This window comes from Bufo bufo, chromosome 3 (genome assembly GCF_905171765.1).
Source record: "Bufo bufo chromosome 3, aBufBuf1.1, whole genome shotgun sequence".
NCBI lineage: Eukaryota > Metazoa > Chordata > Amphibia > Anura > Bufonidae > Bufo > Bufo bufo.
Window position 1 is genome coordinate 30,510,850 of NC_053391.1, and position 144,179 is coordinate 30,655,028.

General features: G+C 45.0%; 4 protein-coding genes across 7 annotated transcripts; 2 read left to right on the forward strand and 2 right to left on the reverse strand.

Annotated features, from left to right (window-relative positions):
• Window positions 1-235: 235 nt before the first annotated feature.
• PDZK1 (PDZ domain containing 1) lies at window positions 236-42,661 on the forward strand. 2 transcript variants are annotated; one of them, XM_040423009.1, is made up of 9 exons: window positions 236-317; window positions 1,633-1,844; window positions 3,740-3,941; window positions 4,562-4,698; window positions 5,788-5,983; window positions 32,009-32,205; window positions 32,337-32,600; window positions 34,011-34,724; window positions 42,204-42,661. In XM_040423009.1, exons 2-9 carry the CDS (start codon window positions 1,635-1,637, stop codon window positions 42,258-42,260), a joined length of 1,977 nt encoding a protein of 658 aa, XP_040278943.1. In that variant the 5' UTR covers window positions 236-317; window positions 1,633-1,634; the 3' UTR covers window positions 42,261-42,661. The 2 variants fall into 2 exon arrangements, with proteins under 2 accessions (XP_040278943.1, XP_040278944.1); XM_040423010.1 differs by lacking the exon at window positions 236-317 and adding an exon at window positions 486-507.
• A 6,056-nt stretch (window positions 42,662-48,717) lies between these two features.
• Window positions 48,718-82,821, reverse strand: GPR89B (G protein-coupled receptor 89B). 2 transcript variants are annotated; one of them, XM_040423012.1, is made up of 15 exons: window positions 82,741-82,821; window positions 81,928-82,074; window positions 80,940-80,999; window positions 80,337-80,440; window positions 79,383-79,489; window positions 78,480-78,581; window positions 78,244-78,364; window positions 76,484-76,564; window positions 60,055-60,164; window positions 58,578-58,666; window positions 57,961-58,053; window positions 56,459-56,554; window positions 53,749-53,838; window positions 51,440-51,505; window positions 48,718-49,902 (listed from the first exon to the last, which is right to left on the reverse strand). In XM_040423012.1, exons 2-15 carry the CDS (start codon window positions 81,967-81,969, stop codon window positions 49,696-49,698), a joined length of 1,368 nt encoding a protein of 455 aa, XP_040278946.1. In that variant the 5' UTR covers window positions 81,970-82,074; window positions 82,741-82,821; the 3' UTR covers window positions 48,718-49,695. The 2 variants fall into 2 exon arrangements, with proteins under 2 accessions (XP_040278946.1, XP_040278945.1); XM_040423011.1 differs by having other exon boundaries at window positions 82,712-82,793.
• A 273-nt stretch (window positions 82,822-83,094) lies between these two features.
• On the forward strand, window positions 83,095-93,322 carry GTPBP8 (GTP binding protein 8 (putative)). 2 transcript variants are annotated; one of them, XM_040421750.1, is made up of 7 exons: window positions 83,095-83,233; window positions 84,401-84,740; window positions 85,679-85,777; window positions 90,593-90,723; window positions 90,816-90,915; window positions 92,661-92,779; window positions 92,888-93,322. In XM_040421750.1, the coding sequence occupies exons 2-7, from the start codon at window positions 84,417-84,419 to the stop codon at window positions 92,964-92,966; spliced, it is 852 nt and encodes a 283-aa protein (XP_040277684.1). In that variant the 5' UTR covers window positions 83,095-83,233; window positions 84,401-84,416; the 3' UTR covers window positions 92,967-93,322. The 2 variants fall into 2 exon arrangements, with proteins under 2 accessions (XP_040277684.1, XP_040277685.1); XM_040421751.1 differs by lacking the exon at window positions 83,095-83,233 and adding an exon at window positions 84,219-84,325.
• Window positions 93,323-96,873: 3,551 nt separating this feature from the next.
• LOC120993598 (aquaporin-3-like) lies at window positions 96,874-119,825 on the reverse strand. The gene is made up of 6 exons (XM_040422073.1): window positions 119,718-119,825; window positions 115,944-116,070; window positions 111,446-111,583; window positions 108,722-108,840; window positions 107,321-107,538; window positions 96,874-97,051 (listed from the first exon to the last, which is right to left on the reverse strand). Exons 1-6 carry the CDS (start codon window positions 119,823-119,825, stop codon window positions 96,874-96,876), a joined length of 888 nt encoding a protein of 295 aa, XP_040278007.1.
• Window positions 119,826-144,179: the final 24,354 nt, after the last annotated feature.

Consider the following 144,179-nt stretch of genomic DNA (forward strand, 5'->3'; position numbering starts at 1 on the left):
TCACCAGGAGGGGTTTTTAGGAGGAGCCCCTCACGCCGGAGCCGGCCCGACTCTGCTCCCAGCATTGCAGGTTGTAATTATTTACATTTTTTTACGCTGTATTATATATTTTCTTTAGATTTTTCTGTCCTGCGCTGAAAGCAGAAGTGGTAGGCTGGAGATAAAGCTCCTGGTTATCCACTAATGCAGAGTTAAATAGATCATCTTTTAATTCAACCTTTGCCCAACCAAAGTCCAGCTGATCAGTGCCAAGTCGAGGCAAGACCTTATCCTCAGCGAGAGGACAGCGAGCCTACCTCCCCAGCCACATCTGACAGGTAAGTCTCCCTACATGTGTGTGTGGACAGAATATATACTGATTTGCGGCCATATATATAGGACTTTATAGAGGAGGACAATCTGCACCAGCCATTCTGCTGCTGCTCAGGCTGTGGAAACGTCTCTGTCCTACATACAGGCAGAAGAACATTTATGTTCTTCATGGATTTTGGGATGTTTTTTTGGATGGTAAAGACTTCTCTATTGCTTTTTCATGTCCTACCTCAATAGAAAACTTCAGACAAACCTAAAAGAATTACCTTTTGATTGAAATTATAGGGGTATCCCCACCTTATTAGATAGATATGGGTCCCACCTCCTGGACCTGCACCTATCTCCTGTCCCAGCTGGTAAGGAGGCAATAACATCCAGGAGAATGAATGGACAGATGTCCGCACATGTCCTATGCTCTCTCCATTATCTTCTATGGGAGTCATAGAAACGGCCAAGCATGGTACGCAGCCTCCTATCCATTCATTTGAGACCTTGACAGGGTGGTTGCCTCATCAGTTGGGTTTAGGGTCAGGAAACCTCCATTCTGGATATGGATTAAGGTCCCAAAGCTCAGGCACTTATTGTATGATATATCCAGTAGATATGCCATATATGTCTAAGGTTGGAACATCCCTTTAAGAACTCCCACCCCATATCACATTAAGAGAAGTCCAGGAAGCTGAGATACAGAGTACTATTTGGCGGGGTCCTGCTGACAGCAAAAAATAGCAAAAATTTGGCAGCGCCCTCTGAATACAGCCCAAGTGTATTATGACCTATGGACTCTGTGTAACCAGGTGGACTGAAAAGGGATGGAAACCATCGGGGGCTACAAAAGCGGCAATTTTGGTTTTATCGAGAGGGCAGGATAGGACCTCTCTAGATGTAATGATGGTCATACTGGTTACAACTAAGTCTATTGCTTGAAAAAAGAGAATGACCATAAGGCTTCATGCACACGACTGTATGTATTTTGTGGTCCACAAATTGTGGATCTGGAAAATACGGAAACTGGCCAAGTTGCATCCGCATTTTGTGGCCAAGTATAGGAGATCCTCTATCTTTTTGCAGAACTGACTTATGAATGCAGAGAGCACAGGTTCATCCATGTGTGTGTATTCCGCAAAAAGTTAGAAAATGTCCATAAAATGTGGGTCAGCACACAGACCGCATTCATATTCTGCAGATCTGTGATCTGTTGACCGCAAAATTGATACGGTCGTATGCCTGAGGCCTTAGACTTATACTTGCTTTCTCCTGGATGCCCCCGATGCCCCCAGTCCATAATCACCATACAATATGTTATATCTTCTGCCGCAGACATGGACCTGAACGCCAAGGCCCGTGAATGCTCAATAACCAAGCAGGATGGAAAAGGCTATGGATTTTTCTTACGCATTGAGAAGGATGTGCCTGGTCACCTCATCCGGTCGGTGGAAAGTGGAAGCTCCGCAGATAAAGCTGGGTTAAAAGATGGAGACCGCGTCCTGAAGGTCAATGGGGTCAATGTGGATGACACAGAACATACTAAGGTACCAGAGACTTTTCTTGACTTTATTTTTTAAATGTTCTTTATTGAATTATATAAACTTAACCAAACCATTATAACCAGTACAACCAGTACAACCTTAGCTTTTTCACTCCCTTGTCCATTCTCATCAAGGATCCAGTTGCTCTTTACTTTCTCCCTACAAATCACAGGTGATTGCATAAGCTTTTTCCATGTACATCAGATTTGTTACTGACAGCCTTTCCCTTTTCCAGTTCATGAGTTAACAAACTCATTTAAAGCTATGGATCAACCCTATTGAACAAGTCATATTGCCTTGCAGGGTTGATCCTGCCGATTAAAATGATACCTGTCTTGTGAAAATCAGTTGTGGCGTTCCTGATAAAAAATACTTTTATTCTGTGAGCAAAGTTGGCCTCAGTTCACCAAGGGGAGGAGTCTAACCACTGAATGCAACTCTGCTGGCCACACCCCTCACTGCTCTGTAGATCTCATGTACGTAAATAGTAAAAGTCTTTTTTCTCAGGAACGTCACAACCGAATTTCACAAGACAGGTATCATTTTAATCAGCAGGATCAACACTATCAGACAGTATGATGGGTTTAATAGTGTTGATCCTGCTGACAGGTGCCCTTTTAAGGTTCCATTGTCTGTGGGTGATAGGATAAATCCCATAAACATAGTTGTTCTACCCTAGACTTTTTGTGTAATAGTCCAATTTAGTTGGGGGAGAAGATATTATTGGAGAGCCTGGTAAGGGAACTAATTTGGAGAGGCAAGAAGGCAAATATTCATGGGAGGGACAAGATGGAGGTTTGGCAATACCATATTTTAGGTCGTATTTCTGGGCAGGACAACTGAAATAAATGGTGAGGTGGAGACAATTTGATTCCATATATGATGAAGAGCACTAGGTGGTGCCTCTCTATTTTCTGTAGGTGTTGAGGCGTGGTCAGTTAAAAAAAAAAATAAAGATTTAAAAAAAATTTCACTTGTAGAACTTTTGTTTCATTTATGGGTGAAGGTTAAAAAAGTCCTTCAGATGGCAGGCGAGTCATTTTTAATGTTAAAATGAGGACAACTTTTGGGGAAAGACATGGATTGAACTATTTCACCATTTTTTTTTTTATGGAGACACTTTAAGGGATTTTACATTTTTTGTTAAAGAATATGGGGCATCACAAAATGCCTATGATAGATACTTCCATGCATGATGAGATGATCTTCATTGTATAAGGGCTCATGCACACGACCGTACTGGCTCAGTAGTGCCCGTGCTGCGGACCACAAATGGCGGTGCACCGGTCATGTGCACTCCGTTTGCGGATACAGACCCATTGACCTGAATGGGTCCGTGATCTGAAACATACGCAACGTGTTCTATCTTTTTGTGGTGCAGAGGCACGGATCGGAAGCCTACAGAAGTGCTTTGTGGTGCTTCCGTGGACTTCTGATCCGCTCCTCCGCTCTGCAAAAGATAAGTGAGGTCCTATCTTCGGTCGTATGTTGAGTAATGTTTTTTTGTGTGAGAAATCTCTAAGCAGTACCAAGAGTCCTTTGGAATTGGCGGTGGTCTGAGATTGCGAATATCACCAGAGGGTTCTCCTTAATTGAACCCATGGCACATGTGTTGCTGTGAATCCGTGGCTGCAAATAATAAGCCCCACCCCCCTTAAAGATTAATTTTAAAAGCGCTTTAGACGTTTCTTAACCTATAACATTGAGTGGTGTTGCTTTTCTTACTTTACGTTGTTTCATGTTTTTTTTTCCTCCAGTCGCATCCAAAGCGACATCTGAATTCTGCCGCTTGCACGTTAGATTCAGAATGGTGCTTTGAATGTGACTAGAGAATAAGTAGCCCAACATGGCGGCAAGCCTGGAAGTTTCATGAATGTGGTCTTCTTGGCCATTCGCAGGTGGTGGAGATGATTCAGGCCAGTGGGACGTCGGTGACTCTGTTGGTTCTGGATGAAGTTTCTTATTTAAATTCCAAGAAAAATCAAGAGAATCTGTCCGAGAATAAAGCACCTCCGGGGAAAGCTGTGTCACCAAAGCCAAGACTTTGCTATTTGGCGAAAGACAAAGGTTCTTTTGGATTCTCCTTGAAGACACAAAAAGGTAAGGAGTCAAAAAATGCCCCGCCTTAAAGGGGTCATCCAGGATTTGTAAAAAATTATTGCTTTCTTTCAAAAACAGTGCCACCCATGTGTACAGGTTATGTCCGGTATTGCGGTTCATCTTATTCAAGTGAATGGAGCTACAATACTAGACATAAGGCATTAGGTGGGACCTAAAACTAGTCTCACTACTGGGCCTATATCGGTGCCACTGAATGCAAACAGTGAAAGTTTCTATTCAGTGACAGAAAGAAGAGACCTTGAAATTCATGAGTTAGCTGTGTCCTTCCTTCAGAGGGGCACAGCTCGTTACATTGTTTCAGAGCTGCCGATTAGTTTCCCATGATTTTCAGATTCTGTGTGTAGATGGCCATGTTTCCATTCATTGACAGCAATGAGAGATCTTGCAATTGATGAGAAGCTATGCCCTGCCTTCAGAGGGGCACAGCTCGTTACATTGTTTCAGAGCTGCCGATTAGTTTCCCGTGATTTTCAGATTCTGTGTGTAGATGACCATGTTTCCATTCATTGACAGCAAGCTGAAGTCTTGAAAATAGTGAGGCACTAAGCTTTATTGATGAAATTGGCGCATTTTTTTTCTCACAAAATCTCGGCCTTTAGGGACTAAGGGATTTTACCTGGATGCGCTGGCTGCTGATGGCGTGGCGGTTAAAGCCGGTGTCAAACAAGGAGACCGTATCATTGAAGTAAATGGCAAGAATGCCGAATTTCTCAGCTATGATGATCTAGTCAAGCAGGTGAGATCATATCCACATGCAGTACCCCAGCGAGGCACTGCAAAGGGTTAACTAGCGTGACCCAATGATTGCCGGGTTAAATGTTCAGAACTATTGGTGTCATACTTGTCTTTCTATGCATGATGTACATTCATAGCAGTGTATGGGCAACATTGGGTTAAGAATGCTTAGGTTACCAGGGTGATGGACTGGGTACATCCCCTGGTTAGTGAGTTTGAGTTTAGCAGAGCACCACTCCTACCATAAACTCATCTGTGACAACAACCGGCCAGGTTATTCACTCCATCATCCACCCCTAACATGAAGGGCGCCCCATCTAACAACAGACCGGAGCCCCAACTTCAGGGAAGGAAGAAAGAGTGTGCCCTCCAGTTACTACACAGCCCCAGGCAGAGCCAGAGGAAGAGATTGCCACTGGGAAATATGAGCACTACTACCACTAGCATATTCACTACTGCTCCCATCTTCCTCACAGCAACTCCCCTGCAAGCTCATTGCACATGACGGTAACTACTGGCTGTGCCGAAGTGGCAGTGGCTTCTGGGCCCGGCCCTGGTATCTGATGGTACCCATCACTAGACACTAACGAATGACACACTATGGGGCCTGACACTGCTGTAACACAGTAATAGTCCTTGCCTGCTGGCTCCACTAGGGGGAGCCCACTGAATACAGATTTTTACAGCTCACTTTGAGCTTAAGGGGGTTCTCTGCCGACAAAAAAACCCATACACATTTGTATTAAAAGGCAGGTATCGAACCCATTTCAGATGCGTTCATGCAGTCCCATAAGTTTGTAGTTTGTTTTGAAAGCTGTGATGATTCGGCGTGACTCATTGGGGGACCTAGCAGGGGGTGATACCTGCAGCTTTGAAAATAACAGCATATTAGGAAGTTACATAATGTCTCACTTGAACACGAATACACAAGATTTTTTTTATTTCTTTAAATAATACATGGTATCCTCAGGATGTTATCCAGACAATGAATGCTTCCATTTACTCACAGCAAGCAGAGATCTTGAATATTAAAGTATGAAATGTATTAGGAAGTTGCACTGATTTATGCCATCTTCCATGTTTCCCTTAGGTGAAGGAGTCCGGGGATTCTGTCATGTTCCTGGTTGTCGATAAAGAAACCAGTGATTATTACCACAAAGAAAAGAAAAAAATCACAGCGCAGGAGGCGACCCCACATCTGCTGCCCAGCCCGCCGCGCACCGTGGATCTGGAAAAGGCGGCTGACGGCTATGGCTTTTTTCTGAGGCAGGAGAAAAATCGTAAAGGTAATGTCCACAACCCAAGTACTTGTATTCCCCATGAGTATGTTATTCTTCCTGGAACTATATTACTAAATTGATAACTCGACCATACTATATTCTACCATGATCATCAACTCTGGATGGGGTCCTAATACTGTCCGCTCACAGTTCCTGGGCAACCCTACTCAGTCCTCCTGATTCTGACAGTCCATGCCACCTCAGGTTTCTTTTTCTTTTTTTTTATAAAAAAAAAAGCTGCAAAGGTTTTCTTTGGTTCTGTATTCTTGGTATCTGTCCTAGCTTGTCCTCTGCCCGGCCTGACTTACTGCTTGTTTACTGAACTCTGCCCTGACCCCTGTCCATCAATGTCTTCTGCCTGCTGGGGTCATCTGCTGAGTTCTCATTAGCTGCTGCGAATGTTAACTTCTCCCGGGGTAGCAACCTGGGGATTTCCTCTAGGATAGTCCAGATCGCCGAATAGGTGGTTAATGGTGAATAACAAGGATTCCTCTAGACTCTGTTCCCAGCTTAGCCCAAAGCCAAATTCTTAGCGACCCAGTGGATTTGTGTCATTGCAGTAGGTGTTTGTAAATTTGATGTTTCCCAGGATGTGTCCACACTGACTGGACAATTTCACAGCGCAAATGGACACACACCCATGACAAGGGGAATGGAAACACCCAGTTGTCAATTTGCTTATTTATTTTAGGAGGAATAACAGAGGTAAACGAACCAGAGTTTCGAATATAAGATCCTGGTCCTCCCTATATGAAGAATCTAGGATCTAAAGTTATCTAAAACTGTTATCGTGTGTGAGGATCTCATCAAACATCTCCCCATATCTTGGCTTCTTAGACTCAAGTCACTGTGACATGGTGACTAGGAATATATTGGGGTTTACGACTATGGGTTTTACATTCCCTGATGGTCTAGGACAGTGAAAGGGTCAATAATAAATGTGGGTTACTCCTGGGAGCCTCATCCTCAGGTGGCCCCAATTGCCCAATTCGCCATCCCATAACACTGTCCATGAATCACACACAGAGCATCTCCCTTATTCTTTCACAAAAATCTGATTAATACAGCAGTAGGAGATACAAAATTGAGTTTCAGTTTTACCAATTATCCTTACCTCACCTTGACTGTTGGGTTATTTCCAGTCAAGTTGTAAATAATCTGAGATGGACTGGTTGCTAAGAATTGATAACTCTGTTTGCTTAAATTTGGATCTTAAAGGGGCCAAACACCTTGGCAGGAATCACATCACATCATCCCCTATTACAGCCGGTAGTAGTAATCAGATTTTCCTAAAAATAGATTTGAAGAACCTCTTCAAAGAAGAAATGTAATGTCAAAAAATTACATTGGTGGAATTTATGAGTTCAAACCAACATTTATTTCCAGAATAAAGGGGCTGCAGCTTTCTACTTGGAGCCTAAACCCTATTTGTCCCTGCCCAGAGATTCCCATCACTGGAAATCACTGACATTCTAAACAAAGTTCAAAACAGCTTTGGCGTCAGTTTTGGACATTGGTGGGCCAGGAGTTCCAGTGATCTTCTGATATACATTTATAATATCACAAGTTCTAACCTTAATGAAGCTTTTAGCACGAGCTTGTCGCCAGGTGTAAAAGGAAATCTATCTTTATCTTATGCACAGGAGCCACGTGCCAATGACCTGTGCAGAGTTCAAAATTGATTTTTATTTATTTTTAAACCCTGACTCGGCAGATGAAAGAAAAATTCTAGTGACCACCAGATCTGTGAGGTCTTTGCATAACAGTATCTCATATCTCAGTTTCCTGGGACCAAATGAGTGTGACACAAGGAGAACACTGGGGTTAGTTGCAGCTACCCTACAATTTTTTCGATTCTGAGTGTTAGTGATAGTAACTGAGGTACAGTAGTGTTGCATGTGCAATGGCCGCCTCCCCCTAGGACCCTTTAACCCCTTAAGGACTCAGCCCTATTTCACCTTAAGGACTTGGCCATTTTTTGCAAATCTGACCAGTGTCACTTTAAGTGCTGATAACTTTAAAACGCTTTGACTTACCCAGGCCGTTCTGAGATTGTTTTTTCGTCACATATTGTACTTCATGACACTGCTAAAATTGGGTCAAAAAAGTTAATTTTTTCCATAAAAAAATACCAAATTGACAAAATATTTGGAAAAATTAGCAAATTTCAAAGTTTCAGTTTCTCTACTTCTGTAATACCCCCAAAAATTGTGATGACTTTACATTCCCCATATGTCTACTTCATGTTTGTATCATTTTGGGAATGATATGTTATTTTTTGGGGATGTTACATAGCTTAGAAGTTTATAAGCAAATTTCGAAATTTCCACGAAATTTTCCAAATCCCACTTTTTATGGACCAGTTCAGGTCTGAAGTCACTTTGTGAGGCTTACGTAATAGAAACCATCCAAAAATGACCCCATTCTAGAAACTACACCCCTCAAGGTATTCAAAACTGATTTTAAAAACTTTGTTAACCCTTTAGGTCTTCCACAAGACTTCATGGCAAATGGACATAAAATGTAGTAATTTCAATTTTTTGGAAAATTTTTCAATATAATCAATTTTTTCCAGGAAAAAAGCAAGGGTTAACTGCCAAACAAAACTCAATATGGGTTGCCCTGATTCTGTAGTTTGCATAAACACCCCATATGTGGTCGTAAACTACTGTTTGGCCAAATGGGAGGACATAGAAGGAGGGGAACTCCATATGTTTTTTGCAAGGCAGATTTTGCAGGACTGGTTTTGTTTATACCATGTCCCATTTCAAGCCCCCCGTTGCACCCCTAGAATAGAAATTCCAAAAATGTGACTCCATCTAAGAAAGTACACCCCTCAAGGTATTCAAAACTGGGTTTACAAACTTTGTTAACCATTTAGGTGTTCCACAAGAGTTATTGGCAGATAGAGAAACAATTTAGAAATTTCTATTTTTTGGAAATTTTTCAATTTTAACCAATTTTTTCCAGTAATAAAGTAAGGGTTAACTGCCAAACAAAACTCAATATGGGTTGCCCTGATTCTTTAGTTTGCAAAAACACCCCATATGTGGTCCTAAACTACTGTTTGGCCAAACGGGAGGACATAGAAAGAGGGGAATGCCATATGGGTTTTGGAAGGCAGATTTTGCAGGACTGGTTTTGTTTATACCATGTCCCATTTCAAGCCCCCCCCCCTTGCACTCCTAGAATAGAAATTCCAAAAAAGTGACTCCATCTAAGAAAGTACACCCCTCAAGGTATTCAAAACTTGGTTTACAAACTTTGTTAACCCTTTATGTGTTCCACAAGAGTTAATGGCAGATGGAGAAACAATTTTGGAATTTCTATTTTTTGGAAAATTTTCCATTTTAACCCTTACTTTATTACTGGAAAAAATGGGTTAACAGCCAAACAAAACTAAATATGGGTTGCCCTGATTCTGTAGTTTGCAGAAACACCCCATACGTGGTCGTAAACTACTATTTGGCTAAACGGCAGGACATAGAAGAAGGGGAACGCCATATGATTTTTGGAAGGCAGATTTTGCTGGACTGGTTTATTTACACCATGTATCCTTTCAAGCCCCCTGATGCACCCCTAGAGTAGAAACTCCATAAAAGTGACCCCATCTAGGAAACTACGGGATAAGGTGGTTGTTGTTTTGGGACTATTCTAGGGGTAAATATGATTTTTGGTTGCTCTATATTACACTTTTTTGAGGCAAGGTAACAAAAAATTTCAATTCTAAAATTGTTTCGACATTCGCTATTTAGTTTTGTGGAACACTTAAAGGGTTAACAAAGTTTGTAAAGTAACTTTTGAATACCTTGAGGGGTGTAGTTTCTTAGATGGGGTCACTTTTTTTGGAGTTTCTAGTCTAGGGTACATCAGGGGGGGCTTCAAATGGGACATGGTGTAAAAAAAAACAGTCCATCAAAATCTGCCTTCCAGAAACCATATGGCGTTCCCTTCATTTTATGCCCTGCCGTGCGGCTATATAGCCATTTACGACCACATATGGGGTGTTTCTGCAAACTACAGAATCAGGGCAATAAATATTTAGTTTTGTTTGGCTGTTAACTCTTGCTTTATTACCGGAAAAAAAGGATTCAAATGGAAATTTTGCCCAAAAATTGGTGTTTGGCACCGTTTTTATTTTATATTTTTAACGCTGTTCATCCGAGGGGTTTGATCAAATGTTATTTTTATAGGGAAGATTCTTACGGACGCGGCGATACCCAATATGTCTACATTTAAAAATTTATTTCGATTCTACACTATATTATCATTTTAGGAACCCCAAAAAAAAATTTTTGTATCTCCTGGGAGCTACAGTTTTTTTTTTTTAGTTGGGCGACTATCTAATGTAGGGGCTCATTTTTTGCAGGATGAGATGGCGGTTTTATTGGCACTAATTGGGGGTGCATATGACATTTTGATCGCTCGCTATTACATTTTTGTGATTGTAGGTGACAAAAAATGACTTTTTTTTACACGTTTTTATTATTTTTAACGCTGTTCATCCGAGGGGTTTGATCAAATGTTATTTTTATAGAGAAGATTTTTACGGACGCGGCGATGCCCAATATGTATGGCTCTCAGACTTTGTAGACACTAAGCAGGCATCCTCAAACTGCGGCCCTCCAGATGTTGTAAAACTACAATTCCCACCATGCCCTGCTGATGGCTGTAGGTTGTCTGGGCATGCTGGGAGTTATAGTTTTACAACATCTGGAGGGCCGCAGTTTGAGGATGCCTGCTTAGTGTCTCCAAAGTCTGAGAGCCATACATATTGGGCATCGCCGCGTCCGTAAAAATCTTCTCTATAAAAATAACATTTAACCCAACCCCCCGGATGAAAAAAAATAAATGTTTCCATGTCTCCAAAGTCTGAGAGCCATAGTTTTTTATGTTCTCTAGTGGACTGTTGGGGATTATAAAAATGTAGTACTCCATGGAAGTGTGATACTCCCTGAAGCAATCGATAACGCAGAGGCCCGGATGACCACATTGAGTGGTGGTGTCCTTCCGTATCACCCTCTTGTGACACACTCTGCATCTTTTTTGGGTTCGTCCCTTCTTTCCAGTATGGGGGACCACACCTGGAAAATGTTGGCCAGGGACGATCCGGGCGCCTCCAATTCCCGAGGTACTCAGGCCTGCTCTTTCCCGGTCTGAAAAGATCAGGTCCTTGAGGACTGCCTCATAGAATTGGAGGAATGTCCCTGTGCTGCCAGTGCTTCGGGATAGTACAAAAGAGTTGTACAAGGGAACCTGTACCAAGTAGACCGCAACTTTTTTGAACCATGCCCCGGTTTTGCGCATGGCATTATATGGCTTGAGGACTTGATCAGAGAGATTAACTCCTCCCATATACCGATTGTAGTCGACGATACAATCGGGCTTGAGGACCGTTGCCGCAGTACCTCGCACAGGGACAGGGGTGGTGCTGTTACCGTGGATTGTGGACAGTACAAGGACATCCCTCTTGTCCTTATACCTGACCAGCAACAGGTTTCCACTGGTAAGGGCACGGGTCTCACCCCTGGGGATAGGTACCTGGAGGGGGTGGGCAGGGAGGCCGCGTTGATTTTTCCGCACGGTCCCACAAGCGAACGTGGATCTGGCGGCAAGGGACCTGAACAAGGGAATGCTAGTATAAAAGTTATCCACGTACAAGTGGTAACCCTTATCTAGCAGTGGGTACATAAGGTCCCACACGAGTTTCCCGCTAACATCCAGAGTGGGGGGACATTCTGGGGGTTGAATACGGGAATCTCGCCACTCGTACACACAAAATTTGTAAGTGTACCCTGAGGCACTCTCACAAATTTTGTACAGCTTCACGCCATACCTCGCCCGCTTAGTGGGAATGTATTGGCGGAAACTGAGTCTCCCCTTGAAAGCAACGAGAGACTCATCAATCGCGACCTCCCTTCCAGGTACGTAGTCCTGCTGAAATGTGGCCCCAAAGTGATCGATGACCGGCCGTATCTTATACAGCCGGTCATAGGCAGGATCACCTCGGGGGGGACATGCTGCATTATCTGAATAATGCAGACATTTCCGGATGGCCTCAAACCGGGGACATGTCATGACCATACTGTTGAGTGGGGTCTGGTAGAGGACGTCCCCACTCCAGTATTGCCTGACACTGGGTTTTTGCACCAGACCTATGTGCAGCACGAGGCCCCAAAATGTCCTCATCTCGGCTGCACTGAACGGCGTCCTGCCACCGGGTCTAGCCAAAAAGGAGCCCGGGTGCTGAGCAACGAACTGTTGGGCGTACAGGTTCATCTGCTCCACCATCAGATTCACAAATGGGTCAATTTCAGTAAACCCCACTGTGGGAATCTGGATTCCTGGATTGGCAACAAAATCCGGAATAAGTGGCAGGGGGGTCTAGGGTCTCAAAGCAAAAAAAAGTTTAGATAAAGTTAATTTTTTTTCCCTAAATAACTTTTCCCTTCTATCCCTGCCTAACGGTGCCTCTCCCTCACTGACCCTAACCTACCTGGAGGGTGATGGGTGCAGGAGGGTGATGGGTGCCGATTGGGGGATCGCAGGAACCTGGTGAGGACGGTGCTGCAGGGTGCAGGTGCTGAACAGGAAAAGGAGGGGAGAGAGGAGCGCTGGAAGTTTGAATCTCGCGCCTCTCTCCCCTGCACCAATCAGCACCCTGGACAGCAGGCATCAGCACCATGGCCAGCACTGCCTCTCCAAATGTCCGTACTGTGATTGGTGTGTAATCACACCACCGATCACAGTCTTTTTCCGGTTCATCGGGTCACCGGAGACCCGAATGGACCGGAAACGCAGCAGACCGCAGGTCTGAATTGACCTGCGGTTTTCTGCGATCGCCGATACGGGGGGGGGGGGGTCACATGACTCCCCCTGGCGTTGTGACAGGATGCCGGCTGAATGATTAACCACGCGGCGCCGCAATCGCATTTTAAACCCATGACGTACCGGTACGTCATGGGTCCTTAAGGACTCGGGAAACATGCCGTACCGGTACGTCATGCGTCCCTAAGGGGTTAAGATGTGACCCAGACATAGGAAATTCTGAGTGGTATCTTGCGGCCTAAAATGTCCATTTCTGTCACAGTGCTCCTACCTGGATACGGCTGGACCCCAGGCTTTGGTTCCGAAGCAAACAAATAGGGGGGAATAATTGAGGGATAAAATAATAACTTGAGTTCAGACCTTAAGATGCAGTTGAAAAGCAGCTTTACTTTCTCCAAAACGGTTTACAGACTTTGTCTTGGTCCCAGCAGACTTTAGCATTAAAACTCTGGCAGGCAAACTCATCTCTGCTACATCTGTTGCTCTCTGGCTCTGCTGTACTGACAGGCTGACTGTATAACTTTGCTTCTTCTTGCATGCCGCAACTTCTCTTCTGTACGTTCTGTCCCTAGAATAGGCCAGGGAACTTTCCTCCTGGCTCCTGAGGCTTTAAGCTGTGGCCTTCATGACCAGCAGAGCTGATGGTGCTCTGGATGGCTTGGCTTGCTTTTGCTTGGGCACGTCCAGCAGAGACGTGCCCAGCACACCCTCCCTTGGCAGGGGGTAAGCTAGACTAACTCTCACTGGTCTCCACCCTTCCTGCAGGAAGTGGGACTTGCCCACTTCTCTCCAGGGGGGTTAGAATGGAATGGAAAGTTCCATTCTATCTAAGTACAGCTCTGCCGTGTTTGCTGCCACCTGCTGTGAACCAGGTACATTACATATGAACATAACAGTTACAAACATTAGAAATGCACATTGTATAGGATCTGAATAAAATACATAAGATGATACTTTTTTTTAGCCCATTAGAGATAGTAGCAGGGTGCAGAAGTGGTAATGCCACTCTAGGGCGTTACATTCCCCCTTACTTAAAACAAGCCGCCCTAGGCTTGTGCTTAGGATGTGCTCTAAGGGTACCAAGGAAAAGTTAAGTTGCTGCATAAGATTATTTTCCTTTTTTTTTTTTACTGTTTAGAAATTTTAATTTATGGCGTCACGCACACAGCCATGTACATTTTTTGGTCTGCAAAAAGCAAGCCTGCAAAATATGGATACCTTCCATGTACCGTCCGGATTGTTCTTACGCCCATTAATAAGGACAAAAAAAGGACATGTTCTATAATTTGCGGAATGGAAAAACTAACACTGAATTTGTGGTGCTTTGAACGAGTCCTCTCTTTTATGGAGAAGGCTGTTAAGAAAAATATAATGTATTAGAGATATTTTTATTAGGAAAAATTCTATAGTATTTGGGTCCCCTGATTTATTTATTTTTCATTACTTTTTATATTTTTTAATAGAGTACAAAACAATTATTGCTTTCACATACAAGTAGCAATCAACAATTATTATCACTTTTACTTCCCCTTAACCAACTAAATCCCCACCCTAGCCTCCCTCCCCTTGCGATGCGTCTCCAATCCCTCTATCAACCCAATCATGAGGGAAAAAAATAAAAAAAAGGAAAGAAAGAAACACTATAAAAGTAGGAAGAATAAGGCCCCTTGCAGACGAGCGTGTCCGGATGCGTTGCGGATGCATTTAGTGAAAACTGCGCGATTTCTCAAGCAAGTTCATTCAGTTTTGTTTGCAATCGAATTCAGTTTTTATTGCGTTGGTGAAATGTGCATTAATGCGTTTTTCACGCTCGTGATAAAAAACTGAATGTTAACAAACACTATCTCTTAGTAACCATCAGTGATAAATGCATCACATCCGCACTTTCTTGCGGATGCGATGCGTTTTTCACGCATCCCCATTCACTTCTATGGGGCCTGCGTTGCGTGAAAATCGCAGAATATAGAATATGCTGCGATTTTCTCGCAATGCACAAGTGATGCGTGAAAAACAACACTCATGTGCACAGACCCATTGAAATGAATGGGTCCAGATTCTGTGCGGGCGCAATACGTTCGCATCACGCATTGCACCCGTGCGGAATACTCGCTCGTGTGAAAGGGGCCTAAGCGAGGGACTGGAGGCAAGGAAGGTTAAAACCTCCAAGCCTCCCATATCTCAATATTTCTTTGCTTATATAATATATTTTCATATTTTTTAACCTTGTTAACCAGATTTACCCATCAATTGACATTTGGAGTGTTACATGAAAAAACCAAACTCTGGTAATCAAGAGTCTCGCCAAAAACATTATTCTGGTTAGGAGAATATTTTTATATTTACAACAATTCACTCAGTAGATAACATTCTACAGTAAATTGGACCATCAGTTTCAATTTCTGGATAATAAAATTATTCATCGCATTCCAGTATTCCTTAAGTTCTGTGAAAGACAATAGCATATGTAAGTGATCAGCCCCAGGTGCATCACACCGTGGACAATTAGAACTCTCTCTTAATCGACATTTATTTACCCATTTCGGGGTGACATAAACTCTGTGCAAAATGTTAAATTGAACCAGTACATGATTAAAATTGTGAGATATTAAACTTAAATTAGCAAAAATATTTCCCCAACCATCTAATTGAATCCTTGGACAATCAACACCCCAAGCCCTGGTGAAATAGAATTAATATATAGTACCTTAAGTAAAGATTTATACAATTGGGTAATCTTGACCCTCTGGTCCAAATTCCCCAACAAAACATTCAAAAATGTAGAAGTGTCTATCTCCAATAGGGATTTTTCCTTTACGGTAGAAAGTGCCGAACATATCTGAAAATATCTAAACCAAGGTAAATGACCCATATTCTCACTCTGTGCAAACTCTGCGATCGGAAGTATTTCTCCATTCCTCACCACCTGTGCAACATATAAAATATTACTCTTTTGCCAATAATGGTCTTCTCCAGCTAATTTATCCAAAACCTGTAGATGATAATTATGCCAAAGAGGAGTTCACTGAAGAGATCCCCTTACTACCAACCATCTTCTTATGTTATCCCATGACTTAGAGAGTAACTTTCTAGCCTCTCCATAATCCTGTCGGACATTAATTAGCTGCCCAGATTCCAATAGTGTAAATATATTGTAATAAGGAGATCTCATCACAAAACTCTTGCAGAGTGGATTTTTCTCCCAATGATAGTATAACCATAACTGGCCGGCAATGAAATAGCCCTTCAAATAGGGAAGGTTCAACCCTTCCTGTTCCAGTGGCCTATATAGATATTTTAATTTAAGCCTTAACCGCTTTCTTCCCCACAACAAATCATTAATAATTCTCTCGATTAATTTAAAGAAACATGTCCTCAATCCATATGGGTGAATTCCTAAGGATATAAAGGAGTTGGGGTAGAATTACTATCTTCACCAAAGATATCCTGTCAGCTCTGGATAAAGTAGGTCGGAGCTATATCGGAATTTTAGACCTTAATTTGCTTATCAATGGGGTCAAATTAAGTTGTAGAAAGTCTTTAATCTTTAGGGACATCATAATACCCAAATTTTTTAATGAGTCAGAGACTTTCAACTAGCTGATCCTTCACTAGAAAGTTTGAAGCTGTCTACTGGCAAGAGAGTAGTTTTTGACCAGTTTATATCAAGGCCCAAAACCTCACCAAAGGAATTAACTATTTGAATAACTATTGGGAGTATTGTATTTGTATGATCAATAAAGAATAAAACATCATCCGCATATAAAGAAATGCGGTCATCAACCCCCAGTGTTCGAAAACCTTCAATCTTAGAGTCTTGCCTAACAGCCAAAGCTAGGGGCTCAATATATATATATATATATATATATATATATATATATATATATCAAATAGTAATGGAGAAAGCGGACATCCTTGATGGGTACCTCTATTCAAAGTAAATCTTGTTGTCAAAGCCCCATTGATAGTCAATCTCGCCATGGGAGAGTTATACAAAAGCTTAATCATGTTTATAAACCAATCTCCAAATACCATTTTCTACAAAACCCTCCAAAGGAATCTCCACTCCACCCTAGCAAAAGCCTTGGAAGCATCCAAGGACAGGATGGAGCGAGAGACCCCCCTGGGATACTGTATATTCTTAAATAGACGATGGAGATTAAAATGAGTACCTTTATTTGGAATAAATCCATTCTGATCTGGGTGTATAATTGATGGAATAACCTTAGAGAGCCTTGTATTCAGAATCCTTGAAAGAAGCTTTACGTCCGTGTTTAATAACGATATTGGTCTATATGAGCCCAAATCTAGTGGGTCATTACCTTTTTTCAATATTAGAATTATTACAGCTTCTGTCATTGATTCCGGCAAACTGCCATCTTCCAATGTGTCAGCAAATACTCTCAAAGGTCGAGGGAGGATAACCTCCCCATATTTACGATAAAATTCATAAGGAAACCCATCTAACCCGGAGGAAGAATTTGCCAAACAAGCTTTAATTGCGCCCTCTATCTCCTGCAAGGAGAAGTCCACTTCAAGCGATTCCCTTTGAATATCTGTGAGGGCTGAGAGAGAAATGGAGTCCAAATAGGCGCCCATCATTTCATCTGTAGATAGTATTATCTGCTTTGTACAATTCCGAAAAATGCTTCAGAAAGGTACCCTTTATAAGGTCTTGGTCCTCAATAATTATACCCTCTACAGAGTGAATATTAGGTTTCAGTTTTTTTTATCATGATTAGAAATGAGTTATAACCCTAGACAGAAATTTCCCTGGGCGACCTGCTTCAATAAAGTATTTTTGACCCTTAAAGAACAAGCTCTGCTGGGGCATTCTGCATAGCCTTTCTATTCTCTTCTGTCTTGTTGCTAGAAAACTCATTCATACCTTCCAACGCAGCTTCCTTTAAAGAACTATCCTTAATACCAAGCCCCTTTCTTAAGTTAGAAATATTACTAACAAAGAACCCCCTCATATAGGCCTTAAATGCATCCCACACCAGTTGGGTCTTTGCTGAATTATAATTAGTATCCCAAAAATACACAATTTCCTGTTTTATCAATTCATTGTTGTCCATTATCGAAATCCAGTAGGGGTTTAATCTAAATGGAGGTCTTACCCTACCTTTGTCATGGGCGATGCAGAGCTCAAGTGAAACGGGTACATGGTCCGAGATAGATCTGGCCTCATATTTCCTACTTTTTATATAACTCAAATATTTTTCATTCATTAAGGCCAGGTCTATCCTAGACATAGAGTTTCCGGATTTACTTACACAGGAATACGCTCTTTTTCCCTGCCCATGACATCCCCAAACATCCACAAAGCCCAATTCATGACAGAAACGTGCTAAAGGATACCCCTGGGGAGAGATATAAATATCTCCCCCCATGGAAATCCTATCTGTAGTAGGATTCATAATACAATTAAAGTCCCCATTGACTAACGAGGGGCATTCGGGCCATTGTTCCATAAATGTTAATAAACAATTAAGTACATATAAAGAAAAAGGCTAAAATACATAATCTTCCAACAAGTTTACCATAAAGAAAAACAAATCTTCCCTGCTTATCAACAGAGGATGCCCGGCAGACAAAATCAACCCCCTATAGATAAGGACTGTCACTCTAGAATAATTATTAAAAATGGAGTGATAAGTCTGCGCAGCCCATCCTCTGTCGAGCCGCAGGACAGTATCCCTAGTGGAGTGTGTCTCCACCAGGCAAACAATCGCTGGTAAATGTCTCCGCACCAGATCCAAAACCGCCTTTCTCTTTACTTTATCGCCCAGCCCCCGAACATTCCAAGTTTAGAATTCTGACCGACATCAAATCAGCCAAGAGGCTTCCAGAATATGGAACTTCTAAGAGGTCTCACACCCCATTTCCTCATACTAGATGCATCGCAACCCACCCCCCTAAGCCCCCCAAACCTCTTGATCCGCCACATTATGCTACAGATCTCTCAACTAAGACCACCCCCTCCCCCTATCCCGTCCTGCCGCACAGAAAAAGATATGAAGAAACTACTCAAATATTATTGCTACTGAGCCATTCTGAAACAAGCTCCGGAGTATCAAAAAAATGAGTTACACCATTTGAAATAATACGGAACTTAGCTGGATAAACAAATGAATACTTGATGTCTTTCTGCTGTAAACGTTTTTTAACCGCCGTATCTTCTTTTGGAGCTCCTTAGAAAAGTCAGGAAAAAAGGACAACTTATTCCCATTATATAAAATGGGATGAGACTCCATCGCCCTTCTCAAAATCATATCTCTATCCAGTAAGGTAAGTATTTTCACTAAAAGAGCCCGTGGCTGTCTTCCGGGAATTGGTATCGCCCCGGGTACTCGATGAGCCCTTTCCACCAAGAATAATGGAGAAAAATTATCTCTTCCAAGCTTCTCCAGGATCAAAGTCTGTATCATTTGAACAGGATCTTTTTCCTCTATGCCCTCAGGAAGCCCCAAAATTCTCACATTACATCTCCTTGATCTGTCCTCCAGATCTACAACATTTTTTAAAGCATATTAAGATCCATCTTCAGGGTGTGGGTTTCATTTTTAAGCATTTTAACTTCGTTTTGCAAAAATTCCACAGATTCTTCTATGGTGACAACTCTGTTGCGGATCTTTGAAACATCGTCCCTTATAAGAGCCACATCCGACTGGATTGTCCCCAGCTGCATTGAGATATCATGTATTAGCTCGCCGTTTTTTTTAACCGCAGCCAATATTTCTTTTAAAGGGAAAGATTCAACATTGGACGAATCACTTTCAGCGACCCTCTCTAACCCCTCAGTCTGGGAGTAATCGTCCAGTGTTTTTTCCACTGTAGGTCCAGCATTATTATTTTTCTTAAAATTTGAATCAGGAATCCCATTTTGCCCTGCTCTTGTATTGACCTTTGGAGATTTCAGAAACTGGAAAATTTTGCCAATTCCGTAGGTCTTTGGGCTGTTTTTAAGACAGAGTAGTCCGCTGAATGCCTATTTTGTTTAGGACCCATTATTTTTATTTTTTCTCTCTCTCCTTTATTTCCACTTATTCTTTTTCCTTGTTTTCCTTTTTTTTTTCTCTTATTCCTTTTCCACGTGCAGCAGTTAAATCGCCTCTCCCACAGGCAGCAGGCTCGGCAGCCACACAGGACCAGTCTAGGGCTCAGGGGCAGATCCAACAAACGGAGAAAGAGAGGTGCGATGCGGCATGGCAGGAGGGGAGGGGGGGGCATGACGCACCAACCTACGTCATCAGTTAAAGTGCTGCATGAGATTATTTTCTATTACTGACATACATAAACTGATATAGCAACAGCTACCACTAGGTTCCTGCCCGTATGTGTAGGGTGTCTATTCACAGTTTTCCCTCTCTCGGTAATAACCAGAGAACCAAAAGGTCTGCAAAAAGCGATCATTTCTGGCTTTCTTTTGAATATTGTGGCCACTAATACCAAAGAAAGTATGGGTGTGTTTTTACTCTGTAATCCCATCACTATGCAATGAAAGCCCGCAAACAGAAGGGTGGCTTCATCCTGTATTCCCTTCCAGCACCATGGTCTAATCATGCTTTACACTTCGTCATCTTGATGTCTGAACTGGTAGCTTTTACACATTTTTTTTCTAAGATGGTGCACAGTGCCTTAGGAACATATTTTTTTTAGCAGCGGGGTTACCCTTTACGATGTTAGACCTGCTTGTGACTTTACCACTTGGTCCTCCCTGTGTAGCAACAGCACATGATCCCAAAGACACATGAAATACTGGCTCCTTTCCCTCCCAAGTCTGTGGAGAGAACAAGGTTAAGGGCATATGCAAATCATACAATATAATGCCTAGACTTTCTGAACTAACACAAGGCGAAATAGGACCAAAAGTATGCAGTGTCCACAGAGGCAATGAGCAAAGATGCAAGGGTCGCTAACTATCTGGCTAACCATATAAAGTCCAAAGACTATTCAAAAAGTGCATAAGAGGTCACATTGTTGTACCCGTAACAGAGTCCATACAAATGGGCTAAAGTGCTTGAACGTTGCAGAACCTTAGAACTTGAATGCAAAAATATAGTGCAAAAAATGTCCCAATAGAAATGACCAAGAGCTCAGGTACGCCTTTGAGTCTATTCTTTGAGAGCTGGCTTGTAACGTTGCAAAACTGGAACATATAATGCAAAAAGGAAAAAATTAATTTGTAATTCACATGAGGTATGGCGCCAATGTGCACAACCTGGAGATAATTATTGGCTGATGGATGGAGTCTTGACAATCTGTGCTCTTCTGGGCAAGAGGTAAAACAGGACAACAAAATGGACAGTATTAGAACGAAGTTTTATGCGAATCGACTTCGGATGTTTCATCTGAAGTCGATTCGCTCATCCCTAATTATAACAGTAGCCTTTGGACCTCCTAAATCATCAGGCCTTGGAGAAACTCATACCCTTGCACTCCCTACAGCTTTACCCCGCACCATATTGCTGAACATTTAGCCATACGAGTTTCCAGTTCATGTATTTCAGTCCATGGAAGGTCCTAAAGGGGAAAATTATTGAGAAAGGGAGGAGAGTGAATTAAAAAAGGAAAGGATGGTGGTAGGCATCTTCTGGCATTTCCTGTTTCAGGATGGCACCAGGAAGTAAGCAATGGGCCACTCAGAGCCTTTTCCCAAAAATATTTCCCCACTGGACAATCCCTTAAATGGGTGGCAAGCTGACAATTAACTAGGTCGCTTATTTCCTAAGGGACTTCCTGAGATTGAGCCATGAGCAATCTGAATATAACGATGAAGCCTTCACCAGACTGGAACGTTGAAAAATTTTAAAATAACCCCATCGCTGCCTGAGATCACCAAGCAGTTTAAACCTAACCTTTTTTACTAACAGAGACCACCAGGGATTTTGAAATAATAATAAGTCTAATAATGGTGAGCAGTGGGCTTCATCGAAATGCGTTAACACTGTATTCAGGATCCATTTAACCACCTCCGGACCGCCTAACGCAGATTCGCGTTCCGGAGGTGGCAGCGCTGCGCACAGTCACGCATATACGCGTCATCTCGCGAGACGCGAGATTTCGCTCCAAGCCGGCCCGCGCATGCGCATCGCGGGCCGGCAAAAGTTAAAGAACAAGTTCGTCACCAGCCTGCCAGCAACGATCATTGGCTGGCAGGCTGGCGATTTTTAAAAAATCCAATCACAAGCCATATAACAGATCATATTAGTAAATATGATCTGTTATATGGCTTCTCTGCTCCTGTGCTGGTCCTTTTCGTCGGTTGGATCCAGCACAGGAGCAGACTGAACTGTGAGTAGCACCAACACTACACCTTAGCCCCAGATCACCCCCCTGCACCCCAATTAACCCTTTGATCACCCCTTTGATCGCCCCTGTCAATCACCAGTGAAAGGAAAAAAAGTGATCAGTGTAAACTGTCACTTTTTTTTTTTCACTAGTATTGGCTGTTAGGTTTTAGGGATAGTTTAGGCCCCTTGGTTAGGTAGTTAGCGTCAGTTAGCGCCCACCCCACCGCACCGCAGTCACTTTTATTCGCTGAATAGCGTATCGCTAATCAGCATTTGTACTTTTATAGTATCTGTAAGTGATCAAAACTGATCACGGTCAGATCTATAATAGTATTAGTGTCACTTTAGTTCGCCCTCCACCCAAAACGCAGTGTTTGCCCAATCAGGCCTGATCGGTCGCCCACACGTGCGTTCACCCACGCCCGCCCCACCGCAGTGACAAAAAATATATATTTTTTGATCACTGCACATTCATTTTACACGCACTGCGGCGATAAAAAAATCTGTTTTGATATTTTTTATCAACCGCAGCGGCCTCCGGTACTTCGCTAGCCTCCCCTTTGTAAGACAGGCTTGCTTTTTTTCTTGGGTAGTCTCAGGGAATACCCCTAAATTTAGTAGTCCAAAATGTCAAACAGGGGGTATTCTTCTGAAGAGGCCTACAGGATTCTGACCCAGTCGGATGAGGAGTGGGAACCCTCATCTGACGAATCTAGCGGGTCAGAATATGAACCTGTAGAAAGCAGTGGCTCTCTGACCCAAAGTTCGGACGAGGAGGTGGAGGTCCCTGGCAGCACCAGGCGTACCCGGCCCCATGTCGCTAGACCACAGGTTATGCAGGATCCGCTTCAAGAGCAGCAGAGTGGGGCTGTCGCTGCCGGATCACGTGGTGAGGCATACACCAGCAGCGCAGCCCTCCCTGGACCTAGTACCAGCACTGCCGTACAACATGGTGACGTGGCGAGCACCAGAAGGGCAGTTGAAGCTGGTACGGTGGCACGTGCACTAGTTACCCCGTCGCAGCCACCGCAAAGACAGGCCCGTAGAGCCCCTAGAATCCCTGAGGTGCTGGCAAACCCTGATTGGCAGTCACCAACTTCAGCCGCACCTGTAGTTCCCCCTTTCACCGCCCAGTCTGGAGTTCGGGTTGAGACGGCTCAAATCGGTTCGGCCCTGGGATTTTTTGAGCTGTTCTTGACTGCGGAGCTCTTGGACTTAGTCGTGGCAGAGACCAACCAGTATGCCACACAATTTATATCCGCCAACCCGGGAAGCTTTTATGCCCAGCCTTTCCGGTGGAAACCAGTCCAAGTTTCCGAAATTAAAATTTTTTTGGGCCTTCTCCTCAACATGGGCCTGACAAAAAAGCATGAATTGCGGTCATATTGGTCAACGCACCCGATTCATCACATGCCCATGTTCTCTGCTGCTATGTCCAGGGCACGATTTGAGGCCATCCTCCGTTTCCTGCATTTTAGCGACAACACCACCTCCCGTCCCAGAGGCCACCCAGCTTTTGACCGGCTCCACAAAATTCGGCCCCTCATAGACCATTTCAACCAGAAATTTGCAGATTTGTATACCCCCGAGCAAAACATCTGCGTAGACGAGTCCCTAATACATTTTACCGGGCGCCTTGGCTTCAAACAGTACATCCCAAGCAAGCGTGCCCGGTATGGGGTCAAATTGTATAAGCTCTGTGAAAGGGCCACAGGCTATACCCACAAATTTCGTGTCTATGAGGGAAAAGATCAGACCCTGGAGCCGGTCGGTTGCCCTACCTGGGGAGCAGTGGGAAGACAGTCTGGGACTTGGTGTCACCCTTATTCGGCAAGGGGTACCATCTTTATGTGGACAATTTTTACACAAGTGTGGCCCTCTTTAGGCATTTGTTTCTAGAACGGATTTGCGCCTGTGGCACCGCGCGAACTAGTCGCGTGGGCTTCCCCCAACGGCTTGTAACCACCCGTCTTGCAAGGGGGGAGAGGGCTGCTTTGTGTAACGAAGAACTGCTCGCGGTGAAATGGAGAGACAAGCGTGACGTTTACATGCTCTCCTCCATTCACGCAGACACGACAATCCAAATTGAGCGAGCAACCCGTGTCATTGAAAAGCCCCTCTGTGTCCACGACTATAATGCGCTCATGGGAGGGGTGGACTTCAATGACCAGATGTTGTCTCCGTATTTAGTTTCCCGCAGAACCAGACGCTGGTATAAGAAGGTGTCTGTATATTTAATTCAATTGGCGCTGTACAATAGTTTTGTTCTCTACAGTAAGGCTGGGAGAACACGATCTTTCCTCAAATTCCAGGAAGAGATCATCGAGAACCTCCTTTACCCAGGAGGTTCCGTGGCCCCATCCCCCAGTGTAGTTAGCCGTCTACACGAGCGACATTTCCCCAGTGTCGTTCCTGGTACCTCAACCCAACCGTCACCCCGAAAAAGATGTCGTGTCTGTAGCAGGAGTGGAATAAGGCGTGACACCCGCTATTTCTGTCCTGACTGTGCTGACCACCCTGCCCTATGCTATGGAGAGTGTTTCCGGAAGTACCACACACAGGTACACCTAGCATAGGGATTGCATCTCACAGGACAGGCACACAGGGCTATTAGGGCCCTTTTACTCTCAGCTGCTGCAAACCTCTCCTTTCACCTGGGATAAAGTGCATAACGTACTTCGCCACATCTTTGGGCGATTTGCGCTTTGCACATTGTCCCATGGGGAAGGAGAGGTTTGTTCTATAAAGGTAAAAAAAACTAAACAAAAAAAAAATTACCGGTAAGTAAAAAAGTTAAAAAAGTTTAAAAAAGTTAATATGTTCTGTTCTAAAGTTAATAAAGTTATTGCTTTGCGGCCTGGTTTTTTCTTTTTTGTTTTGTTTTTTTTACCTTCCAGGTGGACCAACCGATCGACCAGCTGCAGCACTGATGTGCATTCGGACAGAAGCATTGTGCTGCTGTCAGATTACACGCAAGTCGGTGTATGCGGCGCTGCAAGACGAGATTTCTCCTCTGCAGTAAAAGATATGTTTGCCGAGGCATATGAGCTGAGGAGGTGGCGGTGTTCATATACTTTGGCAAACACTTTGTATATATAAAAAAAAAAATCCCGGCAATGATTTATTCATCCACATCGATTGATGTGAATGGAGAAATCTGGTTTGCCAGGGCATACGAGCTGAAGTGGGTATGGATGTTGGGCGGAGCTCCTATGTCCTGGCAGACGCCTTTCCCCTCCTTTTTCTTTTTTTGGCAGAGATTTTTTCATCCACATTGATCGATGCGAATGAAGAAATCTGTGCCGTTCATTTTTTTCTTTCAGCCCAGAGGCTGAACGAAAAAAAAAAATCTCATTACCCGTATGCTCAATATAAGGAGAATAGCAGAAACTCCTAATGCTGGGCATACATGTAATGATTGCGGAGACCCTCAAATGCCAGGGCAGTACAAACACCCCACAAATAACACCATTTTGGAAAGAAGACACCCCAAGGTATTCGCTGAGGGGCATATTGAGTCCATGAAAGATTGAAATTTTTGTCCCAAGTTAGCGGAAAGGGAGACTTTGTGAGAACAAAATCCAAAAAATCAATTTCCGCTAACTTGTGCCAAAATTTTTTTTTTTCAATGAACTCGCCATGCCCCTCATTGAATACCTTGGGGTGTCTTCTTTCCAAAATGGGGTCACATGTGGGGTATTTATACTGCCCTGGCATTTTAGGGGCCCCAAAGCGTGAGAAGAAGTCTGGTATCCAAATGTCTAAAAATGCCCTCCTAAAAGGAATTTGGGCCCCTTTGCCCACCTAGGCTGCAAAAAAGTGTCACACATGTGGTATCTCCGTATTCAGCAGAAGTTGGGGAATATGTTTTGGGGTGTCATTTTACATATACCCATGCTGGGTGAGATAAATATCTTGGTCAAATGCCAACTTTGTATAAAAAAAATGGGAAAAGTTGTCTTTTGCCAAGATATTTCTCTCACCCAGCATGGGTATATGTAAAATGACACCCCAAAACACATTCCTTACCTTCTCCTGAGTACGGAGATACCAGATGTGTGACACTTTTTTGCAGCCTAGCTGGGCAAAGGGGCACACATTCCAAAGAGCACCTTTCAGATTTCACAGGTCATTTACCTACTTACCAGACATTAGGGCCCCTGGAAAATGCCAGGGCAGTATAACTGCCCCACAAGTGACCCCATTTTGGAAAGAAGACACCCCAAGGTATTCCGTGAGGGGCATGGCAAGTTCCTAGAATTTTTTATTTTTTGTCACAAGTTAGTGGAAAATGATGATTTTTTTTTTTTGATTTTTTTTTCATACAAAGTCTCCTATTCCACTAACTTGTGACAAAAAAAAAAAATTTCCATGAACTCACTATGCCCATCAGCGAATACCTTGGGGTCTCTTCTTTCCAAAATGGGGTCACTTGTGGGGTAGTTATACTGCCCTGGCATTCTAGGGGCCCAAATGTGTGGTAAGGAGTTTGAAATCAAATTCAGTAAAAAATGACCTGTGAAATCCGAAAGGTGCTCTTTGGAATATGGGCCCCTTTGCCCACCTAGGCTGCAAAAAAGTGTCACACATCTGGTATCTCCGTACTCAGGAGAAGGTGGGGAATGTGTTTTGGGGTGTCATTTTATATATACCCATGCTGGGTGAGAGAAATATCTTGGCAAAAGACAACTTTTCCCATTTTTTTATACAAAGTTGTCATTTGACCAAGATATTTATCTCACCCAGCATGGGTATATGTAAAAAGACACCCCAAAACACATTCCTCAACTTCTCCTGAGTACGGCAATACCACATGTGTGACACTTTTTTGCAGCCTAGGTGGGCAAAGGGGCCCATATTCCAAAGAGCACCTTTCGGATTTCACTCGTCATTTTTTACAGAATTTGATTTCAAACTCCTTACCACACATTTGGGCCCCTAGAATGCCAGGGCAGTATAACTACCCCACAAGTGACCCCATTTTGGAAAGAAGAGACCCCAAGGTATTCGCTGATGGGCATAGTGAGTTCATGGAAGTTTTTATTTTTTGTCACAAGTTAGTGAAATATGAGACTTTGTATGAAAAAAAAATAAAAAATAAAAATCATCATTTTCCACTAACTTGTGACAAAAAATAAAAAATTCTAGGAACTCGCCATGCCCCTCACGGAATAGCTTGGGGTGTCTTCTTTCCAAAATGGGGTCACTTGTGGGGTAGTTATACTGCCCTGGCATTCTAGGGGCCCAAATGTGTGGTAAGGAGTTTGAAATCAAATTCTGTAAAAAATGACGAGTGAAATCCGAAAGGTGCTCTTTGGAATATGGGCCCCTTTGCCCACCTAGGCTGCAAAAAAGTGTCACACATCTGGTATCTCCGTACTCAGGAGAAGGTGGGGAATGTGTTTTGGGGTGTCATTTTATATATACCCATGCTGGGTGAGAGAAATATCTTGGCAAAAGACAACTTTTCCCATTTTTTTATACAAAGTTGTCATTTGACCAAGATATTTATCTCACCCAGCATGGGTATATGTAAAAAGACACCCCAAAACACATTCCTCAACTTCTCCTGAGTACGGGGATACCATATGTGTGACACTTTTTTGCAGCCTAGGTGGGCAAAGGGGCCCATATTCCAAAGAGCACCTTTCGGATTTCACTCGTCATTTTTTACAGAATTTGATTTCAAACTCCTTACCACACATTTGGGCCCCTAGAATGCCAGGGCAGTATAACTACCCCACAAGTGACCCCATTTTGGAAAGAAGAGACCCCAAGGTATTCGCTGATGGGCATAGTGAGTTCATGGAAGTTTTTTTTTTTTGTCACAAGTTAGTGGAATATGAGACTTTGTATGAAAAAAAAAAAAAAAAATCATCATTTTCCGCTAACTTGTGACAAAAAATAAAAAGTTCTATGAACTCACTATGCCCATCAGCGAATACCTTAGGGTGTGTACTTTCAGAAATGGGGTCATTTGTGGGGTGTTTGTACTGTCTGGGCATTGTAGAACCTCAGGAAACATGACAGGTGCTCAGAAAGTCAGAGCTGCTTCAAAAAGCGGAAATTCACATTTTTGTACCATAGTTTGTAAACGCTATAACTTTTACCCAAACCATTTTTTTTTTACCCAAACATTTTTTTTTTATCAAAGACATGTAGAACTATAAATTTAGAGCAAAATTTCTATATGGATGTCGTTTTTTTTTGCAAAATTTTACAACTGAAAGTGAAAAATGACATTTTTTTGCAAAAAAATCGTTAAATTTCGATTAATAACAAAAAAAGTAAAAATGTCAGCAGCAATGAAATACCACCAAATGAAAGCTCTATTAGTGAGAAGAAAAGGAGGTAAAATTCATTTGGGTGGTAAGTTGCATGACCGAGCAATAAACGGTGAAAGTAGTGTAGGTCAGAAGTGTAAAAAGTGGCCTGGTCTTTCAGGGTGTTTAAGCACTGGGGGCTGAGGTGGTTAAGAAACATTCCCCATAAGCTTGTGGGAAGAAAGCCTTGACTAATGGCTTATCTGCAGTCCTGTGTAGAATCACATATAAACACATATACACATACCGCACAGTGCCTTGAAAAAGTAGTCATACCCCTTGAACTTTTTATCTTTTCCACATTTTTTCATGTTACATCCACAAACTTAAATGTATTTTATTGGGATTTTATGTGATAGACCAACACAAAGTAACAAGTATGTGTGGAGTGAAAATAAAATGATTCAAGGTTTTCAAAAATTTTAATAAATAAAAAGCTGAAGTGTGGCATGCATTTGTATTCAGACCCCCGAATCAAAACTTTGTAGGACCACCTTTCTCTGCAATTGCAGCTGTAAGTCTTTTGGGGTATGTATCTACCAGCTTTCACATCTAGAGGCTTGAACTTTTTGCCCATTCTTCTTTGCAAAATAGTCAGATTGGATGGAGAGCGTCTGTGAACAGCATTTTTCAAGTCTTGCCGCAGATTGTCATTGGGATTTAGGTCTGGACTTTGACTGGGCCCTTCTAACACATGAATATGCTAACCCATTCCATTGTAGCTCTGGTTATATGTTTAGGGTTGATGTCCTGCTGGAAGGTTAATGTCTGCCCCAGTCTCAAGTCTATTGCAGACTCTACCAGGCTTTCCCCCAGGATTGGCCTGTATTTAGCTCCATCCATCTTCCCATCGACTCTGACCAGCTTCCCTGTCGCTGCTGAAGAAAAACTTTACCACAGCATGATGATACCACCACCATGTGTCATGGTGGGGTTGGTGTGTTCAGGGTGATGTGCAGTGTTAGTTTTTCACCACACATGGCATTTTGCATTTAGGCCAAAACATTCAGCTTTGGTCTCATCTAATCAGAGCACCTTGTTCCACATGTTTGCTGTGCCCCCCACATGACTTCTTATTGCTTGCTTTAAAAAATTACTTTCTTCCTGCCACTCTTCCATAAAGGCCTGATTTGTGGAGCACATGACTAATAGTTGTCCTATGGACAGATTCTCCAACCTGAGCTGATCTCTGCAGCTCCTCCAGAGTGACCATGGGCCTCTTGGCTGCTTCTCTAATTAGTGCTCTCCTTGCCTGAACCATCAGTTTAGGTGGACGGCCATGTCTTTGTAGGTTTGCAGTTGTGCCATACTACTTCTGCGACGGTCTGGTCAACTCCCACCGTCACGGGTCCCCCTTTTCCTGCCCGGATCGTAAGGCGTACTCCCTCAGGCATAAAATCATCCCACACATCAGCTGAGGCCTATTGCTGGGTAAACCATAAACTGAACTTTATTGACACACACACATCAAGTTTATACAGTGCACATAACTCCTCCGCCAGTATCCTGGGAGATAATTGAGTGACAACATAAGCCAACCCGCCTCCCCATGTGTCACATCCTTAGTTGGATGTGATAAAACTGTGAACAAGAGTCAAACAGTGTTCATGATGGAGGTCATAATAAAGGGCTTTTCTTCACACCTTCCATTTTCGGATGATGGATTGAACAGTGCTCTGTAAGATGTTCAGAGCTTGGGATATTTTTTTATAACCTAACCCTGCTTTACACTTCTCCACAACTGTATCCCTGACCTGTCTGATGTGTTCCTTGGTTTTCATGATGCTGTTTGATCAGTAATGTTCACTAATAGTGTTGATCGAGCACCAAAGTGCTCGTGTGCTAGGGTGCTCGAGTAGAACACTTTGTGATGCTCGGGTGCTCTACTGAGCACCCGAACACAATGGAAGTCAATGGGAGAACCCGAGCATTAAACCAAACACCCCCTGCTCTGAAGAGGGGAGAGTGTCGGGACTCTAGTTTGGCTTAGGAGTCCATGCTCTGACTCCATATATAGCTATGTCCATATATGGAGTCAGTGCTTGGGGACACCCCAGTGTATTTAATTCTAATTTAGCCTGTATTTCAGAAAAGTTTCTGCCAGGATTCAAACTCACAGCCTTCTGTATTAAAGGCAAGGCACTTAACCACTCAGCTATAATAGCTGCATAGCCAGTTACTTGAATAAATATGAGACTTCTACTGTACTGTACTTCTACTGAGACCTATACAGTAGATGTCTCGTATTTTTTGTTTTAATTTTTTTTGTTTTTTTAATTTTTTTTAATTTTAAGGGACTGGCTATGCAGCTATATAGTGTAGTGGTTAAATTTCTGGGCTGTGATGCAGAAGCTGTGAGTTCAAATCCTGTTACAAACTTTTTCAGAAATAGAGGCTAAACTTAATTTAAACATATATATAAGTTTTTAGCCCTAATATATTTACACATTATTATATATTTAGAATATATAATATATTTGAATATATGTAAATATATTATGGCTAAAACATCAGTAGTAGTTTCCCACATATTCTGTATTCATATATATCAGATGTATTGAACTCACAGCTTCTGCATCATGGCCCAGAACTTTAACCACTAGACTAGATAGCTGCATAGCCAGTCACATTAAAAATAAAAAATAAAAAAATAAAAATATATATATATATATATATATATATGAGACTTCTACTGTATAGGTCTCAGTAGAAGTACAGTACAGTAGAAGTCTCATATTTATTTTTCCTTTTTAAGTAACTGGCTATGCAGCTATTATAGCTGAGTGGTTAAGTGCCTTGCCTCTAATGCAGAAGGTTGTGAGTTTGAATCACGACAGAAACCTTTCTGAAATACAGGCTAAATTAGATTTAAATACACTGGGGTGTCCCCAAGCACTGACTCCATATATGGACATAGCTATATATGGAGTCAGAGCATGGACTCCTATGGACATAGCTATATATGGAGTCAGAGCAGGGACTCCTAAGCTGCGGACTCACACTGAGGGATTCCCTCACTGGACAGCAATCTTCTGCATAGAAATAGAGGCTAAATTAGATTTAAATACACTGACTCGAGCACACGCGGTGTTCGTCCGAACTCCATGATGTGCCGAGCATCGAGATGCTCGAGCCGAACTGGTGTTCGGCCGAGCATGCTCGCTCAACACTATTCACTATCAAATCTCTGAGGCCTTCACAGAACAGCTGTAGGTATACTGAGAATAAATTACACACAGGTGGACTCTATTTACTAATTAGGTGACTTCTGAAGGCAATTATTCACACTGGATTTTAGTTAGGGGTATCAGAGTACAGGGGGCTGAATGCAAATGCGAGCCACACTTTCCAGATTTTCATTTATTAAAAATTTTGAAAACCATGTATCATTTTCTTTTCACTTCACACATACTTGCTACTTTGTGTTGGTCTATCACAAAAAACAACAACAATAAAATAAATTTAAGTTTGTGGGTGTAAAGTGAAAAAATGTGGAAAAGTTCAAGGGGTATGAATACTTTTTCAAGGCACTGCATATAAAAGAAGGTGTGTAGCATGCTATATCATGACTACTATGTTCCTTGTAGGTCACTTCATTGTGGATATTGATCAGAAAAGCTCAGCATACAAGGCTGGCCTCAAAGACTATGACCGCATTGTTGCTGTAAATGGAGAATCTGTGGAGAGCTTTGAGCATGAACAGGTGGCGGAAGCCATCCAGAAGGGGAACAACAAGACCAGCCTACTGATCTCAAACAAAGTGACAGATGAAATCTATTCCAAGGTAAATGCCCAGTATAGAAGAGGTGGATACACTACCAGGATGGCTATAAAGCGTATTCTAATCCAGGTAAAATTAACATGCCATAACTGATTCCAGTGATCATGTGTAATGTTCTGAATTTGTGGTTCCAGGCTGGAATATCTCCATTTCTGTACCTGAAAGCTTCAAAGGCTCAAAAACCAACAGAAACTCAACCGGTAAAGCCATCTCCTGCTCCAGAGGCAAAACCAACAGAAGCACAACCTGCCAAGCCAACCACTACTCAACCTGCAGCCACCATCTCTTCTCTTGACCCAAAACACAAGCCCAGACTATGTAAATTGACAAAGGGCAGCTCAGGTTTTGGTTTTAACCTGAATGCTATCAAAGATGTCCCCGGACAATTTATTAAGCAGGTGCGTGAACTGTAGAAGATGTTTTCTCACAGGTAGGACTATAGAGCCTTACTGGTGGTGGAAACATGAAGTTAAGCTTATGTGATGATTTTGGGTTTCATTGCTAACCTATTGGGAAGGATCAGTGGTTTAAAGGAAACAACTTCTCCCAGGTTGGTCATCTATTTTTACATTAGTGGCCATTTGTTTTTTGCCAGAAACCTCTCACTCCATGTCCATGACAGTTTGGTAAATCAGATATCTTGTAGCCTTAGCATGTCTTTCACAAAGTCTAGGAAAACTTGTCCATTTTCTTATCCAATTTTTGAATGCTCAGATGGACAACAGTCTCTGCATTCTTGGCTGTAAACGCTCAACTGCAGCTAATACAAAAACATTACTGCTTCTACCAGACAGAACTCCGCCCTTGTTCATTTGAGCATAGTGCTGCATCTCCAGCCACTGTTTCTTGATCAACGATGAGTTAGGTGATGATGAGTAAATAACGATGAGTTACTTGGTCAAGATGATATCCAATTTGGGACAGGGAGTTATTACGTTATTAGGTTACTTAGGGTTTGTTTTAGATATGCACAAATAACTTAAAATGTGTTTCATGTCCGATTTGGCAAATTTTGTAAAATGTTTTATTCATACCTGAATCGATTCTACACCAATTTAAGTTGTTCCAATTGCCCAGAAAATTGGCATGTAACACCCTCTAGTCTCCTGGGGCTCTAAAGATTTTTGATGAAAATAAAGCACCCCACTAGGAGGGGGCAGTGATGACAGAGAGGATGCAACTGAAAGGCTTCCCTGGAGTTGCAAGGAGGGGGAGCAGGGGGAATGCTGTGACCCCTGGCTCCAAGGCATGGTGTCAGACTCACCCCTTAATAGACCCTTAATTCCCAAATTTATCTCCTATTCTTTCCCTATAATTTTCTTATAGTGTCCCTATTACAGTATATCAGTGGGTTATGTCTGCAAACTCTTGTAGCAACAGAGACACAGCACAACATCCTTCCAGGTCACAAGTACAATGCAGAATGGCATTCTGCTCGTTCTGCACAGGCACCTCCCTTTCTGCTGCCCCCCTGCTTGGCTGATCTAGGCTGTCTGTCAGCCTCTGAGCCAATCAGGACAAGCCCTCCTCCCACTTCCTCCCAGTGTCCCGTGACCATCCTTCTTTTTTACTCCCTTGTGGTTTTGCCCGCCAATATGGACAGTAAAAGGGCACTGGCCGTCGCTTTACGCAATTCGTCTGAAGGGAATCAGAACATTTTTGGTTTCATTTGCCAGACACATTTTTGTGAAATTCATAACGAATTTGGCTCATTTGGAATTGATTTGCTCATTCTTACTTAGTTGGCATTCTAGATGGATGTCCCTCATATTATGAATTTAATGAACCCATTTTGGTTTTATTTAAAGGTTAATAAGGGTGGGCCTGCAGATGTGGCTGGAATAAAAGAAGATGACTTCTTGGTGGAGGTCAATGGTGTCAACGTGGAGAAGGAGGGGTATGAAAATGTTGTGATGAAGATCAAAGAAGCAGGAGGAAGCATTACAGTACTGGTGGTTTCACAAGAGGGTTATGAGCATTTTAAAGCACAAAAAATACAAATTACATCATCGATGGCTGACCCTCTACCTGAAACAAAGAGTCCTCCTTCTAGCTCCGACCAGAAAAATTCACCTGACAAAACTGAGCTGGTATCTGAAACAAAAAGTCCTCCTCCTGTAAGCTCTGACCAGAAAAATCCACCTAACAAAGCTGAGCCAGTATCTGAAACAAAAAGTCCTCCTCCTGTAAGCTCCGACCAGAAAAATCCACCTAACAAAGCTGAGCCTGTATCTGAAATAAAAAGTCCTCCTCCTGTAAGCTCCGACCCGAAAAATCCACCTAACAAAGCTGAGCCTGTATCTGAAACAAAAAGTCCTCCTCCTGTAAGCTCCGACCAGAAAACTCCACCTAATAAAACTGAGCCAGTATCTGAAACAAAAAGTCCTCCTCCTGTAAGCTCCGACCAGAAAACTCCACCTAATAAAACTGAGCCTGTATCTGAAACAAAAAGTCCTACTGCAAACTCTGACCAGAAAACTCCACCAAGCAAAGCAAGATCGGTTCCAGAACCCGTGGAAAAGGTGAGATACAACATTAAAATAGTAATATAGGCTATCTAGATGAGCCTAATGTCTTCCAACCTTGATCCAGAGGAATTATAGTTGTATAGAGAGACTCCATAGTTTAACTACTCTTACAGTGGCTACTCCATAGTGTGACTGCTCTTACAGGGGATACTCCATAATGTGACTACTCTTTCAGGGGAGACTCCATAGTGTGACTGCTCTTACAGGTGAGACTCCATAGTGTGACTGCTCTTACAGTAGAGAGCTCCATAGTATGACTGCTCTTACATTAAAGACTCCATAGTGTGACTGCTCTTACAGTAAAGACCTCCATAGTGTGACCACTCTTACAATATGGATCTCTATAGTATGACTGTTCTTACAGAAGAGATTCTGTAGCGTGACTACTCCTACTGTAGAGAGTAGGGATGAGAGAATCGACTTCAGATGAAACATCCGAAGTCGATTCGCAAAAAACTTTGTTTGAATACTGTACGGACGAGTGCTCCGTACAGTATTAGAATGTATTGGCTCAGATGAGCCGAAGTTATTACTTCGCTGTTTCCTGAGGCGATGTGAGGTAATTCAACAAACTTTATTCAGACACAAACAATATGACAAAGGTTAAAAACTGTCATATCTATATAGCCTACAGGTGGCAGTAAACATGTTAACATGTATAACTCCTAACATCCTACCTTTCTTGTGAAATCAAGTAATATATAACATAAGATGATTGGATACCACAATACATTCCAAAGGTGACAATGTTTTTTATAATGTATCTAGCATACAAAATCCTTATATCTTGTTGGTGTTCTAATAACCCTAGTTCTAGTACGTCTTGGTGTGGCAGGAGCTTCACATTGTTGCATATGATCATCCATCCCTGTTTCTTCGGGAGTTGTCTCATCTGGAGATGTACCTGGTGTAATCACTTCACTTATTTCAATGTCAGATTTGTCATCTGCAGTCCTCAGAAACTTCCTATTCCTTCTGTACAACTGTCCATTTGCTTCCACTTTATAAGATCGTGGAGCAACTTTCCCCAAACAAATACCTTGTCGCCAAATTTCATCTGTTGACGACGGCGATGGTTGTATTCGCACTGGCTGACCAATGCTTAGTTCAGGAAGTTCCTTGGCTCCTTTATCATAATATGCCTTTGCTTTTTTGCGTCTTTCCTTTTATAACCTTTGGAAACAGCAGTTTCTGAGCAGTCGGAAGTAAAGTCCTGGTCCTTCTTGACATTAGCCGTTGTACAGGACTACTGCTGGTGCCTTCTGATGGGGTATTTCTCCAGTCAAGAACCGCTTTCGAGATATCCTTGTCATCTCGTTTAGCTTTCTTTATGAGTGTTTTTGCTATTTTTACAGTAGCTTCAGCTTTACCGTTGGACTGACTGTGATATGGGGATGATGTAAGATGTTCAAATTCCCACTCTCTACAAAATCGTGCAAACTCTGAGCTGACAAACTGTGGTCCGTTATCTGTAATTACAGAATCAGGGATTCCATGTCTGCTAAAATGTGCTTTGCAACAATCTATAATTGTTTTAGAGGTGGTATCAGAAACTAAATCAATTTCCCAGAAATCTGAATAATAATCAACAATTATTAGGTAATCTTGTCCTGTTAAGGAAAATAAGTCCATGCCTAGTTTGCTCCAGGGTAGAGTGGGCAATTTGTGAGTCATCAGAGGTTCTTTTGTTTGTTTACGCATATACTCATTGCAAGTATTACAGTTCTTTATTGCCTCTATAATCTCTGGGCCCATGTGTGGCCAAAAGATGACATCCTTGGCCTTGCGAAGGCATGCTTCTATTCCTAAGTGGCTAGAATGAGTCCTCGCTATCATTTCTGGGCGCATGTTTTTTGGTATGATGACTCTGTGTCCTTTATACAGAATTCCATTTTGTATGCTTATCTCATCTCTAAAGCCCCAGTAGTCCCTGATACAAATCAGTATTTTTTCTTTTTGGTCTGGCCATCCTGTAAGAACAGTAGTTTTTAATGCTTGCAAGACTTCATCTTGTTCTGTGAACTTCTGAATTTGTTGTACGCGCAAATCAGACACTCTTAGATATTCTGCAAAGTTTATCTCTTCCAGTTCCTTAGAAAAGGCATCCTCTGATTGCATCAAGAAAATCTCATAATCTGGGGTGTCCTTGTCCATTGTTTTGTGAGGTAATGCTGCTCTTGATAAGAAGTCTGCAATATACATTTCTGATCCTTTTTTGTAAACCACATTAAGGTTGTATTTTTGAAACTGTAGCATCATGCGCTGTAGACGTTTTGGTGCTACTAGGAGAGGTTTTTAAAAAATGCTCTCTAGAGGCTTATGATCAGTCTCAATGTTAATAATATTTTTTCCATGTAAGTACTGATTAAACTTCTGGCATGCATATACAATGGCAAGTCATTCATTTTCAATCTGGGCATATCTTTGTTCTGTTGAAGACAGTGTACGTGATGCAAATGTCACTGGCTGACCTCCTTGCAAAAGTGTTGCTCCAAGACCTTTTTCACTGGCATCACATTGGACTGTTACTTCTTCATTGACTTTGTAGTATCTCAAAACTGGATGATTAGTAACAATATCTTTTATTTGCTTGAGGGCTTCATCATGACTGGATTGCCAGGCCCACAAGCTGTCTTTGTCTGTCAGTCTGCGTAGTGGTTCACATACATCCGAAAGATGTGGTAAGAATTTTGAAAGGTAGTTTACAAACCCTAGCAGTCTCTGAACTGCTTGTACATTGTCAGGCTTTGGTACCTCTAAAATTGCTCTGACTTTTTCTGGATCAGGACGTAGGCCTTCTGCTGTGAGTAAATGTCCCATGTATGGTACCGAAGATAGCCTCAATCTCAGCTTCTTTTTTATTGAATTTTAGGTTCAGCTTTCGTGCTCTCTCTAAGAGTCCAATCAAATTCTTGTCATGATCCTTTGTGGCCTCCTCTGTAGTGTCACCACAGCCATACACCAATATATCATCTATCATAACTTCCACTCCGGGCAGGTCTTCTACTGCTTCATGTTGTCTACGTTGATATTCTTCTGGTGCAGTAGCAATCCCAAAAGGCATGCGTAGCCATTGGTAACGCCCAAAGGGAGTCCAGAATGTAGTGAGATAACTGCTTTTAGTGTCCAGTTTTACTTGCCAGAAGCCATCCTTAGCATCTAAGACAGAAAATACTTTTGCATTTGTTAAACTTGGTAGGATTTCCTCTATAGTGGACATTGGATAATGTGAGCGTTTTAGTGCTTTATTTAAGTCTTTGGGATCAATGCATATTCGCAGCTTAACAGCAACCATACTACTTATCCATGTCGTAGGTTCTATGACCTTTTTTATCACTCCCAGTGTCTCTAATCTCTCTATTTTCGCCTTTAAGTCTGCTTTAAGTGGAGCCGGCACTCTACGTGGTTGGTGTTGAACAGGAGGTTTTGCTTTATCTATTTCTAGGTGATACTCTCCAGGTAGACACCCTAGTCCTTTGAAAATGTCTCTATATTCAGTTGTGATCATTTCATAAGAAAAGGGTGAAGTTGTAGTTGTTTGCTGGTCATCGTGTAATAATACATTATGTTCTACATTCAGGGTAAGGAGGCCCATTTTCTGACATGTTTCTGCTGAGAGAAGTGGTTTGTGTTTACCTTGGACAACTTGGAATTGCAGTGGATATGTTTTATCTTTATATGTACAATTTAGATTACATTGGCCCATAGGTATCATATAGGTATCATTGTACCATTTTAATTTGACATTACTCTTCTGTAATGTTGGCTTTCCTTCTTTAACAATTTTGCAATAGTCTTTGTATGTCATAAGGTTGCAGGTGGCCCCACAGTCTAACTGACAGTGTAACCTTTCCCCTGCTTCTCTGTCAGTGCTGAGTTCTAGTGGTACAAACCACTGTGATCCTGGACTGCTTACTGCTCCTATTTGATGAATAATAGTGAATACGGATTCTTCTGAGCTGCTGCTCTTGATCTGTGCAGCCATATGTATTCTGCCATTTGCTTTCTGCCTGCAGACTCTAGAAAAATGGTTTTGCTTTTTGCATTTACTGCAGGTTTCTCCATATGCAGGACAGTGGTCTCTCCCCCAGGGGTGGTTGTTTCCACAGTATCTACATCTGATTGTTTTTACTTTGCTTTCTTTCATGGGCTTTTTATATGTTTTAGCAGTACAATGTACAGCTTCAGTTTCACTTTTGCTTTCTTGCATTGCTTGTATTTGCATTTCTGTAAGTTCATGGCTTCTACACATATCAATGGCTCTCTGTAGGTTCAGGTCTGGTACTCTGAGCATTCTCTTTCTAGCATTAATTTTGATCCCAGAACTATTCTGTCTCTGATAAGTTCATCATGTAATACTCCAAACTCACATGTAGCGGCGAGCTGCCTCAGTCTAGTCACATACTGATCTATAGTTTCCAATGGGCCTTGGTTTGTGGTATTGAATATGTACCTCTCATAAATGATGTTACGTGAAGGCATAAAATGGCTCTGTAATGCATCCAGAGTTTTCTCTATGTCCTGCTTGTCGGCATCAGAGAGTGAGAGGTGCTGATAAATACGCAGACCGTCTCTCCCCATCACTGAGCGCAGTGTCGCTGTCCTTACCTTTACGCAGACCGTCTCTCCCCATCACTGAGCGCAGTGTCGCTAGCCTTACCTTTACGCAGACCGTCTCTCCCCATCACTGAGCGCAGTGTCGCTGTCCTTACCTTGGGGTCTTTCTTATCAAGTTCAGTTGCCACCTCATAATCTTCCCACTGGCATTTGAAATATGTCCAGTTAACTGCCAGGTCCCCTTTACAGTCCATGGGAGACGGCACAGGGAAGTTGTTTGCAGCCATTTTCTGTCTCTTATTAATAAATTACCAGAGAAACTATTCTTGCTAATCTTTTATTCTGATATTAGGACTTTAGTGGTTTCTAAAACACCAAAGCCCTCTCCACTTCTGACACCATCTTTCCTGAGGCGATGTGAGGTAATTCAACAAACTTTATTCAGACACAAACAATATGACAAAGGTTATAAACTGTCATATCTATATAGCCTGCAGGGGGCAGTAAACATGTTAACATGTATAACTCCTAACACTGCCCCCTTAACAGTGACCTCCACAATACCCTACCCCTTTAATGCTAGGGTTACACGACATGTGTCGCGCAATATTTTGTCTCAACAATCTTTATAATAGGCTATGGAGTCGCACTGCGACATGTGACATGCTGTGACTGTGACACAACAGTTGCAAAAAATACATCCAACTGTCGCGTCGCAGTCTGTCACATGTCGCAGTGCGACACCATAAACTATCATTATAAAAATTGTCGTGCGACATCAATGTCGCAGTGCCGTATGTGTCGTGCAGCCCGAGCCTAAAGCTGACCTACAGCAGTGAAGAAAATGGTTGGGTTGTTATGGAAACCTGGAGTAAAACTGTGTGTATGTGGAAACTAAGGGCCTGCGAGCTTCTATTGGCTGATAAGGGACATGTGACTGTGTGTATGGCAGTTGGGATATGAAGAGAAAGACTTCATGCGGTATAGTGTCAAATGCTTTGGAGAAGTCCAGATATACGACATCCATTGATTCGCCGCTGTCAAGTCTAGAACTTACCTCCTCATAGAAACTGATTACTTTAGTTTGGCATGACCGATCCCTCACGAAGCCATGCTGATATGGCGTTATTTGCTTATTTTCACCCACGATAGCATCTCTTAGAAAATCTTAAAACTGTTTACCCACAAGACAGGTTAACCCCACAGGTCATTTACTGGTTACTGGTCACTTTTTGACCGCTTCTTTTTGGTACCACTGTTGGTATCTGGTAGACCAGTATGGTGGAGGAAGATCCCCTTCCCTCCCCATTACAACACAGAAGGTGAATTTCAGGGGAAGAGATCACAAAAAAAAATACAATCTGCAGGAAAAAAAATTGTGATAACCCAACAATACAAATATCCCCAAAAACAGATCACACTACAAAGAAGCCAAAATCTGTAAGTTTTATATATATATATATATATACCAGGATTAACTGAGCGAAGCAGGCAGAAGCAGGAGCTCGCTCTGCTCAGCTCATCCTGGCATAGTACATGGGTACAGGGTAGGAGTTAGTAATCGTCTGGGGGGCACGGGCAGGAGCAGCAATATGCGCTCTTGCCCGTACTCACATCGCTGCTGCTGCCCATTGATAAAATGTACTCCATAAATCACTGAACTGTCAGCGGTGTACAGAGAACAGAGTTTTATTAGGGCATTAGGGACCACATATTAAAGGTTTAGATAAAGGTCTAGTTACTCTTTAAGCTTTTGTATGTCAACGCCTGTGCAGGAGCTCCCTCCAGTGGTCGCAGCAGGTAGGCAGAATTCGCTCACATTCGTTATGGCAGTGTCAAGAAAAGTGGACCTCAGTATCAGGATCGAGCTTCAATAGCTATGGACAAAACGTCAAGACCTATTTAGATTACATTACACAAAATTAAATTATAGGCACATTTTCCACCATGAATACCTTCTTCGCCACCATAAGCCATATTATAATAACAAAACATGTGCTCCATATTGTCAAATTAAAAACCTAGCCATATCATATTATCAGGGATATTAGCTATCAACCCATAACCACCCTAAGACCTCCAAGGATATTATGTATTAACCCATAACCACTTTAGATCTCCAGCGATATTAGCTATCAACCCGTAACCACCTTAAACCTTCAGAGATATTGGCTATTAACCCCTTACCACTCTAGATCTCCAGCGATATTAGCTATCAACCAATAACCACTCTAGACCTCCAGCAATATTGGCTATTAACCCCTAACCACTCTAGACCTTCAGAGATATTGGCTATTAACCCCTCACCACTCTAGACCTCCAGGAATGTTAACTACAGTATTAACCATAACCACTCTAGACCATCAGGAATATTAGATATTAACCCATAGCCACCCTAGAGCTCCAGTGATATTAATTACAGTATTAACCCATAATCACTTTAGCCCTCCATGGTTACTAGCTAGTAAAGCATAGGACCCTATAACACCAGGGATATTAGCTACATTGTTAACCGATAACCACTGCAGACCTCCAGGGATATTAGCTATCAAACCATAAGGCATAATGTAGAGAAAAGTCATCTTAGGCCTCCAGAGATAGCAGGCATTAACTCATTGCATACTGTAGACTACCAGGACTGCTATCATCATACTCATCCTCTAAACAACACCATGTAATGCTTGGCAAAGTCCGTATAAAAGGAGACTTTTTCTGTCCCAGTTCCCTGGAAACTCCTATTTAAAAATCTTGCATCGCCAAATGCAACTCCAGACCAGGCTAAGATAAGAAAGACATTGGGAGAGTTGCTCAACATTAGCACATTAGAGGGATGCATAATACTAAATGTACTTCCGATTTATCACTTGTTTTATATCTTAGTGCAAATCAATTCATTTGTACGGTTTTATTTTTCAGGAAACTAAAACTCCAGCAGAAAAGCCTCCAAAAGACGATGATGACACAGCTCTGTAGACACCAAGACCAGAAGAGGTCTCACCTTGGCCAAACATTAAATACACTGGAGAAACCGGGCTGTTCTTCAATTCCAGCTCAGTCAATGATACTCTCTGACTAAAGCTATCCTACCCCTAATAGAAGATCCAAGGTCCTATCCCGGGGGCGAGAGAGTTGGTTATATTATAATTCCTCAGTCTTGGGTTGATTATTTATGGTCGTCTGGTAATAATTAATCTCGGGAGCATTGCAACAGTGAAATATTTAACTTTTACGACTTGTTTTGTATCTTCGAGGCTCGGAAAGTAGAGATTGCTCAAGTTGCGTGCGTGTTGGCAATGGAATCATGCTGAACCGAGCTGAAACTTCTGACCTCGGTAAAAAGTTGTTAATAAAGTGTATTGGTGATTCCGACTGCACATTTGTGTCCTTGTTATGGTTTTTAGAAAGGATAGTTGGATAAAAAGATGTCATGTCTCATCGAAGAGGCCAGGAGGCTGAGATATAAGGAGCTGTTTTGTGCGGTCTTCACAGAAGTCCATGCCTGGCATGGAGGGAAAACTGGGGTCACCAATGAAAGAGGGATGACACATAGGTGGACAATACGATGGGTGGACTCTCTTATGATGGAAGGAAATTCCATATGGGTAAAAGAAGACGCTTTAGAGATTAATTTATCAACCCATTTAAACAAAGGCATAGCCTTAGAGGGTGCAGAAGTAGCCATTGCTACTAAAGGTCCCCCTGCCCATTACATGACAACAGTATTATAAATAGTATTTGGAAGATTGGACCCTCTGGATAGGTCATCAGTATCTGATCGGTGGGCCTTCGCAGTGGCCTTCTTGCGGTTTCCTTCAGGCCCAGTGACTGCAATGTATTACTACTGACCAGGGTGCGGCTCAGCCCCGTTCACTTTAGTAATTTGCTCTACAGTAGCTCTTCTGTCAGAATGGACCAGACGGGCTAACCTTCACTCCTCTCAAACATCAATAGGTCTTGGATGCCCATGTTTGGGCCACTTTTGGTAGATACTAACCAATATACAGTATACAGGGAACACCCCACAAGACCTGCTGTTTTTGTAGATGCACAGACCCAGTCGTCAATACATCACAGTTTGGCCCTTGTCAGAGTCGCTCATATCCTTACACTTTCCCATTATTCCTCCTTCCAACACATCAAATTTAAAGGGGCTGTCCGGGTTCAGAGCTGAACCCAGACATACCCATATTTTAACCCAGGCAGCAGCCTAATATGAGCATCGGAGCATGAACTTGCTCTGCACTAAATCGCACAGGGCAAAGGCTTATTTTTGAGATCCAGCCCTTTGCGAAATTTGTGAAAATGTGGATATGTCCGAGTTAAGCTCTGAATCTGGACAACTTCTTTAAGAATGGACTGTTGGCACTTGCTGCCAAATATATCCCACCCCCGACAAGCGCTATTGTCACAAGATAATCAGTGCAATTCATTTCACCAGTCAGTAGTTTTATGTTATATGGCTGATCTACAGTAGGTTTACCTGGGCTATTAAGTACTGGATAAAGGCTATGTACACACAGGGAGGTTTTATTGTGTCACATCACGGCAAGGGCAAAATCCCGCTTTTTCCAGCAAGTCCTACAATCACAGACTTTTGCCACGTGTGAATGTTGTGAAAACTGAGTTCAGCTGCATCAAACTGTAGTTTTCTGCAGATTATCACTGTGAAATCAGTGTGTAAAATCTGAGGTATATCTGTTTTGTGTGAACATGGATGAACGATTCCAGATACAAACTCTCAGCCACAGACAGGTCGTGTGGCTCACTCCAATACATGAAAGCACAATAGCCGAGGACTGTTTGTTGTCCCAATAAAGGGATTAAGAGCACTGTTAAAGTGGGAAATCCCTGTAAAGTGCAATGCTTGGACACGCGTGTCAGGTGGCTAGCACCTTTGGTGGCAATTATTTATTATTATTGCATTGTATTCAATTTGAGCTAAAAAAAATATAATTGGTCTTTGTAAATGATGAGCCGCTTTCCCTGCGCAGCTTTGAGTTTATCTACTAGCAGGACCTGTATTTTCTCTCTGCTCCGTCATGCAGGGAGCTGGCAGGCTCCTTATCTCTGACATTATAAACACTCATCAGTAAGATGAGAATTGAGAGTTAATAGGAATGTGGCTTAAATAAGTGTTTATGACCTCTTAGTAACTTAGAGATAGGGGTGATTAGATGAAATAAAGTGAAAGTACCAGTCACACAGCTTAGTGACAGAACTGCTCAATATTTTTAATAAAGACCAACTGAAAAAAATTAGGCTGCGTTCACACCAGTTAGTTGGTCAGTTATTTCCATCAGTTATTGTGATCCAAAACCGGTAGTGAAGCCTATTCAGAGATAACATATAATTGAAAGATCTGCACCTGTTCTGTGTTTTTGACCCACACCTGGTTTTGGTTCACAATAACTGATGACAATAACTGATCAAATAACTGAAGTGTGAACTCAGCCTTATTTTTAGCCCAAAATGAGTAAAATGCAATCCTAAAAAAAAAATAATAATAATTGTCCCCGAAGGTGTACATAGCCTTTAACTTGTCATTCAGCCCAACCCTGACCCCGTTTTCTCCTTTATATTACAAATTAAGCTCTGATACATTCATACTTTATTAATTACTGAAAAAAATTCAGTGGTCGATCACCAGAGGAAGCTGAGAGTCAAACATTTTCCCCACAGCTGCTCTGAGGAATGGAGTTGAGGAACCCTGCTCGATAAGACTAAGATCCGAGGACTCTGAAGGCCAAGGAAGTCAATAAACTTCTCTGTCATGCTCCTGGAACCAATCCATGACTCTAGACATCCTTCTCTGACCCGTTTTGCCGACGGGTTGTTTACGTCAACAAAGTGCCTGTTCGCTCAATCGCTCCATTCTTGACATGTTGCACATGGGTTGGCAGTTTTAAACTGGTCTAGCTAGTCACTCTGATCGTTCAATTTTCCCACTGTATGTTGGAAAATTATCCACGGAAAACTTGCTCACTTGGTTTTATGTTGAACGTTGGGGCCATGTATTAAATTCCATTCAGAGAAGACCCTTTCATGTAAGGGCAGGCGTCTCTAATAAAGTCACACTTACCTCACTCATTGGCAGTAATGGCTCAGACACGCAGGCGCCCTCCAACCTACGTAAATATTCAGAGTCCGGCTCTATCCACAGATTATCAGGTGATTTCCGACTATTTCAGTATGCTGGACTAGCGCAGTTTGAAAACCTCTGTGCACCAGATAAATGAAATAATATTACAGTGAAACCGACCCTCCAGCGTGTCTAGGATATAACCATATATAAATGTGTATGCTCTGGGGCACCTGGTGTGTTGCGTTCTCCAGTTGTAAACCGGTCCAGCTTCAAAATCCCTGCAGTCTCTCAAATATGTGCGATGTTTTTTTATCTTTAATATCACAAGTTAAGGTTTCTATCAAATAAAAGACATTACCGGATCCGTGCTGTAGGAAACAGGCAAAGTTCTTGTGATCCAAATCAGACGCTTTTCACAGGAACGGAACACATAAATGAATCTCCTCCCTGATGTTATTCCGTCTCCAACTTCCTTTATTCCGCTCCGATTTGACTCAAATCAACAGGTTTCTATATCTTTCGGAAATTTTGACTGGAGTAATACATTCGGGGCGGCTATAGACTGCCTCCTTCTCTTGTTGTGGTTGTAGGTTTTAGTTTTTCGCGTTCCAGTACGCAGTTAATAAGTCTTAGTGAGCACTATGTTAATAGCCGTTTCCAACCTTGGATAAAGTCTGGATCCGGTGGATGAGCGTTTGGTTTAAAGGGGTTTTCTGAGATCTTAATACTGATGACCTATGCTCTGGATAGTTCATCAGTATCTGGCTGGTGGGGGTCCGACACCCGCCGCTCAGCTGTTTGAGAAGGCACGGGGTCTCCTGTGAGCGCCGTGGCCTTCTCTCAGCTTTTCGTAGGCCATGCGATGCCACGTTCATCAGTCACATGGCCCAGTAAATGGGGCTGAGCGCGATACCAAGCACGACCGCTAAACAATGTACAGCGCTGTGCTTGGTGAGCAGAGAGAAGGCCATGGTGCTCGCAGAAGGGATGGCGCCTTCTCGAACAGCTGATCGCGGGTCCCCACCGGGGATAAGTCATCATACTAAAACCTCTGAAAACCCTTTAAGAGGAATCTGTAATCCTCTATAGACAATGCTCTGCTGTAGATGTGTCTCCGAGCCGGCCACTTCCCACCAGGCTCTTGTATATTGTTTATTTGTAATTCTCTAAAAGCAGAACTGAATATTTTTTACATTGGAGAAGACCTGCGCTGCTTCAGTATCCACATGATCCACATGGATTTTTTTTTGGGGGAAAGAAATCCTTCCATATTATTGGAAAATGAGTCCAATCGGTTTATTTGAAAATCCAAAAAGAGATAATACAGGGAGTGCAGAATTATTAGGCAAATGAGTATTTTGACCACATCATCCTCTTTATGCATGTTGTCTTACTCCAAGCTGTATAGGCTCGAAAGCCTACTACCAATTAAGCATATTAGGTGATGTGCATCTCTGTAATGAGAAGGGGTGTGGTCTAATGACATCAACACCCTATATCAGGTGTGCATAATTATTAGGCAACTTCCTTTCCTTTGGTAAAATGGGTCAAAAGAAGGACTTGACAGGCTCAGAAAAGTCAAAAATAGTGAGATATCTTGCAGAGGGATGCAGCACTCTTAAAATTGCAAAGCTTCTGAAGCGTGATCATCGAACAATCAAGCGTTTCATTCAAAATAGTTAACAGGGTCGCAAGAAGTGTGTGGAAAAACCAAGGCGCAAAATAACTGCCCATGAACTGAGAAAAGTCAAGAAGTAAGAAAGGCTGAAAGACAACCACCACTGAACAAGACACACAAGCTGAAATGTCAAGACTGGGCCAAGAAATATCTCAAGACTGGTTTTATGGACTGATGAAATGAGAGTGAGTCTTGATGGGCCAGATGGATGGGCCCGTGGCTGGATTGGTAAAGGGCAGAGAGCTCCAGTCCGACTCAGACGCCAGCAAGGTGGAGGTGGAGTACTGGTTTGGGCTGGTATCATCAAAGATGAGCTTGTGGGGCCTTTTCGGGTTGAGGATGGAGTCAAGCTCAACTCCCAGTCCTGCTGCCAGTTTCTGGAAGACACCTTCTTCAAGCAGTGGTACAGGAAGAAGTCTGCATCCTTCAAGAAAAACATGATTTTCATGCAGGACAATGCTCCATCACACGCGTCCAAGTACTCCACAGCGTGGCTGGCAAGAAAGGGTATAAAAGAAGAAAATCTAATGACATGGCCTCCTTGTTCACCTGATCTGAACCCCATTGAGAACCTGTGGTCCATCATCAAATGTGAGATTTACAAGGAGGGAAAACAGTACACCTCTCTGAACAGTGTCTGGGAGGCTGTGGTTGCTGCTGCTGCACGCAATGTTGATGGTGAACAGATCAAAACACTGACAGAATCCATGGATGGCAGGCTTTTGACTGTCCTTGCAAAGAAAGGTGGCTATATTGGTCACTGATTTGTTTTTGTTTTGTTTTTGAATGTCAGAAATGTATATTTGTGAATGTTGAGATGTTATATTGGTTTCACTGGTAAAAATAAATAATTGAAATGGGTATATATTTGTTTTTTGTTAAGTTGCCTAATAATTATGCACAGTAATAGTCACCTGCACACACAGATATCCCCCTAAAATAGCTAAAACTAAAAACAAACTAAAAACTACTTCCAAAAATATTCAGCTTTGATATTAATAAGTTTTTTGGGTTCATTGAGAACATGGTTGTTGTTCAATAATAAAATTAATCCTCAAAAATACAACTTGCCTAATAATTCTGCACTCCCTGTATGTTAGAGACATTGACCCTCCAGCGTGACTAGGATATAACCATATATAAATGTGTACGCCCTGGGGCGAACAGACCCACCTGGAGTGCGACAAGTTTATCCATTTACCCTAGGACGTACACATTTATATAGGACTAATGGAATCAAACTCTATACAGAACTTCGTCCAAGAGAAAATCAGCTGATGGAGAGAAGAGGCGTCTGGTAACGGTTACTCCCCGCTCCTGACTGAGTCGAAAGGGAGATGGAGTCGCGGGTGTCTTACGGCTTCATCTTCATTTCAGTTTTGAAATCAAAAGACAATTATGTAAAAAAAATATTCAAGTAAGCCAGCGCCTGATTAAAGAGGTAACAGTAAGATCTTACCACCAAGCGAAATTAATAAATTCACCTTCAGCTGAATCCATTTCAGGGAAAGCTGGGTGCCGACACATATGGCCGCCATTACAGCTCTAACGGATGCTGTCACCCAGCTTTCCCAGGCTCCTGAATAATCTAATTGGCCTTGCTACACGCTTATGTTGCTGACAGTAAAGCAAGCGGTTGTATTCCTTATATTTACATTCTTTTTTTATTTTTTATTTATGGTGAATTGTTCTTTAATCAACTGTCATCTCGGGCTCCTACATGAACGACAAGGGCCAATGCCGGCCATTACAGTAACCACAGGGTTTACAAGGTAAACATCACCCCCACTTCCTTTTTCCTGTGTGTCAGTCTTCACTGTAGCTCTGCCGTTCAGTTCCAGCAGTTCAAGATGACCAGAGCTATAGGCTCCTCTCAGATCATGGAGACCTGCAGTGCAATTGGTGAAGGTGCTCAAAAAAGGTGAATTTAAATCATAGAGAATTTCTTCATAATATTATTACGCTTCATCTGTGGCTGCAGTATAAATGGCCTTAAATTCGGGTTGTGGTAGTGGTGGGGGAAGCCCCTGGTCAGTTGTCTCAAATCAGAGGTTTGGTGTGGTACTTCCCGAAGTCAGATAAGTCGATAAGCCCAGATCCTGTGCAATGGATGTATCCTCCAGACCAGGCTGAGATACTGACTGATATTACAGGAGACACCACCAGTACATATCACCAGGAGATACCAGAGGAGACACCGGCAGGGTATACCAACAGGAAACACCGCCATGGTATACCATCAGGAGAAACCACCAGGAGACACCACCAGTATATATCACCAGGAAAGACCACCAGGAGATACCAGAGGAGACACCGGCAGGGTATACCAACAGGAAACACCGCCATGGTATACCATCAGGACATACCACCAGGAGACACCGTCATGGTATACCATCAGGAGATACCGCCATGGTATACCATCAGGAGACACCACCAGTATATATCACCAGGAGATACCAGAGGAGACACCGACATGGTATACCAACAGGAAACACCGCCATGGTATACCATCAGGAGATACCACCAGGAGACACCACCAGTATATATCACTAGGAAAGACCACCAGGAGATACCAGAGGAGACACCGGCAGAGGATACCACCAGGAGACACCGGTAGGACACGCAATCATTTGTGGTTGAGGCGCGGATTATAAAGCCATGTGCTTCTCTGGTGCCTGCTTGTGTGCCAGGTACAGGAAGAGGATGCTGGACAGGGCGCTGACCAAAAAGATGACGTCGAACCAGCGGTGGTAGAAGTTGAACTGCAGTTCTCCCAGAACCTCAGTGATGATGGTGCGGTACTCCAGGGGCATGCTCATCCGGATCAGGAGCACGGAGGAGACGAAGTACATTCCCTGGAAGCAGAAAGAAAATGGAGAACACTTCACGACCATACAGAAAATATCCTTTCATCTGGCATTAATTAAAAATCTACAACTTTCTAATATAGGTTGCGCTTCTACTGATCAGCGTTTTTCGAGATCTCTGCTTGCTTTCAGTGTTGTGATCACAATTTCTCCCTTTTTTTGTGATACAGGAGCAAAACAGCGCAACTCCCATCCATGTGTGCAGGGTGCTGCAGCGCTGCCAAATTCACTGGAACAGGGCTGAGCTGCAGTGCCACAAACAGCCACAATGACGTGAATGGCGCTGTGTCCCTGACTGCGGTGAAGGGGCTGCTGATCAGAGTCAGTGCTGCCTATTAATGCTAACACACCCTAAGGGCCCCATGCACACAAACAATCCGGATGCGTTCAGGAAAACTCGCACCATTTCGCAAGCAATTGCAGTTCAGTGGTTCAGTTTTTATCTCGCAGGTGAAATGCACATTGATGCGTTTTTCACGCGCGTGATAAAAAACTGAATGTTTGTTTACAAACAACATCTCCTAGCAACCATCAGTAAAAAAATGCATCGCATCCGCACTTGCTTGCGGATGCGATGCGTTTTTCACGCAGCCCCATTCACTTTTATGGGGCCAGCGTTGCGTGAAAAACGCAGAATATAGAGCATGCTGCGATTTTCACGCAACACACATGTGATACGTGAAAAACAACGCTCATGTACACAGCCCCATTGAAATGAATGGGTCCGGATTCTGTGCGGGTGCAATGCGTTCGCATCCCGCATTGCACCCGCGCGGGAAAACTTGCTCGCGTGAAAGGGGCCTTAAGGATAACCCATCAGACCTGGCTCGCTGAATCCCTTTTATACAATGGCAGACCTACGCACAAGCGCGCAGAGTGAACTATATCCCTGACTGCTCCGCACTTGTGGTGAAAGTCAATAATTAACATAAACTCAGCTGATTACACAGACAAAGTACACGACCTATCAAGGTGCTGAGCGACGGGGCGCACAGAATAACACAGCCGCAGAGGGTTAATAGACAACATGAGTGATCGGTACTAATATTTCCTTATACACTACTACTATACAGATGATAAATCAAGGGATGAGATTAACTACTTATGCTTAAAGTGGTTTTCTAGGATTTTAATATTGATGACCTTTCCTCAGGATAGGTCATCAATATATCAGTGGGGGTCCGACACCCACCACCGCCGCCGATCAGCTGGTTATCTTTAGTTACCTGCTCGCCGTCGACATCGCAGCGGCGGACAGGTGTAGTATACACTTGAATAGGAGCAAGCTGCGATGTCGACAGCGAGCAGGTAAACAATGAAGGAACGGCTGCGCTCACACGGAGTGCAGCCTTCTCTTCAAACAGATGATCGGCGGGGGGGAGTGTCGGACCCCCAGCCCATCTGATATTGATGACCTATGCTGAGGATAGGTCATCAATACTAAAATCCCAGAAAACCCCTTTCATTTCGGGAAGTTACAGTACTCCTATGCAGCCAGTAGGTGGGGTAAGGATAATCTACTCACCATGATCTGTGCCAAGAGGAGGACAATCACGTTGGAGGATTTGCTGCTGGAGATGGCATAGAAGAACTGAAGAAATAACGGCTCACATTAATAATGACAGAATCTAAAACATGAGAATCTGTGCTAAACGTCTGTCTGCAAATAATCTCCCCAAATTAAACATGAGTTTACAAAAGAGACAGACTAGTACAGAGGGAGAGGACTCTGCCCAGAAGAGGTTATCATGCACAGGAGAAGGAGACCGTAAGTGAGGGTAGAGGTGGGGGGGGGGGGGGGGGGGAGGGGGGGGGTGGAGATTCAGGTTGGTTTTGAAACTTTGGATGTTGGGAGACATTCTGATCTGCTGGGGTAGAGAGCTCCAGAGTATGGGAGGTATACAGGAGAAATCTTAGAGATGATTGTTTGAGGAGTCAACAAGAGCAAAGAAGGAGGTCTTGTGAGGATAAGAGATTACATGTGGAGAGGTATCAGGAGATTAGTCAGAGATGTACGGAGAGGACAGGTTGTGGAGTGGAGATTACATGTGGGGAGGTATCAGGAGATTAGGTCAGAGATGTATGGAGGGGACAGGTTGTGGACTGGAGATTACATCTGGAGAGGTATCAGGAGATTAGGTCAGAGATGTACGGAGAGGACAGGTTGTGGAGTGGAGATTACATTGGGGAGGTATCAGGAGATTAGTCAGAGATGTATGGAGAGGACAGGTTGTGGAGTGGAGATTACATTGGGGATGTATCAGGAGATTAGGTCAGAGATGTACGGAGAGGACAGGTTGTGGACTGGAGATTACATGTGGGGAGGTATCAGGAGATTAGGTAACAGATGTATGGAGAGGACAGGTTGTGGAGTGGAGATTACATGTGGGGAGGTATCAGGAGATTAGGTCAGAGATGTACGGAGAGGACAGGTTGTGGACTGGAGATTACATGTGGGGAGGTATCAGGAGATTAGGTCAGAGATGTATGGAGAGGACAGGTTGTGGACAGGAGATTACATGTGGGGAGGTATCAGGAGATGAGATCAGAGATGTACGGAGAGGACAGGTTGTGGACTGGAGATTACATGTGGGGAAGTATCAGGAGATTAGGTCAGAGATGTACAGAGAGGACAGGTTGTGGACTGGAGATTACATGTGGGGAGGTATCAGGAGATGAGGTCAGAGATGTACGGAGAGGACAGGTTGTGGACTGGAGATTACATGTGGAGAGGTGTCAGGAGATTAGGTCAGAGATGTATAGAGAGGACAGGTTGTGGAGTGGAGATTACATGTGGAGAGGTATCAGGAGATTAGGTCAGAGATGTACGGGGAGGACAGGTTGTGGACTGGAGATTACATGTGGGGAGGTATCAGGAGATTAGGTCAGAGATGTACGGAGAGGACAGGTTGTGGAGTGGAGATAACATGTGGAGAGGTATCAGGAGATTAGGTAAGAGATGTATGGAGAGGACCGGTTGTGGACTGGAGATTACATGTGGGGAGGTATCAGGAGATTAGGTCAGAGATGTACGGAGAGGACAGGTTGTGGACTGGAGATTACATGTGGGGAGGTATCAGGAGATTAGGTCAGAGATGTATGGAGGACACAAGCTATGCACATTCTTGGACATCATTATTCTGATATGTATTTGCTGGGCAGTGGATTACCAGTGAGAGGACTGACAGAGGAGACAGAAGGATGAGGATGTTTCAGTAGTCTAGGCTGGAGATGATGAGGACATGCACTAGCATTTTTGTTCACGGAGCAGAAATGTATAACAAATGTTGGATCAGTGTCAGAACGAGCCACTAAGCAGGCGTGAATGACAGAAAGACCGCCATCAACCAATGTGTGATTGACCAGCCATCGTCCATTGTGTGATGTCAGGGAAAATCTTCCTCTAAGAAACCAGCAGTAGAAGTGATGATGAAGATTTCCCTAATACACCGTCTTTGAGAAGCCCCTGGAGATCTATTTACTGTTTATATAGCAACATTCATACATGTAACATCTGCTGCCTTCGGTCACCACTAGGTGGCACATGTACACAGCTGTGCACACTGATGACCTGAATAGCAGCAACACACAGGTTGCCCCCTAGTGGTGGCAACAGAGATTTTTTTTTTCTCTACTGTACAGAATAGAGTGCAGCACTAGTCTCTTTGGGTCTCACACCTGAAACATCTTAATCCCAACATGACTTGATACCCTCGGTGAGCTGCTCTTATATAAACATGTCCGGCTAATGTCTCAGGAGGCTGGAGATACATTGGCCAAGTACCTGGCACTACATCTTGTATGTAAGCAGTGCTGTCCACAGACATGGCTTACCTTGGTGAGAGTGATAAGAAGTCCTCTGATGGAGGTAACGATGATGATGCCCACTAGAATGAAGGAAATGTGCTGCGACCAGAACTTGACCTGAACAGGAAAGAAAAACATGGAAGTTCCCGCTGGCTGTAAAACATTTCTATAGGGTTTCTGTATAGTAGGGGTGCACAACCTGCGGCCCCCGTCCTGCTGGACAGAAACAGAGTAGACCGTCTGCCTGTGGGATTAGCTGAGCTCCTGACTGCAGCACCGGATGGGGCTGGATTAAAGCTCCTGCAATCTAGCAGCAGCAGGTGGAAACCCTGGCTAGTGGTGACAGCGGAGGACAGGACAGGAGCCGCCCATTACCGCTTCTGCTCTCAATGAGGGCTATGCAGTAAATAGAGCGAGTGGCTATGCCGCTTCCGCTGCTGGACCTGGTGATCACCAAGTGTGTCGGGCACAACAGACGCTCATCAGCTCTGTCCATGTTCGGCCTAGAGGTGCAGGTGAAATCTCACGCCTGCGCTGTGCCGTTTAGTATCCGGCGCAGGCGTACTGAAGGAAGGACGATCGCCGGCTGCCGACTACTTTACTGCCGAATGCGTCACAGTACATCCGGAAGACGCTCTCTGCAGAGCGATGCTGGCTGGTGTCTTCTTCTGAGTGTACTGTGCCGCATTTGGTGCAGACGCAGTAAGGAAGTTGGTAACTGGCGAGCGTCCTTCCTTCACTACGCCTGCGCCAAATGCTAAAAGGCACGGCGCAGGTGTTAGATTTCACCTGCACTCAGGGCCAGGCAGGAGGCCGTGAACGCGGCCTGGCCCTGTCAATCAAGTCTAGGAAGTGAAAGAAAGTGCACCGGATGCCATAGCAGTGAATGGAGAGGTGGCTGTGCACGAGCGGTACGGTACGGTTTTGTATGTATTAAAACATCGCTCATGTCGGCCAGGTTATTGCTGTTATTTCTGCTGACACAAGCTCTTTAAATAATAAGGAGCAATAGTTTTCAAAAACAATAGTCATTTTCTTTTTTCCAGTTTTCACCAACTTAAAAAATAAATTTTAAAAATGACCGTTAAACCACGGTGTGCCCACTAGTTAAGGGAAAATGCTTACTGGTTATTGCAGGGCACCGGTCACACAGATGTAACCTAGAACTGGAGGGGTAGTAACCAGTGAGCGCCGTCCTCTGCAGTGAAGGGAGGAGCTCGAGCATGAATAGGAGGCAGGACGGAAGGAAATGTCGCCACTTAAAGGCTATGTACACCTTTTTATGATTGTATTTTACTCATTTTGGGCAAAAAATCTTTTTTTTTTTATTGGTCTTTATTAAAAATATTGAGCCGTTCTGTCACAAAGGTTAACTGTTTTTCTAGCTGTGTGACTGGTACTTTCACTTTGTGCCGGTCATCTAATAAACCTTATCTCTGAACTACGGAGAGAGGTCATAAACACTTATTTATAGGAGTTGTCTCGCTTCAGTAAGTGGCATTTATAATGTAGAGAAAGTTAATACAAGGCACATACTAATGTATTGTGATTGTCCATATTGCTTCCTTTGCTGGCTGGATTCATTTTTCCATCACATTATACCCTGCTCGTTTCCATGGTTACGACCACCCTTCAGCAGTGGTCATGCTTGCACACTATAGGAAAAAGCAGTAGCCTATGTGTGGTCCCGGCCACCAGAGAGGCTGATGCTTTTTCCTACAGTGTGCAAGCATGACAGCCACTGATGGATTGCAGGGTGGTCTGTAACCATGGAAACGAGCAGTGTATAATGGGATGGAAAAATAAATCCAGCCAGCAAAGGAGGCAATATGGACAATCACTATACATTAGTAAGTGGCTTGTATTAACTTTCTCTACATGATAAATGTCACTTACTGAAGTTAGAGAACCCCTTTAGGCCACATTCTTATCAGTAAGATAAGAACTGAGCTATAATGAGTGTTTAAGAGATCAGAGATAAGGAGCCGTCAGCTGAGCTGCCTGACAGAACAGAGTGAAAATTCAGATCCTGTTACTAAAAAAAACTCAAGGCTGCACAGAGACAGGGGTTCAACATTTTTAATAAAGACCAATTAAAAAAATGATTTTTAGCTCAAAATGAGAATACAATAATTTTTTTTTTAAATGCCCCCAAAGGTGTACATAGCCTTTAATGGAGTTGCCGTTACTAAGGCAGGATGAGGCAGTGGGAGCTACTGACACAGCGAGCGCAGCTGCACACTGCTGTTTCTGGGCTGGTTGGTGGTCGGAACTGAGATTCATCTCGGCTTAGTAATGGGGAGACGAGACAACCCCTTATTACACTGCACGGTTTTCGGATCAATTATTGGGAATAAATGTTCATAGGAAGAGCGCTCATCCCTGATAACGGCCCGTATAATAGTGCCGCCAATCAACTGATAAAGGAGTCATCACTCGATTGTCGGCTGATTTGCATCTTTCATCAGAACGAGATGTACGATAACCGTCAGCACTTTTCTCTGTGTGATCAGGGACGTACCGCCGATAATCAATAGAACTGAATGAAGGAGGAACGACAGCAGTAGTGATCATTCCTTCCCACTGGCCTTTGTAACAAGCCAGTGCAAACGAGCAAACGAGCGCCAATCACAATTTTTTCTAATTTGCGGCCCCTTGAAATAAAATAATGTGAGGATGCGGCCCGCCGACCAGAGAAGGCTGTGCACCCCTGCTCTACGGGATCTTTCGACCTTACATCAAACTGGATGCCCAGGTAATTCACGGTGATCTCGATCCCTCTGGTGACCGGGTCAGTCTTCCCCACGCGGTCAAAGACGATGTTGATTGTGGCCTAAAAAATAAATAAGTAGAACAAAAAAAACGAGAGATTTACAGAAAACTCCGGAACCGTATAAGTCACCAGTCCTAGGGGGAGGAGCCTATGAGCTGGGCCCTCTTAGAGGGGTTGTCCAGGAAGTTTTTTTTTTTTTAAATACAACCCCTTTCCGACTGGACCTGTAAAGAGAAGCATACTTACCTGCTCCCCGCCGCTGAGTTCCAGCTCCGTGGTTCCTGGGCTGTCTTCCCTGCATGTAAACTTCCTCCATGAATGGGTCATGTGCACCGCTGTGACGTGTCCCCACTGCTGGCTCATGTACTGCTTGGGGACACATCACCGCGAAGGCCTGTCATCGGCTGCGGTGGTACACGTGACCCCATGCAGGGACCGACGTGCAGTGAAGACAGCCCAGGACCCACGGAGCTGGAACCAGGCAGCAGGTCAGCTTGCTTTCCTTCACAGGTCCAGTGGTGGAGGTGCGGCAATTAAAAAACAAATCAGTCCTGGACAATCCCTTTAAGAGGTCGTAGAACATAGATCTCCTAGTTCTGTGAAGCTTTAGAAAAAATGTGTTATTTCCACCCCCCCATCCTGAACCACCCCTTTAAAGTGGGGGCGGGGTCAATACATTCATCCTCTGTACTGACTTTACCGACAACAGTGACTAGTAACTTAGTAACAATGTAAATCTCTGGGCAAAACGGATATCCGTGTTTTGGCTGGTGTAGGGGGCGGGGCATAAACAGTATACAATGTATCCTTTGTCATGCTCCGCCCATCTGGCCCTGCTCTAGGCAAAACAGACTGTATCTATTTTACTTGGAGTGTACATTTAACTTCAGTACAGGTTCTAAAAAGTTGATGGGAGATATATATATGCAGTCAGTCGACTTCCATCCGAATTTCAGGATAACTTAGATTCGCGGCGAATCCGAATTTCCGTGTACTTCGCGGTAGTGAATAGATTTAACCTGAAATATATAGATATAGAAAAAAATAATAAATAAATAAATCATACTTACCTCATCCATTTGCTTGCGACTAGCTGGCCAATTCTATCTTGATTGAAGTTCTCGCATGAAATCCCGTGTGCGGTGACATATGATGTCACCAGGTCGGACGGCGTGATGGCGACATTATGGGCCGCATGAGATTTTGCGCCAGATCTTCACGCAAGATGGCAGCTGCCGGGACTCTTATTTGTATCGAAAGCTGCGATCACGTATGAATGCGACATCTGAAGGGTACGATGACGAGGGGGCGGTGCAATCGCCGCCGCTCCCTGTCATTGCACCCGCTACTTACAAAGAAATGCGCTTCGTGACAAGGTAATTTACCACAAAGCATATTTGTTTTGAAAAATTCGGAGAAGCAGCCGAACCGGATTTCCCAATACTTCGCTCGTCACTAGTCCTTACCATAAAGATTTTCCAGACGCAGTAAATGGAGAAGAAGTAGCCCAAGAAATTGAAGTATTTTCCCTGGAAGGTTTTCGAGTACTCGATGCGCTCCTGCAGGGGTGGTACATACAGAGAGTCAGTACAGCGAGACTGTGGGTGACACTGCGGCACACGTATTTCTTATTGAGGCTTCTCCAATCACACCCAAAGCTGCACTCAAATTCTTACTAACAACCAGGAAACACAAACCATGCACATACATTTAAAAAAAATGTAATGACTGCATTTTAAATATCCGGTTTTAAGAAATCTGAACTCCTGCAACTTGAAACTGCTGATGCAGCTCTGGATGTGATTGGAGGACGAGACTTCTATATTACAAGAATAATATCAGCAAAAATAACTATTTTCACTGAATCTTTGAACAAGTCTATGACTTATGAGGAATCTGCTTAAGGCCTGACATAACACTGAAAACTAGCATGTTACTGCAGTACAGGAGGCTGCCTCCCCAGGCTGCACAGTCTTCTGTCCTCTCCTCTCAGACGGCTGGGAGTCCAGAGACCAGAACAATACGACGATCCCCCACCCCCATCGTGTCAGCAGACGTCCATCCCGCCCAGCTGTGACCTTACCTTAGTGGCGTGCAGGTCCGCCGTCTCCAAAAACAGCTGGCGGCTCAGTTCTTCCAGAGCGTCCACCTCCTGCTGGATCTGAGACAGGTCTGATAGGAATGAAGGAAGCCAAGTGACAGCGGAGCCTCCCCATAACCCAAACACCTACAGTCACTTATCTATTACATATCACATACATTTATATAATACAGGATGTAATGCAGGATAGGTATGTAATGTACACAGTGACTGCACCAGCAGAATAGTGAGTGCAGCTCTGGAGTATAATACAGGATGTAACTCAGGATCAGTACAGGATAAGTAATGTAATGTATGTACACAGTGACTGCACCAGCAGAATAGTGAGTGCAGCTCTGGAGTATAATACAGGATGTACCTCAGGATCAGTACAGGATAAGTAATGTAATGTATGTACACAGTGACTGCACCAGCAGAATAGTGAGTGCAGCTCTGGAGTATAATACAGGATGTACCTCAGGATCAGTACAGGATAAGTAATGTAATGTATGTACACAGTGACTGCACCAGCAGAATAGTGAGTGCAGCTCTGGAGTATAATACAGGATGTAACTCAGGATCAGTACAGGATAAGTAATGTAATGTACGTACACAGTGACTGCACCAGCAGAATAGTGAGTGCAGCTCTGGAGTATAATACAGGATGTACCTCAGGATCAGTACAGGATAAGTAATGTAATGTATGTACACAGTGACTGCACCAGCAGAATAGTGAGTGCAGCTCTGGAGTATAATACAGGATGTAACTCAGGATCAGTACAGGATAAGTAATGTAATGTATGTACACAGTGACTGCACCAGCAGAATAGTGAGTGCAGCTCTGGAGTATAATACAGGATGTACCTCAGGATCAGTACAGGATAAGTAATGTAATGTATGTACACAGTGACTGCACCAGCAGAATAGTGAGTGCAGCTCTGGAGTATAATACAGGGTGTATCTCAGGATCAGTACAGGATAAGTAATGTAATGTATGTACACAGTGACTCCACCAGCAGAATAGTGAGTGCAGCTCTGGAGTATAATACAGGATGTAACTCAGGATCAGTACAGGATAAGTAATGTAATGTATGTACACAGAGACTGCACCAGCAGAATAGTGAGTGCAGCTCTGGAGTATAATACAGGATGTAACTCAGGATCAGTACAGGATAAGTAATGTAATGTATGTACACAGTGACTGCACCAGCAGAATAGTGAGTGCAGCTCTGGAGTATAATACAGGATGTAACTCAGGATCAGTACAGGATAAGTAATGTATGTACACAGTGACTGCACCAGCAGAATAGTGAGTGCAGCTCTGGAGTATAATACAGGATGTAACTCAGGATCAGTATAGTGAGTGCAGCTCTGGGGTATGCACTGTATGGATATAGTGACATGTTATATCTGTATATAAGCTGTGAGTATTCTGGGGTAGACATTCCCTTCAGGTCTCTCAGAGATGACAAAAAGATACTTTCACTGCCAGGAGCTGATGACGTCACGCTCTTGATCATCCCCCAGAATCCACTTGGTCTGTTGTGCACTTCTCCTCGCTGGAACATATTCCTCCGGACCATGGCTATCCTGCAGGTAGAACAATATCGGTTATGAAGTGCTCTACCCTATATAACCCCAGGGCTCTTGAGTTTGTCCTTATCGGGCGTCACTCGGCTTTCCCAGGAACAGATATGACTGAACAGGATGGTAACAGGTTAAGCTGTGGGAAAGGGGAAGTAGGAATTAGCCGCGATGCCCTAATAACCGCGTCCTTGGTCATGTGTCCCATTAATAATATGTACTACCGCTATATTAGTGGAGCCGCTGACGAGCAGCGCGGGGAAGTAGATGAGGGACGTTAGTATTAACGATGTCAGCTGCAGATTACCAAATGATTCATGTCACCAATTTATGGGGTGCAGGGCGATAAACGGCAGAAAATTATAATAATTACTAGAACTTGACAAACCAATGCCAGGCAGCTGCTGCTAAGGCAAATAACCACCATGAGATGCATCAAAAGTGACAAAGGAGTTGCAAGACAGGTATACAGACGGGGCATGCTGTAAGTCCAGAGGATATAAGATGGCGGCCATCACGTGATATGGCAAGTAGATGTGTCTGGCGCATGCACAGATTCTGCGCATGCGCCAAGGTGCTGGAAGCTAGATACAGCCCAAGGAACCCCAATGTGGACATCCTCTATATCAAAGAGGATAGAAGGTTTCATCGCCATCCTCCTAGATGGGGATTCTTTACTGTAAGAGCAGTGAGACTATGGAGCTCTCTGCCCGAGGAGGCGGCGATGCCCGATCCATCGCACAAGGTCTACAGAGGCCCGGATGCCTTTCTTGAAAAATATATTACTAATGATAATTAGTAGATTTCCGGAGCGGACACGCTGATCCCTGGATTTATTCTGATTTGGAGTTGGGAAGGAATCTTTTCTCTGTTATGCGGTAATTGGCATCTCATGGAGGTTTTTGCCTTCTTCTGGATCAACACGGTAGGATTGCAGGTTGGATTTGATGGAGCTGGGTCTTTTTTTTTGTATCAGACCTAGAGTTGTTGCGATATCAAATTTTTGATTCGATTTTGATACCATAAAAAAGTATTGCGATACTCGATACCATTCGATACCACGCGAAAAAAATAAAAAAAAAAAACATGTGCATTCCGCATTTTGAAAAAAATGGTGAATCGCGCAGTTTTGATTTTTTTTTTTCTGTTCCGGAGTTCACCACATCGATTTTTTTTCTATTTTTATAGTTTGGACTTTTCAGACGTGGCGATATGTGATAGGTTTATTTATTGTTTATATATTTTATATGTAATTTATACTTAATATTTTGGTGTTTTTTTTTTTTACTTTTTATTTAAAAACTATTAGCCCCCTTAGGGGGTAGAATCTGAGATCTTTTCATCCCTTGTCCTATTCACCCGGATAGAGCTGTATTAGGGTGAATAGGACTTCACACTCTCCCTGCTGCCCTGTGCATAGTGCACACAGCAGCAGGGATGTTACCATGGCAGCCAGGGCTTGAGTAGCGTCCTGGCTGCCATGGTAACCGCTCGGAGCCCCAGGATTACACTGCTGGGGCTCTAATCAGAAGCTGCCACTGCACCACCAATGAGGGGGAGGGGAGGGGACCCTGTGGCCACTGCCACTAATGATTTTAATACTGGTGGGTTTAAGAGGGGGGGTGGGTGCGCACTGCGCCACCAATGATTTTAATGGGGTGGGGGGTTGAGGGGGCACTGCGCCACCAATGATAATTACCCCTTAATACAGGAGGCGGGTACTGGCAGCAAATCAGCGGCAGTTAACCCCTCAGGTGCCGCACCTGAGAGGTTAACTGCCGCTGATTGCAGCTCCCTGTCAGAGGCAGGTGCCGGCTATGCGATTCTGCTGCCGGCACCTGCCTCCTGTATTATGTGTTAAAGACGACCTTATATGGGTCCAGACTTTAAGTATTAGGCTACACAGCGCGGCGCCCAGAGATGTCCCAGCACTTACTATTATTCCTGGGCGCCGCTCCGTTCGCCCGCCGTGCCCCATTACTGACTCCTGCTCCGTATGCAAATTACTATCGGAGCAATGGGGAGGAGACATCAGCTTCTCTAGTGGGCGTTCCTTCTCCCTGCACTGCGATTGGACAGCGCTACAGCCAGGGAGAAGGAACACCCACTAGAGAAGATGATGTCTCCTCCCCATTGCTCTGATAGTAATTTGCATACAGAGCAGGAGACAGTAATGGGGCATGGCGGGCGAATGGAGCGGCGCCCAGGAATAATAGTAAGTGCTGGGACATCTCTGGGCGCCGCTCTGTGTAGCCTAATACTTAAAGTCTGGACCCAGGAAAAGTCCTATCATTGGTGGCGCAGTGCGCCCGCCCCTCCTCCGCCCCTCTCTCCTCATTGGCGGCAGCAGCAGCACAGAGGGAGAGACTGCTTCCTTCTCCCCTGTGCTGCTGCGGGAACGTGAGCGCGCTGAGAGAAGCGTGCTCATGTTCTGTGATACTAGACTGCGCAGCAGCGCAGCCTAGTATCTAAAAAATGGAAATCCGATACCGGGACAAAAGTATCGATTGGGTATTGAAATTTCGATACCCGCAACAACCCTAATTACTACAGTCCTGATCAAAAGTTTAAGACCACTTGAAAAATGGCAAAAAATCATATTTTACATTGTTGGATCTTAACAAGGTTCCAAGTAGAGCTTCAACATGCAACAAGAAGAAATGAGAGTGAGACAAAACATTTTTTGAGCATTCAATTAATTGAAAATAACGATTAAACTGAAACAGGCTGTTTTTCAGCTGATCCAACATTTAGGACCACATGCCTTTAAAAGGCCAAATCTGTGCAAAGATGTGGATTCATTGTCATTTTCTATCAGGTAGTCACACGTTGTGATGGCAAAGGCAAAAAAATTCTCCCTTTTTGAACGTGGTCGGGTTGTTGAACTGCATAAGCAGGGCGCCATCGCTGCTGAGGTGGGACGCAGTAAGACAGTCATTTAGAATTTCTTAAATGATCCTGAGGGTTATGGAACAAAAAAGTCAAGTGGAAGACCCAAAAAAAATGTCATCAGCACTGAGCCGGAGGATCCAATTGGCTGTCTGTCAAGACACTGGACGATCCTCGACCCAAATGAAGGCCCTTACTGGTGCTGACTGCAGCCCCATAACCATCAGACGGCATCTGAAACTGAAGGGCTTCAAAAAACAAAAAACATCTTCAAAAGACCTCGTCTCCTTGAACGCCACAGAACTGCTCGTTTGGACTTTGCAAGAGAGCACCAAACATGGGACATTCAAAGGTGGAAGGAAGTTTTATTCTCTGATGAGAAAAAATTTAACCTTGATGGTCCTGATGGTTTCCAACGTTACTGGCATGACAAGCAGATCCCACCTGTTTTCTACGCGCCACAGTGGATGGGGCACCATAATCTGGGGTGCTTTTTCCTTCAGTGGAACAATGGAGCTTCAGGAAGTGCAGGGGCGTCAAACGGCCGCTGGCTATGTCCAGATGTTGCAGAGAGCATTCCTCATGACTGAGGGCCCTCGTCTGTGTGGTAACGACTGGGTTTTTCAACAGGACAACGCTACAGTACACAATGCCTGCAGGACAAGGGACTTCTTCCAGGAGAATAACATCACTCTTTTGGCCCATCCTGCGTGTTCCCCTGATCTAAATCCAATTGAGAACCTTTGGGGATGGATGGCAAGGGAGGTTTACAAAAATGGACAACAGTTCCAGACAGTAGATGGCCTTCGTGCGGCCGTCTTCACTACTTGGAGAAATGTTCCCACTCACCTCATGGAAACGTTTGCATCAAGCATGCCGAAACGAATTTTGGAAGTGATAAACAATAACGGCGGAGCTACTCATTACTGAGTTCATGTTTGGAAGTTGGATTTCTGTTTTGGGGGGGTTTAGTTTTTTTTGGAGGTGTGGTCCTAAACTTTTGATCAGCTGAAAAACAGCCGGTTTCAGTTTATTCGTTGTTTTCATTAAATTGAATGCTCAAAAAATGTTTTGTCTCACTCCCATTTCTTCTTGTTGCATGTTGAAGCTCTACTTGGAACCTTGTTACGATCCAGCCATGCTAAATAGGATTTTTTGCCATTTTTCAAGTGGTCTTAAACTTTTGATCAGGACTGTACTATAGGAGCGATGGGGAGGAGACATCAGCTTCTCTCCTGGGCGTTCCGAGAGGAACACCCAGGAGAGAAGCTGATGTCTCCTCCCCATCGCTCCGATAGTAGTAAATGTAATTGGCATACGGAGCAGGAGACTGTAACTGGGGCACAGCGGGCGAACGGAGCGGCGCCCAGGAATAATAGTAGGTGCAGGATGATCCCTGGGCGCCGTTCTACATGTCCTGCTAACTTAACGAAGTCCTGACCCATAAAAAAGGTCGTCCTATCATTGGTGGCGCAGTGCACCCGCCCCTCTCTCCCCATTGGAGGCAGCGGCAGCAGCACAGGGGGGAGGGAGACACTACTTCCTTCTTCCCTGTGCTGCTGAGGGAACATGAGCGCGCTGACAGCAGCGTGCTCATGTTCTGTGATACTAGACTGCGCAGCAGCGCAGGCCAGTATCGAAAAAATTTAAATCCCGGTATCGTATCGATACGGTATCGAAATTTCGATACCCGCAACAACCCTATTCAGACCCCACATCCTGGGGTCTAGCATCGGGTGAAGGGCTGAACTGGAAAACAAAGATGAATAAGCCACACCTCTAATCCCACCCAATCCCCTGATGGTTCCCTGCGTCACCATTGTAGTCAACTGTATCTGCATCCTGAGGACACAGGAAGTTAAAGGGGTTCTGCAGTTTGTTTAAACGGATGATCTATTCTCTGGATAGATCATGAGCATCTGATCGGCGGGGGTCCCCAGCTGTTTGAGAAGGCAGCGGCGCTCCAGGGGCGCAGGCCCACTGACGTCACGACTAGTATCATCTGGCCTGGGCGGGGCTAAGCTCTGTTCACTTGAATGGAACTTAGCCCCACCCAGGCCAGTTGATACTATTCGTAACGTCACTGGGCCTGCGGTAAACAGTGAGAAGGCCGCGGCGATCCTGGAGCACCACTGCCTTCTCAAACAGCTGATCGGCGGGGGCCCCGGGTGTTGGATCCCCGCCGATCAGATGCTGATGATGTACCCAGAGGATAGATCATCAGTTTAAACAAAGTGCAGAACCCCTTTAAAGACAGGATATGCTGGGCGGGGCGGACGGCTGGCAACGGCAGACTGGATTTGGACCGTGGACTGCCAGTATCCCTATTCTATAGCACAGGCCGGAAGCCACATTAAAGAGGGCCTTTCATGGGATTCTGGGTTACAGACTGTTATGCTTACCAGATAGGGCGGCCCCTATAGATGCCAGCACTTTTTTTAAAATAAAAGACCCCTCCGTTCCGGCGCTGTGTACCCCGCTGTTTTTGACACCGGATATGTTAATTTAGAGAATTGGTACAGGGAGGAGGAGACGACAGGGAGGGGCCGCCCTATCTGGTAAGCCTACCAGTCTGTAACCCATAATCCCATGAAAAGGTTCTCTTTAATTTATGAATATTTATTTATACTACCCAGACCCCTACCCTGACACCATTAAACCCGGAATGACCACCATGGCAAGATACGATGATATGACATTGCCTCTGAGATTAGAGAACATTAATTAAGGGGTCACTTAATATAGAAAATTCACAAAAAATAAAAACAATCCCAGAGCTTCCTCCCGTCACCCCCTATCCTTTGATTCTACTGTATTCTGACTCATACAACAAGTAAAACTGTTAAACATATAATGCAGCCTCCTCTGTGTGCCCCAGAAGATCAGCCGCGTCCCCCCTCCTCCTCCTCCTCACCGTCCTGTGTCTGGCTGTGAGACAGCTGGCTGCAGCAGTCTCCTCTGTGTGCCCCAAGAGATCAGCCTCGTCCCCCCTCCTCCTCCTCACTGTCCTGTGTCTGGCTGTGAGACAGCTGGCTGCAGCAGTCTCCTCTGTGTGCCCAAGGAGATCAGCCGCGTCCCCCCTCCTCCTCCTCACTGTCCTGTGTCTGGCTGTGATACAGCTGACTGCAGCAGCCTCCTCTGTGTGCCCCAGGAGATCAGCCTCGTCCCCCCTCCTCCTCCTCACCGTCCTGTGTCTGGCTGTGAGACAGCTGGCTGCAGCAGCCTCCACTGTGTGCCCCAGGAGATCAGCCGCGTCCCCCCTCCTCCTCCTCACCGGCCTGTGTCTGGCTGTGATACAGCTGACTGCAGCAGCCTCCTCTGTGTGCCCCAGGAGATCAGCCTCATCCCCCCTCCTCCTCCTCCTCCTCACCATGCTGTGTCTGGCTGTGATACAGCTGACTGCAGCAGCCTCCTCTGTGTGCCCTAGGAGATCAGCCTCGTCCCCCCTCCTCCTCCTCACCGTCCTGTGTCTGGCTGTGAGACAGCTGGCTGCAGCAGCCTCCTCTGTGTGCCCCAGGAGATCAGCCGCGTCCCCCCTCCTCCTCCTCACCGTCCTGTGTCTGGCTGTGAGACAGCTGGCTGCAGCAGTCTCCTCTGTGTGCCCCAAGAGATCAGCCTCGTCCCCCCTCCTCCTCCTCACTGTCCTGTGTCTGGCTGTGATACAGCTGGCTGCAGCAGTCTCCTCTGTGTGCCCCAGGAGATCAGCCACGTCCCCCCTCCTCACCGTCCTGTGTCTGGCTGTGAGACAGCTGGCTGCAGCAGTCTCCTCTGTGTGCCCCAAGAGATCAGCCGCGTCCCCCCTCCTCCTCCTCACGGTCCTGTGTCTAGCTGTGATACAGCTGGCTGCAGCAGCCTCCTCTGTGTGCCCCAGGAGATCAGCCTCGTCCCCCCTTCTCCTTCTCACCGTCCTGTGTCTGGCTGTGATACAGGTGACTACAGCAGCTTCCTCTGTGTGCCCTAGGAGATCAGCCTCGTCCCCCCTCCTCCTCCTCACCGGCCTGTGTCTGGCTGTGAGACAGCTGGCTGCAGCAGCCTCCTCTGTGTGCCCCAGGAGATCAGCCGCGTCCCCCCTCCTCCTCCTCACCGTCCTGTGTCTGGCTGTGAGACAGCTGGCTGCAGCAGTCTCCTCTGTGTGCCCCAAGAGATCAGCCTCGTCCCCCCTCCTCCTCCTCACTGTCCTGTGTCTGGCTGTGATACAGCTGGCTGCAGCAGTCTCCTCTGTGTGCCCCAGGAGATCAGCCGCGTCCCCCCTCCTCCTCCTCACTGTCCTGTGTCTGGCTGTGATACAGCTGGCTGCAGCAGTCTCCTCTGTGTGCCTCAGGAGATCAGCCGCATCCCCCCTCCTCACCGTCCTGTGTCTGGCTGTGATACAGCTGGCTGCAGCAGCCTCCTCTGTGTGCCCCAGGAGATCAGCCTCGTCCCCCCTCCTCCTCCTCACCGTCCTGTGTCTGGCTGTGATACAGCTGGCTGCAGCAGTCTCCTCTGTGTGCCCCAGGAGATCAGCCGCGTCCCCCCTCCTCCTCCTCCTCACCGTCCTGTGTCTGGCTGTGATACAGCTGGCTGCAGCAGTCTCCTCTGTGTGCCCCAAGAGATCAGCCGCGTCCCCCCTCCTCCTCCTCACTGTCCTGTGTCTGGCTGTGATACAGCTGGCTGCAGCAGTCTCCTCTGTGTGCCCCAAGAGATCAGCCGGTAATTTTGTGATATAACCTGACTACTTTTTAACCCCTTCCCGCCCAGCGGTGCCCGCTCACGAGTGCAGCGGGTGCCATAGCTGCTGGGTGCCTGCTGGGAGACAAAAAGCACAGGAGCTTGCTCTCCCGGGTCTGGAAAAAAAAAAAAAAAAGTTATGGCTCCGGGAAGGCAGGGAGTGTGACAAACAAAACCACAAAAATAAAAACCCTCCCTCAAAAGGACATTAACGGATCTGCTAACTTTATTTTGCAACCTTATCTATTCGGTATTTGTGTACATGGCGCTATCCGGCTGTGGGTGTCATTAACAAGCAGGTGCAGCCCGGGAACACCACACAAATACCCGACCCCCAGCACCTGCTGTGTGTAGGCTACAGAGGTCACCTGAGGGCTACATGTTAAGGACCACTGGGTGTTCATGAATGAATTACAGGAGCTATCCTCAAAAAACTAACCTGCTTGTTGATGGTTTCCAGGTCTAAATATGGCACAAAATTAAAAAAAAAAAAAAAATGTTTTTTAAAAAAGTAAGTAAATGGAATTACCAGCAGATCAGCACAAAGTGGAAATATTATAAAGATAGCAGATGTCACACAGGCTGATTAGGAGGACAATGTCCAACAAGCTGCACATGGACTAAAGTGCGGACTGCAATGTGGACAACGTTTTACAACAGACTGGAAATTTTTCAGTTTCCAGATGACTGATATTGAGCTCAGATACTGGTATCACAAACAAGAAGATGGGAGATAAAATGTAATAAAAGTAAAAAACAGCAATTGGTTCCCAACAAAAAATTAAGAGGGAAAAAAAACCTTATTAAAGGGGTTTTCCTATGACTAATGTAAAAAATGACATCATATAGTACATGACACACGTTTTCTAATAAAGCTAGAACCAGCCCTGTACCTCACATGGATCCAGAGATCTCCCCATTCACTGCTCTGCTAGATTTATATGAAGCTGACAGCTCAAGGGGTGTGTCCATTCTGCTACAGCTCAGGGGGCATGTCCATGATCTACCTATCACAGCTCAGGAGGCAGTTGAAAGATGAAACTGAACATGTGCGGCCTTCTCAGTGAGCAGGACAAAGATATAAGCAAAATAATAAACAGCAGGTGGCGCTGTACAGATACATTTTGTCGAATAACTCAGTGGCTATGCTAAATTTTTTAATTACAGACAATTACAAATGTATTTAGATCCAGGTGCTGGTTTGTAAAGTGTAGAATATTTTTTGTGGGACAACCCCTTTAACCACCTCAGCTCCCCTAGCTTAAACACCCTTAATGACCAGGCCACTTTTTACACTTCCTACCCTACTTTCACCGTTTATTGCTCGGTCATGCAACTTACCACCCAAATGAATTTTACCTCCTTTTCTTCTCACTAATAGAGCTTTCATTTGGTGGTATTTCATTGCTGCTGACATTTTTACTTTTTTTGTTATTAATCGAAATTTAACGATTTTTTTTGCAAAAAAATGACATTTTTCACTTTCAGTTGTAAATTTTGCAAAACAAACGACATCCATATATAAATTTTTCTCTAAATTTATTGTTCTACATGTCTTTGATAAAAAAAAAATGGTTTGGGTAAAAGTTATAGCGTTTACAAACTATGGTACAAAAATGTGAATTTCCGCTTTTTGAAGCAGCTCTGACTTTCTGAGCACCTGTCATGTTTCCTGAGGTTCTACAATGCCCAGACAGTACAAACACCCCACAAATGACCCCATTTCGGAAAGTAGACACCCTAAGGTATTCGCTGATGGGCATAGTGAGTTCATAGAACTTTTTATTTTTTGTCACAAGTTAGCGGAAAATGATGATTTTTTTTTATTTTTTATTTTTTCTTACAAAGTCTCATATTCCACTAACTTGTGACAAAAAATAAAAACTTCTATGAACTCACTATGCCCATCAGCGAATACCTTGGGGTCTCTTCTTTCCAAAATGGGGTCACTTGTGGGGTAGTTATACTGCCCTGGCATTTTAGGGGCCCAAATGCGTGCAAAGTAGTTTGAAATCAAAATCTGTAAAAAATGGCCGGTGAAATCCGAAAGGTGCTCTTTGGAATGTGGGCCCCTTTGCCCACCTAGGCTGCAAAAAAGTGTCACACATGTGGTATCTCCGTACTCAGGAGAAGTTGGGCAATGTGTTTTGGGGTGTCATTTTCCATATACCCATGCTGGGTGAGAGAAATATCTTGGCAAAAGACAACTTTTCCCATTTTTTTAATAAAAAGTTGGCATTTGACCAAGATATTTATCTCACCCAGCATGGGTATATGTAAAATGACACCCCAAAACACATTGCCCAACTTCTCCTGAGTACGGAGATACCAAATGTGTGAAACTTTTTTGCAGCCTAGGTGGGCAAAGGGGCCCACATTCCTTTTATGAGGGCATTTTTAGACATTTGGATCCCAGACTTCTTCTCACACTTTAGGGCCCCTAGAATGCCAGGGCAGTATAAATACCCCACATGTGACCCCATTTTGGATAGAAGACACCCCAAGGTATTCAATGAGCCCACCTAGGCTGCAAAAAAGTGTCACACATCTGGTATCCCCGTACTCAGGAGAAGTTGGGCAATGTGTTTTGGGGTGTCATTTTACATATACCCATGCTGGGTGAGATAAATATCTTGGTCAAATGCCAACTTTGTATAGTTGTCTTTTGCCAACATATTTCTCTAACCCAGCATGGGTATATGTAAAAAGACACCCCAAAACACATTGCCCAACTTCTCCTGAGTACGGAGATACCACATGTGTGACACTTTTTTGCAGCCTAGGTGGGCAAAGGGGCCCACATTCCAAAGAGCACGCTTCGGATTTCACCGGCCATTTTTTTTAGATTTTGATTTCAAACTACTTCTCACGCATTCGGCCCCTAAAATGCCAGGGCAGTATAACTACCCGACAAGTGACCCCATTTTGGAAAGAACACACCCCAAGGTATTTCGTGATGGGCATAGTGAGTTCATGGAAGTTTTTATTTTTTGTCACAAGTTAGTGGAATATGAGACTTTGTAAAGAAAAAAAAAAAAAAGATAAAAAAATCATCATTTTCCGCTAACTTGTGACAAAAAATATAAAATTCTAGGAACTCGCCATGCCCCTCACGGAATACCTTGGGGTGTCTTCTTTCCAAAATGGGGTCACTTGTGGGGTAGTAATACTGCCCTGGCATTCTAGGGGCCCTAATGTGTGGTAAGTAGGTAAATGACCTGTGAAATCCGAAAGGTGCTCTTTGGAATGTGGGCCCCTTTGCCCACCTAGGCTGCAAAAAAGTGTCACACATGTGGTATCTCCGTATTCAGGAGAAGTTGGGCAATGTGTTTTGGGGTGTCTTTTTACATATACTCATGCTGGGTGAGAGAAATATCTCGGCAAAAGACAACTTTTCACATTTTTTATACAAAGTTGGCATTTGACCAAGATATTTCTCTCACCCAGCATGGGTATATGTAAAATGACACCCCAAAACACATTGCCCAACTTCTCCTGAGTACGGCGATACCAGATGTGTGACACTTTTTTGCAGCCTAGATGCGCAAAGGGGCCCACATTCCTTTTATGAGGGCATTTTTAGACATTTGGATCCCAGACTTCTTCTCACGCTTTAGGGCCCCTAGAATGCCAGGGCAGTATAAATACCCCACATGTGACCCCATTTTGGAAAGAAGACACCCCAAGGTATTCAATGAGGGGCATGGCGAGTTCATAGAATTTTATTTTTTTTGGCACAAGTTAGCGGAAATTGATATTTTTTTTTTTCTCACAAAGTCTCCCTTTCCGCTAACTTGGGACAAAAATTTCAATCTTTCATGGACTCAATATGCCCCTCACGGAATACCTTGGGGTGTCTTCTTTCCGAAATGGGGTCACATGTGGGGTATTTATACTGCCCTTGCATTCTAGGAGCCCTAAAGCGTGAGAAGAAGTCTGGAATATAAATGTCTAAAAATTTTTACGCATTTGGATTCCGTGAGGGGTATGGGGAGTTCATGTGAGATTTTATTTTTTGAGACAAGTTAGTGGAATATGAGACTTTGTAAGAAGAAAAAAAAAATATTCCGCTAACTTGGGCCAAAAAAATGTCTGAATGGAGCTTTACAGGGGGGTGATCAATGACAGGGGGGTGATCAGGGAGTCTATATGGGGTGATCACCCCCCTGTAAAGCTCCATTCAGACGCCTGTATGTGTTTTGCGGATCCGATCCATGTATCAGTGGATACGTAAAAAAAATTTAAATGCAGCCTTACAGGGGGGTGATCATTGACAGGGGGGTAATCAATGACGGGGGGTGATCAGGGAGTCTATATGGGGTGATCACCTCCGTCATTGATCACTCCCCTGTAAGGCTCCATTCAGATGTCCGTACGTGTTTTGCGGATCCGATCCATGTATGAGTGGATCCGTAAAAATCATACGGACATCTGAATAGACCCTTACAGGGGGGTGATCAATGACAGGGGGGTGATCAATGACAGGGGGGTGATCAGGGAGTCTATATGGGGTGAACAGGGGTGATCAAGGGGTTAATAAGTGACAGGGGGGGGGGGTGTAGTGTAGTGTGGTGCTTGGTGCAACATATTACTGAGCTTCCTGTGTTATCTGGTGGTCGATCCAAACAAAGGGGACCACCAGAGGACCAGGTAGCAGGTATATTAGACGCTGTTATCAAAACAGCGTCTGATATACCTTTCAGGGGTTAAAAAAATCACATCTCCAGCCTGCCAGCGAACGATCGCCGCTGGCAGGCTGGAGATCCACTCGCTTACCTTCCGATCCTGTGAACGCGCGCGCCTGTGTGCGCGTGTTCACAGGAAATCTCGGCTCACGCGAGATGACGCGTAGATGCGTCGCTGAGCGCAGGGCTGCCACCTCCGGAACGCGAATCTGCGTTAGGCGGTCCGGAGGTGGTTAATTACATATGAGAAGTGAGATAATGGAGGCAGGTAGACTTTCAAATATACAGATAGCAATATCATAAATGATAATCAAAGTCTCCACTAAACCTGCACATAAAACACTCACTGAGGATCTAGTACTGAGCTCCACAGTGCAGCAACCCAAACCAAACAACTCGATACTAGATATAATCTTGTACATAGGAGCAGTATTATTGTAGATATATTCTTGTACATAGGAGCAGTATTATTGTAGATATATTCTTGTACATAGGAGCAGTATTATAGTAGTTATATTCCTGTACATAGTAGGCAGTATTATAGTAGTTATATTCTTGTACACAGGAGCAGTATTATAGTAGTTATATTCCTGTACATAGGAGCAGTATTATAGTAGTTATATTCTTGTACATAGGAGTAGTATTATAGTAGTTATATTCTTGTATATAGGAGGCAGTATTATAGTAGTTATATTCTTGTACATAGGAACAGTATTATAGTAGTTATATTCTTGTACATAGGAGGCAGTATTATAGTAGTTATATTCTTGTACATAGGAGCAGTATTATAGTAGTTATATTCCTGTACATAGTAGGCAGTATTATAGTAGTTATATTCTTGTACACAGGAGCAGTATTATAGTAGTTATATTCTTGTACATAGGAGGCAGTATTATAGTAGTTATATTCTTGTACATAGGAGGCAGTATTATAGTAGTTATATTCTTGTACATAGGAGCAATATTATAGTAGTTATATTCTTGTACATAGGAGGCAGTATTATAGTAGTTATATTCTTGTATATAGGAGCAGTATTATAGTAGTTATATTCTTGTACATAGGAGGCAGTATTATAGTAGTTATATTCTTGTACATAGGAGCAGTATTATAGTAGTTATATTCTTGTACATAGGAGCAGTATTATAGTAGTTATATTCTTGTACATAGGAGCAGTATTATAGTAGTTATATTCTTGTACATAGGAGGCAGTATTATAGTAGTTATATTCTTGTATATAGGAGCAGTATTATAGTAGTTATATTCTTGTACATAGGAGGCAGTATTATAGTAGTTATATTCTTGTACATAGGAGCAGTATTATAGTAGTTATATTCTTGTACATAGGAGGCAGTATTATAGTAGTTATATTCTTGTACATAGGAGCAGTATTATAGTAGTTATATCCTTGTACATAGGAGCAGTATTATAGTAGTTATCTTCTTGTACATAGGAGCAGTATTATAGTAGTTATATTCTTGTACATAGGAGCAGTATTATAGTAGTTATATCCTTGTACATAGGAGCAGTATTATAGTAGTTATATTCTTGTACATAGGAGCAGTATTATAGTAGTTATATTCTTGTACATAGGAGCAGTATTATAGTAGTTATATTCCTGTACATAGGAGGCAGTATTATAGTAGTTATATTCTTGTACATAGGAGCAGTATTATAGTAGTTATCTTCTTGTACATAGGAGCAGTATTATAGTAGTTATATTCTTGTACATAGGAGCAGTATTATAGTAGTTATATTCTTGTACATAGGAGCAGTATTATAGTAGTTATATTCTTGTACATAGGAGCAGTATTATAGTAGTTATCTTCTTGTACATAGGAGCAGTATTATAGTAGTTATATTCTTGTACATAGGAGCAGTATTATAGTAGTTATATTCTTGTACATAGGAGCAGTATTATAGTAGTTATATTCTTGTACATAGGAGCAGTATTATAGTAGTTATATTCTTGTACATAGGAGCAGTATTATAGTAGTTATCTTCTTGTACATAGGAGCAGTATTATAGTAGTTATCTTCTTGTACATAGGAGGCAGTATTATAGTAGTTATATTCTTGTACATAGGAGCAGTATTATAGTAGTTATATTCTTGTACATAGGAGCAGTATTATAGTAGTTATATTCTTGTACATAGGAGCAGTATTATAGTAGTTATATTCTTGTACATAGGAGGCAGTATTATAGTAGTTATATTCTTGTATATAGGAGCAGTATTATAGTAGTTATATTCTTGTACATAGGAGGCAGTATTATAGTAGTTATATTCTTGTACATAGGAGCAGTATTATAGTAGTTATATTCTTGTACATAGGAGGCAGTATTATAGTAGTTATATTCTTGTACATAGGAGCAGTATTATAGTAGTTATATCCTTGTACATAGGAGCAGTATTATAGTAGTTATCTTCTTGTACATAGGAGCAGTATTATAGTAGTTATATTCTTGTACATAGGAGCAGTATTATAGTAGTTATATCCTTGTACATAGGAGCAGTATTATAGTAGTTATATTCTTGTACATAGGAGCAGTATTATAGTAGTTATATTCTTGTACATAGGAGCAGTATTATAGTAGTTATATTCCTGTACATAGGAGGCAGTATTATAGTAGTTATATTCTTGTACATAGGAGCAGTATTATAGTAGTTATCTTCTTGTACATAGGAGCAGTATTATAGTAGTTATATTCTTGTACATAGGAGCAGTATTATAGTAGTTATATTCTTGTACATAGGAGCAGTATTATAGTAGTTATATTCTTGTACATAGGAGCAGTATTATAGTAGTTATCTTCTTGTACATAGGAGCAGTATTATAGTAGTTATATTCTTGTACATAGGAGGCAGTATTATAGTAGTTATATTCTTGTACATAGGAGCAGTATTATAGTAGTTATATTCTTGTACATAGGAGCAGTATTATAGTAGTTATATCCTTGTACTGTACATAGGAGGCAGCATCACAACTAAAAGGTCAGTTCACCAACTCCTGGTCAGAATGCACTGATGGGCGTAGTAAGGTTGTACCGGGTATCGAATTTTCAATACCAAATCAATACTTTTGCACCTGGATCCATACAATACTGGCTGTACTACTGTGCAGACTAGTATCTTTTAGATAAAATGGTGCGTGCCACCCATGTTTTCCTCAGCCGGCACAGAGGAAATGAAAACATTAAGGGGAGAGGCTGTGAAGCTGCCGCTGGCCACCAATGAATATAATTAACCCCTAAATACCTGCCACAACTGCATACATTTTTATTTAGGGGTTAATTATATTCGTTGGTGGCCACAGGGCCCTCCTAACCTCCTCATTGCTATCATCATTGGTGGTGCAGTGGCCACATGGCCCCCCACCATAAGTATGTGCATTGGTGGCAGTGGCAGCTTCCGATCGAAGCCCCAGCAGTGAAAACGCGGGGCTCTGATCGGTTACCATGGCAGCCAGGACGCTACTAAAGCCATCCATGGTAAGCTCTCTGCTGCTGTGCGCACAAAGCGCAGAGACTGTGTCAAATTGTATTCACCCTAATAGAGCTCTATCAGGGTGAACAGGATACTGTAAGGGTTCTAGCCCCAAAGGGGGCTAATAGTAAATAAAAAGTAAAAAAAAAAAAAAAAACACCAAAATAATAAGTCTTAATAACCCCCTTTCCCGATTTTACATATAGAAATATAGAAATAATAAAAAACTAAACATATTAGGTATCTTTGCATCCGAAAAAGTCCAAACTATTAAAACAATATCTCCTATGCGGTGAACGCCATAACAGGAACGCCTTGTCACCCCAAGAAATAGGACAGGACGTTCCATAAAAAGCGGAATGCACACAGGTTTTTGTTGGCGTTTTATTTTTCTTTCGCGTGGTGTCGAATATCGCAATACTTTTTTATGGTATTGAATTCAAATCAAAATTTGGGTATTGTGTGTAGCTCCATCCATAGCACATTAATTGTAGCAAATATGGTAAACATAGGAGGACAGTATGGGATACCGCTGCCCTCTAGTGGTTGGTTCTGAGCATTACCTCTTTTTCTTACTGACAATCATATCCATGGTTTGCAGTAGTCTTCTCTCTAGTGCCTGGATATCAGCTTCTGTTACATTCCTGGTAAGAGATAGAGATATATATATACACATACACAGTGAGGAACAGAAGTATTTGAACACCCTGTGATTTTGCAAGTTCTCCCACTTAGAAATCGTGGAGGGGTCTGAAATTCACACTGTAGGTGCATTCCCACTCTGAGAGACAGAATAATAAAAAATTAAAAAATTAATTCAGGAAATCACATTGTACGATTGTACATTGTACCATTCAAAGAATGTATTTGTCTTGCACTGCTGAACATCAATATTTGAACACCTGAGAAACAGCCAGAATTCTGGCTCTAAAAGACCTGTTACTGTGCCTTTAAAAAGTCCACCTCTACTCCACTCATTAATCTAACTTAGTAGCACCTGTCTGAGCTCTTTACAGACCCCTGTCCACCCCACAGTCAGTCAGACGCCAACTACTACTATAGGCAAGACCAAAGAGCTGTCAAAAGACACCAGAGACAACATTGTGGACCTCCACAAGGCTGGAAAGGGCTACGGGGCAATTGCCAAGCAGCTTGGTGAAAAAAGATCAACTGTTGGAGCAATTGTTAGAAAATGGAAGAGGCTAAAGACGACTGTCAGTCTCCCTCGGACTGGGGCTCCATGGAAATCTCACCTCGTGGGGTATCACTGATGATAAGAAAGGTGAGGAATCAGCCCAGAACTACAAGGGAGGAGCTGGTCAATGACATGAAGAGAGCTGGGACCACAGGTTCAGAGGTCACTGTCGGTAGAACACTATGCCGTCATGGTTTCAGATCATGCATTACACGGAAGGTTCCCCTGCTCAAGTCCTCACATGTCCAGGCCCATCTGACGTTTGCCAATGACCATCTGGATGATCCAGAGGAGGCCGGGGAGAAAGTCATGTGGTCAGAGGAGACCAAAGTAGAACTTTTTGGTCTAAACTTCACTCGTCGTGTTTGGAGGAAAAAGAAGGATGAGTACAACCCCAAGAACAGCATCCCTACTGTGAAGCATGGGGAAGGGGGGGTAACATCACGCTTTGGGGGGATTTTCTGCTAAGGGGACAGGACGACTGCAGTGTATTAAGGAGAGGATGAATGGGGCCATTTATTGTGAGATTTTGGCCAACAACCTCCTTCCCTCAGTCAGAGCATTGAAGATGGGTCGTGGCTGGGTCTTCCAACATGACAACGACCCAAAGCACAAAGCCAGGATAACCAAGGAGCGGCTCCGTAAGAAGCATCTCAAGGTTCTGGAGTGGCCGAGACAGTCTCCAGACCTAAATCCAATAGAACATCTTTGGAGGGAGCTGAAACTCTGTGTTGCTCAGTGACAGCCCCGAAACCTGATAGATCTAGAGGAGATCTGTGTGGAGGAGTGGGACAACATCCCTGCTGCAGTGTGTGCAAACCTGGTCAAGAACTACAGGAGACGTCTGACCTCTGTAACTGCAAACAAAGGCTTCTGGACCAAATATTAACACTGATTTTCTCAGGTGTTCAGATACTTATGTTCAGCATTCTTTAAAAATCATACAATGTGATTTCCTGAATTTTTTATTATTCTGTCTCTCAGAGTGGGAATGCACCTATAATGTGAACGTCAGACCCGCCATGATTTCTAAGTAGGAGAACTCGCAAAATCGCAGGGTGTTCAAATACTTCTGTTCCCCACTGTATATACACAAAACACAGTAACATTTACAGAAGAGGACTTCACCTTAAGAAGTAGGACATGTAGGTGTAGGGACAATTCACTGCACCAAACCCAGAGAGTAAGGCCATCAGGGTGACCCCGATGACACCCACCCGGCTGATGAGCTGCTCTATGGAAAGGATTCCTGCGGAGAGAGAGAGATAAGAGGTGCACACAGGGCGGCACAGGCTGCGTTCTTCTCACTGGTCCCCCCCACTTCCCCCGACAGACACCGCGCAGACCGGACCACCGGCACTTACCGTGCTTTGGGCTCAGGATAGGAAAGGGATCTCCCAGCTTCCAAAAGAAATACATAAAGGTGAGCCACAGCGCGCAGGAGAAGAGCAGCCGCTGCCGGTGCACTGCACAGAGAGAAGAAACCTTATTAACCCTTAATGAGCACCCATCATCTTCTGACACGGCTGCATGAGGGGGGGGGGAGCCGCTATGCCCTCCTCTTCTTCTTACGGAATCCTCCTGGCTTTTTTAACCCTCTGATCACTGCGGTCCAGCAGCACAATCGGAGGGGACTCCTCCGTGACATGGAGGGAGACAGGGGGCCCCTCAGCATTCGACCAGAGGGGCACAGAGGGTCTTACAGGGGTTGTCTGTACTATGACCCTGACAATACACAAACCCGACGACTTCGGCTGACTATTGTGTAATGGGGGGCGTCCGGACTCTCCTGGAGGCAGATGTCAGGGGGGGGACAGTATGGGCGAATGCTTTAGTCCATTGTCCTCAGGGAACTAATCCGCCATCAGGTGAGCCTGGCAGCGGCTTGCTCCCTTCTCCCACATGCAGGCACAGCCAAGCCCAGCATGCATGTGTGTGGGGAAATCTGGAACGAGAGATGAATGGAGCGGCTGCGTCCACAATTAATCGCTGCTCCATTCATATGGGGGGGCACAGGACCTGTTATTACAATTAGTGGGGGCCCTGGGGGTCGAATCCCTCCCAATCCGGCTCTTATTCCATATCCTGGGGATAGATGAAGTTACAAGATCAGGAGGTTTCACTGCGGGAGGAGGAAACTGTGGGCAGATAGGAGGCAAATATGGCTGCTCCAGGGGCAGGCGAGCAAACGAGTGAGATTACAAGAGCAAGAGACTGCATACGGGTCACGATGGGGGTTGTAGTACAGGATCCAGGTTCGTACTCACACAGTCGAATGTTGCTCACCACGAAGTATCCGATATAAAACGGCACCAAAAAGACGAGGACCAGCAGGATGACGCACAGGTTGAGCTTCCAGTGGAAATAGCGAGAGCTGGAAGACAACAACCACCATCATCACCTCCAGAAATAACGCTTAAGTGTATCGAAAAAAAAACGCTCTACAATTGCGTGTATATCACCGACAAGACAAGATCTCTGCTCGCAGTCAGGATGGAAGTCCGTCCTTCTTATGTGATGAGCTTAATAAATCAGCCAACAGACGAAGGCAATGACTGTTTCCATTCAATGACAGCAAGCAGATGGCACTTGTACATTGAAAGTCTGCAAAACTTTACATTCTGAACTAATCTGCCCACTAAGCTGCCCACGTGATTTTCTGTAGCCCCTGACCCAGTCCTACAGGAATCATGCAGAGAATACAGGGTTAATTTTTTTTCTGATCCCTTCAGTTTTCTGGCATATGGGGGGTGGAGCTTCTCAGAAGAGGAGGGGCTTGGTATGCCTAGTTTCTAGTGTAGTCAGAGCACTGAGGGAGGGCCTCTGCGGGAGATGGGAGTCTGGGAGAAGGGGGGAGGACTGGGTGAGCTCCCAAGAAACACAAGGGAGAATCCATTATGCATTTCTCACAGTATTCGGGCTCACTCAGGCGACTGAATGTGATCTGCGGTCGGCAAATAGCGGATCCACAAAACACGGATACTGGCCATGTGCGTTCTGCATTTTGCGGAACACCTGATGCCAGCCCTATGATAGAAAAGCCTACTCCTGTCCGCAATTGCCACGGAAAAGAATGAGTCCACATCCAATCCGCAAAATTGCGCATCGGATGCAGACACCAACATAGGCCTATCTGAATGGGCCCTAAGATACACGGGGCGCGATACGGAAATGGGGAGGAGACTTACGAAGAAGATACGATTCTGACGCGTTTCGCTCACCTGCTGTTGAGTAAGCCCAGGATCTCGAAAATGATGAGCTCAAACATGGTGCAGGAGAAGGCGAAGGTCACCGAGAAGACGACCTGGACGACATACTGCCGCACCTGCCGAGAACAAGGCCCAGAGTCATGTGATCATGGCCCATAACCTACAGGGGGCGAGGGATGATATCACACTCCTCCGCCACCAGCGGCCACGAACCACCAGCTTGTATTCCTTTTTACTTAAAGGGACTGTCCAAAGATTTCAACCCATCAGTGCTGGGACCCCCACCAATCACCAGAACGGGGGTCCTCAGTATAAATGGAGCGGCGGTCGAGTACATGCACTCCTGCTCTGTTCATCTCTATGGGACTGATGGAGACTGCTGAGTGGACCACTGCACCACTCATACTGGAGGGGCACAGGACCCCTGTTCTCGTCACTGGTCAGACCACCAACGATCAGGCACTTATGCCCGGGACAACCCCTTTAACTTCAGGGCAGGGTCAGCATCTATGTCTTTCCATCCGGTCAGTAGACTCAGCGATTTGTAAGCAGGGGAGACACCGTGTGCGGACCCCCAGCATCCCTATTTGCTCCTCTCGACATTCCCCTACTTACCTCATAATCTTTGAAGAGCCGACGCATGAAAAACAGCCATCCAAAGCCGAAGAACAGCAGCTGGGAGGAGAGAAGACGGAGAGGTAAGACGTCCTCACAATACACAGGAGGTATGGCGGAAACGTAAAGGGTTAAAGGCATTTATTGCATTAGAAGGGTCTTCTGACAATAGGCAGAGCCCCCCCTGCCGCTGCTGGGACCCCCAGTGATCCACTGTAATCCTTGGGGAAACCTGGCAGTAAGTGTTTGATTTCCCTGTAGCGCCACCACAGGAGAAATTAAGCATTACACAAAGTCCATTCACATCAATGGGTTGTCTGCGTCCAGAGAGGCTCCAGAGCACACAGCCCCGGGGGTCACACACAGAGGGTCTATCCTGAGGACAGGTCCTCCAGAGCACACAGCCCCGGGGGTCACACTCAGAGGGTCTATCCTGAGGACGGGTCCTCCAGAGCACACAGCCCCGGGGGTCACACACAGAGGGTCTATCCTGAGGACAGGTCCTCCAGAGCACACAGCCCCGGGGGTCACACTCAGAGGGTCTATCCTGAGGACAGGTCCTCCAGAGCACACAGCCCCGGGGGTCACACACAGAGGGTCTATCCTGAGGACAGGTCCTCCAGAGCACACAGCCCCGGGGGTCACACTCAGAGGGTCTATCCTGAGGACGGGTCCTCCAGAGCACACAGCCCCGGGGGTCACACACAGAGGGTCTATCCTGAGGACGAGTCCTCCAGAGCACACAGCCCCGGGGGTCACACACAGAGGGTCTATCCTGAGGACGGGTCCTCCAGAGCACACAGCCCCGGGGGTCACACACAGAGGGTCTATCCTGAGGACAGGTCCTCCAGAGCACACAGCCCCGGGGGTCACACTCAGAGGGTCTATCCTGAGGACAGGTCCTCCAGAGCACACAGCCCCGGGGGTCACACCCCCATCACTCACACAGAGGGTCTATCCTGGCTGATCAGACCGCAGAAGATCTCACCTGAGATATGACCATGAAGATGGAGTCGATCAGGAAGCTCATGGTGGTGGATGATGAGGAGATTCCCCCCCCCCCTAATAACACAGTGATGGATCCGGTCAGTACTCGGCGGGGTCTTCACATGTCGGGGGCTCCGCTCCAGGATTACTGCAGAAATCAACAGGAGGCGTTCATCTGATGTGGAAGTACTACTCAAGTACCAGAGAAATAGTGAGAGTTATTGTTCTGCTGAGAGTGACTATATACATGAAGAAGCTGTGTGTTACAGAGGTGTGGATGGACTACAAGCCCCAGCATTCCCTGTCATCGGTACTACAAGCCCCAGCATTCCATATCATCGGTACTACAAGTCCCAGCATTCCCTGTCATCGGTACTACAAGCCCCAGCATTCCCGGTCATCGGTACTACAAGCCCCAGCATTCCCTGTCAGTCTGTACTACAAGCCCCAGCATTCCCTGTCAGTCTGTACTACAAGCCCCAGCATTCCCTGTCAGTCTGTACTACAAGCCCCAGCATTCCCTGTCATCTGTACTACAAGTCCCAGCATTCCATCATCTGTACTACAAGTCCCAGCATTCCCTGTCATCTGTACTACAAGTCCCAGCATTCCGTCATCTGTACTACAAGTCCCAGCATTCCGTGTCATCTGTACTACAAGCCCCAGCATTCCCTGTCAGTCTGTACTACAAGCCCCAGCATTCCCTGTCAGTCTGTACAAGCCCAAGAGCCAGGCTCTAACCCGGCAGAACTCCCTGGAACTATGGCTACAACCGCTTCACATACTGTGCACTGCGCACCAGTCCCGCTGTCACCTCATCTCTTCACACTCGGCTGTCGCACCTTATCCTCCTCCACATCATCCGGTTAAAGCCAAACCACGAAGTCAGCAGACTCTCATACTGTCCCCATTTTCCGATGCATGGCGCCATGTTTTCGGAGACTTATTAACACTACTTAAAAGCCAAAATAGGATCATCAAATATGGCTCTTGAAGGGAGACAAGCTCTGACAGCGCTGCCCGCTCTCTAGTGTTTGTGCTCTCTGTAACAGGATTGGCTAGTTAGAAGGCACACATCGTCTTATTCGGCTAGAGGGACGGGGTACAGTGAATACATTAGCCAATCAGATAAAGGTAATGATTGATGATTACAGCGAGGCTTGGAACGCAACCGCGTGTAGCGGAAGTCTTTATGCCGGGGTTTAAATAACTTTATTAACACTGGAAAGCAGTAGCAACGCGACCTGAAATTTATTGGCTTGGGAGTCGGGACGCGCGGCTCGGAGGCAAGAAAAGCTGTAGTACGAGTGAGTCACGTGTATGGGGCTAGGGCTAAGTGGCAAACAGGTCACGTGATTGTTACTCTGAAGATGAGGGGGACTGGTAACCTGGCGATGGACCTGAGTCACATGACACGCAAACCAGATTAGTTTCCCGTAGCAACCAATTGAATTCCAGTTTCTGTTTCTGACCATGTAACTTGCAGTCACCATGGAGACCATTTTTAGAGTCAACATCTGGATGGTGCACAGATCTACGCTGGAGAATGGTAAATGGGCCAAGGTCTGGATCAATACAGAGGTTGGGCCAGAATACCGCAAATGGGCAGACAACAGAACGCAGGCACTTAGCAAGCTAAGGAACCTAATTGCTCAGGCACCATCCCACTGGGGAAAGTGCCTGAAATACCCCAGGGTTGCCAGCCATTGGCTGGTGAAGAGTAGGCCGCGCATGCACTGGCCCTTTAAAAGTCGGAGGCAGCACGTGCACGCACCCTACGGGTAGTGTTGAGCGAACTTGTGTTTTAAGTTCGGGGTCTAAAGTTCGGGTTATCGAATAATCGCGTTATGGATTCTAAATTCTGTTAGGGTCCGTGGTAGCGGAATCCATAACGCGATTCTTCGATAACCCGAACTTTAGACGCCGAACTTAAAACACAAGTTCGCGCAACGCTACCAACGGGTTAAGAGACTTTGCTGGCAAGACGGTGTGGGGGAACCGCGCAGACCTGGCGGCCGGATCCACCGCTGTAACCGTGCAGCTCAGGACGCCATTATAAGTCAGTGGCGCCATTGATGTCTGTCCTGTGACGGATCCGATTCTGTGTCATGATTTGTAACGTTAGTGCGATCACGGCCTTAGCTGCTGATGCTTCAGATATCACCTTCAGCTTCGCCAAATCTTCCATCAGCCATTTTGGGTCTCCTGGGACTGCGTTTTCTGTCTCCCAGTCCCTCCCAGTTTCCTCTCCCGACTCTCCCTGGCGGCCATTTACAAGGACAGAGCTCGCCTAGATCAGAATGCGTGCGGAGTGTATGTGACAGGAGGAGGAAGTAGCTAGCTTCTCCTCCGACGTGGGATGGAGGTCCGCACAACTGGCGATCCGGGTCACGGCTGTAGTAAGAGATCAGACAGACATGTAGCGGGTGTATTGTCCGCGCCGCCGGCCCTGATTCTGTCTTGTTCCGTTTCAGACACGGCCTTGATGAAATGAGGACTGCATTTGCCTCCGGCCGTCTACTCTGCGCGTCTTTTCCGCTGTGGCGGCTGCGCAGGAACGCTGCAAGTTTAGCTTCTATGCAGGAGGTGATGAAGCTGCAGGAGAAGAAACGGAGCAGCGTCGTCTTCCCCGCGAGGGACCTGGAGAAGCTCCTGAGCCCCGACATTGACAGGACCAACTTCAGACTCTTTGATCCCACCATTGAGGAAATTACGGAGGCCGAGAGATGGTTCAGGCCGTCCGGAAAACACGCCATTGATTATTTCACGTCAGCGGTGAGGATGGATCACACTCCCGAGCTGCAGCAACCAGAGGTGAGTTCCATCAGGTCTACCCCCCGGACCCCCTCCAGACCTATCAGATCTTCTGGAGCCGCTGCCTGGTCTCCCGGTCCTCTGTCTCACATCACAGGCCAGCTGATTGCATCCAATTAAAGGGGTTGGCCTCATGGGCAGCTAGTGATCTAAACTGTCCAACCCCTTTAATCCCGGGGTCTCTTCCCTTACTCTATTGTTGCTCTTTAAAGGGATGTCTGGCCTAGAAGCCGAAAGCCCCAGTGGTTGTAACCTGTGACCAAGTAGAAAAAAACCACTTACCTGTCCACATACCCACCGTTCCTGAGCCGCTGCCTCGTTCCCGGCCGCTTCCTGATCCTGCCTGACCAGAAGTTGCTTGGTCCTGTGACCACTGCAGCCAGTCACTGGCCTCAGCAGTCATTAATGCCTTTCTAGCACATGTGACCGCTGAAGCCAATGACTGGCCACGTCAGTCACGGGACCAACTACCTCCGGTCCGATGGGGACTGGAAACAACTGGGAATGGGACACTGGCATCGAAACGACAAGATTGCAGACGAGTGGGTGTTTTTTTTTTTTTTTGTTTGTTTTTTTAAAAAGCCACAGGTTCCCGTCATTTGTATTGTTGGCTTCCAGGCTGGACAACCCCTTGAAGCTGGGCAGACACATCGGACAGTATCACTCCCGACCCCTCCATACACATCGGACAGTATCACTCCCGACCCCTCCATACACATCGGACAGTATCACTCCCGACCCCTCCATACACATTCGTGCTCGGCAGAACTTGCCCCAATGTAATTGATATCAGGTCAGGTAGACCTTAACCCCCTATGCTTCTCTGCAAGATTTCTACAGGACGGGTCCAGGATCATGCGGTACATCATGGAGGTTGGGGTACAGGCTGTGTTACCCCCCCCCCACCTCTGCTGTCAGTCACTCGTCTTTCTCCGCAGGTCTGTTTCATCGGGAGAAGTAACGTGGGGAAATCCTCGCTCATCAAGTCCCTGTTTGCCTTGGTTCCAGGAATTGAAGTGAAAGTCTCCAAAACCCCAGTAAGTCTGAAGACCGAAAGATTGTGTGTGCGGGGGATGGACAGGAGGAGCGCCGGCGCCATGGTTTGTATTGACCCATGTGGCAAGTGCTATATACAGGGTCTGGTCACTTGGAGGTATATACAGTGGGGGGGTCGCTTGGCGCTATATACAGTGGGGGGGTCACTTGGAGCGGTATACAGTGGGGGTCACTTGGAGGTATATATACAGTGGGGGTCACTTGGAGGTATATATACAGTGGGGGTCACTTGGAGCTATATATATATATACAGTGGGGGTCACTTGGAGGTATATATACAGTGGGGGTCACTTGGAGCTATATATATATATACAGTGGGGGTCACTTGGAGGTATATATACAGTGGGGGTCACTTGGAGCTATATACAGTGGGGGTCACTTGGAGCTATATATATATATATACAGTGGGGGTCACTTGGAGCTATATACAGTGGGGGTCACTTGGAGGTATATACAGTGGGGGTCACTTGGAGCTATATATATATACAGTGGGGGTCACTTGGAGCTATATATATATATATATATATACAGTGGGGGTCACTTGGAGCTATATATATATATACAGTGGGGGTCACTTGGAGCTATATATACAGTGGGGGTCACTTGGAGCTATATACAGGGAGTGCAGAATTATTAGGCAAGTTGTATTTTTGAGGATTAATTTTATTATTGAACAACAACCATGTTCTCAATGAACCCAAAAAACTCATTAATATCAAAGCTGAATATTTTTGGAAGTAGTTTTTAGTTTGTTTTTAGTTTTAGCTATTTTAGGGGGATATCTGTGTGTGCAGGTGACTATTACGGTGCATAATTATTAGGCAACTTAACAAAAAACAAATATATACCCATTTCAATTATTTATTTTTACCAGTGAAACCAATATAACATCTCAACATTCACAAATATACATTTCTGACATTCAAAAACAAAACAAAAACAAATCAGTGACCAATATAGCCACCTTTCTTTGCAAGGACACTCAAAAGCCTGCCATCCATGGATTCTGTCAGTGTTTTGATCTGTTCACCATCAACATTGCGTGCAGCAGCAACCACAGCCTCCCAGACACTGTTCAGAGAGGTGTACTGTTTTCCCTCCTTGTAAATCTCACATTTGATGATGGACCACAGGTTCTCAATGGGGTTCAGATCAGGTGATCAAGGAGGCCATGTCATTAGATTTTCTTCTTTTATACCCTTTCTTGCCAGCCACGCTGTGGAGTACTTGGACGCGTGTGATGGAGCATTGTCCTGCATGAAAATCATGTTTTTCTTGAAGGATGCAGACTTCTTCCTGTACCACTGCTTGAAGAAGGTGTCTTCCAGAAACTGGGAGTTGAGCTTGACTCCATCCTCAACCCGAAAAGGCCCCACAAGCTCATCTTTGATGATACCAGCCCAAACCAGTACTCCACCTCCACCTTGCTGGCGTCTGAGTCGGACTGGAGCTCTCTGCCCTTTACCAATCCAGCCACGGGCCCATCCATCTGGCCCATCAAGACTCACTCTCATTTCATCAGTCCATAAAACCTTAGAAAAATCAGTCTTGAGATATTTCTTGGCCCAGTCTTGACGTTTCAGCTTGTGTGTCTTGTTCAGTGGTGGTCGTCTTTCAGCCTTTCTTACCTTGGCCATGTCTCTGAGTATTGCACACCTTGTGCTTTTGGGCACTCCAGTGATGTTGCAGCTCTGAAATATGGCCAAACTGGTGGCAAGTGGCATCTTGGCAGCTGCACGCTTGACTTTTCTCAGTTCATGGGCAGTTATTTTGCGCCTTGGTTTTTCCACACGCTTCTTGCGACCCTGTTGACTATTTTGAATGAAACGCTTGATTGTTCGATGATCACGCTTCAGAAGCTTTGCAATTTTAAGAGTGCTGCATCCCTCTGCAAGATATCTCACTATTTTTGACTTTTCTGAGCCTGTCAAGTCCTTCTTTTGACCCATTTTGTCAAAGGAAAGGAAGTTGCCTAATAATTATGCACACCTAATATAGGGTGTTGATGTCATTAGACCACACCCACTTGGAGGTATATATACAGTGGGGGTCACTTGGAGGTATATATACAGTGGGGGTCACTTGGAGGTATATATACAGTGGGGGTCACTTGGAGGTATATATACAGTGGGGGTCACTTGGAGGTATATATACAGTGGGGGTCACTTGGAGGTATATATACAGTGGGGGTCACTTGGAGGTATATATACAGTGGGGGTCACTTGGAGGTATATATACAGTGGGGGTCACTTGGAGATATATATACAGTGGGGGTCACTTGGAGGTATATATACAGTGGGGGTCACTTGGAGGTATATATACAGTGGGGGTCACTTGGAGGTATATACAGTGGGGGTCACTTGGAGGTATATATACAGTGGGGGTCACTTGGAGCTATATATACAGTGGGGGTCACTTGGAGCTATATATACAGTGGGGGTCACTTGGAGGTATATATACAGTGGGGGTCACTTGGAGGTATATGTACAGTGGGGGTTACTTGGAGGTATATATACAGTGGGGGTCACTTGGAGGTATATATACAGTGGGGGTCACTTGGAGGTATATATACAGTGGGGGTCACTTGGAGCTATATATACAGTGGGGGTCACTTGGAGCTATATATACAGTGGGGGTCACTTGGAGGTATATATACAGTGGGGGTCACTTGGAGGTATATATACAGTGGGGGTCACTTGGAGGTATATATACAGTGGGGGTCACTTGGAGGTATATATACAGTGGGGGTCACTTGGAGGTATATATACAGTGGGGGTCACTTGGAGGTATATATACAGTGGGGGTCACTTGGAGGTATATATACAGTGGGGGTCACACGCCAGTGTTAGTAAAAACCCCGACCTCTTAATAAGTCTGCTGTCCATGTGCTAGAACTGAGACCCACTCCGACCAGGATTAGATTCCTGATGTAATGGGCACCAGTTTTCTGACGCACACACGTTAAATTTGCTGGGTCGCGGAGATCCGACCCACGGGGCTCCTGCCCTCACCGCTTTTGTAAAAGTGGCGAAGGTGTCGGAGAAAGCAAAACAGGTGCAGGTTTTGTCACACAATGGCGCTTGCAGTAAAATGTGCGACTTTCCTATAGGTCTAAGGCGGAGTACTGGTGTGGAGCTACACGACCTCAATTCCAAAAAGATTGGGGCGCTGTGTAACATGTAAATAATGATTTACAAATCTCATGGACCCATGTTTTCTTCACAGTTGCTCATAGAACATGTATCAGATGATGAAAGTGAAGCAGTTTACCATTTCATGAAAACATTAACTTATTTAGACCTTCATGGCAGCAACCAATCTCAAAAAGTTGGGGCAGGGCCATGTCTACCATTGTGTAGCATCCCCCCCCTTCTTCTAACAACAGTCGGTAAACGTCTGGGAAGGGAGGAGACCAATGGCTGGAGTTTTGGGAGAGGAACATTGTCCCAGTCTTGTCTGATGTTGGATTCTTGTCGGATTTTTCCTTTACGATGGGTGAAAGGTCTGGGGTGCAGACGGCCAGTTCAGCCGCGGACTCTTCTAGTGAGAAGCCATGGCATTGTGATGGAATATCCCTGGAATAAGGCCTTCCCTGGAATAAACGTGGTCTGGATGGAAGGCTATGTTGTTTTTGAACCGATCACCATGAATAGTGCCTTTCCAGACGTGTAAGCTGCCCACACCATGAGAGATGCAGACTTTTGACCTGTGCGCTGATGCCAAGCCGGATGGTCCCTCTCCTCTTGAGTCTGCAGGACACGGCGTCCATGGTTTCCAAAAAGAATTTCACATTTTGACTCCTCTGACCACCGGACAGTTTTCCATATTCTCTCAGTCCATGTTACATGAGCTTTGGCCTGGAGAAGATGGTAGTCTTTCTGGATCGTGGTGGCTTCTTCTCTGCATGATACAGCTTTAACTTTTCCTTATGGATTACATGGCGATCCCCGTTCACGGACGGTGATCTCTGGAAGTGTTCCCGATCCGTGCAGGGATTTCCAGTACAGGATCAGGCCTGTTTTTAATGCAGTGGCGCCTGAGGGCCCATAGATCGGGAGCATCCAGTATTGACCATCGGCCTTGTCCCTTGCGCACACGGATTTCTACGGATTCTATGAATCGTTTAAGGATATTATATATTGTAGATTGTGAGATAGTCTTCTTAAAGGGTCCTTTTTCTGAATTAGTTCTGCCATCTTTAGATGTGGTTTTCGCAGATGGGTGAACCTCTGCCCATCTCTACTTCTGAGAGACTCTCTAACGTGCTCCTTTTATACCCAGTCAGGTCACTTTACACAGCACCCCAACTTTTTGGGGGGCATTGAGGTATGTCATTAATGACCCCCCCAATGTCTGATCACTCTGTGCTATATGCAGTGTCTGGTGATTCAAGGGTGCATAATGTTGGGTTATTTGTTGGAGTATATACATACACATGGACACGTTGGTTTAATTCCCATTGGATCTCCCATTTACAGCAGGACTCTCATCTTTTAGCCAAAACAGAGGACGACTACAAAGAGCGACATGCACTCAGGAGGACCCGGCGCGTCCTTGCATTACACATATAATGAGAACTGTGTAATACATAATTTCCCCTGTGGGGGCACTGCAGGGAAATCAAACTCTTGCTGCCAAGTTTCCCCACAGATTACAGGTCCCTTCTAAGACATTTGTCCGAAACGAATGGACGCCATAAACCCTCTCACATCTACTATTCTTTAGTATAAAAATGACCTCATCTAGTTTTTAAAAAAAATATGTTTATGATCTACTGTTGATGTTTCTACTTTAAGGGCCACACAAAAAAAATGAACTTCTTCAAAGTGGGAAAAGCCTTCACCCTGGTGGACATGCCAGGCTACGGGTATAAAGCCCCGGAGGACTTTGGGGAGATGGTGGAAGGGTACATCCAGGAGAGACGCAGGTAGGTTGTGTGCAGCCATAGGTGACCCTTCTAATCCCGTTTTCACATTTGGATGCGACAGACACCAACTCATTTATATTTGGATCTTGCAGCCTAAAAAGGACCTTTTTGCTGGTGGACGGGTCAATCGGGATTCAGAAAGCAGATCTAGTTGCAGTGGAGATGTGTGAAGAGCTTGGAATTCCTTATGTTGTAAGTTATTACCATGTGACTTATTTCAAGAACCCTTCTTGTGCTACTATGCTGATGTGACCGCTGCTGGCGATTACATGTGCAGTGAGCCCAAGAAACGGCAGGAGTGATAGTAGTAAGAAGGGTGGTCGTAATTAGTACTCACTCCAACGCTCCCCTGAGCCGTGATGAGAAGGGTGCACTTTTATTCCCTGTGGGGCATACCCTGGTGTTGCGGGTTCTCCTGCTTGATGGTGGTCCGGGTGCCCTTGATGGTGAGAAATTGTGAGGTTTCGGGCAGGGTCTCTGGCAGCGCTGGAGGCACGGATGAGGCAGTTCTTTACTGAATGGAGTTCGGGCACATCAGTATAGCTGTCAGCATGTATGGACCAGAAGATGTTACACAAGTGCAGTCACGGGCTACACGGCTGCAAAAGTAGTTAATGGGCCATGAGGTCTCCTGAAAGCAATTCTTCTCACACTGCACTTCACTAGCTGACTCTTGCATAAGCATCTTGAATAGCGAACACTTCTCTTGTGGGATGCAACCACAGGGCGGTCCTAAACGTCAGACTGAGCTCTATACCTTCTATACAGGTTGTCATACTTAAGGTTACTACAGGTTTCCACTGCGGGATATAGTATAGTGGGCATAGCTTGTCCAGGGTCCCGAGCCTTTACACTACTGAACAATGTGGCTGTGGAGTCTAGAAGCTGCTTTTTAGCAGTTTCTGCTCCATCTGATTCTTATTTAAAGAAGACCTTTCATGTTATTTTTATTTTTTAGTAGTCCGCCTGCTGCAGATGCTCACCTGCTGATTTTGAAAAAAAAACTCACAAGATCAGACCATGAAAGCGAGTATTAGGGCTCGTGCACACGGCAGTTCCATGCATTGGGGACCACAATTTGCGATTTTTTTTATTTTTTTTTCCCCCAACGCACAGGCAACATCCGTGCGGATTGCGCAGACGAATCCAGACCCATTCAACTTTAATGGGTCCGTGATCCGTCCGCACATGCACTACTTTTTTGCGGTGCAGAGGCACGGTCAGAAACTCCACGGAAACACTCTGTAGTGCTTCCTTGGGGGTCCCGTGCCTCTGTTTACCAGACCTTCCAGATGCGGGGTGCACATGGCCAGTGCCCGTGTCTTGCGGACCTGCTGTTTGCGGTCCGCAATACAGCAACAGCTGGGCAACAAGGCCTTCTACTCGCTTACATAGGCTGTTCTCTTGAGATTTGAGAAGACAGCCTTCTCTATAGGACACGAAAGGTCTGGAAAAAAAAAATGGAAAAAAAAAATATATATATATATAAAAAGACAAAATGTGACAGCATACAACAGGGTGAAATAAGATGAATGCTTTTCTTCACTTTATCTGTGGTGTCCATGTTGTAGCTGCTTTTCTCAGCTCAAGGGAAGCCGTATACATGGACAGATTCTCATTACGGACTGTGCTGTCTCTTTTATATAGATTGTGTGAAGGTAGGTGATTTTCCATCTCTCTGATCAGGAATATATATATATATATATATATATATATACATACATATACATACACACACCTGACCCCGGGGTAAGCAGGGAGGACTCTATAGGGTGGAGAGTTGAAGAACGCTATGTGTTCAGCTTAGGGCACAAAGGGATGACGCATGACCAGGATCCCACAAGAAAAGTGAATGGTGAAACTGCTGCGTAGATCACTAGGAGGTCATGTAGGTCACTAGGAATATGCCTTTAATAGAAGACATTTGCTTTCTGCAGATCATCATGACAAAGATCGACAGATCCCGGCCCGCTGTCCTGGTCACACAGTTCATGCAGATTCAGGACTTCATCAGGTCTCAGACGTTGGGCTGCTTTCCCGAGCCCTTCTTGGTCAGGTAATGCGATGATGATGCTACATTTGCTCCTCCATACGGTGATACACAGTGCCGTATCCTTCCTGCAATCATGTACAGAGCATTAAACCGTAGCCTTTTCTCTTGCAGCTCTCTGCATTTCTCAGGGATTCATCTCCTCAGATGTTTCGTCGCCCACGTGACGGGAAACCATCCAAAAGTCAGCTAAGTGACCGCCGTCGTAATCCCAACCAGTTCTCCAAGAGGAGAGCGTTGCAGAGGAAGCCACAGGCTTGTGGTAGAAGGGGCTCATGGGCCCGACGTCACTCCCGGAGTAAGGTCTCGTTCACACATCGCTATGGTATGCTGGATCCCAGAGAAGAGACCAAGAAAACTTTCCTATATACTTTTGATATCCATGACCCAATAAAGTCTGACAACGGCAGAGTGTGGTCCCGGCCGTACTCCAATGCAGGAGAGTCCTAGGAGGACTGGACGTTTCTGACCATGGACACAGTATATGGACTCCCAAGCCCTCGGTTAGTGGGAGCAGAGACCAAGTGTATTTATCATTACAGAACATTAAAACACAAAAAAAAAAACCTCCATGTGCAACTGCGGATGTGTATAGGATGGAGTCTAATCAGAATTATATCTGAGGTCTCATGTTCAAGGCCGTAGTCCGTCAGTGCCCGCGCATTGCGGACCGCAGCACGGACGGACGACGGCCTTCAGCATGAGACCTCAGATATAATTCTGTCCATGTGGCCACGGACCCATTCACTTGAATTAGGTCCATGATCCGTTCGCAGCGGGGAAAAAAAAATTAGGACATGCACAATTTTTTTCCCAGTGCGGAGACACGGACAGAAACGCTCCATAGTGCTTCCACACTGTATCCGGCGGATTGCAGACGCATTCAAGTGAACGGGTCCGCATCTGTATAACGGAGTGCACATGACTGGTGCCTGTGTATTGTGGACCGGCTACGGCCGTCTGCATGAGGCATTACCTGCAGATTTTGGGTCCACTGCTGAGTGGGTGGAGGACTCTTGTCCTGGTGTGCTCCGAGCCAAGGACATGGCGGTCACCGAGACAGCTGCATCCCCCTCCCTTCAGTTTACGGTTTTATACTAGAATGATTTTTATGAAGCTTCTGAACATTGCAGAGAGAGATCATCCAGAGCGGGCGAGGGGCCCAGGCAGCCCGATATAAAGGTGTGTTCACCTTCTATTAGGGTTTCATCTGTTCACGTGTACCACGCATCTGTGAGGACATTTTAGGTGCCCGTATGACATTCAATCGGAAGGCATAATTTACACATCCAGATCTGCGTTTGGTCCGTGTGTCCGTTTTTTGCTCTGTGTGTCATGGACACTTTACAGCTGAAAGCTCATTCTCACAGCCTCTCTAGCGATGAGTGAAACGAGCTTCAGATCCAAGATCCAAAGTCGCTTTGTTCAAAACGTCAGATTGATGCTGTACGGAGATCCGTCTTAACATGTTCGGCCTCCAATAGAGCAAAGTTATTCACGAAATCTCACGAGAATTTGTTGAATAACTTCAGTAATTGATTTTTAAAGTGGAAGACCACTTTAAAACTTGGATCCGAGACTTTGCGAATAACTAAACTTCACCTCGTCATAGGCCGTACATTTTATTGCTGGTACGGAGCCGGATCTCCGTACAGCATTAGGGCTCATGCACACGACCGTATGGCGGACCGGAACAGCTGGCCCCTAATAGAACAGTCCTATCCTCGTCTGTAATATGGACATGCTCTAATTTTTTTGCAGAACGGACATAAGGAAACGGAATGCACACGGAGTACCTTCCTTTTTTTGCGGACACATTGAAATGAATGGTTCCACATACGGACCACAAAGAAAATACATTCATGTGCATGAGCCCTTAATCCAAGGTTTTGAGTGAAGAGACTTTGGATCTAAGATCCGAGGTTGCTTCGCTCAGCACTAATCTCCTCCTAATGGTCTGCGAAACACGGATAGCATGTGTGTTTTTCGCAGACCCATAGACTATAATGGGGGTGATGTGAACGGACAAAATAGAGCGCGCTTCAGTGCTAAAAACACAGATGTGTGAATACACACATTAAAATGAATGAGTACACCATAGATAATGCCAGGAGCTGATGGATCCCATTGACTACACCATTATTCAGAGATGCAAGCAGTTCTAGATAATCTTATTATGAAAGAGCCCCGATTGAACAGTTTGAGGCTACAAATTAATTCAGAATAAAAATATATATAAAATTGTATTCAAACAAAGGCCTCATGCACGCAAATTATGTTTGTCCGCATCCGAGCTGCAGTTTTTGCGGCTTGGATGCGGACCCAGTCACTTTAATGGGGCCGCAAAAGATGGACAGCACTCAGTGTGCGGTCTGCATTAGTTGCTCCGTTCCGTGGTCCGCCAAAAAAAATATTATAACCTGTCCTATTCTTGTCCGTTTTACAGACAAGAATAGGCAGTTATATTATTGGCTGTCCGTGCAGTTATGCAAATTGCAGAACGCACACGGACGCCAGTGTTTTGCGGATCCGCAATTTGCAGACCGCAAAACACAACGATCGTGTGCATGAGGCCAAAACCCAAACATTTTGAAAGAATTACCTTTATTATTGTTTTTTGCCAGAAACGCAAAGCTATGCAAATAAAAAAAATAGAAAGTACAGTCCTATTCACACGTCCGTGCTCAAATCCGGGAGAAGGTGGTCTATGAAGGATCTGTGTGTGGTCCACGTACCATCCATGTTTCACGAACATTGCACAACAAAAAAATAATAATCTTCCTAATGATCCGTGACACACAGATGCAGTTTGTGGCTTCCTAATGATCGCGCTAAGACACGGATGTCTAAATATCCACATTAAAGTGAATGGGGATGTGTGCTGTCCGTGGAGAACATGGGAGTGTTGCCTAGCAAAGGTGCCCCCCCCCCCGCCCCCCCCCCATCGCCTCAACTAGAAAAGTAGATTCCATTTGCTTTGCTCTGATAAAAAGAATTGTCCTGAGAATGCTACAGATGTGAGGCTGGCTTAGCTATTTTTATAGTTATGCTATGCAGTCTGAGCACTAACTAGAAGGCTATTCTGTAGTTGTAGAACACCAAGCTTTTCTAAATCCTATTTAGAAGAAAAGCAGAATTGAGAAAATAATTTTTTTTTGAAAAAGATCATAATAAATTTTATACTGATAGAATTAATTTGCTTATCTCTGGTGCACACATTTATAAACTTCTCGGGTGTCATGGATCAATTTCCCCCCCTTTTTTAATCCACCAATTTTTGGTGGTAGCCTCAAACTATTCAAACATTGCTTTTCAAAAACAAAAATCCATTGCTGCTGTGCTTGCATCTCCACATAATGCTTCTCTGGAAAGTATGCTTCCCCAGAAGTTGGAAGTGGACAACCCTCCAAATGAGGAGCTGTCACCTCTTCACCTGTCTTAGTAACTACTTGCATTACCCATGTAGTAGTAATTCTGGAGCATCTCTGCTTGGAACTCAAGTTTATGAATGAACTCCGTTGGGTGGGGGTGTCCATGCCTAACCCAACAATGGCAGCGTTGTGTGGACAACCTCAGACTGCATCCCCCACCCCCTCCCACTGGGACCTAGTGTGAATAATAGAGGGATGGCACAACAGTAATAATGGATGCTCCAGCATTGCCATTACAGACCTGTCAGGAGAGGGGACGGGTCATCTTCAGAGGTCAGAGAATGGGCCATGTTCTCCAAATAAAAATCCACATCTTTAGATTTTATGTTAACTTTATTGAAAAATTATAAAATACACTGCAAAATCAAGTTGCAAGCGCCGTTCCTGAAATGAGTGGTCACTCCAGGTTAGTTGCTTTTTACTCAGGATTTTAAAATTAAAAATATATAAAACCTAGAAGACACTGAAAAACACATTTTATGAAAAATACTGAAAAAAAATAATGCACATCTGAGTGCAAATCCAAAGAGAAGTCCAAGTGATAACTGGTCAGGTCCCAACTGCCTCATCTTGGACTTTAATAGCATTGGTAGAGGAACCCTTGGAGATCATATGGAATCATGAAGTTCTACAATGAGACGCCATTAGTCTACAGCCACCTGGTATGGTCTATGCCGCTGATTGAACCAACTGGTACTCCGGGGGGTGATGCTCCTCTCCATCAGCTTCCTCTTTCTTCTGTTCTACCGAGTGGTGAATTCCAACAAGCATTTCATAAATAAATGTTCCAATGACCCCACCAATCATGGGGCCCAATACTGGGACCCACCACCAGTTGTCACCAGCCCTAAAAGAAAGAAATGTTTGCCAGGGGTTAGTTTGTTCTGATGGAATAAGAAGTCACCATGAGGTCTTGTTCACAATGTGTATGGTTATGGAAAGCCAAAACCAGGAGTCCCTCTTCTATAGAGGACCCGTCCCCTCTCCTGACAGGTCTTAGTTACTACTTGCATTCCTCATGTAACAATTCTGGAGCATCTCTGTGTACAACTCTGTGGTGCCATTACTCCTACTAGAAGTTTCAAATTAATTGCTAGCAGCGAAGGTCTGGCTGGGTGTTACAGGGAAGGGGGGTCCCTGCACTGTGACAGCATTGATTGGATAGGGTCAAACTATGCAGGGACACCCCCCAACTGGTAACTCCCAGCTGGACCTTCATTGCAGACTGCTAGCAATTCACTTATAACCTCTGGCAGGAATAATAGGGGAATGGCACAACAAGGAGTCAATAGATGCTCCTACATAGGGAACTCAAGTAATTACTAAAACAGACGGCAGGAGAGGGGACAGCTCCTCTTCAAACCAATAAAAAAAAATATTAAAAAAAATAATCTGCAAGCTTAAGGCTACTTTCACACTAGCGTTTTGGCTCAGTTTGTGAGATCCATTCAGGGATCTCACAAGTGGGCCAAAACGGATCAGTTTTGCCCTAATGCATTCTGAATGAAAAAGGATCCGCTCAGAATGCATCAGTTTGCCTCCGATCAGTCTCCATTCCGCTGGAGGCTGCTTGCAGCGTTTTGGTGTCCGTCTGGCGAAACTGAGCCAAACGGATCCGTCCTGACACACAATGCAAGTCAATGGGGACGGATCTGTTTCCACTGACACTATATGGCACAATAAAAAACGGAACAGTCCTCCATTGACTTTCAATGGTGTTCAAGACGGATCTGTTTTGGCTATGTTAAAGATAATACAAACGTTGAACGGATCCACACCAAATGCGAGTGTGAAAGTAGCCTTATTGTATATTAGTAGACTCATCCCTAGCACTTACCTGAGGTCCCAAAATGTATGTGTGGGGGGAGGGAGTCAGTCTCTTCCTTACATCCAGTATACAGACTGCACTTCCCATAGTGCAAGTCACCTGAGCCAGCTCTGTGCAGACTCTGAACCAGCAGAGGGCGCCGGAAGATTTCAGCCTGAACCGTGAACTAGACATCGGCTTTCCTGCTGACAAATCTGAGTGGTTAGACAGGAGCAGGGGGCTCGCTCGGTCCTCTGAGCGGCACCCTTAATATGCATCTGTGGGGTGCCAGGTAGTGGACATGGCAGGCCTGGGCTCCTCTGAAGGGTCTCAGCCACCAACACAGAAAAGCGTATGGTGGCTCACCTGTTGTGACAGATGGTTTCAGTGCTCTGCTAAAAAGGAGGGTTTTTTCCTGGAAACCCTATAAAGTCAATAGATATGATTCATTTTGTATAGTAGGCACTCTATCATCCAGAACTGTACAAGGATATATATCCCAGGGACCAATTGGTTAGATATTTTGGCCACTGGAAGATATTAGTGTCTGATTTATAGACTTTTTTTTAGAATTGCGTTCACGTATTCCCAGGTTCGTTTCGGGGCTTACATGCCCCTTCCTCAGTGGTACGTGAACGCAATCTCTTGTCCTATCTTTAAATAGTTTTTCTGGTGGGAATCATCTCAGTAGGGTTATTTGGAAAATCCTGAATGGATTCATTTAATCCCAGATATATAATGCATGCAGTATATGATATAGTGCAATAAAATACATAAATATATGGTGTCATGAAAAATGTCCATATAGAAGAGGCAATATATGTAACTGTATATCCAATACATTCCAGTATTTTTGCATACATTATACATATGTTGTCTAGCATCTATACTAGGGTTGTTGTGATACCAACATTTTGATTCGATTTCAATAGCATAAAGTATTGCGATACTCAATACCACGTGAAAAAAAAAAAAAAATAAACCTCGTTCATTCCGCATTTAAAAAAAAAAAAAGCAAATCGCGCAGTTTATCATTTTTTTTTCTGTTCCAGTGGTCACCGCATAGGAGATTTTGGAATAAAAAAAACGGAATTAGTCTTACCGGTAATTCTGTTTCCATGAGATCATCACGACAGCATACAAGGAGATTGACCCCTGACCTCTGTAGGGGCAGGAACAGAGAAAGGTTAAATACCCTCCTCCCACCACCAACACCAGTGTTTCCAAAATCACACAGAGCAACCCGGTGGTGGAAAATAGTGAAACAAAGGTATTACTTCATACCTTCTAGAGACCTACTAGGTCAAAAACGATTTAAATCATAGGGAGGGAATAACGTGCCGTCGTGATGATCTCATGGAAACAGAATTACCGGTAAGACTAATTCCGGTTTTTCCATAGCATCATCACGACGGCATACAAGGAGATATAAAAAATATATCAGTTAAGGGGGGGCTACAGCCTGGAGGACTTTCCGCCCGAAGGACAGATCAGAAGATCTGGAAAGATCCAGGCGATAGTGCTTTATAAATGTATGAATGCTGGACCAAGTGGCAGCACGACAGATTTCCTCCAGAGAAGCCCCAGCTCTCTCCGCCTGAGAGGAAGACATGGCTCGAGTGGAATGGGCCCTAATGTTGACTGGACATGTAAGGTTTTGTATTTGGTAACAAAGACTAATGGCTTCTTTGAGCCATCTAGCTATAGAGGACCGGGAGGCTTTTTGGCCCTTAAATCTTCCACCAAACAGGACTAGCAGATTGTCAGATTTCCTAAACTTCTCCGTCACCGTGATATAGTTTAGGACTGCCCGTCTAACGTCCAGAGAGTGAAACGCCGATTCTTTATCATTAGAGGGGTGCTGGCAAAAAGAAGGTAGGGTAACCTCCTGGCTCCGATGAAAATTGGATACGACTTTGGGGAGAAATCCAGGATCCAAACGGAGAATAATCCTATCATCTAGAATACGGAGGTAGGGTTCCCTGATTGATAGGGCTTGTAATTCCCCTACTCTGCGGGCCGAAGTTATCGCAATTAAGAAGGCCGTTTTCAAGGACCATAATTTTATTGGCCAGTCAGACATGGGTTCAAAGGGTGGTAAAGTAAGGCCTGTAAGAACGACGTTCAGATCCCAGGAAGGGACACGGGCGGTGATCGTTGGGCGGAGCCTCGTCGCCGCCTTAATGAATCTTTTGATCCAACGATGGCCGGCTATATCTTGGTCAAAGAAACAACCTAGGGCTGAAATTTGGACTTTCAAGGTAGAGGGTCTAAGTCCCAGGTCCAGACCTTGTTGTAGGAAATCCAGTATTCTTTGGATGTTGGGTTTACGCAAATGTGGCGATTCGTCCCCACTCCAGGAACAAAAACGTTTCCATATCTTAAGGTAAATTGCTGACGTTACCTTCTTTCTGGAGGCTTTCAAAGTAGCAATAACTCCGTCTGACAGGCCCTGAAGCTTCAGGGTTTGGGACTCAGGATCCAAGCCGCCAATTTCAGAAACTGCGGGTTTGGGTGTAGAACTGGACCCTGCTGGAGTAGATCCCCCCGCACAGGAAGGAGCCATGGATCTTGTAGGGAAAATTTTTGGAGGGATGAGAACCAGCTTCTCTTTGGCCATAGGGGAGCGATCACAATCACCGTGGCCTTGTCTTGAAGAATTTTTTGTACCACCTTCGGAATTAGAGGAAGTGGAGGGAAGGCATAGCACAGATTCCAATGCCAACGAATGGCGAAGGCGTCTAAGGCATGAGGTCTGTCCCTGGGGTTTAGGGAACAGAATGTTTCCACCTTTGAGTTTGCCCTGGTGGCAAACAAATCCACGTCGGGCATCCCCCATTTCCTTACTACTAGCCCGAATATTTCTGGACTTAGAGACCATTCTGTATGGTCGATTCTGTGGCGACTGAGAAAATCCGCTTCCTGATTTAGTATTCCCTTCAGATGAACTGCCGATATCGAGGCCACATTCTGTTCTGCCCAAGCAAAGATTTTTGTTGACAGTGCTTGTAGGGTTACGGACCGCGTTCCCCCTTGATGGGAGAGGTAGGCAATGGCCGTAGTGTTGTCCGACAGCACTTTTATGTGATGATGACACAACATTTCCTCTGCTACCTTTAACACCTCCCAGACTGCTCTCAGTTCCCTGAAGTTCGATGACTGGGATCTGATCGAATCTGGCCAAGTGCCCTGGAACATACGATCCCCCACCTTTGCACCCCAGCCGGACAGACTTGCGTCTGTTATTACCTGGACCTGGGGAGTCTTCTGCCACGGATTTCCCCGAGATAAGTTTCCGTGGTCTTTCCACCAATTTAGGGACTGCAGAATCTGAGTTGGTGGACTTACTTGATGATCTAGAGAGGATTGGCACTTGTTCCAGACACTCAGGATCCAGGACTGTAGGGGTCTGAAGTGTATTTGACACCAGGGAACTGCCTGAATACAGGATGTTAGCAGGCCCAGCAGACTCATCGCCTCTCTGATAGAGCAGGATCTTCTTTTTTGAAAGGACCTGATCTTTTGTTGGAGAACTGATATTTTGTCTCGAGGTAGGAATACCGCTTGCCTTCGGGAGTCTAGGATCATCCCTAAGAAACGAACTTCCCTTGAGGGGGTGAGGACGGACTTTCCTTTGTTCACGATCCACCCCAGATCGTCTAGGATGGAGAGAAAAAGCTTCAGGTTCGAACTGATTTGGCTGACTAGAAGGAAATCGTCCAAATAAGGGATTATCATAAGTCCCTGTCTTCGTGCAAAGGCGACCATCTCTACCACTACTTTGGTAAATATTCTTGGCGCAGATGAAATCCCGAAGGGAAGGGCCCTGAACTGGTAGTGATGGACGTTTCCTGATATATCCTGGATTGCAAACCGGAGAAACTTTTGTGAGTCGGTGTGAATGGGAATGTGGTAATAAGAGTCTTGTAGGTCTATTGTGCACATGAAGACGTCTTTGCTTAGCAGAGGGATTGTAGATGCTAGGGTCTCCATCCTGAATTTTTGATAACGGATGAATCTGTTTAGTGGTTTCAGGTTTATGATAGTCCGAAAAGTGCCTTCTTTCTTCCTGATTAGAAATAGGGTTGAATAGAAACCCCTGCCTCTTTCTGGAGGCGGGACCGGTGAGATTACATTCATTAAGTGAAGTTTCTGGACTCCTTGCCAAAGGTTCATTTGGAACCGTGTCAGTGAAAATTTGTTTGGGGGTCTTGAAGACCACTCTATTTGGTAGCCTGCCCCGACTACCTTGGAAATCCAGGGGTTCTGGGAGATGGATTCCCATGACCCCAGGAATCTTGAGAGTCTTCCCCCCCACCCCGACGTCATTGCTTATCGGAGGATTTTGGGTGGGAGAAGGATTGGCCTCTTCCTCTTCCCCCTTTTGGATAGCTCCAACGTCCTGATTTCCCTTTCCCCCTGTAGCTTTTTTCTTGACCCGAGGAGGGGCGAAAAGGATACCGGCGTCTGGAGGGGCGATCTTCCGGAAACCCCTTCTTTCTGTCCGCGGCCTTCTCTAGAATCTTATCTAGCACCGGGCCAAACACATATTCTCCAGAAAAGGGTATGGAACAGAGCTTCAATTTAGACGTCTTGTCCCCTGACCAGCACTTCATCCAGAGGGCTCTTCTGGCTGCATTGGAAAGTGCCGCGTCTCTGGCGGAGAATCGGACTGATTCGGCAGAGGCATCCGCCAGGAAGGCCGTGGCGGATTTTAAAAGAGGGAGAGAACTAAGAATTTGTTCCCTAGATGTTCTATCCTTAATATGAGTTTCCAATTCTCCCAACCAAAGATACATGGATCGGGCGACTGAGGTAGCCGCAATATTGGTTTTAATATTGAACATGGACGCCTCCCAGGATTTCCTGAGAAGACTGTCCGCTTTACGATCCATTGAATCTTTAAGTTGGGAGGTATCTTCAAATGGGAGAGATGTTTTCTTGTTCACTTTTAGCCACCTGTACATCGATCTTGGGAATTTCATTGAAAATTTTAGATTCCTCTGGATCAAAAAGCAACCTATTTTTGAACGCAGCCGGGACTCCCAGACGTCTTTCTGGATCTGCCCACTCATCAAGGACCATATCCCTAATACTCTCGTTAATGGGGAACACACGAGTTTTCTTGACTCTTAGGCCCCCAAACATTTCTTCTTGTACTGAATGGGTACGTTGCACTTCCTCCACGCCCATGGTCGACCTTACTGCCTTTAATAGGTCGGACATTTCTTCTGTAGAAAAGTAATATCTACGACTGTCATCCACTGAGTCTGTATCAGAGACTCTCTCCCCCTCTTCCCATGACTTAACGGAGTGGGCACTTTCATCCGCAATAACTTCTAGGTCCGAAGGGGACGGAGACCTAGTCCGCTTCCTCTTAGGTTGCGGCAAGTCGGGGGGATTAGTGGACAGGTGGGCCAGGGATGAACGGATCTCTTCCTGAATCATGGTTTTCAATTCCTCTTTTAAAAGGAGGGTGCTTCATCCCGTACAATATTAGAAATACAAGACTTGCACAACTTTTTAGGGTAGTAGTCAGGAAGTCTGCTATTGCAGGAGATACATTTGAGTGTTTTTTTGATTTTTTTCGGGGCTTCTTTAGCCTAAAAGAGAGGAGAAGGCAGGGCATCAGGGTATGACCACTAGAGGGAGAGAGAGAGCAAGAGGGGGACAGCAGAGGCGAGCTAGCTGCCCCTGGAAATAACTTCCTCTCTCTTTTTTCCCCCCCTTCCACCCATTACAGCAGGAGAGGGGGATCAACAGACTCCCTGACCTGCACAAACCATACCCCCGAAGGGGACTCAGTTGGTAGCAGCGCCGGTGGCTCAGCTCTGGGGGATCGCTCAGATGCCGACATCGTCCTCTCTGTAGGCAAGGGTTCCGCACCAGTGGGGACCGATCCTGGGAGCGTTCTGACACAGGGGCGGTAACCAGCGTTTATGCCTCGGTTTTAAACTGGGCTCCACGCTGCCGCCGCGACGTCACTTCCGGGTCGCCGGCCGTGACGTCATAAACATGCGCTCCATGCGCCGGCGCGCACCCAGCTATCGCCCTTTCCTTAGGCTAGGAGGGAGTCTGCGCCAGGGACAGGCCCCGGAATAACCAGGACGAGATAGGCCCTGAACCCCCTGCCCAGCGTTAGTACTTGGACCGCGGGAGGGCAGGGGGACGCCATGCTGGATGCCGGCGTTTTCCAAAGGTAACGGAAAATAAAAAATAAACATGTTCCATTTCCTTAGCTTCATCTCCCTGCATACAGGGAGACCTTTCTCTGCCCTGTCCTCTGTAGGGACAGGAAACACTGGTGTTGGTGGTGGGAGGAGGGTATTTAACCTTTCTCTGTTCCTGCCCCTACAGAGGTCAGGGGTCAATCTCCTTGTATGCCGTCGTGATGATGCTATGGAAATATTCCTAATTTTTTCTTTTCTATATCTCACAATCACTGAATCCCCTGTATATGGACTTATTGTATCATAATTATTAACTGATCTGGAATATTTTTTACATAAATACTGTAATAAATTATATTTTTTAGAAATTTTAAATATGACATTTTTCTATAAAATCCGACCCCATCTAATATATTCCAGTGGCCAAAATATCTAACCAATTGGTCCCTGGGATATATATCCTAGTACAATATATTGGTACAGTTCTGGATGATAGCATGCCTATATGAAATTAATCACATCCTGCCTCTGTCAGAATGACCGCACTGTAATACAGGAGTATTTTATAGTGCATGCAAAAAAATGAATATAATTTTTCTTCTTCATTTTACATACATAGAAAAGTGATCACAATTGTCATTACTGCAACCAATACAACTGGATTTATTAAAATGCTCATTTAAAAAAAGGTATTTTGTTTTTTTTGGGGGGGGGGGGGTGATATACATATTGCTGGCCTATCCTCTGGAAAGGTCATCAATATCAGTAAAACATGAAAAAATAAAAAATAGCTCTATCCTGACCCACATAGTAAAGTTAACGTCATTATTACCGCACAGTGAACACTGTCAATGGCGGAATTGAGTTTTGTTTGCACTGTTGCTCCCTAAGTTTTGTAAGAGGTATACGATCCATTAGATGGTGGGATACATCACTAACTACTATGTGAGGTGGCCACTGGATCTCTAACACAGTATTGTCTGTATAGCCTAGTTAACCCAAGGTCCCTTGAAGAACCAGTATATCCTAGGCACTGGAGAAACGGGTCGGACGTTCAAATCTTAGGATCCAACCTGTGGTAGTTGGGCATTACATGAGGTGTAGGGGCATTAAGGGCTTAGCCACCGAGAATTGGGGTCGCCCCTTTCAGGTCGGGTGCTCCGCTTGTAGGCAGGGGCAGTGACGGGACATATAGGGATAGCAGACCTAACTTCACTGTGGACCCCACTTCTCTACGAAAGCAGCCCTAATACACCACCATTATCAAGAAATCAAGTGATTAAAAAAAAAAAAAAAAGTATATAAATCCTATTGGTAGAACCGCGAGTACAGAAGGGCCGGACAGTGTCCTGACTACAGCATAAGTGTCATTTACCTAAATAACCCTTATTCAATACAGTAGTGCCTTTAGTATATGAAATATTAAGTGACTATTGTGGGAGTTTAGCATTTTATTTTTTAGCGATATTTATTAAAGGTTGTGTTTTAATAGGGGTTTATAATTTTGTTCTGTGATACTGCTTTGAAACCTCTGACAACTAGTAACGGAGTCTTTCCCTTTAATCATCTTTATTTGATACTCTTTGAATGTAGTGATATTCCTGGTAATGTAGTTGGTGAGCATATACAGGCCCTTATTGTTCTAGTTATCAGAACTAAACCGGAGGCCTAAGGGCTAAGGCAACGGTACTGTACATGTTTACTGCACACTGAAGACCTTTAGGAGGGGCCCGGAAGCTAGAAAGTATAAGCTTCTATGTATGTAAGAGCTGAGCTGCTCTGAATGCTTCTGTTGGGCAAGATGTCTTGTAACAATTACATGGGTGTTAGTCAAATGCCACGTTAGGAACTTGTTGATGGGTAGACCTCATTCTTTAACAGCTAGCATTTGTTACTTTACCCTGTATGTGATCTGCTTGAATATATACATACAGTACAGACCAAAAGTTTGGACACACCTTATTCAAAAAGTTTTTATTTTCATGACTATGAAGGCATCAAAACTATGAATTAACACAATTATATACATAACAAACAAGTGTGAAACAACTGAAAATATGTCATATTCTAGGTTCTTCAAAGTAGCCACCTTTTGCTTTGATTACTGCTTTGCACACTCTTGGCATTCTCTTGATGAGATTCAAGAGGTAGTCCCCTGAAATGGTTCACTTCACAGGTGTGCCCTGTCAGGTTTAATAAGTGGGATTTCTTGCCTTATAAATGGGGTTGGGACCATCAGTTGCATTGAGGAGAAGTCAGGTGGATACACAGCGGATAGTCCTACTGAATAGACTGTTAGAATTTGTATTATGGCAAGAAAAAAGCAGCCAAGTAAAGAAAAACGAGTGGCCATCATTACTTTAAGAAATGAAGGTCAGTCAGCCGAAAAATTTGGAAAACTTTGAAAGTAAGGGCTATTTGACCATGAAGGAGAGTGATGGGGTGCTGCGCCAGATGACCTGGCCTTTTACAGTCACCGGACCTGAACCCAATCGAGATGGTTTGGGGTGAGCTGGACCGCAGAGTGAAGGCAAAAGGGCCAACAAGTGCTAAGCATCTCTGGGAACTCCTTCAAGACTGTTGGAAGACCATTTCAGGGGACAACCTCTTGAAGCTCATCAAGAGAATGCCAAGAGTGTGCAAAGCAGTAATCAAAGCAAAAGGTGGCTACTTTGAAGAACCTAAAATATGACATTTTCAGTTGTTTCACACTTGTTTGTTATGTATATAATTCCACATGTGTTAATTCATAGTTTTGATGCCTTCATAGTCATGAAAATAAAGTAAACTCTTTAAATGAGAAGGTGTCCAAACATTTGGTCTGTACTGTATGTGTTTTATAACCGTTTAGTAAACTTTCATACACCATAGCCTTGTCAAGCCTAATTTATTCCCGCTCTCAGAATTCACTGCAAATCAGTGCTGCCGGTTCCAACCTGTAACACAAATGTAACTTCATTGCAAACTGCTAGCAATTCATTCATAAACAGCTAGTAGGAATAATAGAGGGCTTTCACAGCATAATCTCATAATAGATGCTTTAGATGTGTCATTAAGGGGAATGCAAGCGCACACAAAACAGACAGCCAGCAGAGGTGGACCTGAACCCATCAATGGGTGGAAATTGAGCACAAGTTACCTGAAGACTTCTAGGCCCCAGCCGGCAATTCCTGTGAAAATTCGAGGTGCCAAGTCGCGGGCTGGATTAATGGGGTATCCGCAGTTGAAGCCCATAGAGAGACCAACTAGGAGAACTACAAGACCAATGACAAATGGCTGAAGTCCTCGGGGGGCTGCATTATTGTCTTCATCAATGACGGCCAAAATGCAGATCATCAAGGCAGCGGTGGCAATCACCTGAGGCAGAAGACGTAGAAACAATGCAACCCAGACCATGACCCTTCTGGTGATAAACAGGTGACACAAAGTGCAGGTGTTCGGGATGTATAGGCTAGTTTCACACATGTGGCAGAGCATGCAAAGTTCTTCTGCTGGAATTCTCCAGATGCTGCTGTTCACCTCTGGAGCCCATTGACTAATGGGTACGAGGAGGGATCCAGCCGCTCCCCGATGTTTGTGCGGTGATTCTGCCAGACAAAACCTGTTGCAAGCAGCGATACTTGTCCAGCTGAATCCCAGCATAAATGCCGGGGAGCACTCAGATTCACACCAGATCAGCCCCTCACTCCTCAAAATGGTTTTCCCAAACTATAAAACATGCCCCTCAGATTATACTTACCCCACTCCCCAGCACCCACGTCACTCCTGATACCCGCACGGTCACCCCTGCATCTCCCCATTGCACAGATCAAAACATCTGGGTGCAGCCAATAGCAGGCCCCAATGGGGACGAGCCTCCCTAGCGTCACTCGCGATGCTAGGGAGGGTCTTCCCCGTCGAGGACTGTCATTAGCTGCTCCCCTCCCCCAAAGCTGGAGAATCACTATTGACAATAGTTCATATGATCCTGACCTTACAGCTGTATTTCAGTTGGGCTATCCTTGGCGCACAATATTTTATTTTTTTCCCAGCTGCCACGACTGTTAAACATGGTCTGGTTTATCTAGGGATTGGTTTTTAAGTACCTTTCTCACATATGGCTGTAGACGGCTTCAGGCTGAAAAGGACATGAGGGAGGAGCATTATAAGGCGGGGCCTGGCACCTGCTCTCAACCAGTCAGCTTGCTGGCTGTGTTCTTAGGGAAATTGATTGGCTAAGAGCAGACCAGGGTCGCCCTGCAAGGCTCCTCCTTTCATGTCCTTTTCAGTTGGATGCAGACATCACAGGCTCTGAGGGCAGAGGATCTTATACATTAAAGCAGGCACGCTCAACCTGCAGCCCTTCAGCTGTTGCAAAACTACAACTCCCATCATGCCCTGCTGTAGGCTCTCCGGGCATGCTGGGAGTTGTAGTTTTGCAACAGCTGGAGGGCCACAAGTTGGGCATCCCTGCATTAAAGGAATTACAATTTTAGGCTACTTAGATTTACATTTGTGTTCCCCAGTTTTCCAGAATGGCCCGACACTAATCAGATCTTACCTGATCTGAGAGTCCATTGATCACACTCAGATGTTCTGATGGGTAGGAAGCAAATATCCCAGCAGTCGCCTGTGGTCCATACACTGTCCAGTTGCCACCACTGTATACATGAAGGGCGTCTAAATTGTATCAATGCAAGACAAACGGGTAGATAAGCAAAATACAGGGGTCTCCGAGGGAAAGCCCATAAGCATTACAGAAGATGGGGTCAATTTTAACTTGAGATTCAAAACAGTTTTCCTTAAAGGGGTTGGGTCACCAGTAAATGTTATGTTGATCTACCATATCAACACAGCACCCGGAGAAGACCAGGGAGCGGTGAGTAATACCAGCGCTACACTCACTGCTCTAACTGTACTAATGAGACCTTCCATAACAGAAGGGCTCATTAGTATTTGCTTTATAAACAAATGAATTTCAATAGGCACCATGTAATGCCTAAATTCTCCTGAGGTGGCGCTGCAGGGAAATCGAATACTGGTTGTGGGATTTCCTTGACAATTTCTGGGGGTGTAAGCAGTAGTCAAATGAATTAACTTATTTTTGGGAGGATCCTTCTGATATAAGGGTATTTTAAAAAGTTCTGTACCCAAGCTGCTTTAGAAGGGTCTCCCAAAAGTTAGCTCCCACAATTTCCTGCTGCCGAGTGCCCAAGAATAAAAGTTGTAGTGTAAACTATATGGTGTTGCTGAAACACGTCATATTTGCCACCTCTGGGACACGCCACGAATAGAGCGCATGCCACTCATATGCAGCATCCTTGCCATTCACTGCAATGGATCTTGCAGAAATAGCTGATCCAGCTACTTATTTTTTGGGATTCCCCCTCCCCCCTTGACAAATATGTACGCAGTCCTCCCCAGGGCATTCACATGTGCTTACTATTAGATTTGCTTACCAAAATAAAGGATTTCTGTAATATTTTATAGTAAAATATGCATTTTTTGCTCCAAAATAGAGCTGGTCTTTGACCTTGTCTTTAAATTTATTTAGTCTTGAGAAGACGTCTAGGGGGAAACATGATTAACCCGTACAAATATATAAATGGGCCATACAAAAATACGGTGAAAAAACGGTTCCATCTAAAATGCCCTCAAAAGACAAGGGGGCGCTGCCTCCGACTGAAGAAAAAGTTCAGTCCCCAGAAGCGTCAAAGCTTCTTTACTGTAAGAACTGTGAATCTGTGGAATAGACTTCCTCAGGACGTGGTCACAGCAGGAACAGTGGACGGTGCTAAAAAGGGTTTAGATGAATTCTTGAAAGTAAATGACATTAATGCTTATGAAAACGTGTAGAAATCTGAGTCTCACTTCCTTCTGGGATTCGCGTGCCCATTTATCCCTTGGTTGAACTTGATGGACTTATGTCTTTTTTCAACTGTATTAACTATGTAACTTTGTAAACTTCCGACTGGTTAAAGGGGTTCTCCAGGAATTAAGGAAATTAAAATAAAAAAAAAAACTTAGGCTACTTTCACACTAGCGGCAAGGAACTCCGGCAGGCTGTGCCGATGCTGCCGCTAGTGCACGCATGCCCCCAGACTACCAGTCCGGCCCCATTGACTATAAATGGGGGCGGGGCAGAGTTCCGGTGACAGCACATGCCGAGAGGCGGCCAGAATAAAAGTACTATGTAGTACTTTTATTCAGGCCGCTTCTAGGCATAAGCTGCCGGAACTCCGCCCAATTATAGTCTGTGGCCAGAGCGGTAGTCCGGGGGCACGCGTGCCCTAGCGGCAGCACCGGAACAGCCTGCCGGAGTTCCTTAAGGCTAGTTCCACACTAGCAGAAGTTACTTTATTATAAATATATTCCTAAATACCCTTCATTAATTATAATGGCTCGTTTTGTCTGAGGAGCAGTCAGGGGAAACAAAATGGCTGCCATCCTATTAGTACACACAAAACCTGTCCTAATCACACAGCAGGACAAGTTACTTCACAACACTGAGCTAAAGATCTGCCTCATCCTCCTCTCTGCTCTACTTGTCAGGTATTATGATCCAGAATACAGCTGAATCCATGTAGGAATCGAGGTCATGAGGAGACATGAAGTACCGAGAGGATGGACAGGACAGACTGTGGTAATGGAGACTGCATACAAGAGCTGCTGCTCATTAGCCACATCCCACCTCTTCTCTGTACTTCATGTCTCCTCATGAACTCCATTCCTACAGAGATTCAGCTGAAGATCTCAGCAGTATTTAGGATCATAACCCCTGACAAGCAGAGCAGGGGATGAGCAGTTCTGTCCGAATCACACAGGAGGAAAAGTTACTTCACAACACTGAGGTAAAGAACTGCTCATCCCCTGCTCTGAGAGAAGAGGTGGGATGTGGCTAATGAGCAGCAGCTCTTGTATGCAGTCTCCATTACCACAGTCTGTCCTGTCCATCCTCTCGGTACTTCATGTCTCCTCATGACCTTGATTCCTACATGGATTCAGCTGTATTCTGGATCATAATACCTGACAAGTAGAGCAGAGAGGAGGATGAGGCAGATCTTTAGCTCAGTGTTGTGAAGTAACTTGTCCTCCTGTGTGATTAGGACAGGTTTTGTGTGTGCGCTAATAGAACGGCAGCCATTTTATTTCTCCTAATGATTGCTCCCTAGACAAAATAAACCATTATACCTAACGAAAAGTATTATTTATACTAAAGTAATAGTGAAGTATTTTCATTTTCTCAATTCCTGGAGAATCCCTTCAAAAAGAAAAAAATTCTTACCAAAATACAGAGCAAATACCAGGCTGGCACCAACAAAACAGCCGAGGAATTGTGCCAAGCAGTAGACCAACATCAGCCTCCCGGTAATCTTCTGGAGGAGGAACATGGATAGTGACACCGCTGGATTGAGGTGGGCACCTGGAAGAAGAAAGAACGGTAATTAGGGACCAAAGACCGCCACCAATACAGGTCGCGTCATCCCATGAATGAGAGCTGCAGATGTGGAGCTCTGCATTAGAAAAATGATATTATAAGTAGTGATGAGCAAATCGAAGTCCACAAAGTGGACTTCAATCCAAATTTCAGGATAAATTTGTTTCGCCGCGAAGCCGAATTGCCTTGTGCTTCGTGGTAGCAAATCGATTTAAACTGAAATGGCGTAAAACAAAAAACAAATAAAAATACACAACTCACCTGACCCATTTGCTCGCACTGGGCCGACCGATGCCATCTTGCTTTAAGATCTCAGCCAAAATCCCGTGCACGGTGATTATGTCACCAAGCATGACGACATCTCGGACCAGCCCGCCACGAGCAAAGTGGATCAGGTACGTTTTTTTATTTTACTCCGGATTATAGCTATCAGATGCCGCTTTCTATACTGTACATGTAGGACATTGTGCAGTAAAGGGATTATTCCATGAATAATGTAAAAAATTTAATATCGGGCATAATCTCTTTCTAACAAAGCTAGAACCAGCCCCGTACCTCACATGGATCCAGAGATTGCTACAATTGCTTATACTTATATCAGGCTGACAGCTTAAGTGGCGTGTCCTTCATGCTGCAGCTCTCTCCCTACCTCAGCTCACAGGGCAGTTGAATGATAGAACTGAGCAGGTGTGACCACCTTGAAAAGGTGGACAAAGTAAAAATAAAATGCAAAAAAAAGCGAACAAGAGGCGCTATACAGATACATTTTATTAACTCAGCAGCTATACTAAACTTTTAAATATATGCAATACAGAAGTATTCAGATCCAGGTTTGAAGACTGTAGAATACTTTTTGTGGGACAACTCCTTTAAGGGGTTAATATTTCCCATAGGCTTCCATGCAACAATTAGAGGATTTAGCAGAAAAATTGCAAAAAAAAATAAAAATATAATAACCTATGGGCAACACCAGTCTAACGATATAGCGCGTCAGGCCGTTGCAATTTGCGGTCCCCAATGCACGGGCACTATCCGTGTGGCTGCCACGACAGATCCACACCCATTACACTCAAATGGTTCCATGATCTGTCCGGGAAAAAATAAATAATTTTTTTTTTTAGAACAAATTCTAATTTTTTTGGGCCGGTGAAGAGGCACGAAGAGAAACCCCACGGAAGCACTCCATAGTGCTTCCGTGCCTCCATTCCGCACCACTCCTTTCAGATTGCAGACCCTTTCAAGTGCAGTGAGCAGGGGCGGATTAAGTGCATGATAGGCCCGGGGCTGTCTAACCAACTCAGCCCCCCCCCCTCCATTTTAGTTTGTTTTTTTCTGTATGAAGAGGCTGCAGTGCTTCGTAAGCGCCAGTCTCTTCCTAGGCCATAGGACATCACATTCAGTACCGAGCGCAGTGCTATCAAATGGACAGCGCTGAGCTTGGTAAGGAGCAAAGAGGCTGCGGCGCTCACTGGAACATCGCGGTCTCCTCAAACAGCTGATTGGTGGGGGTGCCAGGAGTCGGACCCCCACCATCTCATAACTCTGAGTACAGAGGTCATAGATGTTACCTGCAGTCCTATGTAACAGCCCACATAACACAGTGAACCATTGTGTTATGTGGGGTGTTGTAGTAGATGTTCCATGCAGTCCTATGTAACACCCCACATAACACAGTGAACCATTGTGTTATGTGGGGTGTTACATAGGACTGCATGGAACATCTACTACATTATCTGCACACAAAGTTATCACCGATATCTGGGCTGTTACATAGGACTGCAGGTGACAAATTAAAATTTTAGTTGCCAAATTTAAGATGCATACGATTGTGATTAAAAAAAAAAAAAAAACACGGACGAGGAGAAGACGAGACGCAGGTCACAGTAGTGAGCCAGCTCTACATATAGGGGAATACAGCACCACATACCCGTTACATCCAGTGACATCTCCTGTCATATAGATCTTCTCTTTCCTCTTCTCCTCCGTTTGACCCAGACCACCATCTCGTCTCTACAGAGTTTGTTACAGACACGTTAGAGTTCTCATAATTGGGGTCATTTATCAAACTGGTGTAATTTATCAAACTGGTGTAAAGTACAACTGGATTAGTTGCCCATAGCAACCAGTCTCCACCTTTCATTTCCCAAAGGAGCGGTGAAAAATGAAAGGTGGAATCTGGTTGCTATGGGTAACTAACCCAGTTCTACTTTACCCCAAAGGTCCCTATAGTGTCTACAACAATTATAATGTCCCCCTAGTGTGCCCCCAGTAATAATAACACCCCATATTGTGCTCCAGGTAATAATGCCTGTATAGTGTCCCCAAAAATAATGTCCCCTAATAGAAACGCCCCCACACTGCCCCTATATAGTAATTTCCCACACACTGCCTCCCATGTAGTAATTTCCCCCACAAAGGAATTTGCCCCCCACAATGCCCCATCAAGTAATAAACCCCCACACTGCCCCCATTAGATAATTTGCCCCGACTGCCATCCATTAAGTAATTGGCCCCCCACAGTATTAATTCCCCCCATGGTAGTAATTTGCCCCCACAGTACTAATTTCCCCCACACTAGTAATTTGCCCCTCCCACTGTCCCTTCAATGTTATTCTCCTGTGCCCCCCAAAGTTGGCACACAAAAAAATAAAAGCTAATACTTACCTGTGTCCCAGTTGGCGCTCACTCGTCGATGGTGCAGGCGCGCTGCGTCCGGGCACAGGCGTGGTATGATGATGTCATCACGACCGCCTGTGTCGGGATTTTACTACCGCATAGGTATCAGGCGGTGATCGGTGGACGGTGGCAGGGCAGGGAACTATGCGCTCCCGTGCCCCGCCGTTGTTCATGGGTGTTTGGGTCAGCGTTGGGCCCCCCAGCGATGCCGGGCCCGGGGCAACCAGCCCAAACGCCCCAATTATAATCCGCCACTGGCATTGAGCAATCGGCTGGTGCCTGCATATTGCAGACCCGCTGGTTGCAGTGCCGCGTGCATGAGGCCTTAAGTTTTTAAAGAAGCACTTTTATTTTACATATATTACGAATTAAATATCCACGGCCCGAATCTGAAGAGGCAGAGCGCCTCAATCATGTCTGCAATTTTATAGTTTTAAATCTTTTTTTATATGCACTTCGATGTGTGGACAGCGCAGTGCGGTGAGACTCTGCAGAGCCAGGCATGATGGGAGATGTGGGATTCATCAGGAAGATCATATCCAAGAAGGAATCAAAACAGTTACACACAAGGTATACATAAGAGCCTCCATCTTATTCTTTAATAATGAGCCATCCTGCACTTTTGCTCTCCGGTATGAAAACGGAACGCAATGCATTTTGGAGCAATGAATGGGGACAAAACGGAAGCGTTTATTTCCGGTATTGAGACCCTATGACGGATCTTAATACCAGAAAATATTAAGACGGATCCGTCTTCAAAATGCGTTCAGTGTTACTATGGCACCCAGGACGCTATTAAAGTCCTGGCTGCCATAGTAGTAGTGGGGAGCGGTATACTTACAGTCCGTGCGGCTCCCGGGGCGCTCCAGAATGACGTCAGAGCGCCCCATGCGCATGGATGACGTGATCCATTCGATCACGTCATCCAAGCGCGTGGGGCGCCCTGACGTCACTCTGAAGCGCCCCGGGAACAGCACGGACTGTAAGTATACCGCTCCCCACTACACTTTACCATGGCAAACAGGACTTTAGCGTCCTGGCAGCCATGGTAACCATTCAGAAAAAGCTAAAAGTCGGATCCGGTAATGCGTCGAAACGACGTTTAGATTAAGGCCGGATCCGGATTAATGCCTTTCAATGGGCATTAATTCCGGATCCGGCCTTGCGGCAAGTGTTCAGCATTTTTGGCCGGAGCAAAAAGCGCAGCATGCTGCAGTATTTTCTCCGGCCAAAAAACGTTCCGTTCCAGAACTGAAGGCATCCTGAACGGATTTCTCTCCATTCAGAATGCATTAGGATAATCCTGATCAGGATTCTTCCGGCAAAGAGCCCCGACGACTGAACTCTATGCCGGAACAAAACAACGCAAGTGTGAAAGAGCCCTTAATAATGTATGTACACAGTGACTCCACCAGCAGAATAGTGAGTGCAGCTCTGGAGTATAATACAGGATGTAACTCAGCATCAGTACAGGATAAGTAATGTAATGTATGTACACAGTGACTGCACCAGCAGAATAGTGAGTGCAGCTCTGGAGTAAAATACAGGATGTAACTCAGGATCAGTAATGTATGTACACGGTGACAGACATCAGTATGTTAGCGGCAGCACTGTGAATGCAGGTACTAGCGTACACTGTATGTACATAGGTTTATAGTCGGCAGCTCACCTGAGACTCCAGCGCAGACGTAGGCTCCAGCAGTGACAGCAAAACCAAACGCCATATTGACGCTCAGAAACTGAGCTTTTGCAAAACCACTCAACTCCATCTGAGCCACAGAACCGCAACCAAACAACTGTCAGGGAAAAGAATTTTTTTTTTTTTTTTAAGTTAAGAGATTCATTATGACTTTAATGGTGGCCACATCTACATGCAGATATCTGCACACCTGGGACAACTAATACCCCATCTCTATAATGAGCATGACCATCCCGACACCATCCCACAGAAAGGAGTCGGCAGGAAAGTCCCAGAAACCAGTGACCTGCACAGAGGTATCTCACTAGCGCCACCTTGTGGAAGTGGCTCCCTATGAATCAAAATCTGACTTAGCAAATCTTAGGAATTGACAATAGGAAAATGCCAAGCCAGATATCCGTCCATATACAGCCGTTTCGGGGTGCTTGCCCCTCATCAGTACAGAGTGGGATTCTGGCTGGATGTAGTTTAGGCGGGGTACTGAATCTCCTTGAACAGACCAGTCCTGTATGGAGACTTCCTGGAAGTGCTCCATGCCTTCTTTGGGAGATAACTACATATTTTCCCATGGAGCACTTCCAGTATCTCCCAAGGAAATGATGCAGCTTGGGCGCCATAGAAGGCAGAATCCTACTCCATACTGACAAGGGGCAAGTGTAATGTCCTGGAGCAGGGGTACTTTGAAGTCTGGATATTTGTGAACATTTGCCCCCGTCTCCCCTATGCAAAGTCATCAACTCCTCACTTTAAAGGGTTAACTTGCATTGACTGACCTTTTGAATGTCTGGTTTAGCTCAGTTATGTCCGAAAACCTGTTTTTGTCTTGGAAAAACTGCTGGGACATTGTAACATTTGTTTGTGCCCAGTTTCTCCTCTCCACCCACTAGAAGCTGTATATGAGGAGAGCAGTCAGAGCCCCTGGTGTTCTGCAGTTGGGGACCAGTGCTTAGAAGAGGAGACCTCTGCCAGACGACAGATTAGAGACCGCTCGGGCCTTTCCTGCCAGGGAGGAGACGGGAGAAGCCAGCCCAACGCCTCGCCTGTATTGGTTTTTACCCGGAGTTCCTCCAGTAAAGAAGCACCCTGGTTTACTGCAGACCCCGACTCTCTGGACTTATTTCCCATTGGGTTCTTTTACACGAGCATGTCCCTTGTGGGAATCGGGCTCCGTGTGAGCGAGGGATTGTGCGTTCTGGACTACAGAAGCGCACGGCATCGATTATGCCATGTGCCTCTGCTTCGCTCACATGGAGCACAATTCCCGCTTGTTTGAGGGGGGTGCACCATTCCTTACAGAGAGCAGCTACACGTGGTGACACCTTGACAGTGTCCGGGGGGGACCCAGCGTAGCATTGGGGCCACCTGAAACCGGCCACTGCACAAGCGCCCTGAAACAACCATCTGGCTTGGCACGTTTCTTTGCTCATGTCTCAAGGCTTGTAAAAGTCAGATTTGGACTCCAGTAGCCACTTCCAGAAGGTGGCGCTAGAGACACCTGCATGTAGTTTTCCCATGGAGCACTTTTTAAAGGGCATCTGTCAGCAGTTTTGTCCCTATGACACTGGCTGACCTGTTACATGTGCACTTGGCAGCTGAAGGCATCTGTGTTGGTCCCATGTCCATATGTGCCCGCATTGCTGAGAAAAATGATGTTTTCATATATGCAAATGAGCCTCTAGGAGCAACGGGGGCGTTGCAGTTACACCTAGAGGCTCTGCGCTCTCTGCAATTGCCGAGCACTCCACTTTGACAGGGCCAGTCAGTGTAAGGGCTCATGCACATGACAGTTGTTTTCCAGTCAGTTTTTCACGGATCCGTTGTTCTGCATCTGTTTTTTTTTCCCCTCTGATTTAAGTCCTCTTCCGTTCCAATACTCCACAAAATATATCCGTATGGTTTCCGTATTTGATCAGTTTTTTTGCGGAAAGGAAAAAGTAAGTTATTAATCACCAAACACATGAGCAATATGGGCTGGGCACAGCATTTCTAAAGTATGGATCCGCAAAATACGGATGACATATGGATGTGTCCCGTGCGCGTTCTGTATTTTTTGAGGACCCATTGACTTGAATGAGGCCTCAGACCGTGATTAGCGGACAATAGGACATGCACTATTTTGCAGAACAGAAATACGGAAACGGAAAGCACATGGAGTACGTTGTTTTTGCGGACCCATTGAAGTGAACGGTTCCGCATACGAAAAAAAAAAAAAAAAAGGAACGGAAGCGGAAAGAAAATAAGTTTGTGTGCATGAGCCCTAAACCTCATCATGCCTGGCCCTGTCAAAATGCAGAGGCAGCAGAGCCTCTAGGTGTAACGGCAACGCCCCCGTTGCTCCTAGAGGCTCATTTGCATATATTTAAACTTCATTTTTCTCAGCAATGCGAGCAAATATGAACATGGGACCAACACAGATGCCTTCAGCTGCCAAGCGCACATGTAACAGGTCAGCCGGTGTCATAGGGACAAAACTGCTGACAGATGCCCTTTAAAGGAGAGCCAGTATCCTGATTAGGGCTCATTCACACGGCTGTATGAAAGGATCCGCACCCGTTCCGCAATTTTGCGGAAGGTCTGCGGATCCATTTATTTATATGGGCCCTCAAAAGATGCGGACAGCATCCGTTATTCCGTACTGCGGCTCCGCAGAAAAGATAGAACATGTCCTATTCTTGTCCGCAATCCGACAAGAATAGGCATTTTCTATTATGGTTGCGGCCATGCGCGGTCCGCACCTGGTCGGTATCAGCGTTTTACGGATCCGTAAAGCACTACGGCCGTCTGAATGGGCCCTTAAGCAGAATCAGATGAAGACACGGGCAGTTTGCTACCGACAGAAGCGCAGATAATGTAGTAGTCGGTTCGGCGTTTTTGAAGGGAATCCTGGTTTGGTCTGTGAGTCACTGCACAGCTGAAAGTTATTTAAATTCATTTTCAGAGAATCTCCTTTAAATGATCCGTAAAATACGTACGAAACACAGATGGTGCCGTGTTGGACAAAAATATAGTGTGCTTCTGTGCTAAAACCATGGACCGTGCTCAGACACACACATGAAAGTGAACGGGTACGTGCGCGGCCTGTGGAGAACACAGCAGACGTTAGTATTGTGCCTCATTCACACGTCAGTGTTCGGTCAGGGATTGTGAGCCAAAACCAGGACCGGAACCTCCACAGACATGAGCTATAAGGGAAAGATCTGCGCCTGTTCTGTGTTCCTAGCTGCACCTGGTATTGGTTCAAAATCACTGACCGAACACTGACATGTGAACGAGGCATGAGGCCTTACACTGCAGTTTTTCCACGCAGAAGAAACGCGTAACCCGCAATGTGTGCAGGCAGCCAAATATCACGTACACTTAGTTTTTTCGTTCTGTGCGAAAGCCGACCTGCCACGCGGTTTTTGAAATCCACAGTGTGTCAATTCTTTGTACGTTTGGTTCTTTTTTCTGCACATTTCACCCTTTTTAATGCAAGGGTGAGATCAGCAGCAAAAACCTGCATGTGCCGCTTACGGTTTTTGGAATTTCCACGTAGAAATTTGTGTGGAATTTCTGCAAGGCAGCCAGTCCCCGTGTTCAGTCACACATTGGATACTGAGGATTTCTTTTGGGAACCCACTCAAAAATCCTCATCCAGTCCTGAACACGTGAACAAGGTTTCATATCCATCCATGGTGCACTGGAAGCTCAGCTCCAAAAAGAGGTTCTGCAGCATTCATTATAAGGTTACCTTTCTTTACTTACAATCAATATGACAGTTCCCAAAAACTCAGCCAGCCCACAGCGCACATAGCGATTTTCCGTCCTAAACCTTAATTTGAGACTTTTCACAAGCAGCGCATAAGCATCCATGTTTCCTGCACCGCCCCCATACGTCTGACCTGTTGCTGCTGCTTCTGCACTTTATAGTCTCCACCTGCAGAGGGCGCCAACCAGCTGATCTAAATGCAGCTGATTGTATTTGCTTCATTAACCCATTGATTGACATATCTCTTGCAATAGTCACATGTTAGAACACAGTGTGGCGCATTCAGAGCGCCTTCACACACACTGTCAGATTTTGTGGCAGAAAATTCCGCGACTGCAAATCAGTTCCATTCATTTGAATAGGGCGGCAGCGCATGGATTTCTGCAAGCCAAATTAAAGGTGAATGGAACTGCATTTTTAGTCGTGGAATTTTCCGCTACCAGAATTTGCCACGTGTGAAGGCACCCTTACTAAGCGCATTGGCAAAGCCTGTCGGCAATTTGCGCCTGATTTATTAGGCCTGGTTCACACTTGCATTGTTGTTTTCCGGTATTGAGATCTTGCACTGCCTCCTACAAGATCAGCATACTCCTTCCCTGCTGAAATACTCTGTGCTGATAGTGAACCTCCTCCTCCCACTTTGGAACTCTCATTCTGTGACCTCCTACTTACTTCCATTGCCCTCCCCACATCATGACACTGTCAGCCCGGCCCTCACATCGCCACATGAATGGACAGGTCACTGCCTCTTGCAAGATCAGCACACTCTTCCTCAGCTGAAAATCTCTGTGCTGCTAGTGACCTCAATCCTCCCACTTTGTAATTCTCATTCATTTACCTCCCACTTGTCTCCATTGCCCTCCTTACTTCATGACATTGTCAGCCCAGTACTCACATCATCACATGAATGGACAGGTCACTGCCTCCTACAAGATCAGTACACTCTTCTTCTGAAACACTCTGTGCTGCTAGTAGCCATCTGTTACCTCCCACTTGTCTCTTTTGCCCCCCTCACATAATGACACTGTCAGCCCTGTCCTCACATCACCTCATGAATGGACAGGTCACTGCATCCTACAAGATCAGCACACTGTTCCTCTGCTGAAATGTAACAACCTCAATCCTCCCACTTTGTAATTCTCATTCTGTTACGCCCCACTTGTCTCCATTGACCTCCTTACTTCATGACATTGTCAGCCCGCTCCTCATCTCCCCTCATGAATGGACAGGTCACTGCCTCCTACAAGATCAGTACACTCTTCTTCTGAAACACTCTGTGCTGCTAGTAGCCATCTGTTACCTCCCACTTGTCTCTTTTGCCCCCTCACATAATGACATTGTCAGCCCGGTCCTCATCCCACCTCATAAATGGACAGGTCACTGCCTCCTACAAGATCAGCACACTGTTCCTCTGCTGAAATGTAGTGACCTCAATCCTCCCACTTTGTAATTCTCATTCATTTACCTCCCACTTGTCTCCATTGCCCTCCTTACTTCATGACATTGTCAGCCCAGTACTCACATCATCACATGAATGGACAGGTCACTGCCTCCTACAAGATCAGTACACTCTTCTTCTGAAACACTCTGTGCTGCTAGTAGCCATCTGTTACCTCCCACTTGTCTCTTTTGCCCCCCTCACATAATGACACTGTCAGCCCTGTCCTCACATCACCTCATGAATGAACAGGTCACTGCATCCTACAAGATCAGCACACTGTTCCTCTGCTGAAATGTAACAACCTCAATCCTCCCACTTTGTAATTCTCATTCTGTTACGCCCCACTTGTCTCCATTGACCTCCTTACTTCATGACATTGTCAGCCCGCTCCTCATCTCCCCTCATGAATGGACAGGTCACTGTCTCCTACAAGATCAGTACACTCTTCTTCTGAAACACTCTGTGCTGCTAGTAGCCATCTGTTACCTCCCACTTGTCTCTTTTGCCCCCTCACATAATGACATTGTCAGCCCGGTCCTCATCCCACCTCATAAATGGACAGGTCACTGCCTCCTACAAGATCAGCACACTGTTCCTCTGCTGAAATGTAGTGACCTCAATCCTCCCACTTTGTAATTCTCATTCTGTTACCTCCCACTTGTCTCCATTGCCCTCCTTACTTCATGACATTGTCAGCCCCTCTCCTCATCTCACCTCATGAATGGACAGGTCAATGCCTCCTGCAAGATCAGCACACTCTTCATTTGCTGAAAATCTCTGTGTTGCAAGTGACCTCAATCCTCTCACTTTGTAATTCTCATTCATTTACCTCCCACTTGTCTCCATTGCCCTCCTTAATTCATGAAATTGTCAGCCTGGTCCTCACATCACCTGATGAATCGACAGGTCACTGCCCCTTGCAAGATCAGCACACTCTTCCTCCGCTGTTGTCATTATTCCCATTCTCTGGCCACAGGATTTACCATTCTTGTCCACAGAGGGCACCTTGGAAGGGAAGATTAAGACCGACTGAACACAGTTCTGGGCTTTGGCCTTAGCAAGCCTCTTGGGGTACATCTTTCAATATAGTAGTAAGGATGATGGGAGTTGTTGTTGTTTGTAATCAGTCAATGGCAAGACTGGCGTATTCAGAAACAATGACTCATTTATTAATCAACATGTACAAACAGAGGTTATCAATCGCTGTGTATTCGTATGATCCCCACGACCTCCACAACGTCACCCGGGTAATGTCATCCAGGCACTCGCAACGGGTTACAACATCACAATACACTTTGTGTAGCCCAAATTTATAACGGCCTTGTTCCCAACTCCCATTGGGAGGCTGACGGCCGCAAACAATGTGACCACCTGTACCGACCGGATGAACTATTACTTGGTATCTCAGAAACTGCGCCACTCTTGCCCATAGGCTGTGTCTGGTATTGCAGCTTCAATGGAAAGGGCCTGCAGTACCAGACTCAGCCTATGGGCAAGAGTGGCACTGTTTCAGATTTTTTTTTTTTTATGCAGACCATATTATTTTTTTTTCACTAATCTTGAACAATCCCTTTAATGCATCCCGTAAAACGGGGGCAACCTGCGTGCTACACCTGAGAACCCCCGTTGTGGTAATAATTTGTAATGATGGAGTTTGTGCTCCTTATAGAGCACCAGGTGTTCCTTCTTTAAAGGAAACCTGTCACCATGATTTTGCGCATAGAGCTGGGGACATGGGCTTCTAGATGGCCGCTAGCACATCTGCAATACCCAGGTCCCACAGCTCTCTGCGCTTTTATTGTGTTAAAAAACAGTTTTGAGTGATATGCAAATTACCTGATATGAGTCCTGTAGCCGGAGATGAGTCAAGCGGAAAGGAGCCCAGCACCGCCCCGCGTCCTCCGAATCTCCTCCTTGCCGGCTGACGTCACAGAGCTGGAGCGCCAAAATCTCGCGATGCGCGAGCTAGCGCATGCGTAGTTCGTTCCCTGTGCTGATGCCAGCACAGGGAATGAACATGATGCCGACACTGCGCATGCGCTAGCTCGCGCATCGCGAGATTTCGGCTCTCCAGCTCTGTGACGTCAGCCGGCAAGGAGGAGATTCGGAGGACGCGGGGCGGTGCTGGGCTCCTTTCCGCTTGACTCATCTCCGGCTACAGGACTCATATCAGGTAATTTGCATATCACTCAAAACGGTTTTTTAACACAATAAAAGCGCAGAGAGCTATGGGACCTGGGTATTGCAGATGTGCTAGTGGCCATCTAGCAGCCCATGTCCCCAGCTCTATGCACAAAATCATGGTGACAGGTTTCCTTTAAGGGATTTGTGCCGGCTCCTGAGACATAGACATAGGTTTGCATAGGAGCTGTATACACAAAACGGAGTGCTAAAAAAAAGTGTACATTTCATTGAACTTTAAGGTGGTTGCAGCCATTTTGAAAGATATCTCACCCCAGTCTAAGGAAAGGAGCCACTTGCTCCTCATTTATCATCAGTGATGGCCAGTTTGCCGTGTTCGCCCGCGAACACATGTGGGCTGCCATCTTAAATCACAAGTCCGGCGAGGCACAGGTAAGTCCTTACCTGTGCCTGCGCCGCGAGCCGGTCTGAAACAAATGCGGTCACCGGGAGCAGGCAGTACCGAGAACAGCCCGATGAAGGCCCCCGGCGGCTGTTCTAGGAACTGCCTGCTCCCGGGGACCGCATTTGTTTCAGACCGGCTCGCGGCGCAGGCACAGGTAAGGACTTACCTGTGCTTCGCCGGACTTGTGATTTAAGATGGCAGCCTGCATATGTTCGCTGGCGAACTGGCCATCACTGTTTATCATGCCTCTTGGTAAATTTGGCGCATTCAAATTATCTATCACTTAGAATATTGATTGTACGCCTGGAAATTTGTGCCGTATTCAGGCTTTTTGACTAAAACATGGGCCCTCATTTATTAGTATTAGAATAACATGTCTACTATTTTTAAGCCAGAAACAGCGCCATCCCTGTCAGCAGGGTGTGTGTGGTACTGTAGCTCAGCACCATTGAGTTCAATGGAGCTAAGCTGCCATATAAGACACATCCCATGGACAGGTGTGTTGCTGTTTTTGGAAGGAAGCAGCCATGTTTTTCTAGTACTGGACAACCCCTTTAAGCAATTTTTGGCATAAAAGGTGGCAAAAAAGGCGTGTGACAAATTTGAACAAAAAAAAGTGTGTGCACATAGTTGCCAACTGTTCGAATTTGGCGGGACTGTCCCTGATTTTTGCACTGTAAGTCCAAAAATGGGTGGTGCTAGCAAAAACCCTGCCCATAAGTGGTTGTTCCTCGGTGGGGCCCGGGCACCTGAGGCGTTGGTAACTATGGGCGTGGTCTCTGAGAAGACTTGGGGCCTTCTTTAACAAAATCGCCTCAAAGAAAAATGGCATGTGTTGCCCATAGCAACCAATCACAGCTCAGCTTTCATGTCTTAAACGGCTGTGGTAAAATGAAATCCGCGATGTGATTGGTTGCTATAGGCAGCAAATAGTTTTTTCTTAAAGGGGTTTTACAGGATTACTATGTTTTTTTACCAGACGTGCTCATGTACTTTCTTACCTCGTGTACATCTTCCCCATCCTTTTTTGGATTCCCCTGACCAGTATTCACCCTATAAACCATTTTTGGTCTGGGGGCCACATTGTCACATTGCTCTAGTTCAAAATGTGTAAAAAAAAAAAAAAAAAGTGTCAATCTCCGGCGCTCCCATAGAAATTAATGGATGCCTCCATTTCTGACCAGCCGCTTCATTTTATTTGGGGAAAACTGTGCAAAGCATTTTTAAAAGTGATTTAAAAAAAAATTTGCTCCTTATTCATCACTGGGGTCATTTATCACAACTGGTGTAACGTAGAACTGGGTTAGTTGCCCATAGCAACCAATCAGATTCCACCCTTTATTTTCCAAAGGGGCTGTCCAAACTGAAAGCTGGAATCTGATTGGTTGCTATGGGCAACTAAACCAGTTCTACTTTACACCAGTTTGATAAATGACACCATAAGTGTTTAAATTGACACCAAAATAAATAATTAAAATGAGTTCTCTATTTCGTGGCAGTCATCTTGATATATATCATGTATAGTTTATGGTGAATGGGGCGATAACAGTGACGATTTTGGTTGGAGTGGGTGTTTTTTTTTTCTTTCTTTTATTTGTATTTTTTTTTAATCATTTAAAAAAAAAAATTATATATATTTTTGCCCCATATGTCCCCCAAGATCTCTGGTAACGCAACACTTTTTATTTTATTTAGAATTTTTTTCCTTTTTATTTTTATTTTAATTGTGTTTTATTATATTTTTTATTTTCCTTTTTTTTAAACATTTTTTAATCTTTTTTTTTTTTACTTATTATTTTAATACATTCTATATATTCATGGTTCTGGTTCATGTCCATCCTGTATGTAGCACTTCCTGTTGCTGTATCTAACTATACCCATGATGCACTTCACTTGTCTCTGCCACAGCTCCAGCACCGCACCTAACCACGCCCAGGCTGTTTATAGCTCCTCCCACTTACCTAGTCACATAGACACTCCCCTATCACTGCCCCGCCCATGGACATAATATCACAGGAAATAAAAAAGAGGTGCAGGGACATGGTCTCACGACCACAACCCAGAACGGTGGAAATATATTACAAAATTTAGGTGACCTTCATAAATGATTATTTTGAAGGATCTTGATGCAAACTAGAAAATCCCTTTAAGACGGTTTTGATAAAATTGTGTCCATTTATATTAGTCAAATTTATTAGCGAGAAAGCCCTGTCTCCTCTACTTAGACTGATGTATGATATGCCAGTCATAGGGTCTACATAATTGCAAGCCTAATTTTCAGAGACAGTCCCTGCAAATTCGGGGCTTTCCAGCATGGCTTGGGGGCATTCCCGGGGTGGGTTCTATTTGTCTTAAATTTACCAACTGCAAAGTTCATAAGTATGGGGCTATGTGCCCTTCTAGAGTGCGCGTTTTTCTACTAAACTGCACCATTTTAATGTTAAAGCTGACGCAAATGACTTAAAAATTGTGATCCAGTAAAGACAAATGGCTAGTTCAAAATGGCTGCCTTCAGAGTTTATCGGCTATAGGATTGTGTTACCTTATTATAATACTGTTATAATTAGTCTGACTGTGCTTATATTTTTCAATACTTTGGAAAACCTCTTGAGGTAGGCCCTTTAGGGCATTTAATCGTAATAGGAAGGTCCCCAGCTTGGAACAACAAATGAACCCAGTCCTTGGGGCACTAAACAAGTGTCGTATGCTTGACTCGTAGGAATATCAGTAGTAATACTTCAGGGCATCTGGACTTTTTTTAAATTTTCTCTTGAAGATATTTCAGTAGTAATACTGGTGACTCATGCTTCTTTTTGCGTAATCTGTTCATCATGATCAACACAAAGTCAAGAACCTCATGGAGCTAAGATGACTGAAGCTATCAGATGTGATTAAACTGCCTCAGGAGAGGTGTTAGAACAGCATTGTAAGTGGCAGACAGTAGATGATTCACCTCTATTCAAGCTTGAACGCTGACCTCCTGCCTTGGCGGCGTGACATCACCACAAACAATGGTAGGCAACTGAACAACGCAAGTTAGTGTAAACCAAAAACTAGATACTGGAATGAACGTGTCCTCTCAAGAATGGGTCAAGGTTTAGGTTGTGACCCTGCCCTTTAAAAAAAAACAGGGACTTTTCTTTTAGAAAATTCATAAAAATATTAAATATCATGGGATATGATAACAAGGTTTCACGGCCCGCTTTGTGCTTACAGCACCAGGTTCTGATCATCTTTTTGAAGGTAGTTATTCAGATTTTACTTGGCACCAGTCCATTTCAGATAGGACCTGGTAACTATGTAAACAGGCCTTGCCCGTGAGGTTCTGGTGATGGACCTAGAGAAGGACATGCATTCGAGTGGCTCCTGAGCAGGTTTCATTGGGATGATGGGATGATCGCAGCAGCCGGGAAAGGAAAGTCTACAAGAAGATGTACACCTGTTCAAATAAAAGGATAAAAAATGATTAAGCCGGATTTCTAGACTCTTATGATCAACAATTATTTTTAAAATTTTATTACATTTTTTACATATTTGTATTTTCTTGAGAGAGTCTTTGAAATCTCTCTAACCCATTTGGTATTTAAACATACATGCAGTTCCCCCTTTTTCTTGCAGGTCAAGAGTATAGCTCGGAGGTCTTGTGGGGCATTTGCCAGGTGGTGCCAACAGGCCGTTCTCCGAGGGTATTTAGATATAGGGCTAGGACCCAGGGGTGCACCACTAATGAGCCCAGGTCAGGCGATCGCCTCAGGCAGCACTACGTAGGGGCAAGAGGGGGGCAGCGAAAGGGCCATGGACAATGAGTGCTTTCATTGCGGCAAAGGGGTTAGATTGAGAAGTTGGCATTAGGGGGGGGGGGGGCGCCATTTTAGTTTTTGCATCAGGCAGCAGAAAGGCTAGGTGCACTCCTGCTAGGACTTTAGCAATTCCACTAGGAGATTAAAGAGGTCTCTCTTGTGATGTCATCAACTGAGGTTTTCCTCCATGATGGAAAACCCCACATCCCAGTAAGGGTACTTTCACACTAGCGTTTTTCTTTCCCAGCATAGAGTTCCGTCACAGGGGCTCTATACCGGAAAAGAACTGATCAGGCATATCCTCATGCATTCTGAATGGAGAGCAATCTGTTCAGGATGCATCAGGATGTCTTCAGTTCAGTCATTTTGACTGATCAGGCAAAAGATAAAACCGCAGCATGCTACAGTTTTATCTCCGGCGAAAAAAACTGAAGACTTGCCGGAATGCCGGATCCGTCATCCAATTTTCCCCATAGGAATGTATTAGTGCCGGATCCGGCATTCAAGATACCGGAATGCCGGATCCGTCCTTCCGGTCTGCGCAGTACTTTTCAAGAAGTACAATATTGATGACTTATCTGACTCCCGACAACCCCAATGATCAGATGTTTGAAGACTAAGCGGCCTCCTTCTAAGCCATGGACATAGTGTTCATCGGTCACATGACCTAGGCGCGGCTCAGTCCTATGCAAGTGAATGGGCCTGGGCTGCAATAATAAGAACAGCCACTACACGATGTATGGCACTGTGTTTGGTGAGCTGTGAAGAGGCCGCAGCGCTCACTGGAGCATCGCAGCCCCTTCAAACAACTAATCAGTGGCCGTGCTGAGAGTCGGACCCCCACTGATCAGATATTGATTAGCTATACTGAGGATAGGTCATCAACATTTAACTCATTGAAAACCCCTTTAATTTTATCACATAAAAAGTATAGAAATTGTTATCGTCTTCATATTGGCACCTTATGATCTCCAGAAATGACTAAAAAACAAAAAACATTATAAACACGCAATAAGGAGTCAAAATGAAAATGAGCCTGTTCTTAAAGGGGTTATCCCACAAAACACATGAATTACTCATCAGTAGGGTGATATGTGGTTGTCGGGGGCCCCACTTCCGGATCCCCCATGATCACTAGAATGGAGGACCCCAACCTTCCTCCGTGCCACCCAGGCATAAAATTATGTTAAGAATCAGCTCCATTGCTGCTCTTTGGATTTCTTCACCAGGGTCATGTGATGGCCTCCGTCCTAATGACGGGTAGGGGTATTAGCAGTGGGGCTCCCCGATATCGTGTACTTCTGACCTATCCTGTGAACAGGTGAAACATATGTTTCGAGGGATAATCTCTTCATGATCCAAATTCTGTCTGTCCAAGAGCAAATGGTAATATACAAATAATAGTTATGTCTGTAAATCTACAAGCGCACTGATCGTGAGAGCATATACTGTTTATGCACAAATGTCACTCAACTATTCACTCTACTGAAGCCAGTACATTTGGCATAATATGCATATACCATGTATGGATCCTGAGTTACATCCTGTATTATACTCCAGAGCTGCACTCACTATTCTGCTGGTGCAGTCACTGTGTACATACATTACATTACTTATCCTGTACTGATCCTGAGTTACATCCTGTATTATACTCCAGAGCTGCGCTCACTATTCTGCTGGTGGAGTCACTGTGTACATACATTACATTACTTATCCTGTACTGATCCTGAGTTACATCCTGTATTATACTCCAGAGCTGCACTCACTATTCTGCTGGTGCAGTCACGGTGTACATACATTACATTACTTATCCTGTACTGATCCTGAGTTACATCCTGTATTATACTCCAGAGCTGCACTCACTATTCTGCTGGTGCAGTCACGGTGTACATACATTACTTATCCTGTACTGATCCTGAGTTTTACAGCAAGACACGGAGGCTTCGTATTGCTTTCTCCTTCTTTACTGAACCACCAATAGCAGCAAAGAGAAAAAATTTACATACAAGGAACCATAGCAACCAAGGTCCCTCCCCACTGGCCCCTATAATAGGCCGCTCTTCCTCTGTAACTTCCTCTTTCTTTGCTGCTGCCACCAAGTTAAGTACATCTTCTTCTTTGCTTATGTCATTGATGTTTGGTGTCTATTGTGCGCTGTGTATCCCAGGGTGACTAACCCTGCTTGCCTGCAGCTCCCCTATTTGTTGTTTTTTGCGCCTGCCTCTGGCTGGGGCGGCTACTCTAGTCCCCTGCGCTTATCACCGCGCTAGATGCTTCCAGGGACGCTTTCCCGCATCTGCCCCTTTTCTTTTTCCTACTCCCTTATCCCAGGGAGAGTTCGCTACCCTGCCCAATTAATTCGGACCCTTATGGACCTACCGGCTTGTTAGCGCGGCTCCCGGTGCTCGGTGGGCGGGTCCTCTGTCCCCTTGAACCGCCGTACCATCCCTGACGCTCCCGGAGCAGTGGGGCCGCGAGATCTCGGCGGCCATCTTGGGATTGGCTGCCGCAATTCGCGGGCTTTTGGGGGCGGAGCTACAGCACTTCCTGCTTCCTCCAGACATTCGGCCACTATACACGGCTCGGTCGGCGGCTCCTGCTCCCCTGCTCTTGACACTGCAGCGCTTCTCTCAGGTGACCTCTTCCCACCCTGTGGGTTTAATATTAGTGCGGTTTGCAGTTCACTCAGGCCAGTTTGTAGAGATGTCATCAACTACTCCCCCTCAGACGGCCAGTAGGCCCCCCTCCCCCTCTGAGGGATGTCTCTCCACTGAGGTGGATGCACAGGCGCTGGCCCTGCAGCGCTCTGTATCGGATGCGATTATGGCAGCCATGGGCTCCATGTCATCCATTCTCTCACAAACCATTACCCAGGCTCTGTCCGTCCCACCTCCCACTGTACCTTTGCAGGACCCCATTGCCACACTGCAGCCTACCTCTAATGACCCTCCTGCGACACAGGAGCTTGTGACTGGTGCGCATCTTGCCACCCCAGAGACCGTGCTTAGCTCACGGAAAAGGGCCTATTCCCGCCAGGCAGAACGGGCGCGGACATGGAAATGCGCAATTACCGGAATTGTCTGACTCTGATAGAGCTTCAGACGAGGAGGCATTTGCAGACATGGATTACGGGACAGAGGAGGATGTCACCCCCCCAATTCAGGGCCCCTCGACTTCCTCTACGGCGGCCTCCTCTGCCAAGGATGTGGCGTCCTCTAGCTATGCTAACCGTTCTGAGGTCGTGTTAGATGACTCAGGAGAACCTATGTTCGACCCTGAGTCCTTACATCACCCGCGTTCGGCGGAATGGCTCCCCTCTCCCCATGTGGGGGCTTACTTAGAGCATTGGGTCCGTCACTCGCTTACCCGCGAGTCACCTAATAAGATCAGGGCAGAGTGTCCCAGACCAGTAGTACCCAATAAGGTGTGTGACACCCCAATAGTAGACCCCAAGATGGCGCAATTTCTGGCCAAGACTGGCTGGAACTCAAAGAAGGGCCTGGATTCAGCTCTCCGCAGCTGCCAGGACAAGATTTTAGATGTCCTTGGTCCACTGACCAAGATCTTGGAGATGGCCGAGACGGCTAGGAATGAGGGATCCCAAATAGACCCCGAGGAATTACGGGGCTGGACCCAGCGGGCCATTTGCCTTACCGGTAACGCCAATACGGCAGTGGCGATTGAGAGGCGCAAGTCAATCTTATTCAAGATAGACCCAAAGCTGGCTAATCTAGACCCGGCGAGTCTTTCATTAAAGACATGAGTCGTTTTGTGGGCACCTTTACTGCGCTTGACAAGGCCCAGAGCTCGATGCGCAGAGTATTCCAGGGTCGGGTCTCTCATCGGGCCGGCAGTGGTAGGGGCCGCCTGTCCGGCCGTGCTAGTTTCCAGGCCCGTGGAGCAAATAGAGGTTTTGGTGGACATCGTCCATCCTTCCAGGAGCAACGTAACCCGTCTCCCTTCTTCGCCTCCAGAGGAAATCAGTGGCGTTCTCGCTCCTTCCGGGGCAACCCCAACCATCGCAGACCCTTGGGTAAGTGTTCCCCAGACCGGGGATTCTATGGTGCCTTGTGTAGGGGGCAGACTCCAGCGCTTTTTCCACGCTTGGAGTCTCATTACCTCAGACCCGTGGGTCCTTACCACGGTCAAGGGATTTCACATAGAGCTCACGGGGTCTCCCTACCTTGTTCCCTCCCCGCCACTTGTCCCCCTGTCACACCCAGATTGCGCTCTTGTCGACGCGGAGTTGTGCTCCCTCAGACAGAAGCGGGCGATCGAACGAGCGTCCCCGTCACGAGGGGCTGTGATCAGCAATATCTTCCTTGTCCAGAAGAAGGGTGGACAGATGAGGCCAGTTATCAATCTGCGCGCGCTGAATGCGGTAGTTCGCTACCGGCATTTCAAAATGGAGGGGATCCATCTTCTTCGGGACTTGTTAGTTCCTGGGGACTGGATGGTAAAGCTGGACCTGAAGGATGCCTACCTGACGGTCCCAGTGGCCACTCACTCCAGGGACCTGCTCCAGTTCAGGTGGAACGGCGAGGTCTGGAGGTTCACCTGTCTGCCATTCGGACTGTCTTCAGCTCCTTGGTGCTTCACCAAGTTGCTGCGTCCAGTCGTGTCATGGTTGAGGACTCGGGGCGTCCGCCTAATCATTTACCTGGACGACATCCTTCTGATGCACGAATCCAGGGTGGGATTACTGGAACATCTCCAGTGGACGTCGGATTTGCTTTCGGATCTCGGATTCCTCCTCAACATAGAGAAGTCCTGCCTCATCCCGGCTCAGAGGATGGAATTCTTAGGATTCACGGTGGATTCTCTCTCAGAGTCCCTCAGTCTGCCGACGGCAAAGTTACGGGCGATCCGCAAAGAATTGAGACATGCGCTCCTCATACCCCATCTCTCATTGCGTCACCTGGCCCGCATCATCAGTCTATTAGCCTCGTCCATCCAGGCAGTGTTTCCAGCCCGGTTACATTACCGTGCGCTCCAGCGACTGAAGATCGCCCATCTTCGGACCGGTGCATCCTTTGCGGACGCGGTGGTGCTGGACTCGGAGGCCCAAGAGGAGTTGAGTTGGTGGATCGCCAATCTGGAGGCGTGGAACGGCAGAGCGATTTTCGGCTTCCTGCCAGAATTGACCATAGAATCGGATGCGACCCTCCAGGGTTGGGGTGCCCATTGCAATGGTGTATCCACGGGGGGCCCCTGGTCAGCGGAGGAGTCCCTCCTGCACATCAATGCGTTGGAGCTCCTGGCGGGATCTTTTGCGGTGAAGAGTTTTTCCAACGGGATCGCCAACGCGTGCATCAAGTTACGTATAGACAATATATCAGCAGTCCAGTATGTCAACCGTTTGGGGGGCAATCGCTCAGCGACTTTGGCTCGTTTGGCCAAAAACTTTTGTACATTTTGCCTATCCAGAGACATCATGGTCCAGGCGGAGTACTTACCGGGGCTGAACAACGTTCAGGCGGATTGGAACTCGCGCTACCTATCGGATGGCAGAGATTGGCAGTTGGATCCTCTGGTCTTCTCAGCAATTTCGGAATTGTGGGGTCCGATGTCTATCGACCTGTTCGCATCACGGCTGACCAGACAACTCACCCGGTTCTACAGCTGGCGTCCGGACCCGGAGGCATTAGCAGTGGATGCGTTCCTCCAGGATTGGTCGGTATCCCGCCTGTACGCGTTTCCCCCATTCTCGATGATTCCGAGGACACTCTTGCAGGTGATTCGTCAGCAGGCGGACCTAGTTCTGGTGGTCCCGTTCTGGGGGTCTCAGGTCTGGTTCCCCTCGTTGCTGAGGATACTAGTGGAGATTCCTGTACTTCTCCCGACCCGGTCGGATCTCCTCCACAACCCTCTGGGTCTACAACATCCCCTTCTACTCGACGGATCCCTGCGGCTGCTGGCATGCCGGATCTCCGGACACCTGGATCGTTCGAGGGAGTTTTGGCAGCAACTCGACAGCTATTGGACAGTGCATGGGCTCCCGGCACTAGGAAGTCGTACCGGGCAGCCTGGAGAACTTGGGCTAACTGGTGCGTGGAACGGGACTTTGATCCCGTTTCGGCACCTGTAACCCACCTGCTAGAATTTCTCACCTCTCTCTTCGAGGCGGGGAAGGCATATCGGACCATTAACCTTTTTAGGTCCGCTATTTCTTCTACCCATGCGGGTTTCGAGGGCGTCGCGACTGGCCAACATCCTTCGGTTTCTCGCCTTTTAAGGGGGGCTCGTTTATCTCGTCCCCCGCGTCCTCGTTTTTCCACAACATGGGACGATTCCCTGGTCCTTACCTTCTTGGCCTCCTGGCCCGGGAACTCTGACCTCACAATTAGGCAATTGTCAGCTAAATTGTTGGCGTTATTTTGCCTTATTTCGTGCAAGAGGGTCTCGGATGTGAGGGCTCTTGATCACGACGCGCGTTCCTTTACCCCGGAGGGGGTTACTTTCAACATCTCGCGTCGCACCAAGACCAGCATAATTTTGTGTCCTACCCCAGTTTTCCTGCCTCTCCGATCTTATGTCCAGTGGCGTGCCTTAAGGAGTACGAGTCCAGGACGCTGGCGCATCGGTCTCCGGCCAGCTCTCAGCTGTTCATTTCTATTCGTCATCCTTTTGGACCGGTTTCTAGCCCCACGTTAGCACGCTGGCTTAAATGGGTCATGTCATTAGCGGGTGTTGACACGTCTGTCTTCACGGCCCATTCTGCGCTTGGGGCCTCTGCCACCGCCTTGGCGGTTTCGGGGGCCAGATTGGAGGATGTTATGCGTCTGGCTGATTGGTCCAATGTTACCACGTTCAGGGAGTTCTATTTCCGCCCTCCATCTAATTTGTTTGCTTCGATCATTGACGGGCTTTGAACTTGCAATACGAAGCCTCCGTGTCTTGCTGTAAAACTTAATGATTTTCCTATTTCATGACGTAAAGTCATAGTTTTATTAAATACACGGAGGCGAGTATTGCCCACCCTATTCCCTCCCTTGGGGTTTTTTTTTCTTGCGGTTTTTTTGTGACAGGGGTCATGTATCATTGCCTCTATGTATTATTAACCTTTAAGTTATTGTGTTTAGGTTTTTATTGTCCTAATGTTCTTGCATTGACATTGTATTTCATGTTATTTATTACAATTTTTATTGTGTTCGGTCACTTGTCACCTGTTTATCCAGTGGCGAAGGTGGCGTCTGGACATTCTGTCTTGAGATGTTGTTTCACCTAGGCCTATGGTCTGTTTTATTTTCCAGGATGAAGTCCTTCCGTTACAGGATGCCGTGTTTTCCGGTGGATGTGTTCTGCAGTTTAGCCTGGTTGGCTAGTTGATTACGCTTCATGGGCGTTGGACTGTCTGTTCCAGGTAAAGTTTGGAGTCATCGTTGGGATGTTCGTGATGTCGGTTCAGTTCGGAGTTATCGTTGGGATGTCAGCACCAGATGTTCAAAAAAAGAGGAAGTTACAGAGGAAGAGCGGCCTATTATAGGGGCCAGTGGGGAGGGACCTTGGTTGCTATGGTTCCTTATATGTAAATTTTTTCTCTTTGCTGCTATTGGTGGTTCAGTAAAGAAGGAGAAAGCAATACTCGCCTCCGTGTCTTTAATAAAACTATGACTTTACGTCATGAAATAGGAAAATCATTAAGTTATATCTGGTATTATACTCCAGAGCTGCACTCACTATTCTGCTGGTGCAGTCACTGTGTACATACATTACTTATCCTGTACTGATCCTGAGTTACATCCTGTATTATACTCCAGAGCTGCACTCACTATTCTGCTGGTGCAGTCACTGTGTACATACATTATTTATCCTGTACTGATCCTAAGTCACATCCTGTATTATTCTCCAGAGCTGCACTCACTATTCTGCTGGTGCAGACACTGTGTACATACATTACATTACTTTTCCTGTACTGATCCTGAGTTACATCCTGTATTATACTCCAGAGCTGCACTCACTATTCTGCTTGTGGAGTCACTATGTACATACATTACTTATCCTGTACTGATCCTGAGTTACATCCTGTATTATACTCCAGAGCTGCACTCAATATTCTGCTGGTGCAGTCACTGTGTACATACATTATTTATCCTGTACTGATCCTAAGTCACATCCTGTATTATTCTCCAGAGCTGCACTCACTATTCTGCTGGTGCAGACACTGTGTACATACATTACATTACTTATCCTGTACTGATCCTGAGTTACATCCTGTAATATATTCCAGAGCTGCACTCACAATTCTGCTGGTGCAGTCACGGTGTACATACATTATTTATCCTGTACTGATCCTAAGTCACATCCTGTATTATTCTCCAGAGCTGCACTCACTATTCTGCTGGTGCAGACACTGTGTACATACATTACATTACTTATCCTGTACTGATCCTGAGTTACATCCTGTAATATATTCCAGAGCTGCACTCACTATTCTGCTGGTGCAGTCACTGTGTACATACATTACATTACTTATCCTGTATTGATCCTGAGTTACATCCTGTATTTTACTCCAGAGCTGCACTCCCTATTCTGCTGGTGTAGTCACTGTGCACATACATTACATTACTTATCCTGTACTGATCCAGAGTTACATCCTGTATTATACTCCAGAGCTGCACTCACTATTCTGCTGGTGCAGTCACTGTGTACATACATTACATTACCTATCCTGTACTGATCTTGAGTTACATCCTGTATTATACCCCAGAGCTGCACTCACTATTCTGCTGGTGCAGACACTGTGTACATACATTACTTATACTGTACTGATCCTGAGTTACATCCTGTATTATACTCCAGAGCTGCACTCACTATTCTGATGGTGCAGTCACTGTGTACATACATTACATTACTTATCCTGTACTGATCCAGAGTTACATCCTGTATTATACTCCAGAGCTGCACTCACTATTCTGCTGGTGCAGACACTGTGTACATACATTACATTACTTATCCTGTACTGATCCAGAGTTACATCCTGTATTATACTCCAGAGCTGCACTCACTATTCTGCTGGTGCAGTCACTGTGTACATACATTATTTATCCTGTACTGATCCTAAGTCACATCCTGTATTATTCTCCAGAGCTGCACTCACTATTCTGCTGGTGCAGACACTGTGTACATACATTACATTACTTTTCCTGTACTGATCCTGAGTTACATCCTGTATTATACTCCAGAGCTGCACTCACTATTCTGCTTGTGGAGTCACTATGTACATACATTACTTATCCTGTACTGATCCTGAGTTACATCCTGTATTATACTCCAGAGCTGCACTCAATATTCTGCTGGTGCAGTCACTGTGTACATACATTATTTATCCTGTACTGATCCTAAGTCACATCCTGTATTATTCTCCAGAGCTGCACTCACTATTCTGCTGGTGCAGACACTGTGTACATACATTACATTACTTATCCTGTACTGATCCTGAGTTACATCCTGTAATATATTCCAGAGCTGCACTCACAATTCTGCTGGTGCAGTCACGGTGTACATACATTATTTATCCTGTACTGATCCTAAGTCACATCCTGTATTATTCTCCAGAGCTGCACTCACTATTCTGCTGGTGCAGACACTGTGTACATACATTACATTACTTATCCTGTACTGATCCTGAGTTACATCCTGTAATATATTCCAGAGCTGCACTCACTATTCTGCTGGTGCAGTCACTGTGTACATACATTACATTACTTATCCTGTATTGATCCTGAGTTACATCCTGTATTTTACTCCAGAGCTGCACTCCCTATTCTGCTGGTGTAGTCACTGTGCACATACATTACATTACTTATCCTGTACTGATCCAGAGTTACATCCTGTATTATACTCCAGAGCTGCACTCACTATTCTGCTGGTGCAGTCACTGTGTACATACATTACATTACCTATCCTGTACTGATCTTGAGTTACATCCTGTATTATACCCCAGAGCTGCACTCACTATTCTGCTGGTGCAGACACTGTGTACATACATTACTTATACTGTACTGATCCTGAGTTACATCCTGTATTATACTCCAGAGCTGCACTCACTATTCTGATGGTGCAGTCACTGTGTACATACATTACATTACTTATCCTGTACTGATCCAGAGTTACATCCTGTATTATACTCCAGAGCTGCACTCACTATTCTGCTGGTGCAGTCACTGTGTACATACATTACTTATACTGTACTGATCCTGAGTTACATCCTGTATTATACTCCAGAGCTGCACTCACTATTCTGCTGGTGGAGTCACTGCGTACATACATTACATTACTTATCCTGTACTGATCCCGAGTTACATCCTGTATTATATTCCAGAGCTGCACTCACTATTCTGCTGTTGCAGTCACTGTGTACATACATTACATTACTTATCCTGTACTGATCCTGAGTTACATCCTGTATTATACTCCAGAGCTGCACTCACTATTAAGAAGGGGAATTCTCAGCATGAGACACATGGAAATGATTTGTGGCTATGTATGGATGTGGTTGTACATCAGATCTCATTGTTGCCAGCTCCAGCTGCTTTTAGGAATTTCATGCAAATCCCCTAGAGCAGTGAAGCAATGATGAAAACATTTGCTGTGTTCAGCAAATCAGGAGAGGTCGGGTGGCAATGTTTTCATAGAGGAAAACAGAGACATTTAGTAGCCGCTCCTCAGAAGAGAGCGATCTCTAGATTATAGTGGAGGCATGTATTTCTTACAGGCTCTTAAAAGAACAAATACAAATGTTAAAAATGTAATTATAAAAAAGGTAATAGAGACATTAAAAGGGGTTATGCCAACAAGAAATCTTAAAAATACTATATAAGTGGGGGAGGTAAGGTTAGCACCCCCCCTCCTTCTTGGGCAGACCTGCGAAGGGAAGAATACATACCTGCTTCCCGGCGCTGGCTCCCGACTCCTTCTCCTCCCGCCCTCGGTTGCTCTCAGGATGTAAACTTCCGTTTTGATGCTACTGCAGCCAATCACTGGCAGCAGTGGAGACCTGCTTCGCTTTCATCGTGTCAAATGGTCATGTGATGCATGAGGAGAAGGTCACCACTGTGGCCATCGACTGGCTGCAGCGGCGTCAAAACAGAAGTTTGGGAATCTTTGGAGCCGAGAAGAGAAGTCGAGGCCGGGGAGAGAAGGAGCGGGGAGCCAGCTAAGTATGCTTCCCTTAACAGGTCTGATCAAGAGGGAAGGGGGGTTTCCAAAACCCCCCCAAAGGCGCTTAACCCCTTTAAATTAATCAAAAATGATTGCATTAAAATGTAAAAAATTAAAAGAAAAAAAAAATCATTGAAAGGGGTCATGCCAACGAGAAATAAAATGCTGTACTGAAGGGTCTCTTAAAGACCTTCTCCTGAGATGGATGCCTTAGTGATCAGCTGATCGCCACAAGCTTGGTTCCTGGAACCCCCAATGATCAGCCCTTCTTCACATGACCATACATTTCCCTGCAACGACCACTACAGGTGAAATGTGGTATTACATATTGATAGTAGTGCTCAACCATTAACTGATGGAGCCAAAGGGAGACGCACATTCTCATCACGGATTTCACCCCTCTGCATGAAAAGCAGAATATATATTTTTTTTTTGCGCAAAAAAGTACTGCAGAGCGTGAATGGGATTTTTTTTCCAGAATTTAATCCGCATAGATGGCATGTAATCCACTGCAAGTCCACAAGGAAAAGCCGCAGTATTTCCATGTGCAATTACTCTTAGGCACCGTTCACACAGAGTTTTTTTTGCCAGCAGAATTTGGCGCTTCTGCATCCCATTGGAGGCCACGGTGCGCTTCATGCTGCTGCGGTTTATAGGCCCAACCACTTCAACAAAGCATATGTTCTTACTCTGCAAAAATATAGAACATGTCCTATTATTCTTCTCATTACAGACAAGGATAGGACTGTTCTATTAGCGTCCGGCTCTTCCATTCTGCAAAATACAGAATGCACATGGCCTATATCTGTGTTTTACGCATCCACAATTCGCGGGCTGCAAAACACCCAACACCACAAAAAAACGTGTGAAGGCTCATTTATTGCGGGGTGAGCTGTGGTTGTACCATTTTGGACTTTTTGATCCCTTTTTATTTTTTATTTTTTGGGGGGACGGGGGGCAACACCCCACACAATAAATATTTTTATATTTTATTAGTTTGGACATTTTTGGATGTGGCAATAACTATTATGTTTATTTTTTTTTATAGTTTATTTTTATATGTAAAATTGGGAAAGAAAGGTGATTTGAATTTAATATTTTTTTTTTACTTTTTTTGTTTTTTCACTGCAATTTTTTTATTCCCCTTAGGGGACTTGAACATTCAATCTTCTAGTTGTTTGTCCCATAGACTGCAATAGAATACTAGGGGATTTTGACGGGCTCTGCAGGTGGCTCACTAAGACAGAGCTAAGAGCCTTCACAAGGCCACAGGCTGTCATAGATCAGAGCCCCATGATTTCACTACAGGGACTCTGATTGGAAGGCACAGGGAACCCCCTCCCTCTGTCTAACCTAGATGCTGCAGTTGCTATTGACCACAGCATCTGAGGGGTTAAATGACCAGGATTGAAGTCATCTCCAAACCCGGTCACTGCCAGCGGGTGCCTGGCAGTGACCGGGTGTACTTACCAACATTGTGCTTGGTAAATTTGAGGCATGTAAGCCCCACCCCTGGGAACGCATGCTAAACTAACCCAGGACTGCCTAATTGTGGGTGGGTCTTAAATAAAACCCATCCATTTTCACACCAGGACAGCCCAAATTTGACAACGGATAATGGAACATCAAATCCCAGCAGCTGTTTCTTTTGCAAGTAGGTTTCTTTTATTTCATTCAAGAAAGAAAATGTCCTATAACCAGGACGCGTTTCGGCATGCAAGCCTTTCCCAACAGGTACATCCAACAGAAAATCACAAACTATATATAGGTCTAGTGCCGCCCACAGGGACGTCCTGTTTATAAATCTGTCCATCAAGTAACAAAACAGAAACAAATAAATGACATTTAGTAGAGATTGTTTCTACCTTATTGGAGAATCTAAACATCTTTTCATCACGAGGCAGAGGTCTAGAAGGGATACATAAAAAGTATATTAAGTATATGTATACATATGGAGACATCATAAATGCATGACCTCATAGTCTCTATTCAGGCCCCTTGGGTGCAATGTATCAAGGGTGTGTATCCAAAAGGCCTCTCGTTTGAGGAGAAGCCTTTTGATATCACCCCCTCTCCTTGGTCTCTTCACCTGCTCTAATACTTGAAACCGTAATTGTGCAACAGTATGTTTTAATTTATCAAAATGGTTGGGAACTGGCAACATCCGTTTTTTGGTTCTAATATCAGATTTGTGCTTACTAATCCGATCCCTCACTGCCTGCATTATCTCCCTCACATATAGCAGGCCACAGGGGCATTTCATCAGGTACACTACGTTAAAAAAAAATTTACTCCAAAACTTTTGCCTGTATGTGGATGATGGAACGAAGGGCCTTTAATTATGTGGGAACATTGTAGACAATGCAGGCAGGGGGATGTGCCCATCCGTGGTGGGGATATCCGTTGTTGTTTAGTACTACCCAAATCTGCATGGACTATTTTATCTCGATAATTAGGGTTCTTTTTATTGCAAATAAGGGGTGATTTTTTGGCAGAGATTTTTTCATCCACATTGATCGATGCGAATGAAGAAATCTGTGCCGTTCATTTTTTCTTTCAGCCCAGAGGCTGAACGAAAAAAAAAAATCTCATTACCCGTATGCTCAATATAAGGCCTCATGTACACGACCGTGCCTTTTTTTTTTGCGGTCCGCGAACCGCGGATGCGCAAAAAATGGAAGGCGCCCGTGTTGACTTCTGCAATTTGCGGAACGGAACGGGCGCCGGCAATATAAATGCCTATTCTTGTCCGCAAAGCGCGGACAAGAATAGGACATGTTATATTTGTAGCGAAAGTAACCTCGCCACTGGGTTTTGGAGGGGCCTGGTTGCCAGCCTCTTGCCCCAGGATTATGGGCCCTCTCATCAGCCCATGCAAAACTTAAACCCCATGGCGATTTGACTGTGTTTGTGGCATCTGAGCGCTCAGATCCAAGCCATATGGGGACATGTGGGGTTTTGAGGCGTGTGACAGACCCATCCGTATGGACTAAAAATGGTACCCAGATAGCTAATTTTATTGTATTTGTGTATTCTGAGTGCCATTCACCTAATGATATGCACTCAGACTTGAGCTATCCGGGAATATGTTAAATGTCTGTGTTTGCTGTGAGGGTGTGACATTGTGTGTTTGGGTGGTGATTCCTGTCCTGTTGTTCCCACATGTGTATTGGTGATTTCCCTTTGTCCTGAGAGATAATTGAATTGCTCCTCGGGTGTCTCCAGGGCAGAGAGGAGGAAACCATGATGCATTGTGGGGATGTGTTGTGTCTGTGTGTCCTGAGTGCTACGTGTCTGTCCTGTGTCACAGTCTTCCTTCTGGTCCCCTAGGGGCGTGTACACCAGATGGGGACCTGCATAAATACGGGCGGGTAGCCCTCAATAAAGTGTTCCTGTTTTACACTCAACATAGAGCCTCGTCTCATGTATGTGGGGATTGCTATACGTGTATACTCTCCTGGCTATTACTCCTAGCTCTTGTAAGAGCTGTTCCTGTTCCTGGTTCCTGTGGTGGTATTGGTGTCGAGCGGAGTGCTTGGAGTCCTCGGGAGGCACTGGGAGCATTTATCAATGGAGGTACCCGGTCGGGGTGCCAGGAGATCCGTTACAATATTTTTTTAGCGGGGCCGCGGAACGGAGCCACGGATGAAGACAGCACACGGAGCATCTTTTGCGGCCCCAATGAAATGAATGGGTCCGCATCCGAGCCGCCAAAACGGCGGCTCGGATGCGGACCCAAACAACGATTGTGTGCATGAGGCCTAAGGAGAATAGCAGAAACTCCTAATGCTGGCCATACAAGTAATGATTGCGGAGACCCTCAAATGCCAGGGCAGTACAAACACCCCACAAATGACCCCATTTTGGAAATAAGACACCCCAAGGTATTCGCTGAGGGGCATATTGAGTCCATGAAAGATTGAACTTTTTGTCACAAGTTAGCGGAAAGGGAGACTTTGTGAGAAAAAAATAAAAATTCCGCTAACTTGTGCCAAAAAAAAAAATCTTCTATGAACTCGCCATGCCCCTCACGGAATACCTTGGGGTGTCTTCTTTCCAAAATGGGGTCACTTGTGGGGTATTTATACTGCCCTGGCATTTTAGGGGCCCTAAAGCGTGAGAAGAAGTCTGGAATCCAAATGCCTAAAAATGCCCTGCTAAAAGGTACTCGTTGGACTTTCGGCACCTTTGCACATCTTAGCTGCAAAAAAGTGTCACACATGTGGTACCGACGTACTCAGGAGAAGTTGGGCAATGTGTTTTGGGGTGTATTTTTGCATATACCCATGCTGGGTGAGATAAATATCTCTGTAAAATGTCAACTTTGTATAAAAAAATGGGAAAGTTGTCTTTTACAGAGATATTTATCTCACCCAGCATGGGTATATGTAAAAATACACCCCAAAACACATTGCCCTACTTCTTCTGAGTACGGCGATACCACATGTGTGACACTTTTTTGCAGCCAAGATGCGCAAAGGGGCCCAAATTCCAATGAGTACCTTTATGATTTCACAGGGCATTTTTTACGCATTTGGATTCCAAACTACTTCTCACGCTTTAGGTCCCTTAAAATGCAGTATAAATACCCCACAAGTGACCCCATTTTGGAAAGAAGACACCCCAAGGTATTTCGTGAGGGGCATGGCGAGTTCATGTAAAATTTTATTTTTTGTCACAAGTTAGTGGAATATGATAAAAAATAAAAAATAATAATAATCTTTTTCCGCTAACTTGTGACAAAAAATAAAAACTTCCATGAACTTACTATGCCCATCAGCGAATACCTTAGGGTGTTTACTTTCCGAAATGGGGTCATTTGTGGGGTGTTTCTACTGTCTGGGCATTGTAGAACCTCAGGAAACATGACAGGTGCTCAGAAAGTCAAAGTGCGTAAATTAATTTTTTTGCACCATAGTTTGTAAACGCTATAACTTTTACCCAAACCAATAAATATACACTTTTTGCATTTTTTTTTATCAAAGACATGTAGAACAATAAATTTAGAGAAAAATGTATATAGAAATGTATTTTTATTAGAAAAATTTTACAACAGAAAGTGAAAAATGTAATTTTTTTTCAAAAATTTCAGTCAATTTTGATTAATATCAAGTAAAAATGTCAGCAGCAATGAAATACCACCAAATAAAAGCTCTATTAGTGAGAAGAAAAGGAGGTAAAATTCATTTGGGTGGTAAGTTGTATGACCGAGCAATAAACCGTGAAAGTAGTGTAGTGCAGAAGTGTAAAAAGTGGTCTGGTCATTAGGGGTGTTTAAGCTAGGGGAGCTGAGGTGGTTAAAGGCCATGTATACCATCAGAGGCAAAAAACTTTAATGATTGCATTTTACTCATTTTGGGCTAAAAAATTTTTTTTTCAATTGGTCTTTATTAAACATATTGAGCCCTTCTGTCACAAAGGGTTAACTGTTTTTCTAGCTGTATGACCAGTCATCTATTAACCCTTA

Excerpts from the sequence above, each read along its gene's own strand:
- GPR89B (XM_040423012.1), bottom strand. The coding sequence starts at position 81,969 with ATGAGCTTCCTGATCGACTCCATCTTCATGGTCATATCTCAG. Across the intron at positions 79,490-80,336 it reads CTGGGCTTACTCAACAGCAG|CTCTCGCTATTTCCACTGGA; the intron begins GTGAGCGAAACG and ends GTTGTCTTCCAG. Across the intron at positions 78,365-78,479 it reads TATCCTGAGCCCAAAGCACG|GAATCCTTTCCATAGAGCAG; the intron begins GTAAGTGCCGGT and ends CTCTCTCCGCAG.
- PDZK1 (XM_040423009.1), top strand. The coding sequence starts at position 1,635 with ATGGACCTGAACGCCAAGGCCCGTGAATGCTCAATAACCAAGCAGGAT. Across the intron at positions 4,699-5,787 it reads ATGATGATCTAGTCAAGCAG|GTGAAGGAGTCCGGGGATTC; the intron begins GTGAGATCATAT and ends TGTTTCCCTTAG. Across the intron at positions 34,725-42,203 it reads TTCCAGAACCCGTGGAAAAG|GAAACTAAAACTCCAGCAGA; the intron begins GTGAGATACAAC and ends TTTATTTTTCAG.
- GTPBP8 (XM_040421750.1), top strand. The coding sequence starts at position 84,417 with ATGAGGACTGCATTTGCCTCCGGCCGTCTACTCTGCGCGTCTTTTCCG. Across the intron at positions 85,778-90,592 it reads TGAAAGTCTCCAAAACCCCA|GGCCACACAAAAAAAATGAA; the intron begins GTAAGTCTGAAG and ends TTCTACTTTAAG. Across the intron at positions 90,916-92,660 it reads AGCTTGGAATTCCTTATGTT|ATCATCATGACAAAGATCGA; the intron begins GTAAGTTATTAC and ends TGCTTTCTGCAG.
- LOC120993598 (XM_040422073.1), bottom strand. The coding sequence starts at position 119,825 with ATGGATGCTTATGCGCTGCTTGTGAAAAGTCTCAAATTAAGGTTTAGG. Across the intron at positions 116,071-119,717 it reads TGGGAACTGTCATATTGATT|TTGTTTGGTTGCGGTTCTGT; the intron begins GTAAGTAAAGAA and ends TTTCCCTGACAG. Across the intron at positions 111,584-115,943 it reads CGTCTGCGCTGGAGTCTCAG|GTGCCCACCTCAATCCAGCG; the intron begins GTGAGCTGCCGA and ends TTCTTCTTCCAG.